General features: G+C 38.9%; 2 protein-coding genes across 2 annotated transcripts; both read right to left on the bottom strand.

Annotated features, from left to right (window-relative positions):
- Positions 1–3,481: 3,481 nt before the first annotated feature.
- On the bottom strand, positions 3,482–74,588 carry LOC113100473 (interleukin-1 receptor accessory protein-like 1-B). Its single transcript, XM_026265206.1, has 7 exons — positions 74,585–74,588; positions 74,422–74,496; positions 24,354–24,486; positions 14,515–14,660; positions 11,135–11,278; positions 6,495–6,665; positions 3,482–4,430 (listed from the first exon to the last, which is right to left on the bottom strand). The coding sequence occupies exons 1-7, from the start codon at positions 74,586–74,588 to the stop codon at positions 3,700–3,702; spliced, it is 1,404 nt and encodes a 467-aa protein (XP_026120991.1). The 3' UTR covers positions 3,482–3,699.
- Positions 74,589–112,580: 37,992 nt separating this feature from the next.
- On the bottom strand, positions 112,581–113,837 carry LOC113100472 (interleukin-1 receptor accessory protein-like 1-B). Its single transcript, XM_026265205.1, has 2 exons — positions 113,675–113,837; positions 112,581–112,802 (listed from the first exon to the last, which is right to left on the bottom strand). The coding sequence occupies exons 1-2, from the start codon at positions 113,831–113,833 to the stop codon at positions 112,581–112,583; spliced, it is 381 nt and encodes a 126-aa protein (XP_026120990.1). The 5' UTR covers positions 113,834–113,837.
- Between the last annotated feature and the right edge of the window lie 9,355 nt (positions 113,838–123,192).

The following is a 123,192-nucleotide window of genomic DNA, read 5'->3' as shown; positions in this document are numbered from 1 at the left end:
AAGTATGCGTTTCCCTCAGTGAGCTTTCTTGCACATACATTGTGCAAGATCAGGGAGGACGAGGAGCAGGTCCTCATGGTTGCACCTTTTTGGCCCGGCCGGACCTGGTTCCCCGAACTTGTACTCCTCGCGACAGCCCCTCCCTGGCCAATTCCTCTGAGGAGGGACCTTCTTTCTCAGAGACGGGGCACCCTCTGGCACCCACGTCCCGATCTGTGGAACCTACATGTGTGGGTTCTGGACGGGTCACGGAATATTTAGGTACCTTGACACCACAGGTGGTAGTTACCATCACTTCAGCTAGAGCCATGTCCACCAGACATGCCTATGCTTTGAAGTGGAACCTCTTCGTCACTTGGTGTTCTTCACGGCGTGAGGACCCCTGGAAATGCCCGATTGGGTCAGTGCTTTCCTTTCTTCAGGAGGGGTTGGAACGAAGGCTGTTTCCTTCCACCCTCAAGGTCTATGTGGCTGCCATTTTGGCTCACCATGACCCTGTTGAAGGTAAGTCTCTTGGAAGGCACGATCTGATCATCAGGTTCCTGAGAGGTGCAAGGAGGCTCAATCCGCCTCGCCCTCAGCAAGTCCCCTCTTGGGACCTCGCAGTGGTTCTATCAGCACTGCAGAGAGCTCCCTTCAAACCCTTGCTCTCAGTAGAGCTAAAGTTTTTATCTTTGAAAACTACGCTCCTGACGGCTTTGGCTTCGGTGAAGAGGGTCGGGGACCTGCAGGCATTTTCAGTTGACGAAGCGTGCCTGGAATTCGGGCAGGCTAACTCTCACGTTATCTTGAGACCCCGGCCTGGGTACATGCCCAAAGTTCCCACCACTCCTTTTAGGGATCAGGTGGTGAACTTTGCAAGCGCTGCCCCTGGAGGAGGCAGACCCAGCCCTGGCGCTGCTCTGTCCAGTACGTGCGCTCCGCACCTACGTTGACAGAACTCGGTGCCTTAGGACCTCAGACCAGCTCTTTGTCTGTTACGGAGGCCAGCAGAAGGGAAAGGCTGTCTCCAAGCAGAGGTTATCCCACTGGATAGTGGATGCTATTGTCCTGGCTTATCAGGCTCGAGACCTGCCATGCCCCCTAGGGGTGAGAGCTCACTCAACTAGGAGCGTAGCTTCCTCCTGGGCGCTGGCGCATGGTGCCTCGCTAGCAGACATCTGTAGAGCTGCGGGCTGGGCGACACCTAACACATTTGCGAGATTTTATAATCTCCGTGTAGAGCCCGTGTCTTCCCGGGTACTCGCCCCTTCGGGCCAGTAAGGACCTGCTCGGTGTCAATCCGCTTGCTGTGCCATTCCACTCCGCGGACTGGATGCGTGTGCTATTCCCCTCAGGTGAGTTACTCAGTCAGAACCCTGGGTTCCTCCAGCACTGCTGATGTCCAACACTTGTGTACATGCCCCTTGGTCAGCCATGTGTGGGACTAGGTGCCTCCATGTGTCGTGATTCCCCTTCTGGGTAATCCCACGTGTGTATGTCCACAGTAAGTCTCTCCGCAGCATGTGTCTTTCTCTTGGCAAGCCCCTTGCCAGCTCTGTCGTTGAAACTTCCACCCTGCGGGCTGGGTACCTCAGAGTTCTTATGTATCACCACCTTGGTAGATACCTGCTTTCTGTAAGTCCTCCCACGGGCAGGCAGCCTGCTAGCATATGTCCAGCTGGAATATGCTACCCAGTGTATTCTGTGTGAGCTATAGGCCCTCACTCGTGCTGGCCTCACGACAGGGTGCTATCACTCACACGGGTCGCTGGAAGACAGCCATGTGGCGTTTTGTAAGGGACCCCATTCGTAACGTCGAACGTGACCGACTGAAAGGGAACATCTTGGTTACGTATGCAACCCTCATTCCCTGAAGGAGGGAACGGAGATGTTACGTCCCCTTGCCACATCGCTGTTCCGCTGAATGGCCGGGTCACTGGCTCGGCTCCTCAGCGAAGACTTGAATGCGAGTTGCTCGCATTGCTCCTTATGTACCCGCTCTGTGGGGCAGAGCTCGCGATGCAAATTCCGCAGACCAAGGTACTTTGTGTACCATTGGCTCGTTTTGTACCACTCAAAGGTGATTGGGCTCTCGGGCGAGATCCCCATTCGTAATGTCAACATTCCCTCCTTCAGGGAACGAGGGTTACATACGTAACCAAGACGTTTTCACCCCTTATAAACCTTTTCAACTACACTAGTTCCTAGTTCAATTTCCCCTGATATCCACCAGTGCATCTGAGAAGGCATCGCTAATTGCCAGCTTTGGTTTCACTTAATTTACATGCGAGTTGTAAGATATTGATGTAAAACCTTCATTAGACTGACAGTGAGACTAATAAAAAACATGGCTTTTTAATGCTAAACTGAACGTCTTGGCTGTGTGCGATGTGGCAGCTTCATGAATAAATGCCTGGATGTGTGAGGGCTGAATAACTGACCCTCCTATAAATACACCGGACATTCACTTGAGCCTCTGCTTATCTGTCGTTAAGCTATGAGAGTAGAGGTGTATGTAGGCTAACCAGAGTGACTGACACAGGACTCAGCCTTAGTATAAAATGAGGTAAAAGCTGCCTCAGGTCAGCTCCTTCCCCTCTATGATCACTACAGTAGAACGAGAAACACGGATGACCTGTAGAGCAGTGGTGTCATGGCAGTACCTAAGAAACAGTGAGAAAATGCAACTGTGATGCAGTACTGCTCTTAACCTGTGGATGGTGTTTGTGGTGGAGCAGCAGGAGGCACTACAGTGGAGGATAATAGATTTCAATGTGCAGTTAAAATGTTAGAGACATGAGATTTTACTGATGTAAAATGTCTTTGAAAAAAAAAAAAAAAAAAATATATATATATATATATATATATATATATATATATATATACATACATACATACATACAATTATTTGAACTGGTGAGCCAAAATGTCCCTCCAGTGCTTCCAGTAATGACATGAATGAAATTACCTACTGTGTCTTTCCAAGAAAATCATTTTGTTATAAAATAGATTTTTTTTTCTTTTAAAATAATATTTTTTTTCTTAAGTTCTCACTATCAAGCTGATAGCTTTTTTTCTTTCTTTTCTAACAGAAAGTCTCAAGAGCTTAGAGAGAGAAACAGAGAGAAGCAGAGACACTAGAGCATCGTTACAACATCTAGTTTTTCCTCTTGAACATCATCTGCTCAGTTGTTTATTCAGCAAGAAGAAGAGCTTCCAGGCCTCAGGAGTATTTGCATAATGGTGTTTTTCTTCAAAGCAGATACATCTCATTGACTGACTACAAAAAATAAAATAAAATAAAATAGAACAGTACAACGTCACAAATTCTATAATGACTTACAAAACAAGTATTGTACTTGAAAACAAGTCAAGAGAAAAACACAACAGGTCAGTCTTTACTTTGTCTCAGGTGTCTCTGCTCAGTCGTTTCATAAGGGGTAAAGGACAAATCAGACATTTGAAAAAGAAAACAGAAGATCAAAACTGAAAAAAAAAAATCTAATGCTACAAAGAAACTGCAAACATATGTACAAGACCCTGTATTCCTTGAGAGAGTATGAATGAGCTGTTTGTGAGAATGAACCTCCCCGTTGATCTGTCTTCATCACATCCCTTCAGTTTCGAACCCCTGTGAATCACGGTGCAAAGTCAACAGCAGCAGTTTTTAAGGGTCTTAATAAGTAGCATTCACAGAAATGTCCATTCCCCATGCTGTCACCAGATCACACTTGAAATGCTGGTCTCGCGGGGCAGCAGTGGCAGCATGGCGTTGTTGACGTGCTGCTCCTCCAGGGCTTGCTGCTGCTGGTGGCCCGGCTTCCCCTGTACTCGCTGGCCATTCAGCAGTGTCATGGGGATGTTGCAGTAGGTGTGTTGGCTGCCAAGTGAGGACAGCGGCGGGAGGGTGCCAGATGAGGGAATGTCGTACTCGTAGCTCCTGTAGTAGTGCTTCTGCCGCAGCTGTGTGTGGTACGTGTTGTGGAAGGTGGAGGGCAGCTCAGGATGCACTGTGGCCATGGCGGTGGAGGTGGCTGCAGCCATAGAAATGGCAGAGACGGTCTGCAGCTCTCCGAACGGGCCTTGCTCGCTGACATCCAGCACCTGCTCATGTGACAGCTTGGGTTCTGGCCGCTTAAACGGCATTTCGTACTGCAGATGCTTCCAGAACTTGGAGTTGAGCTTGCTGCTCTCGGGACCCGGCCACTTGATGACCGTCAACAGTTTGATGGTGTGTTTGAGAGCCTCCACTTCCTGGTAGTTCATAATTCCCCGCAGTTCAGCACATTCAATGAGGATGACTTTGATCTCGCCGTTGACCAGCATGTTGTGCAGCCGCGTCTCCAGCTCAAAGATGCTCCAGCCGCGCCTCACCACGTAGTTGGGTGTCATGACAATGATGAGACGTTTACTCTGGTCGACGCAGCGAGCCACATCCTCGATGTAGGCTGAGAGACAGAGATAAACAGAGCGTCAACAGTTTCCACATTTTCAAAATAAAAACATCAGTTTTTATTCACCTGTTTTGCTTTGAAAAGGATTTTGAATACTATCTACTTCAAAATTGGACGCTTAATTGAATGTGTTACTTGCTGTTGTACTCTCTGTAGTTATTTGTGATTTGAAAATTACAAGCAAATTATGAATGAAAACAGATTTAAAGTCACAGCATAGCACTGTGTGTGCAGTAAAAACATCTGTTGAAGAACCTTGCTAAACGCTGGAAGACACTACATGATTTTTGTCCTGATTTTCCACTGATTTACAGTTTGAACAAGTTAACACTAGTCACCATAAGTCAGAGCCAGTCTGCAGGTTTGATTCAACAGATTTCACAGAAAATTGTGTTGTGTCTCATAGTCTAGTTGGAGGATATCTAGCATTTGATTTTAGAACACATAATGTTTTAATTAGTCACATGTCTCCTAGCAACAAGATAAACATTTCTGTGTGACTCTAAAGCCTGTGAGTGTCTGACCCTCAGTCGTTTAGTGTATGATGGCCAGTTTTTCCATCGTGACTGTTTACAAAGTCAGTATGTGTATGGTGCCTAACGTTTTAAAATCTGTTCAGAATTCAAAAGTCGTGCAGTGTATTCCAGCCTTAAGATGTGAAATAAAAACAGCAGAATGAGTCAATGACAGAACAACATACTGACAACACAGAATGGGGGAACAGGACAGATATCAAACACAAATCCTGCTCTGAATAAGACCCTGTGGCAGGTTATACCTTTTATGTTTTATATAAGTTTTATATATTGATCTAACATACCACTGCTGAGAAAACGAATCACGTTTAACTGAACCCAAGGGCATAAGATAAGAGAGACATGTGAAATGTGGACTGGAATTAAAACTGGAATTGTTTTAGACGACTACACCAGTACAGTAACAGATCTAGTCAATAAGGTCTTACTGTTTAATGCAGTAATCACACTATATGAGTTATGTTGTATCTTTTCCCTGCCTCTTTTTTTAAGCCTTTCTTTACAACAAATAGGAAAAGCATAATAACACTGTTCAAACCCCACCCATCCAAAATCACTTGCTCTCTAACAGCAGAAACTCCCAAAATCTCTCTTAGACTCATCCAAGTCGATTTTTTCATATCCTTTTCTACATTCAGAACATATGATGGTGTTCTGCTCAACCTGAATCCCGGTTTAACTCAGCGCCACATCCCAATTTTCACCAAAGGTGAAGTCTGCAAAAAGGTGTGAGTCAGATTTGTTGACAATTGGAAAAGGCCACGGAAGAATACCTCTAAGGAGTCTTGTGTCATCCTGGAAATGATCATTGCTGAAACCTAGACATAAATATTTCAACATTGAAAGTCTGAACAGCCAATTCAGCAGAAAGTCAATCAGAAACAAAACAGCAAGGACTTCCGCAATAGAAACTGGCATAACTGTGACTTTTTGCCTTAGGATTTTCAGTTACAATCACCAGTTTATCCAGTTTAATATGGGACTTGTGGCTGCAGGGCTAACAGACCTAACAGTGTTAGCTGTTGCTCACATCAGTGAAGTAATTAACATCAAACATGGCTTGAGCTGCTCATTGAAGAGCCGATAATTCCTGAACACAAACACAAATAAATGTATTATTAGCCCTGATTTTGAGCACCTCATCCCATATTAAAATCTAACAGTCCCCAGACAACAGACTTGAATGAATGTAAGCAAAACACACGCAAATGAACAAATAAAAAATGTCAAGACGGATATACATGTTGTGTTGGACCAGCAAACGAAAAACATACAAGCGAATGAGAAAAATAAGAAAACATAAGCAAATTATGTACAAGAAACTTTACTCAAAGCACTCTTATAAAAATTACTTTGAATTTAGAAAAATGTACAAGCCAAACAAAAAGCTTATCCAACAAAAGGTACTTGAAATAAAAAATAATGATGAAAATGTCCAAAGAACATTCAATAGGGTGAAGATGCAGCACTGCACACGAGAACACAACACACAAACAAACACCTTACAATGAATGCAACTTACTTCCAGTTGGGATCAAGTCCCTGTCAGGAATGAAGAGTTTATACCCATAATGCTTTTCCATAACGTCTGGCAGAATCTCCAAAGCAAAACGTTCCTCCTCTGTGGTTTCCTGACTCCACTGGTCTGGATCCACTTTAGTGTAGGACACGTATGCATCGTAGTCTTTATTTTCTTAAAACACACACAAAGACACAATAGAGAATCTCAATGAAACATTAGATTACACATTTTAGGTAATGCAAGCAGACAAATTTTAGATTACTGAACTAACTCATTTATCACAATGATTTAATAGGATCATCTTGTACCATATTGATATAAATACAAAGAGTAAGAAAATATAGCCCATTCTTTGTAATTAACAACATAAAGTGCATTAAACAGTACATTGTTACATTTGGTTTCCCAAACGAAGGTTTGTGAACTTAATGCAAAGCTATTTATTAATTAAATCATTAAAAAAAAATGTAAGTCATTTTCAAATACAGTTTTTTACAGATGCCAGGACACGTTTCTCAATACTTAGGTCACTTTCGCAAAACTCTTCACACAGTTTTCCTAACCAACTTTCAGCTTGGCAAAGCAGTTCATTTCACATTCAAAATGCACTACAACTATCAAAACACTTTCTTCAGGTCTCAAATCAACTCATTCTTCCAGAACACTAGCAAAGGTTGACAGCCGACAAACACACTTTGTCACCCACAAAACAATGACCTTAAAAAACACATGTAGCATTATACAATGTTTTCTTGTGTAAAACAAGGACACCTCTCTGTTTATAATTCACTGCAATGTATGTTACCGGAATGAATCAGACATGATGCAGAATTCATAAATATTTTATGTAGTTTATTTTATTTTTATTTTTACTGTATGCACTGAGTAATTCCAAAATAGAAGAACTTGTATACACACCATCCACTGGTAGTGATACAATAGTAATGCTAATCTACTAATTGTCCAATCGTTTTTATAGCATTTAATTTAAAGATTTAAAATATATTTCATTCAAATATTACTGTAGAAATTTAGCAAATTGCTGTCTTATCCATTTTTGTATTATGTTATTGTTTTGAACATAAGTTTAACAGTTTTGAAAACAGTATGTAAGCATGTGTAAATTGGCCTGTGCGTACATAGAGTTTTGTCAGTTGTTGTGTCTGAGTGTAAAAAGAATTCATGAAATTTGAGAGATGTAGTCATTGAATGCATTTTGTGCCAAAGCAATGATAATTGATCCTCAGTTTAGCCCACATAGACTTCTGTTGTGCTCACTGTGTGAAGAGTTTTGCAAAAGTGACCTAAGTATTGAGAAACGTGTCCTAGCATCTGTAAAAAACTGTAACATCAATCAAAATAAAACAAACAAACAAACAAAATGAAATATTTTATGTTTACCTCTATGTTATGTGGCTATTAACCAACATCAGTGAACATGCAAATGAGATAATTATTAAAATATTTATTTTAAGAACTCAGGGGTTCTTCAAGTAAATATATTAGGTGAAAGATGATCAGATGGCAAAAAAGTTTGTGAATCCTTGCATTTCATTTAAATAAGAAATTACATGAATTTCAATGAATAAATGAATTGTGTATTTATTGTGTATTGCTGTACACCCAAAGCACTTTAGGCAACTATTATGGTGAATATTAACAAAAATAAAAATCACGCCACAATGCTTAAAGTTTTGAACTGTGGCAGGACTTAAACAAAGACATCCATGTTTAGCCTATGAATCTCAACATGGGTAACAATGAAAATAAAATGTAATTGTGCAATGCATGCTGGGAGATTTGTAGTGGCACCCAGCATGAATTGCACAATGAAATTTTATTTTGATCGTCATCAAGTCAAGTCACCTTTATTTATATAGCGCTTTAAACAAAAAGGATTGCGTCAAAGAACAACTGAACAACATTCATTAGGAAATAATGTCAACAATGCAACATGACAGTTAAAGGCAGTTCATCATTGAATTCAGTAATGTCATCATCTCTGTTCAGTTTAAATAGTATCTGTGCAATCATTTGCTATCAAGTGCTATATCATTAAAAGAATGGCATCTACACTAATATTAGTCTGTTTCTCTCTTGTTCCGAGGTCACCGTAGTCACCAGATCGAGTCTGTATCCAGATCAGAGGGTCACTGCAGTCACCCGGATCCAGTACGTATCCAGACCAGATGGTGGATCAGCACCTAGAAAGGACCTCTACTGCCCTGAAAGACAGCGGAGACCAGGACAACTAGAGCCCAGATACAGATCCCCTGTAAAGACCTTGTCTCAGAGGAGCACCAGGACAAGACCACAGGAAACAGATGATTCTTCTGCACAATCTGACTTTGCTGCAGCCTGGAATTGAACTACTGGTTTCGTCTGGTCAGAGGAGAACTGGCCCCCCAACTGAGCCTGGTTTCTCCCAAGGTTTTTTTCTCCATTCTGTCACCGATGGAGTTTCGGTTCCTTGCCGCTGTCGCCTCTGGCTTGCTTAGTTGGGGTCACTTCATCTAGAGCGATATTGTGTATCGACTTAATTGCAAATGGTTGCACAGATACTATGTAAACTGAATTCAATGATGAACTGCCTTTAACTGTCATTTTGCATTATTTACATTATTTCCTAATTAATGTTGTTCAGCTGCTTTGACGCAATCCTTTTTGTTTAAAGCGCTATATAAATAAAGGTGACTTGACTTATTATATATATATATATATATATATATTATATATATATATATATATATACTGAACCGAAAGCAGAAGTAATGAATCTTAAAGAATAGCCCCACTAGAGCAAGACTCGCATCAGAAAACTGAGAAGATCAAAACATTGGAACATCAACTAAATTTGATATAAGCAACTACGAATTAGGGATAAACATCTTACTAAAGGTGTTGGCTCTTATGGTCATTGTGAAAGTAGTTTAAATTTAAAAATGTATTAAAAACACATATGATTATTTATTAGTTGTTTCTGTATTCTTATTCCAATATATATATATATATATATATATATATATATATATATATATATATATATATATATATCTCTAAGGGACATAAAACCAACCAGCAACACATCCTAGGGATATGTTAATGTTGATGAAAATATATTTCTTAACCCTTGTGTTATGTTGTGGGTCAATTTGACCCGTTTCGATTTTCTAGTTGTTGGAAATACTGGTTAACCTATGTTTTTTTTCTTGATATTTAGTGACTTTTTCTCATTTATCATCATGAACATGCATGCAAAGTTTCAACATGCTGGTGTTTTTTGACATATACAAACAAAATTACTATTAGGTTCGTGATGTTCGCGGGTCAATTTGACCCGCATATTTTAACGCTCTAAGGAAACTGTATTGAACAAAAATAATAACATTTCTTGGTTATATTTTGTTATTTTATTATTTTACTACTTTTTGAAGCTAAAAAATTAGGATTTCCACACTTATTTCAATACAGAAAATATTTTGTAAGCCACAGATGGTAAAAATTACCTATCATTTATTTTTTTCAAGCTACCTGAAATAATATTAAACCTTTTTTTCTTTTATTGATATTTTGTGACTTTGCATGCATGCAAAGTTTCAACATGCTGGGTTTTTTTACATACACACGCAAAATTAAAATTACTTGTGTGATGTTCGTAGGTCAGTTTGACCCTCATAGACAGCCATTCAAAAGAAACTGTACAGACACAAAATAAAAAAAAAATATTTCATGTATGTCAGGCATCAGCTCCAGTTCAAAAGTGTAAGTGTATCTAAAAGTGCTCTAACCCTAACCAAACACACTTCGAAAAGCTAAATCATGGTGTTCAAAATTAATGGCAAATTACAAATGACAAACCTGAGCTACCCAGAGAGATTCTGAACATGGAGGGCAGAAACGTGCATCTGGAGTCAGACCCACAGAAAATAAAGGAGTGAACACAGATGATAGGGAAAAAAAAATGGAAGAGATGTGAGGTGTGCCCATTCATGTGCAACAGCAAAACCAGCACCATGTGTGTGAAGTGCAAGAAATTCATATGCCAAAAGCACACATTTGCTGTGTGCTCATCATGTCAAAAGTAACTTCATGACTTTATGAAATGAGTTTACAAAACAGCCAACTGAAGAAAATAAATATTTTCATTATACAGCTACATTTAATTGTTCAGTTATGATGTTCTAAGAAAAAAAATGTATATGCAAAACAAGTCAGCATACTGTTTATTTTCAAATTTTTTTCAAAACAAAATATCTTTAAAAATGGTTAAAAAACATTTTCATTAAATCATACCTTCAGATATATTTTTGGGGGACTATTTGACAAATGTTGATAATAAAAGTTTTCAGTTTGTACCTGAATCTTTGTTTTTCATAGTGTGATTTTTAAGGAATTGTATTGAATCCAATGAGGGTCAATTTGACCCGCTCCATAAAGGGTGTACACAGAAATCGAACAGTGCACAAGGGTTAAGCTGACCAAGCATTGGGTCACTAAAGCATTTTAATGCCTTGTGCCTCTTCACGAATTACTGTATTGTGCAGGAGAAACTGATCAACCATAACAGCTCAAGAAAATAATATTAATAATGAATACTACAGTGCTCTAGATTGTTGGAACTTCTTTCTAATATTCCTTACCTCCATCCACATCCTCACTGCCAAAGTGATTTCTGTAGAAGAGCATGAGTTCAATTCTGTAACACTTATAAAGGGACACCAAAAATATCAACATCAGCAGAATGGCTCCCAAACCTCCAGCCAGCTCCACCGTATACATGAGTTCTGCTGAGAGACAGACAGACAGAGAGACAGTTATACAGTAATACACCTGCCATACATCAGCAAACGCTCGCGCTGTCAATAAACAATGTGATCAGGTCAGAGTGAAACGTCTCTCTCTCAGATTAGGACTCCTGATATTGTTCTTTCCATCCTGTGTGTGTTAAACCTGTCAAACAAACACCAAAGTGAGCAAACCCTTCCTGTGCTCCATTGAGTCTGTGCCTACCAGTGCACAGATTGATCACACTAACAATTGGCTGGTACACAATGAATAAAAGTGCAAATACCCTATAAAAATATTATTCCAGTAAAAGTATTAAGTACTCCTTTTCAATTTAACTCCAGTGAAAGTACAAAAGTATAGTTTTTTTTATTATTATTATTGTATTTAAGTATTAAAATGAAGTACTGATCGATAAATGTTTATTTTTTTCATTTTAAATTGTAAATTTAATAATGCTATATATTTTATTTAACTGGGTATGGCGGCTTTTCATACACTACTGAAACATTACTTTTCATGCTTTACATGTTACCCTTGGGAGATATACATACTTACATACTTAAAAATTTTATATGTGAGGATTTCCAGTCAGGATTTAGACCGTATCATAGTACTGAGACTGCTCTCCTTAGAGTTACAAATGATCTGCTTTTATCATCTGATCGTGGGTGTATCTCTCTATTAGTTTTATTGGATCTTAGTACTGTGTTTGACACAATTGACCACAACATTATTTTGCATAGACTTGAACACTTTGTTGGCATCAGTGGAAGTGCATTAGCATGGTTTAAATCGTACTTATATGACCGGCATCAGTTCGTAGCAGTGAATGAAGATGTATCATATCGATCACAAGTGCAGTATGGAGTACCTCAAGGCTCAGTACTAGGGCCGCTACTCTTCACGCTTTATATGTTACCCTTGGGAGATATCATCAGGAAACATGGTGTTAGCTTTCACTGTTATGCTGATGATACTCAGCTCTATATTTCTTCGCGGCCCGGTGAAACACACCAATTTGAAAAACTAAAGGAATGCATAGTTAATATAAAAAACTGGATGATGAGTAATTTCTTACTGCTAATTTCTGAAAAAAACAGAGGTGTTAATTATAGGACCTAAAAACTCTGCTTGTAATAACCTTGAACACTGTCTAAGACTTGATGGTTGCTCTGTCAATTCTTCGTCATCAGTTAGGAACCTAGGTGTGCTATTTGATCGCAAACTTTCCTTAGAAAGACACATTTGTAAAACTGCATGTTTCTATGTAAAAAAAAAAATATCTAAATATGTCTCAATGTCAAAATGCAGAAACGTTAATTAATGAGTTTATGACCTCAATCCCTATCAAACATTGTATAGTTTTTAAAATCTTGCTTATTACTTATTAAGCCCTGAATGATTTAGCACCTCAGTATTTGAATGAGCTCATTTATTTATTTCCACTTTTATTTTTTATTTATCTTGTCTGTAAATATTATTTATAGTAAAATTATTATTCATTGTGAACGAATGGAGCTGTATGAACCACTGCAAGCTGTAAAGTAAACAGGAAGAGTTTGTCCGAGCTCAAATGACTTTGCATGTAGGCTACACTTCTTCTTTTTGTTTATGTAACACAAGGTGTCACTGCGATCTCAAAGCTTGCAACTCACCTACACTGGCTTGATATTCCTGAGGTAACACATGCCACATTACCCTACTAAATATAGAAATAAATACATAAATGTGTAAATAAATAAATGTATAAATAAATAAAATAAAAAATAAATAAATATACATAAGGAAATAAAAGTATATATATATATAGGTTTGGCACTCCATACGGTATCGCATGTTGGAGCGAATGATGATTTTTCCTGTTCAAAATAATGAGGAACAACATTATTAAAAAAAAAAAAAATAGTGGAGGAAGTACAATATTATGTATTTCTTGTTTCTCTAAATAAAAACACTCCAATAAAGTAAAGATACTTGAAAAATGTACTTAAGTAAAGCAAGGAAGTGAAAATACTGTTAACTGTCCTCCACTGAAGTGCAGGTCATTACCACTAGACATTAGAGGAACAAGGCATTCAGGGTCTGATTACATCTGTCCAAATGAAGCTTAACACCATCAATGCATTTGTGATGTTCTTATTCTGTGTCAGTACGGGAGCTGAGAATCTGAAAAAGCCACAGCACCATATGAAGATGAATCCTGTATAACTGGACAAAGTTCATGTGGCGGTGGACCTGACAGACTCATGACCTTGTGCTCTCGTGTTGTGTCAAGTCTATATCAGCAGCTCTGCTCATCGGCGGTGACATTTTGGATCATGCCAGAGAGCAGAGATGAGGGTTACTTTTGTGTGTATGTGTTCTATGTTCTGGAATGAAGGATGAAAGCTGATTAATTCAATGTTTGTCAAAGGAAATGGCCTCATTGATGCATCTGCAGTCGAGTCGAGTCGTGTCGTTTTTCAACTCCTTGAATTCTCAGTGTGTCTGCTGGGGTAGGAACTGTCAAAGTGTTAATCGATTCTTACAGGTTTTTGGATCTGAAGGTAACTGGTAATTAAAAGCATAACCCTCAGATATGGGCTCAACAGGAAATTTATTCTCAGGCAAACGGATGTTTCTATTTCTATTATCTAACCCATTGGATTTAAAAGAAAAACAAGTGTCAAGTGTCACGTGTTGCAGTAGAGTAGAATCAGCCCATATGGATGTGTATTTACTAACAGAGCACTGCAGGCATGAAATAAACAGTGAAGTGAAGAGTGATCTCTTTCATGTACAGAATGAAGAGGATCGGTCTGCCATCAAAGCACTTCTCAGGTTCATATTTTAAAAGAGAAGCGATTTATTATGTAAAAATATAAAAAATATAACTAAAGGAAACTAGGTCTCTAAGAAGGGAAAGAATCTTAATGTTGCATAAATATCCAGCTAAGCATGGAGTAAGATGTTAAGAAGCATCATTCACAATCAACAATTTTACTTTTCAAATTTACTTTTGTTAACTTTTTTAAGTGCATCTTTATTACTTCAAATAATATGGTCAATAATATTGGAAAATTTTTCAGCAAAACTAAGAGCAGCTGGTAAATTACACACTATTTTCCTGTTTAACATTGTGAAGCTGCATTGACACAACCTGTACTGTATAAAGCACTATAGAAATAAAGGAGTCACCTGGAGACCAGACATGATTAGAAAGTGCTGCTCAGTGCTCTTCAGTGTCTCTTACCCCTCTTGCTGAGCTGGATGTTGGCTTGTCGTCTGCCATGGCCGTTCTCCACATAACAGGAGTAGTTACCCATGTCACTCTCCTCCACAGCATCTATGGTCAGCGAGATGGACACCTCCTGTTCTCCTAAGTGTGCCCGAATAGTTCTGTAATGGAGCAGAGAAGGGGAAAACTGTTCAGCAACAACCATCTACTCCTAAAGCTAGCATTCATCACTGGCTGAACACACTAATAAGCTACATTTCTCAAACAACAGTAAGGACAACAACAACAAAAAAAACTACAAATGAAATGGCTGTGGATCCAAAAATAAAAATACACAAAGAACTTGTGCTCTAAACGAGATTCTCTGATTTGATCCGATAAATGTGATTTCAAAATCATGTACATTTGGGAAGTGTTTCCTCTATTTTTTCACAAGCAAACTTACGTTTTCCTTATGCAAACTTTTTTCTCAAACAAGGTTCTATTCCACCTACATAAAATTGTATATATAGGAATGCTTCAGATCTGATGGTATTTTTTTAATCTATGTACTTATTGCAATTTATGTACATTTTAGTTGCATTTGCAAAGCTTTTCAAAGCTTAACGTTTCATCACAATTTCACCTTCAAGTTAGGCACATCAACCATTACTACTTCAAAAACAGCCAGAAACCTTGGAGTTATGATTGATGATCATCTGACTTTCTCAGACCACATTGCTAAAACTGTCTGGTCCTTCTGATTTGCTTTATTTAACATTAAGAAGATCAGGCCCTTTCTTTCGGAAAAAGCTGCACAACTCCTTGTTCAAGCTCTTGTTCTGTCCAGGCTGGACTATTGCAAGGCTCTCCTGGTGGGTCTTCCAGCCAGTTCTATCAAACCTTTACAATTAATCCCAAATGCAGCAGCAAGATGAATTTTTTACGAGCTGAAAAGAATACACGTCACACCTCTGTTTATCAATTGGCACTGGTACCAATAGCTGCTTGCAAAAAATTCAAGGCATTGATGTTTGCATACAAAACCACCACTGGTTTGGTGGATGGCATGACACTCCTCCGCTGGCTCCTTCAGATTCGGGCAATCAGTTCTATCAAAGAGGAGTCCCCCATTCCCTCCCCAACCATGGCGGATGGCAGCAGGCTCCAGTCCCAGGCAAACGGCGGCGACTCCTTCACTCCCTCACGGACGGCAGCCATCTCTGAGCTTGTCTCCCCCCCCCCCCCCCGGCAACCCACTCCAGCCCACCGCTTCGAGCATCCACGACAGCAGACTGCTTCGCCATGCTCGATGACACCGGGAATTCACCACAGCGGTGAGGGATCTTCAGCAGTGCGTCCCTCCTTCCTCCTGGGTTTCGGCACCAATGTAACAATGTAAAAACATTCGTAGTCACGGGAAGGAGACGGGATCTGGCGAACACTTAAATCAAACTTTAATAATTTAATAAACACAACACAGAGTGACAGCCCCTCACGGATGACTGCCGCGCACAAACAAAACCAAACACAAAATAAAATCCATGCCTGGTCCTCTCTCTTCCTTCACTGTCGTAACTCCTCCTTTGTATCCTTCTGGAGCACCTCCGTGGGACTCGAGACCCATGAGTGGCGCAGGTGTCGCTCATTTTCTATTACTCCACCGGCCTCGACTCATTCGACCCATTTACTTTTACTTGAGTACAGTTTTTGGGTACTCTACCCACCTCTGTTGATTGGCCATATCAAAAATCTTTCATTGATGAACGTTGTAAGAATGCAGAACAGCCTAAATAATGAATCAATATCTTCTTAACAACACAGAGAGCAGTGCGTAATGAAGTTTTTTTCATTGACAAAAACGAGATGATGCTGAAATGCCAAAATGCCAAAAACGATGATAAAAAAAGCACTGTAAAGTTAGTTTTACTTTATATATTCACCAGACACTCGCTTACCCTTGATGCTGTTCTATAGAGTCAACAATCCTACAAATTGGTTTCGGAGACAGTGGCCTCATTTAGTTGCTGTTAAATGTGTCATTAAGATAAATCAAACATCAAAAGAAAGAGATAAGATAAGTCACTGCTAATAAGGATTAATCTAAATTTATTTTACATAAATAAGTATGTCTGCTTAAAACAATTAAAGAATTCTGTAAGATCTGTTATCTTATTAAATAAATATTGGTATACAGTCATGACCAAACATTTTGGCAGTTTGCTGCTTCAGTATTTGTAGATTATTTTCCCCATTTTTCTATGGTGTACTGAAAAACAATGATAAGTATATCATAAGTTTTAAAGGCTTTTATTGGCAAAAAAATATATAATGAGTCAATATTTACAGTGTTGACCTTTGTCTTTCAAAACCTCTGCAATTCTCTCTGGCTGGACATTTGCTTCTGGGCCTGAATGATGGCGATCCATTCCTGCCTTGCCTGTCATTCTTGATGACATTTGCTTCTGGGCCTGAATGGCATTGAATTCAGTGATGCCATCAAACAACTCAGTTCAGTTTAAATAGTATCTGTGCTATCAAGTCGACGTATTACTGGAAAATACGTGTCTCTAACTAAGCAAGCCAGAGGAACCAAAACTCCATCAGTGACAGAATGGAGAAAAAACCTTGGGTGAAACCAGGCTCAGTTGGGGGACCAGTTCTCCTCTGACCAGACTAAACCAGTAGTTCAATTCCAGGCTGCAGCAAAGTCAGATTGTGCAGAAGAATCATCTGTTTCCTGTGGTCTTGTCCTGGTGCTCCTCTGAGACAAGGTCTTTACAGGGGATCTGTATCTGGGGCTCTAGTTGTCCTGGTCTCCGCTGTCTTTCAGGGATGTAGAGGTCCTTTCTAGGTGCTGATCCACCATCTGGTCTGGATACGTACTGGATCCGGGTGACTGCAGTGACGCTCTGATCTGGATACAGACTGGATCTGGTGGCTACGGTGACATCGGAATAAGAGAGAAACAGACTAATATTAGTGTAGATGCCATTCTTCTAACGATGTTCTTATGCCACTCCCACTCCAGTGACAATGGCATTGATAAATGTGAGATCTCTGGCAAATAAGTTATTCATCCTAATAGATTTTTTATTTGTTACTGAGACTTGGCTTAATGCTGGTGAAATTACTTTTCTTTCTAAACTTTCTCCTCCTGGCTGCAGTTTTTTCAGTACCCCTAGGTCCGTTGGTCATGGCGGGGGTCTTGCAGTTGTTTTTAAAGACAAGTTTAAGTGTAGACTTTCACCTTCTGCGTCTTTTAGCTTTTTTCAATCTCAGTTAATTATGCTGAATTCTTTTAAATCTGTGTTATGGTTTTTGATTTATAGACCTGGTTGAACAGTACTACCCTTGCTCTTAGACAGGAGTGTAGGAAGGCTGAACGCAAATGTGTTAAAGATAAATTACAAGTCGCTTATGAGAACCATTTGAATGAGAATCAAAGAGCTGTTAAATTGGCTAGATCAAATTATTTCTCTGTCATCATCTCCAGAAACTGTAATAATTCTAGAGTACTTTGCTCTACTGTAGATACTGTTCTTCATCCTACTGCTACTCCTGCACTCACTCCTTCTGCTGACGTGTGAATAGTTTTTTTTAACTTTTTTATTGGTAAAGTTGATGGAATTAGATCTCTAATTTCATCTGTTGGCAATGATTTTATTGATTCTGTTGCCCCTCAGAACCAATTGACCAGTTTCATGACTGTGTCTTTGCAGCAGCTTAAGGATATAACTGCTAATATGAAGTCCACCAGGTCTCCTGGTGATGTGCTTCCTTTTTTGTTTAAGCAGGTACTTGACTTAATTGGCCCAAGTATTCTGTCTATTATCAATATTAGTTTGTCATCTGGTGTTGCTCCGGTTAGTTTTAAGCACGCGGTTATACAGCCCCTTAGAATAAAAAAAAAACAGCTTAGACCCATTTGACATGAGTAGTTTTCTTCTGATTTCAAAATTGCCTTTTATTTCAAAGATACTAGAAAAAATTGTGCACGCACAGCTTAATGACTTTTTAATTAGAAATAACATCTGCGATATATTCCAGTCAGGTTTTAGAGTTGGTCATAGTACCGAATTGGCTCTTTTGAGGGTGTCTAATGATATCCTACAAGGTGTTGATTCTAGAAAACATGTCGTCTTGCTGTTGTTAGATCTTACAGCGGCATTTGATACAGTTAATCATGACATTCTCATTGATCATCTTAGGGATCAGGTTGGTATTCAGGGCGTAGCCCTGAAATGGTTCTCTTCCTATTTGAAGGATAGGACTCTTTCAGTCAGATTATTTTTCTTCCATTGCCCCCCTTGTGTTTGGGTTCCACAGGGCTCAATACTGGGAACAATTTTATTTTCCCTTTATATGCTCCCTCTAGGTTCTATTTTTGATAAATTCGGGATTCAGTATCATTTGTATGCATATGATTCTCAAATTTATGTACCACTGAAACATGGGCATAAAAGTGCCATTCAAGTGCCATCTTCATGCATGTTTGGCAGAAATTAAGTGTTGGCTAGCAAATAACTTTCTCCAATTAAATGAGGATAAGACTGAAATCATTTTGTTTGGAAATAAGGGGTGTGTGGATGATGACTGCCTGGGGTTGTTTCCTGGGAAAAAACTGTCTAGCATGAGGAACCTTGGTGTCATTTTTGACTCTGAGCTTAAATTTTAGAAGCAAATCAATGCTGTTGTTATGAATAGTTTCTTCCATCTTAGATCAATATCTAAATTGAAATCTATTCTTACTTTTAATGATATGGAGAAAGTTGTTCACACCTTTGTGTCTTCACGTTTTGATTATTGCAATGTATTGTATCTGGGTGTGAGTCAGGGTTCTCTCTCCCATTTGCAGCTCGTTCAGAACTCAGCTGCCAGACTTTCTAAGAAGAGAGAACACATTACTCTGGTTTTAATTAAACTAAAGCATGGTTTAGCCCCTGAATATGTTACTGATTTAATCAGCCGCTGTCAATCCAGCAGATCTTTGCGCTTGAATGATCAGTTGCTTCTTGTGGTTCCAGGTACGCATTTAAAATGTAAAGGTGATCGGGTGTTTTCTGTTGCAGCTCCTAGGCTTTGGAATTACCTTCCTCAGTCTGTAAAAACGTGTTTTTCAGAGTGTGCTTAAAACTTATTTGTTTTCTTTAGCTTTTGACAATGCTTTGTAAGTGTGTATGTCATATGTCTGTTTTGGTTTTTATGTTTCTCTTTTATACTTTCTGTAGAGCACTTTGGTATCACTTGTGGAGTTGAAAGTGCTTTATAAATAAAGTTGAGTTGAGTTGAGTTGAGATGTAGCAAGTACACCATGTGTTATGGAAAGTGTTTTGGGAAGTTCCGGTTTTCATAATTTATGCATTCTAAAAATCCTTTAATGGATTTGAATATTACAAACGTGTTAGTGTGTTATGTGTGAGCCAGGTTAAATAGATGGGTCTTTAATCTAGATTTAAAATGACAGAGTGTGTCTGTCTGCCTCCCGACCAATGTTAGGTAGGTTATTCCAGATTTTGGGATTTAAATAGGAAGAGGATCTGCCACCAGCAGTTGATTTTGATATTCTATGTATTATCAAAATGGCAGAGTTTTGAGAACGCAGCAGACGTGAAGGACTATAATGTAACAAGGGCTCGTTCAAATACTAAGGTGCTAGTACAGGGAAGTCATGGGCTAATGGTTAAAGAGCTTGACTCCTAACCCCAAGGTTGTGGGATTGAGTCTCGGGCCGGCAATACCACGACTGAGGTGCCCTTGAGCAAGGCACTGAACCCCCAACTGCTCCCAGGCACTGCAGCATAAATGGCTGCCCACTGCTCCAGGTGTGTGTTCACGATATGTGTGGGTGTGCACACTTTGGATGGGTTAAATGCAGAGCACAAACTCTGTGCTGTATGTCACATCACCGGTCACCATAATGAAACCATTCAGGGATTTATAAGTAAAGCAAGATTTTAAAATCTACACGATGTTTGATAGGGAGCCAGTGCAGTGTTGACAGGACCGGGCTAATATGGTCATACTTCCTGGTTCTAGTAAGAACTCTAACGGCTGCATTTTGTATTAACTGTAGTTTGTTTATTAAGTGTGCAGAACAACCACAAAATAAAACATTACTGTAATCTATCCTTGAGGACATGAATGCATGAATTAACGGTTTCTGCATTTGACATTTTTTTTAGATGGAAAAATGCAGTTTTGCAAATGCTAGAAATGTGTCTTTCAAAGGAAAGATTGCTATCAAATAGCACACCTAGGTTCCTAACTGATGACGAAGAATTGACAGAGCAACCATCAAGTCTTAGACAGTGTTCTAGGTTATTACATGCAGAGGTTTTAGGTCTGATAATTAACACCTCTGTTTTTTTTTTTTTGAATTTAGTGGTAAGAAATTACTCGACTCATCTTGCAGGATGTCAAAAGCAGCCTCACACATGGATGGTCTCAGAATGCTCCTCTGTTGGCACGACACAGGAATCATGGTATCGTTCACCTTTTCTTCTCCAAAAAATACATTTTCCAGATGTCCCAAACAGTCAGAAGGGAGTTTCATCAGAGAAAACAGATGAAACTTTGCACCAGTCTTCCACTGTCCAATCATTGTAGTTTCGTGCAGAATTTCTGTCCTTGAAGTTTTCTTAGAGATAAGTGGTTTCTTTGCTGCCCTTCTTGACACCAGGCCATTGTCCAAAAGTCTTGGCCTCACTGTGTGTGCAGATGCTCTCGCACCAACCTGCTGCCTTTCCTGAGCAAGCTATGTACTGCTGGAGACATGATTCTGTAGCTGACTCTTAAGAGACGGTCCTGAAGCTTGCTGGACACTCGTTGACGTTGACTTGATTGCAAATGATTGCACAGATATTATTTAAACTGAACTGAGATGACATCACTGAATTCAATGATGAACTGCCTTTAACTGCTTTGACGCAATCATTTTTGTTTAAAGCGCTATATAAATAAAAGTGACTTGACTTGACACTCTGGGACTTCCTGAAGACTTCTTCACTGCACTCTCCTTGAAGTTCTCAATGATCCGATAAATGTTTCTTTCAGGTGCAAAGTGATGATGGCTGCAAGATTTTCTTTGGAAGTAACCGTTGCTAATAAGAACACAATAATTGAAAGCACTTCTTTCCTCCTTTTATAACAATCAGTCTGTTCTTACAATCTAATTAGTATGATAGTGATTAACCTGATTAGTACTCATTCATACTTTCACATATGGTGCTGATATGATTAGTCAATTAATGTTAGCTGGTATGTTTTTTTTTTTTAAACTGCGAATTTGTATGTGTGTGTGAAAAGTAATTATTCTTTTGACCAATTAAGCTTTTAGAAATGATTTTAATGATTTAATGATGGGGGTGGTGTTACCCTTATGAAAATTAACCATGGTTTTATTACAAATTCACGAGTTCACATCTACGTATATTAATACAGTAAGTTTATGCATATTTGGCGTGCTGTCCGGGTGGAGGGCTCCGAGCTCGGGATGTGGCCCGAACCCAGAGTACTCCCCCCGGTTGTGGTAAGAGTAGATGGATCTATAAGTGAGGAGAAATGGGGTGGAGGAGGGATGCTGAAAACTGTCAATGAACAGAGGTAGGTTCTGCTGTTATTTATACCTTGTCATGAGTTGATTACTGATTGGTCTCCACTTGTGTTAATCAGGTTAATGAACTGCGACTGTTCCTCCCGAATTAATTTCGTAAGGGTAGCGCAGTGGATAAGACGCATGCCTTTGGTGTGAGAGACCCGGGTTTGAATCCACTGTGAGACACCAATGTGTCCCTGAGCAAGACACTTAACCCCTAGTTGCTCCAGAGGCGTGCGACCTCTGACATATATAGCAATTGTAAGTCGCTTTGGATAAAAGCATCAGCTAAATGAATAAATGTAAATTTAAAAGAAACAATGTGAATGAACACCACAACAGATTAAGCAGCAAACTTTGCAAAACACAACATATATGTCACTGCCACGACTGTATAATTGTTTCTTTATGAGAAGTGTTTTTATTTAATCTTAATTTAAAGTGATGTTATGTGTCACAGTAGTTAAATCTGTAGCTTATGGAGGTAATTTAATGCCTAAAAGATTACTGCTGATCCGAAAACCAATGCAACCGGTTCTTGACTCGAGAATGAGAATCAACAAACCGGCACGTTGCAGTTCAGTATCATCAGCTGCTCTACTAAAGTTCATGTTCTATTTACTACAAAACTCAATTTGTGAATGTGTCATCGTTGACTATAAGTACAGGTATTTCATAAATCATCCCTTATTCCTATTAAACAGAGTCTTTAGAGTAATTATTGTCTAACTTCCCTGAAAAACCCTTTGGCCTATAATCTAACATAATAATTTAACAAAATACACGGATTAGATACATTCATCTTTAAAAAAATATTATTATTATTATTATTATTATTATTAGTTATTTTATCTCACTTTCTGTTGTTTAACAAAATATTTTGATATGCATTTTGTCCTCTTGAAAAATTACAAACATGCACAGTATCATCAGCTCCTCGGTTCTCAAATCGGACGCGTGCGAAAGAAACTAAGAATAGCTAGAAGTGTACTGTTGATCCGAAAAACCAATGCAACCGGTTCTTGACTCGAGAATGAGAATCAGCAAATCGGTTCTCAAATCAGACGCGTCCGACAGAAACGGTTCTCAGTTCAGTGTACTGGTGATCTGAAAACTGATACAACCGGTTCTTGACTAGAGGACAAGAACAGCTCCAGCAGTGGGGATGTATGTTTGTTATCTGGCTCGGCTCGGTGTTCATCTTCAGTTCTCTCTTCACGGCAGGTCAGTCAGTGTACTGTTTGAGTACATTAATTACTCCTGGATACTGGTTTATTCTGTCTCAGAGGGATTATCAGCCACATAAAAAAGTTAACAGTTTAAGTAATTTGTGGATTAATGCTTATTGGAGATGCGAACCATTTCAAATGATTCGGTTCGATTTGGTGAAATGGTTCAACCAGTTCACTAAGAAGAACCGGTTAAATTGAACGATTTGTTTGCGAACCAGATATCACTATTATAAGTGCATTATTGCCACCTATTTCTCAAGTGGGCCATTGACACTCTATCTACAATCTCAATTAGGAGTGTCAATGGTCCACTTGAGAGATAGGTGGCAATCAAAAAGAAGAAGACGCTTCATGCGCCTGCTGCTGAGAACGCACACAGGAGGACACGCTCAGGAGAGTTCTAACAGTTTGGACATTGCGTGAATCAGAGGTAAAAAATGATATAAATACTGTTCAGTTTCTTGCACAGACCAATCGTTTTGTGTTTTTTACACATCATTGTATCGTCACGAGCTGCAGGGTTTAATTTGGTTTTGTCTATGTTTTTTTTTTTTTTTTTTTTTTTTTTTATTGTATGATTTAGCCGTGATTCCCATTCACTTACATTATAAGACTGACAGACTGCAACGGTTTGAGCTAAAAATCTTGGTTTGTGTTCTACTGAAGAAACAAAGTCACCTACACCTTGGATGCCCTGAGGTTAAGCAGATAACACACAATTTTCATTTTTGAGTGAATTATCCCTTTAAGATTGAATATGCCTGAACAGCATTATTAATGGAGCCAATGACATTTAGATGGAGATTACAAGAGAAAGACGCTTCTCATCTCGTCTCTGTCCCAGCTGAAGATTAATGGGATGCTTTTACTCATAAGGTCTTAATACTCATCCGCTGAATGATTCTGACAGGGTTGAATCAAGTTGGATGTGGAAGATTTATGCACTTGTGCACAAACACACAACATTTAATTAATTCTGCTGCACACACAAATTCAGATACGGACAGCAACTTTGATGCTTGAAAATAAAGGATGTCATGACTTACTTAATTTCACCTTCTCTGATTCGGCTTTCATCCAGATCCTCAATGAACTTCTCTCCCTTCATCCAGTAGATGAGAGGACTCACGTCCCCGCTGTAGCCAAAGAACGCTCGGCAGGTCAGGTTCACTGGGCTGCCTGCAAAAACACACATTACAGCAGAAGTCCATATGTATCATCTGTGAAAATAGCTTTCTCAAACCCTAAGAGTGCATCATCACTTTTCCAAATCTATACTAAAAACAAAAACACTCCTGGCCTGTGGCAGTTTGTAAATTCATACCATCCTTCGGTAGATACTACACACTAATATAAACACAGAGACTCTAGACTGAAGTAAATCAGTTTTTATCTCAAACTAGTGCTAATAAGAATCTCCTGGTCTTCCTTTATGTAAAGATCATTTCCTGTGAGAAAATTAATGAGCGCAATCCTTAGATGCTGGATCAGGCTGAAATCTTGATGGGATGGCATACGCTTGCAGTTTCTTCTCTGGGCCACTAGAGGTCACTGTGGTTCCATTTCTCATACAGGACAGATTAAACTGGCACAAATAGACCTTCAGCAGACATGTATTAGGGCAAATTCTTCAGTCTTTTGTAGCGTGGAACACAGTCCAGACCATCTGATGCACAGTGATTCAGCAGGAACAGCACTGAGGCTGCTGAAAGTTGGCCTGTACCCGACTGGATTTCTGATCTACAAAACAACATAAACTGAAAGAATAGCTTGTCTTCATGTCTTCATCTTTCTCTTCATATCTGTTTTAGATTTAGCGTGATAATGAATAATCAATGACTCTGTGTTTTATGTTTGTCAGTAGGGATGAAATTAAAATTTCAACCCTTGATTTTGTTTAGTAAACAACTTAGAACTGAAAAGTTGATACTTCCAGAAAAATATGCATACAATTTAATTTCTGAAAAGCTCCTTAAACAAAATGCAATATTTTAAATGAATCTGAGACTATCCGTTTTTTTTTTTTCTGTCCTGATCAGGGTTAGCTAAACATACCAAAAACGAACCATCCTCAATACATGCAGAATCATTCAGCTTTTCCTACATGTAACAAATGTCTGTTATAGTGCATGCGGGTGTTTTTGTATGCATTGGGAAATTGGAGCAAGATCGTCTTAGTTAATCGGGTCTCTATGGTGTGTTAATTGTGTTTGTCTGTGTTGGCCTCTATTCATTCACATCCAGCAGAGAGGATCATCCAGACAGCTAAAAGCTGTTCTGCTCATTAAAACGCTGTTGGGATTGATTGTGCCATCATAATGCCATAACTGACCTCCTGCAGACAAACCAATTAGGAGAGAATGAATGAATGAATGGAAAATATCTGTATGAACAGTGATGTTTATCTGAGTGAGTATGTTAGTAAGGACTAACCACCCAGCCAACAGGGAACGTTTTTCAAACAGTTAGTTTAGTTTATTTTCATTTCGGAAATTATTTTTTATCTGTAGCAACCCTTCTTCTCATCATCAACAACAATCAACGGTCAGCTTAATTTCCAAACATTTTCAGACAAATTCTGTGCACGCTCTCCTAGTCCTATTGGACTTAAGTGCTGCATTTGATACAATCGACCATAGCATTTTGTTACACAGCTTGGAAAAGGTGGTGCGTATACAGGGGGTTGTGTTGCAGTAGTTGTCCTCCTATTTGAAGGATAGAACCTTTTCAGTGAGCATTGGAAGTGTCTCTTCTCGGCCAGTTCCCTTGTCTTGCGTTGTTCCCCAAGGGTCCATTTTAGGCACTTTACTTTTCTCACTGTATATGTTGCCCCATCTTTAAGAAATATAAGATATCGTACCTCTGCTATGTGGATGATATGCAGTTTTATCTTCCAGCTCAGATCGACAATTGCGATTCATGGGACATACTCTCTGACTGTTTTGAAGAGATAAAATGTTGGATGGCTAATAATTTTTTGTAATTAAATAAGGGCAAAAGTGAAATTCTGATTTTAGGTCAGCCTAGTCCAATAGCTACCTCTTGTTTGGGCCCTCTTTCTGTCATGACTTAGGTCTGTGTTGCTATGTTTTTGTCTTGTTGTCTGTGTGTCTAGTCTCAGAACACATGGGTGTTGTTTTGACAGCTCATGTGTTCTGCTGTCAGTGTTTCTTCCCCCTCCCACTCATTACCCTTAATTCCCTGTGTTCCGTCACACCTGTAGCCACTCCTTCCTCATTAGCTCTCCTCTATTTTAGTCCCTCTCGTGCTCTGTCTTTTGTCAGACCGTTGTGATTGTTTTGTGCTTCGAGTGTGACTGTTTCAACCTGTCTGCCTAGTCCTGCCTTGTCGTGTTTTTGGATTTGTGTTCTTTCCCCGGGTACTGCCCTTGTCAGTCTAGACTGGTTCTGCCTCCGGTCCCTGCCTCTCCTCTCTTTTGGATCCTCTGAGACCTGACCCCCAGCTCCTCTCTGCACTCTGTCCTTTCCTTCAGGGATTTTGGTGTGACTTGACGCTGCGTTCCCCAACGACGCTCTGGTGGATGAGATCTGACGTTGCGTCACGGAAGACGCTTGGACTGGTCCCCGCTGAGAGGTTTCTTTGGCTCTGCTCTGAGGAGTAGCCATTCATCTGTTTTTCCTGTTTGCCCAGTGTGGGCTAATAAACTCTGTTACCTGCATCTGAGTCCCGCGTATCCCTGACACTTTCTGCTTGTGTTAAAACTGATGTAAGAAATCTTGGGGTTGTATTTGATTCATTGTTAAACTTTGAGAAACAAATTAGCACCGTAGTGAAGGCACGTTTTTACCATTTGAGAATGATTGCAAAAATAAAACATTTCCTGTCTTATAAAGATTTGGAAACTGTAATCCACGCCTTTATAACTTCACGCTTGGTCTATTGTAACTCCCTCTATAGCAGCTTGCCTAAAACCGTGATCTCCCGTTTACAAATTGTGCAAAACACTGCAGCGAGGCTTCTCACCGGTACTAAAAAGAGGGATCACATCACTCCTATTTTAACTTCCCTTCACTGGCTTCCAGTACAGCTCAGGATTGATTCTAAAATTGTTAATCTTGTATACAAGGCTTTGTCTGGCAAAGCACCAAAATACATCTGTGATCTTTTGATTCCTTATTCTCCTCAAAGGGCTCTGAGATCGGGTAGTCGGTCTCTTTTAACCGTGCCTCGTTGTCGCTACAAAACAAAAGGTGAGCGGGCAGTCGCTGCCGCAGCTCCCAGACTCTGGAATACCCTGCCTATTAATGTGAGGCTTGCTTCTTCACTGACAAGTTTTAGATCTGCTCTTAAATTTCATTTTTATTCTTTAGCATTTTCTTAAGAGTTGTTGTCTTGTTGTAATTGTGTTATCTGCCTTGTTTTAAATGTACAGCACTTTGATGCAATGCTGTTGCTGTTAAATGTGCTTTAAAAATAAAAAAGACTTGACTTGACAACTGACAATTACATTACATTACAATACAAATACAACCAGAATCAAACAACAACAGTATCACTGCCATAGATGTAAAATGAAAACTGTGATATCACAAGAATTTATTTAACAGAAATATAGTGGAGGATATAAAAAGACCCTTGTGCACGCGCAGACTGTAATAACGGTAAACTATACCTTCAACCAGATTGTAACATATTCACCATAAAGTGGATGTAATACATCACAGAGAATTGTATGGCTTTTCCTCACAGCAGTCTCACTAGCCATATTAACAATCTTATTTAGTTTGTTCTTATTGACCACAGACAGTGAGAAATACCAAGCAATAAAGTTGAAAGTAAAAAATAAAAAAAAGAAATAAAAAAAAAAGTCAAAATACTCTCCACAAATGAGCGATAGAAAATAACCAGTTTATGTATACACACACACACACACACACAATCATTGCACAATCAATGTGCCTAGATATTTATATTCATTAACTACTTCACTGCACTGACCATTGACAGTTATTTGCTGGCGTGTATCTCCTCTTGTTCTGAAGTCAAAAATCATCTCTTTAGTTTACCTGGTGTTTAACTGATGGAAACTGGATTGACACCAGTCAACAAACTCATCCACACATCTATGATCCTCTACTTCATCTTCAGTGATCAAACCAACAATTGCCATATCATCTGCATACTTGAAAACATCAGATGAGGAACCTCTACATTATTTGGTTTAAAGGGTAAATAACACTGGGGAGACAGTACTTCCCCATGGAGCCCCTGTGTTGGCAGCAACAGGGTTAGACAAAGCAGAGTTTACCATGACACACTGTACTCTATCAGTCACAAAAAGACTCCATCTAAGGAGTCTACTATTTATTGGCATGAGTTCCCAAAATATTATTCTTTCAGTCAAGTCACTCTCTCTTTCTCTCTCTGTCTTCCTTAATAGGAACTTTAGTCCCAGCAGATGTGAAGTCACAGCAACCAGTCGAGTAAAGTCTGAATGCTGACCTGAACTTGCATGTTGGACAAAAGAAAAAAAAAGACAGAGAGAGACAAATCTTCATCAAGTCATAACAGAGTATGTGAATACAACACACAGACTCAAATGTCGATAGCAACAGCACCAGAATACCCCTTTCAGTGTGATTCAATCAGAGATAGAGATCAACAGATGGAGGAAAAGCTGCTCGTCAAGCCAATTCAATGGGTCTTTTTCTTCTTTTTTTACTGACAGATGTGGCACATTCTTTGGTAGAAATATGTTGAAGCAACCCATATTTGTGCTTTTTTTCAAGCACTTGCAGGGAAAAACAATACTAAAAATAAACGATGAAACTGCATTACTCTCAAATCAAATCTACATTAACAACAGCGCTGAGCAGATGTGTGATGTGCACACTCTGGATTCAAAAACAGTGTCATCAGTACAAGTCAAGTTACAACTACATTTGCAAACCACAAAGTAGTTTCATTTCAAATGCTGTTTGAAGTCAGTTATTCCACTAGCTTATGTAAAACATTTACACATCATTTCTATTTGCAGAGACAAGCACACTCATTAGGATTAAATCCAGCGGTCAGCACATTCAAGTGACGAGTCCAATTGACATGGATGTCATTTGAAAGAAAACACTGCCACATACCTAGAGACAAACACATTTTGTCTAAAGCAATGTTAAAACCTGGTGGTGGATGAGGAGATACCCCCAGACAATGTAAAGCACTTTGAGTGCTTAGAAAAGTGCTATATAAATGTAAGGAATTATTATTATTATTATTATTATTATTATTATTATTAAAACATTTCAGAACCAAAGACTTTTCTTGCCACTGATCTAGAGTCAGCTTCTCTATTCTCATTAGGAATGAAGGCATGGATTTGGAGTGTGAAAATGGTTATGGCTAGCAGTTATGGGCAGTGTTTTCCTGGAGCAGCTATCAGAAATCCCTATTAATTTCTATGTAGGGCTGTGAAGGTGGCAGATTTTTACCACCGTGGTGATAATGGACCAACAACCGCCAGTGGCGCGGTGTTGATAAAAAAAAAAATAATAAAATAATAATATTATGTAATATGTAATAATGTAATATCGGCTCATTACAGACACTCTAAATGCGTTCGTGTGCACCTGAGGGTGTGTTAAGAATGCAGGAGGGTGCCCTGCTTTAAACTCAACGAGCACTAGTTGCGGTCCATGACAGCAAGAACCCCTTCAACATCTGGCAACATGCAGGATTCCGATGACAGTGGCTTAGATGTGGAGTTAACTGCACCACGCAGCAACAGCTAAATTCCTTCTTCACTGGACGCGACAAAGCAAGTGTTAAAAATCATTTTAATATGTTAATATGTGCCGCGAAGCATCATTAGAAAATAATAGGATAGTATTTTGTTGCACTGCTTCCATCCAACCATACGCCTAGTTATCTATTGTGGTAATTTGCAGGTCGTGTCAAAATGTTGTTGGTTTAGAATAGATAAATAACTCTTTTGACTCGTGTACGATAATTTTCTTCCAAATACGATAATTTTGAATTTCTGGTACGATACTTGGACATTTCCAATCTGGCAACACTGCACCCCACTCACAACTACTGCTTCTGTCAATTTTTCTCTTGACAAGAAGTTAATTTATTCAGTCACAGAATGACTGAGAATGGGAGACTTCACTTCAGCGCCAGGCACGAGTCAAACAAGTGCGGAAACGGTCTTGTGCTCTTCAGTTTCATGGTAACTCCATGACAACTGACCATGACACAGCATGCATGTAGTGTATTTCGTGGTTTGATATGAAAGACAGCGTGCACCAGTGCCTTTGTGCATATCCTTTCATTTCAAACCGCGAAATAAACTACATGCATGCTGTGTTGTTATCAGTTATCATGGAGTTGCCAAAAAGGCTATTAAAGCTGCCTTAAAACTTTATATATTTTATATATTTGTATATATTTATAAACATCTCTTAAAATCATGTTTATTTTAGCACTTCCATCAGTGAATACACAGCCTGCAAAACACAAAAATAAATGTCAAATAAATAATACAGTTAAGCAAGAAAGTAGTCTAAATAAGAAAGTTAAATACACCCTGTCTAATGGACATGAGCGGTGCAGCGTGAGAAACTACTCATTATAATCAGTGATGCTACACTGAATGCGGCATGACACGACATGACAAATCCCCAACAGTAAACTGTCTCGTCCTATTTATGAGGTACTGATTTTTTATTTACCTTTATTTTACCAGGAAATAATCCCATTGAGATTCAGAATCTCTTTTTCAAGGGAATCCTGGCCAAGACGGCAGAATAATAGCTCCATTTTAAAAATACATATACAAACATTTAACAGAAAAAGACATTTTGGCAATTTAAACATCATCTCAACATATTCACCAGCAGCACTCAGTAACAGCACATGTGCATTTAGTACTCAAATAGTTCTTTATCCTCTGATACTGATACAGAGTTCAAATGTCCTGTAGACACTAGACAGACTAAGCCTGTTGTGATGTGGTGGGTCGTGTCCAGAGTAGACACCATTCACTGTTCCGCCGCCAAGCAAGCAGCTCATAAACACAAGCTCTCTTTGAAATAGGAATCATTGCCACATTTCTTGTTAACATCTTTCATTTATTGCTGTCTTGTTTGCATTTGGCCAATTTGGAGAAAACCTCACAAACCTGCCCAGCCAGGCATTTGCGATCACGGGAACTTGTAAAAACGTGGATGTGTGACATGAATGGAGATGGCTCCAGATCGGAAATGTTGTATTTGGTTTCCCAACAAGGTCAATCGCCCAACAGAAAATTTATTTGCTGAATGCATAAACTGTATTTACTGCGCTGATACCTGCCAATCTAAAGGAAACGCTGCGTATGGTGTTAGAGGTAATTTGTGAATTACCACAGGCTTTTAGTCTAAATAATTTTTTTTTTTTTTTACTTTTATTATTATATAACTGCTATTTCTGCTTCCTATAGAGTGCATGAACTCACGTGCACTACCACGGGTGACACGGCAAACATCACAGCCCTATATCTATGACCATATAAACACATCCACCTCTGATTAACACCATACACTGGAGGAAGTCCAGCCTCAAATAAATCTGCACATCAAAATCATCACATTTGGTGATGGTCCCGCTATATAGGATTCACGAACACATCTCATAATAAATGACTAACTTTTGTTTTGTTGTTCCATTTAGGTGTGGTTGTGTCAGGTTGCACGTGTATTCCTGTGACCTTTCTATAATGATTTAATTCCACTAACAACCATCCCTGGTTTAGTAGTCATCCACTTTATTGCTCTACTCACTGTCCCAGGCAAGAGTTAAAAGATTCAGACTACTTCCTTAAAAATAGCTTGTCTGAAAGCTGTGGGCACTTAGGTCTCTCTCAATCCATTTAATTAAAACAATACTATAAATTACAAGCAATTCTATCAGGGGGAAGGTTAACCAAGAGGAGGCTAAATTATGACCTTGTGGTGCAGGAGCATTTCCAGCCGCACTGCATAAATCCAGGACAAGAAGTGCTGACATGTCAATCACTGGGGTTTTTTCCTCCCCAAGTCCCACGCGCAGATGGAGTATCATAGAAGTCTCCCGGCCGAGAGGATTCGGAGATCGGGTAATGACATTTCTCCACTTTTTCTTTTCCCTCTTTGCATGTCCCCTCACACGCTTTCCTTTATTTTTCCCTTCTCAGTGAGAGCTTCAAAGATGTCAGCACCATCGTCTCTGGAGCAGCAGATCCAAGTGTGATTGGCAGGGGAAACTTCTCTCTAGATCAGGCTAATCGCTTCTGATGAGACCGAGAGCTGGAGGAGATGTGTGTGCTTTAGTGCAGTGTGTGTAGATGTACAGCTGCCGGACCTCAGCACAAACACACAAGCAGCACTGCCATGTTTGTACTCAATAGAGCCGCTCTGCTAACAGTGACGTTTAAAGCTGATCCCAACTGCCAATCCTTACACATCCACACTTTCCTTGGAGACACTTACACGGGTACAGATAGAACAGAACACACACATGATGACATGACAATGACCGTCAGGAACAATAGCTGTGTTTCCACTGTCGAGCTTAAACCGGGCGTGCTAGTGCGTGCCAGGGCCAGTCGCGTTTCCACTGTCACTTCCGGGGCTTGATCGTGCCTCGTGAACCTTGGGCCAAAGTGGGCCAGCTGGGGCTAGAGGAGGGGTTACGAAAGGCGGAGTTTCTCTGTGTCTGGAGAGCTCAGTGCTGGAGATCATTTCAGAAAGATAACAGCTTTAACACCAGTATTAAAAACTTTTTAATATAAGTTGAGCTCAAAACTCCCTTTCAGTCAACAGTGAGTGTTTGAAATAACTTGATCCGATGTGGATTATAATCACCATACATATTTATAAGCGATACAAAAGACTGTGCACGCTAGACATTAACATTACCACAGTAAATATTGTTAATTTTACCGTTTGAAGAAATCAGACATCAGTCGTCAGCTTCTTATTCTCTATCACAATCATGTATTTATTTAGTAATTTATATAATCTGTCATAAGTCTCGTCTCGAGAGTTTAATAAAAATTGATCATATCATAAAAATATAATAATGTTTTTTTTGTTCGGGAGCTTTTATAAAAATAGAGATATTATCATTCATTTTAAATGTGATGTATGTAGGCTGCTGGGGCTACAAATAAACAGAAACAGACTCGACTGAATAAGCAGGCTATTTTCATAAGCGTTAAAAATTAATAAATAAAATAGAAATACATTTATTTCTGTGTGATTAATTTTAAGTCCTGATAAATTATTGATCAATATGTCACTTAATCTATAGTAAAACATTGATGCTTTTAAATTTGAATATTTAGCAAAGCATGCAAACAAATGTCCGCTTTTATCATCTTCGTTTTGTGATCGCGCATGTTCCAGTGACTTATTTCTTAGTTTTCTGACACCTTCTCTTTGTTGGTGAAATGATGAGGTTATATGACATTGTTCATGAGAGGCATGTAAAGGGCGTGTTTTAGCTTCAGGCTCGACTGTGGAAACCCTGAGCTATTCTGGCCTCGTTGGTACTGGCCCGAGACTATGATGCCCGCTCGGCCCGTTTTAAGCCCTGGTGCAGCTGATTGGTTCTTTTCACATCAGCAGACAATGAGCTGCTATTCAAGATTCAAATACTGGGCTAATGCTTGCTGTAGCAGTCACAGCATGCTTCAAAAACCCTCCAGCTTCCCCAGCTCCACCTGTATAGATCTGCTTGGGGATTATTTCATGTATGTTATGTATGTGGGTTAGTTCATATATGTTATATGTGCAGCGAGTCTCAGAGAGTTGTCATGACAGAACTATACTTGTGAGGACATTTGCTCCCCATAATGTAGGGAATCTAGGACACACAAACACACACACACACACACACACACACACACAGAACCACACACATTAGCTCTATTCACTGCTGCAAGGTCTGGAAGAGACACTCAAATTCAGACACTTAACATGAGAAGCTTGAGAAAACAGATAAGCTGTAGGAAAGTCACCTCTGGTTGGTGACGGCTGAAATCTCTCACTCTATATGAACATTTGATCCTTCAGCTGTGTGAGAGAGAGAATATTCAGCAGTGCGCAAAAGTCAAAAGTGTAATAGCACATTAGACGCTCCACACAAACAAAAACATTCCAAACATTCCTTTTGCAAATCCTACAGACATTATATATGCTGAACCGTCCAGGACTGAGCAGAAAACACAGCAGTCCTGAAAAGATCTGAATGCTGGAGAACACTGAACCTTCACACAAAGGTTTCCTAGGCAACCCCATTCATATTGAGTCGAGAGGAAGGACAATAGAAGCGGCTCGGCTTCTTACACATAAAAGGATTAATTATTACCCGCCATTCCCTGAAAACAGAAACAGAAGGAGTGAGAGGAACGTCTAGTACAAGGAGGGCCCGGAAGAAACACTCCTGCCACAATGACTTATTAGGGTTCCAAACATGACTGACAAGTGAAAACTCCTCCCAAATTTGGCATAAATCATGCTAATCAACAGTCAGGCGCTTTCAGCTACAATCAAAAGCACATGTAGGTGCGAGTGTGTTTCCTGTGTTAACGATGAGGGCCTGGTAAGTGCTCTATCCTCTGGCCCGTGTGTAGCACCAGCAGAGAGACTGTAAAGGAGAAGTGCACACAGATATACTGTATATTAATAACTGTCTCACTGCAGCATCACACCGCTTAAAACTCAGCACAGCATGAATTTCTTCTGCAGAGACAGAAGCCTGTTTAAAGCAGTGTTGGGGAAAGATATTTTAAAAGTAATGGGTTGGGCTTAAAGTGGGCTGGGCTTGCTTAAATGTTTTTGTTTTTAATAATAATAATAATATATACAATAAGACCTCATTGGTTAACCTCAGTTAATGCATTAACATTCACAATGAGCAATAGCTACATTTGCTACAGAGATATTACAAAAAATCTTAGTCTTAGTTCATGTTAGCTCATTAAATAACACAGTTGAAACTTTTTTTAATGTGTTGTTAAATAATGCAATGCCTAAGATTAATGAATGTTCAGAAGAATTTTTCATTGTCAGTGTATGTTATAATAAATTAACTAATGTTAACTAATGAAGCCCTAATCAAAAGTGTGAATTAACAATAAAGAATCAAAACACTTTCAAACATTATCTATGGCATATTGTAGTCCAGATTAAAATGAAAATAAAAAAGCCTGAAAATAAGTAGCCTATAAAATCGAAATATTTAAAGGTGGGGGGGGGGGTGAAATGCTCATTTTCACTCAATATCCTGTTAATCTTGAGTACCTATAGAGTAGTACTGCATCCTTCATAACTCCAAAAAGTCTTTAGTTTTATTATATTTATTAGAGAAAGATAGTCTGTACCGATTTTTCCTGGAAAAACACGACCGGCTGGAGGCGTGACGTGTGGGCGGAGCTAAAGAATCACGAGCGCCAGTAGGCTTTTGCGTTGAGAGAATCTGGAAACTGTGACATTACCGTGAGAAAAAAAAAAACATCATCCAAAACAAACCATGGCTAACAGTCAGATTCAGCGTATATTTATGATCCAGAATCAGATCCCGAGGCTGAAACTGAACGAGAGCAGCATCAGCAACGACGTCTCTATGTGGTATGTACTGAAACTGTATATATTTGCTTAGCGGTTTTGGAAAATGACTAATTCCACTTTATGTCGTCTTTTTTTTTTTTTTTTTTTAAGCTGTACATGTGGAAAGTGCAGTTTGATGACAACATCGCATGTTGTTTACTTGATGTGCTTACGCGCCGATAGCTAAGTTAACAACACAGAGATATTTGAAGCAGTTTTACTCACCGCCTGCGGTTCCAACACACGATCGTGATCCTTTTTCGTTGGGACTGCATTATCCTTAAGAAATAAACGATACGCAAATCCGGCGTCAAACTGGGCCTTGTTTGTAAAACAAGCATCTTCGAAATGCAGGGAACAAACACAAACACTTGCACAACTCCGTTGATGCTCTGTAAAAATAAACTCCATCCACTGGTCCCTTAATGCTGTTTTTTTTTTTTTTTGGTAATCTGTGCAGGGTTGTCTTGCCCTGGCAACCAAAAGCACACTTCTTTTGTGACATTTGGCGACGCTCTCGCTCTGATCAGTGAAGTCTGTTGTGCTCTCAGTGCTCTGCTATACGGGAGCGCGCACTCTTCCGGCAGAAGTGCCTCAGGACCCATATAAGGAAATTCCGCTCCATCTAACGTCACACAGAGCCATACTCGAAAAAAACTTTCCGAAAATTGTGACAAACCGGAAGAGGTTTTTTTGGAACAAAAATACTCCTTCAAACGTAAAACTTAATTTTTTAAACTTTGTCCATGTTTAGCATGGGAATCCAACTCTTTAACAGTGTAAAAAACTCAGTATGCATGAAATAGCATTTCACCCCCCCTTTAAGTATTTGGCTCTGTGAGGAACACCATAGCAAATCCCCAAATCTGAATGGCTATTTAAATCTAAGAGAGGAAACCCAAGGTCTAGCTCGGACCAAGGAAACAGAACCGGAGCACACAGCGTTTTTAATAATTTAGTCGACTCTGAAGAAGATGCATGAGCGTCGAAATGTTAGTCGGTTTTTATTAATAAATGATTAAAAACATTGTGTGCTCCGGTTCTGTTTCCTTGGTCAGAGCTAGACTTTGGGTTTCCTCTCTTGAATATTGTGTCCTGTTCCGTAAGCACCAACCAGGCTGAAGCGCAAGTGACTCCCTTCTATGGCTATTTACAGGGCCTGCCCGCGGCATAGGCGGTACAGGCAAATGCTAAGGGCGCCACTCATCCATAGGGGTGCCAGAATGAGTGAACGAGTGAATTTATTTATTTATTTATTTTACATATATATTTTTTTTATAATAGGCTACTATTTAAAAACCATTAATTCGAAATACTACCAAATAAAGCAAAAAAAAAAAAAAAAAAAGTCTGGCTCTTCAATCTTCCCCTGCCCATCGAGTACTTGAAGTGCATCAGAAACAGAGCGCGCGCACGATCAGTTGTTGGTAATTTGTTGTGTAGCGTCAATGTAGACAGCACTGCTTTTGTTAACACACAGCTCGTAGAAACGGGCCTGGCAGCTCGCGCCAGTTCTAGACACGGTGAAAGTTTCCTGATTGTGACGGAAGGCCGAATTTACATGACACATTATAAATGAGTATAGTCTGCGATAGATACAGTGCCAAAAAGAAGAGGATAAAGACAGAGGTAAAGAGATGTAGTGAAAGAACAATTTATTGCATAGGAGTAAGATACTATAATTTCATGGCAGTTATTTTTACCTTAAACTTAATGTTAGTAGTTGTTCTGAGTTCTGAGTCCCCAGACTGTGATTTTGTACAATCATGTCAGTTTTAAGACGCATTTTTTATTATCACTTTTTTTATTGATGTTTTACTCTACAGTTGTGCAGTTTTGGGGGGATCCAGTACAGGCCAAAAGTTTGGAAACATTACTATTTTTAATGTTTTTGAAAGAAGTTTCTTCTGCTCATCAAGCCTGCATTCATTTGATCAAAAATACAGAAAAAATTTAATATTGTGATATATTATTACAATATAAAATAATTTGTTTTCAATTTATTATACTTTAAATTATCATTTATTTCTGTGATGCAAAGCTGAATTTTCAGCATCATTACTCCATTCTTCAGTGTCACATGTGACATCCAGTCTATCACATGATCCTTTAGAAATCATTCTAATATGATGATTTATTATGAGTGTTGGAAACAGTTCTGCTGTAATGTGTGTGTGTGTGTGTATAATATATATATATATATATATATATATATTAGGGGTGTATTGTTTCACAAAATTTACGGTTCGGTTCGATACGATTCACTGGTGTCACGGTTCGGTTCGGTACGGTACGTTACGTTTTAGATACAACAAAAAGAAAAAAATGGCAGATAAATTTCCTTGACTTTAAAAAAAAAGTTGTATTTATTTAAACTAACAATTTTACATTGAACAATGATGGAGCTATTCTTTACCCATCTTCTATGGTGTTTTCTTAGCAGCATACTGTATAAAACAAAAACAGCTCCTTATAAAAAAAAAATGAAAATGTTATATTGTTGTAGTAGTTATGAACAAATCCAAAGATGTAACTTTTTATATGGAACCCTATAACTCTTTATATTGAGTGTGTTTTTACTCAATTGGTTCTCTATAGGGCTTATGTTTTTTGGAACAAAGCAGGAATTACGGTCTGGCTGAAATGGGCTCGTGAAGCAATATTGTAACAGGGCTCAATTGCATTAAGCATGTTCTTAAAACCTGCGTTTTCACTACAGAGTAAGGCGCTCGCTCACTCAGTGCGTGCTGAAGGCTCGTTGCAAAATGGCTAAAGGGTCTTTCACACAGGACGCGGTATGCGCTGCGCTGGACCCTGGGCTCAGCGTTGCCCTTCAGATACAACACGATTTGCGCTGCACTATGGCAAGAGCAAAGTAGGTGGAGTTTTCAAAACTGCCCGTGCATACGTTCTATTTATAACAGTTCTTCTATCTAATAACGTGCAGGCCTGTTAATTGTATCGTACTGCTCAGGAAATTCCGACACAGTACAGTACTAGTCCATTTTGATTTCCGTGCTTGTTTGGATGCCCGGATCGATTTTTAAAGTGCACCCAAACACCAGACCTGTTGGATCCTGTTGGAGGATCTTCTATTTCTGGTCTGTTAAACACATTGGCCATTTTGCAACGAGCCTTCAGCGCGTGCTGAGTGAGCGAGCGCCTGACTGAGTAGCCTAACATAAACATATAAGTTGGTGTTTTTTTTTTCTTCTTCGGGGGTGTCAGGGGCGTTGCCTGTTATGTCGTTTGGGTTATTGGGCTACCTTGTTGAACGCATATCATTATATTTCAAATATATATATTTTTTTTTTCAAATATAATTATTTGGTCCAACGAACCGCTCGGTACATAATACGCACCGTGTACCGAACCGAAAGCCTCGTACCGAACGGTTCAATACGAATACGCGTATCGTTACACCCCTAATATATATATATATATATATATATATATATATATATATATATATATATATATATATATATATATATATATATATATATATATATATATGCTTAATCATGAACACAATGACAGGGTGAAATGGGCTGTGATGCATGGGGCGCCAGGTAAAATCTTGCCTAGGGCAGCAAATTGGTCAGGGCCGGCCCTGGCTATTTAAATCTATTAAAATAAGTTTTAGAAAGTAACACTTTATTTATGGGGATTCCTGGGTAAGCGCTGCATTTTCTGTAGTTTAGCACCATCTGCTGTCAAAGAGTAAATGTGCTTTCATTCAGCGCGTCTCTCACGTGTTCCTCTTGTTCTTCTCAAGCGTTCTTCACACACGTGTCTTTCAAGCAGCATACAGCGGTGCTATGCATTTTGACCAATTGATGGGAAATATATTCCTAAAATGCATCCTAAATTCTAAATAATTTGTAATATATAACTATTCACATTTTTTGGAAGTGCCCACCATAACAATATTGTGCATATTCATTACCGTGAAATATGGCATTACCAAATACCAGCATATGTCTAATATAAATCACTCAAACCATTCTTAAACATCAGGCTAGTTCAAAAATGTATTACAACCAAAGTCAACTCAAAGTCATTTTGTAAGTCTTGATGTCCCCCTATAGAACTCCACACACTATCCCACTCTGCCACGTGTGTGTGTGTGTGTGTGTTGAGGTCAGGAAATGGCAGAACACCTATGTCACTGGATAACACTTGTTGCTGCGAAATGTGTCATGACAGTAATTTGTTTGTGCAAATCCAAGGCAGCTGTGTGCAGCAGAGATCAGACGAAACAAACAAATCTGTTCATCTGCAGCTCAGGAGAGTCTCTGTAGGATTTCACTGCTTTTACCAATGCCTTACTTCTACTAATATACATGATAAAAGAGCTTGAATCCCATTCAACTGCTCAGTGTTTGGTAATACTGGACCTGTGGAGATTTTGTGCATCTCCCCTGATTTAGCTTGCTAGTAAAAGGATTCATGAACTGGTTGTGTCAGATAACTTTAACAATAACCCTGAACATACAGTATTGTGCTGTGGACCAGGATTAAACCCTCTGAGGTCTACGGGGTTTTGGGGGCCTGGAAAAAAATTTGACATGCCGTGACTTTTGTGCTTTTTTCAGTTGCTTATAAATATATTCATAGCTAAAGTATGAAAACACTGTATTCAGTACACACTGGGATACAATGATATATAAATAGCATGTATGTACAGTACAGACCAAAAGTTTGGAAACATCACTATTTTTTATGTTTTTGACAGAAGTTTCTTCTGCTCATCAAGCCTGCATTTATTTGATCAAAAATACAGAAAAAACTGTAATATTGTGAAATATTATCACAACTTAAAATAATAGTTTTCTATTTGAATATACTATAAAAAAATAATTTATTCCTGTGATGCAGCGCTGAATTTTCAGCATCATTACTCCAGCCTTCAGTGTCACATGTAACATCAGTCGATCACATGATCATTTAGAAATCATTCTTATATTCTGATTTATTATGAGTGTTGGAAACAGTTCTGCTGTCTGATATATTTGATCAATAAAAGGTTAAAAACAACTGCATTTATTCAAAATAAAATAAAAAATTCTAATAATATATATTCTAATAATATATTTTCTTTACTATCACTTTTTATCAATTTAACACATCCTTGCTGAATAAAAGTTTTGATTTTCTTTTTAAAAAGAAAGAAAAAGAAAAAATTACTGACCCCAAATTACTGACCAGTAGTGTATATTGTTATTACAAAATATATTTTAAAAACATAGCTTCTTTTTTATTATTATTTTTTTTACTTTTTATTCATCAAAGTATCCTAAAAAAGTATCACATGTTCTGAAAAAATATTAAGCAGCAGAACTGTTTCCAACTTTGATAATGTTTCATCATATTAGAATGATTTCTAAATTATCATGTGATAATGATCCTAAAAATTCAGCTTTGCATCACAGAAATAAATGATCATTTAAAGTATAATACATTTTAAAACAATTATTTTAAATTGTAATAATATATCACAATATTAATTTTTTTTCTGTATTTTTGATCAAATAAATGCAGGCTTGATGAGCAGAAGAAACTTCTTTCAGAAACATTAAAAATAGTAATGTTTCCTAACTTTTGGTCTGTACTGTACATGATTGTGTTTTGGAGAATACAACGTTTATACGTGGTTAGTGAAAAACTACAATTTTGAAGTCACTCAAATAAGGTCACAAAACACATACAGAACATTTGTTCACAAGACTGTCAAACCTGGAGCTTGTAGCCTAGAATTTTTGCTTCAAAATTACGTGAAAATCATCTTGTTTACTCACAGAAAACAACAGATTGATTTAAATTTTCTAAGACACTTTTTTTTTTTTTTTTTTTTTTTTGTAAAAGTCATATGCAAGTAGGCATCAAGTATCATGAATATTTTTGTGATTTACACCTGACAAGACAAAGGCTACCCTAATGAGCTGCATAATGAGCCTTTCAGTCAGGTATGTGACTGAGAGGGAAGAGTTACGAGAAAGAATGCGAGGACAAAATAAATGCATATAATCTTATGTTTGTAGTTTATTTTTAATATATTTAATTAACCCACAAAATAATCTGAGATTCACTTTCAAGTGCAGTTAAACAGTTTATTAGGAAAAATCAAAGCTTACTTTCTAAGCTGAATTTTTAGCATCATTACTCCAGTCACACGATCCTTCAGAAATCCTTCTAATATTCAGATTTTCTACTCAAAATCTATATCATCTATTTCAAAATCTATTTCAGTTTTATTATTATTATAATTATTATTATTATATTATTTTTGATAAATTGAAAGAACAACATTGTAACATTTATGGTCCAACCATCTATCCATCTGCTTCCGCTTATCCGGGGCCGGGTCGCGGGGCAGCAGTCTAAGCAGAGATGCCCAGACTTTCCTCTCCCTAAACATTTAATCCAGCTCTTCTGGGGGGATACCGAGGCGTTCCCAGGCCAGCCGAGAGACATAGTCCCTCCAGCGTGTCCTCTGTCTTCCCCGGGGGCTCCTCCTGGTGGGAAGTGCCCGGAACACCTTCCCAGGAAGGCGTCCAGGAGGCTTCCGGAACAGATGCCCGAGCCACTTCGCCTTGCAGCTCAGGTCCTTCTTTACCTCGACAGACATTGACCGCATCACTGCAGAAACTGCACCTATCCGCCTGTCAAGCTCTCCACCTTTGCCACCCTTTTCTGGCTGAGAACCATGGCCTCGGACTTGCAGGTGCTGATTCTCACATCATCATAAGTGTGCTAAATAAAAGTTAGTTATATATACTGACTCCAAGCTTTTGAATGGTATAGTGTATATTATTACACTTGGAGTAAGAATGGGGTAATGATGCTGAAAATGTAACTTTCTGGTATTGACTGGTATTGCGTAATGTTGAAATATATAAATGAACATCACATAACTAGCATTTCCAAAGTGTATATTGTTTATGTGCTCTCAAATAAACTAAATAATAAACTACATTATTAACATTATTGTGATGGTCACTGATACAGAACCTGATTTTACCAAGTGAGACATGTTCCTGGGACAACATCTTTGTTGTCCCTGGAACAACATTATGATTAACCAATCAGATTTGAAGAACCGGTTTATAGATTTTGTGAAGTTTATGCTTAAAATCAACTTGTACATCAGTGTCATTCATCTATAATTTCCTCTGATTTTAGGGATTACTCATGGTTAAGGTTAGGTTTAGGTGTAGGGATATGGTCAAGAATACATTTTTGGAGTAAAATGTTGTTCCAGGTTCAACAAAATATGTTGACCTAGGAACACATCTAACTCGGCAATATCAGGACGTGCGTCACTGATACTAGTAGTACAGTAGAACATTTAGATTATGGGAATGAAACTTTGGGAGATAGTTTGACTCCTAACCCTAGGGTTGTGGGTTTGAATCTCAGGCCAGTAATACCACGACTTAGGTGCCCTTGAGCAAGGCATCGAACCCCCAACTGCTCCCCGGCACCGCAGCATAAATGATGAACACTGCTCCGGGTGTGTGTTCACAGTGTGTGTGTGCACGAATTCTGAGTATGGGTCACCATACTTGGCTGAATGTCACACCATTTTTTTAACTAATGTTTCACTTGATTATACATTTAGTCAGGAATTATAGTTTGGAGACTAAAAGATCTCTGCTGGATTAAGCACTTCATTCCTTTTTCTGAGGAAATCCAATACTCAAATCCTGAGGTTATCCTCAGCGCATCTTTTTTGGATTGAATTATGTCTTATTCCTCTCAGCACAAAGCAAACAGTAAAATAAAAAAACTTGAAGAACAGTCTCTTTGCTTTGTTTTCTGTGGCATGGGTGTATACAAGCCGCCGCGAGCTTCAAGTGAAATATTATAATCTCAATAGCGCGTTCAGTGGTGGATGTGGTCGCATTAGATATAATGAAGGGAGATTTAAAAGACGGACATCGCGTTGTTTTCATATGGATTTCTTTATCACAGAATATTTGTTTTCAGCAGCACTTGTTTAGTTTAAAAGTAGACATGTCAGGGTTTCTATAAATATATCTCTCACGTCTCTTCGTTGAGTATTCACTGAAATTAACTGGGATCGACTCCAGAGGGTTAACAACCACTGCATTAGTGTCCCTAAGGCCAATTTCTTCAAAATTAAGATTGTTTTTTCACAAGCATTGTGATTAATTGCTCTTTCAACAGACACATGGACTTTTACCTAAGACTCATAGACTAGTGAGTGTTTCATGGCAGGGAGCTGAAACAAGAACAAGTACCTAAACTGGGCTAAAGTTAGGATTAGTAACATCACGGCTCAGACAGACAGAAACCGATCTAATCATAAACAACTGCTAAAATCCCAGAACGGTTTATTTCTCTTTCATACAAAGTCATATGTGGGCCACATATTATTAACTGTTTTGAGAACAAATGAAGATTATAATTTGAAGCAGGTGGCCGACCTTGATCAACCTGCATCTTTTAATGGTGACCTCCAGGATCAAGCTCACCAACACACTCAGTCGAGTAGCGATATTGAACTAACTTCCCGTCTACAGTTACAAGCCTGTGTTTTAGTGAAGCAATGGGCCATAATGGTTGTCTGTGATAAGCAGTAACTCGCTGACAGTTCAAGGAGCCTGAAGAATCGCTGCTGTGTAATACATGAGTGACAGGGAAGGCTTCTATTCAAGACTAAATCTCCTTAGCACAACAGATACTCACAAATAACCTTCACATTTCTGAAAATTGCTGCCTTTTCTGGATGAGTTAAATGATTTTCCATCAGCATTCTCTAATGTCTGTTTAAAAGAAAGGACATGAAATCAGTGCTATACCTCTGAGCTGGACAGAATGAAGTTCCGCGGCTATTAATTGAATAATTACAGAGCATTTTAAACAAATATTCTCCATTTGCTCTTCATTTGTCCATGCATGATAGAGCAAGTCTATCCAGTAAGTTTAGGAAAAAATAAATGTAATAATAAGTTATATAAAGTGTAAACTATTAGACAAACAAATGTTCCCTCTCATCTGTCTCCATCAGCCCATTAGAACGCGATTTCCCTGTGTAATATTCTGTGAGATGGTTTCCTCCCTCTAATCCTTCAGGCTCGTTCCTCTTTAACGGAGGTATCAGAACTTTAAATGAGTTCCTAACAGCCCCCGTCCCCTCTCAAGCTTGACAACTCCTCAGCACTTCCCCAATAAACACCCTTTCCATCTTATCTCCAACAGACCATGCCTGCATCATCACACGTAGGAGGCCGCCGCTCTGCAGCCTCATTCGCAGCGCTAATGCTGATTACAGCTGCGGCTGCCGTCTTATCGCTGACCGGCCGGAGGACGGGCTGTTCTCTACACCAGCAGGCTTTCGGCCCTCTTTATTTGGTCTTCTCTTCTCCCTCAACATAGTGAGGTGTGATTGTGAGCAGAGTCCAGAGTTGCTCCTGAGTAGTCATTTCTGAGACTGAGAAACTAGAATGGGAAATGTTTCTGATGTACACAGTCTACACATGATCATCGGGGGTCATGGAGAGCTTCATTTTATCTGGACTGTAAATACATGAGAAAAGTGTCAAATAAAACACACAGAGAGAAACAAACATTTCAAACAAAAAATTAAATTAAATTAAATTTAGAATTAAAATTACATTTATGCATTTAGCAGACACTTTTATCCAAAGCAACATTGTATGAATTTACAATTTACAACAAAAAACTTGCTGTTCATGCACAATATACTGCAAAAATAAACTCTCATTAAACACCTCATTGTTCCTGGTTAAGCAATAAAACAGACTGATTGAACCATCACAAGTAAAGACAAATTTAAAATGTGAACATTTAAGAAAATGTGAAAATGTGCATCTGTTGATTTACAAAAAGCATTTGATTCAATCCGTCATGGTGGATTATTAGCACAAGTGGAAAACTTTATGATTTAGTCAAATAGTACAAAATGCTTCATACTCACTGGCAACACACAAACTGTCTTCTTTAAGTAATCTTCAAGTTTGAAAATCTTAATTTCTGAAAAATGAAAGTTTAGGGCAGATGCTTTCCTGGTAAAGTGCTGCTGTAATCCTTTCAAATTCAGCGGTCCAGTAATCAGTTCACGATTGGAAAAAAATCTTCTGATCAATCCCCAACATACACATTCAGGCCCAGTAATCCAAACACGGGGAAACTGCCTGGGTGTCAATGAACTCCAGAGAGCTTTCAAACCAAAAACACTGAAAACCCTTACTAGAACCTGCCTGACTGAACCTGACTGAACCCATTGGACTTACATTGGTGTGAGGTGTGAGATCCACAAACTTGACTAAATCGGGCAAAATGGGACAAACATCCATAAAAAATTCTCTAACATCAGCGAACACCAGCAAATAGGGATAAAACCTTCCACTTAACTCACAATTCGATTCATTGTTTTGATTTCACAGTTTGATTTTCTCAACATTTCTTTTTTTACAGAATGAGATTGGAGACATTGTACAGTAAATTGAAAGGTGTCGTTTTATTAGGCTTTTGCTGCATGCTTCTTTGTGAATTGGAAATATAACTAAACTAAATTAAAATTGTAAAAAAAAATCCCAAATCAAATAAGTTACTCAAATAAAATAAATCTCTTAATATGAAGAAACTAAGGCTTTTTTTGTGCTCTTTCCATTTATTATGAGAGGCAACCACTGAATTTGAAATACGTACCAATAAGTAAATCACTGCACTTTCCTTTTCCAATATAAATGAACACTAGAGGCAGTAAAACTCTGACACATATTATTTTGACACAAATTTACAGAGTTTCGATTAATAAAGTGTAATTTTCACACAATTACTTGAAGAAAATCATGTTATGACTTCAAAACAATTTTAATATCCTGGGAGATTTCAAAACTGATGCTTTTGAACATTATCACTGAACATATCCAGATTCATATCTATGGGTTTTAGATATAGACATATCTAATGTTCCTCAAAGTTTCATAACTTTTCAATCACTGATCCAAAGTCTTTTAAAGAGAAGATTCTCAGATTTTCGGAGGTTCCGCATTTGTCTAATTTGGATCAGAGGCTCCATTATGAATGTCATCACATTTTGAGTTTGTTCCTCTGATCGTTGATGCGTAGTCCCACCCCCATTCCCAGATCGGTTCAAACTGTCATCTACTCAACCAATAAACATACGTTTTTGCTTTTGAACCACCAGTTAGCATGTTTCTTTGGAAATGTGAACAAACTCAAAGTCAAAGTATGTGTGCATGAAAACATACACAAAATAACACATTTGCATGAGTGCAAAGCACCATGTGAGAGCAAACATACGACAGAATACTTTGACATAACACAAACCAAAAACAAGGGTAAAACAGCTGTACATAAAGGAGAAAGTGCCAGAATTTGTGTTTTGGGTCACTAGGCAATGTACCGGTAGAATTAATTCCAGAGCAGAGTACAGGCAACAGATTGTTATATAATGTATAAATAATCCTTCGATAGTTTGTAAAGATCATTTGTACTTTTTGTTCAGTTGCATTTAGTATATTTTTTTTCTCATTGTCAGGATTATGGACTTGTTTTTGGTCATGTTCCTGTCCTTGTTTAGTATGATTATGATCCTATGCACCTGTGTTTCCCCAATTATGCTTTGTATTTAAGTCTCTGCCTTTGTGTTCAGTGTCTGTTGGGTCAACTTGTTGTCTACATGTGTTGGTTCAAGCACCTATTGTGGATTATCCTCTATGTTTCCTTGATTTAAGACAGTTCTCGTTTAATCATGCCTCCTGTGTGTTTCCTCAAAAGTGTGTTGTGACACTCATTTTGTGCGTAGTTTGTAGAAATAATTTGCACTGGTTGTATTTTTGTTGCATTAGACAGTTGCACAATTGTTTTCACAACTTGCTACATTGCTTGCATTTGTTGTTCATGTTCAGGTTGCAAATATATTTCTCTGAGGAAAAAAAATAATTCTCCTGTCACTTTACTTCCATATTTTGTTATTGAATAACAATCTGAATATTTACTTTACTCCATTAACTTTTGTCAACTTATCTACAGTATAGTTCAGTAAACTTAATAAACCTGTTTTTCACTGAAAATGCCTAGAATATTGCAATAAATTGTTAGAATTTTCTACAATTTACAACTTTCTAAAGAAAAAATCCAAACTTCAGGAGTTTTTGTTTAAGTACAAAGTAATAAACATGCTATTGTTGCTTCCGTTTTTCTTAAAATTCTATCAAATTAATCCATTATAGAAAACAAGTGGAAAAATTGGGACTTTAAATTAGCTAGACTGAAACATCAAGTTCTTCTGTTTATAATGACATGTGGCACTTGATACTAACTGCTAGAATAGGCTTGAAAAAACAAAGGAAATTACAGATGTGTCAGGTGCCCCAAAAATGTTAACTTTAGTTAACAAAAGAAAGTAGAACTACTATCAAATAGAAAGAGAGCGAGTGGTTGAGCCTGAGCTTTATTTCCTGTCTCAGTACACAAAAGAACACCAATCTTACACTTTGACCAGGGCTGTGGTCCTGGTCAAGACAATCTCCTGAACTCCAAACTGAATGTCCGAATGGGAAAGAAAGGTGATTTAAGCAATTTTGAGTGTGGCATGGTTGTTGGAGCCAGACGGGCCGGTCCTGTGGGCGAAAATGCCTTGTTGATGCTAGAGGTCAGAGGAGAATGGGCCGACTGATTCAAGCTGATAGAAGAGCAACTTTGACTGAAATAACCACTCGTTACAACCGAGGTATGCAGCAAAGCATTTGTGAAGCCACAACACGCACAACCTTGAGGCGGATGGGCTACAACAGCAGAAGACCCCACCGGGTACCACTCATCTCCAATACAAATAGGAAAAAGAGGCTACGATTTCCATGAGCTCACCAAAATTGGACAGTTGAAGACTGGAAAAATGTTGCCTGGTCTGATGAGTCTCTGATGATTTCTGTTAAGACATTCAGATGGTAGAGTCAGAATTTGGCGTAAACAGAATGAGAACATGGATCCATCATGCCTTGTTACCACTGTGCAGGCTGGTGGTGGTGGTGTAATGGTGTGGGGGGGGTTTTCTTGGCACACTTTAGGCCCCTTAGTGCCAATTGGGCATCGTTTAAATGCCACGGCCTACCTGAGCATTGTTTCTGACCATGTCCATCCCTTTATGACCACCATGTACCCATCCTCTGACGGCTACTTCCAGCAGGATAATGCACCATGTCACAAAGCTTGAATCATTTCAGATTGGTTTCTTGAACATGACAATGAGTTCACTGTACTAAAATGGCCCACACAGTCACCCGATCTCAACCCAATAAGAGCATCTTTGGGATGTGGTGGAACGGGAGCTTCGTGTCCTGGATGTGCATCCCACAAATCTCCATCAAGTGCAAGATGCGATCCTATCAATACGGGCCAACATTTCTAAAGAATTCTTTCAGCACCTTGTTGAATCAATGCCACGTAGAATTAAGGCAGTTCTGAAGGTGAAAGGGAGTCAAACAGAGCATTAGTATGGTGTTCCTAATAATCCTTTAGGTGAGTGTATTTGCTTCTCTGTTTTACCATGGGATGCTTTACACAAGCTTCAGTCTAGATCCAGAACACCTGAGAAGAGATGATGCCCAACCCCTCAGAGGAACTACAATGAAGCCAAACCTTAAACCAAAATACAGAACTGTCATATTTTCCTATAAGTTTGATTGCATCATAATAATTGCTGTTAATACTGTTCTTTGTCTGCCTGATTACGTCTTTAATTGATTCTTTAATTTATTCTAATTGATTCCTTGAGTCACCACTGATAAGCTACTACTAAATATTATAGTAACATAAATTTTCTGTAAAGTTGCTTTGCAACGATTTGTATAATAATAATAAAAAAACACTATACAAATAAAATTGAAATGAATTGAAAAGAGAGTGAGAGTGTTGTTGATCTGATGTAGTCACCTGTATCCAGAGCCACTTCACTGAGACGTCCTGCCGGGGTTAAAAACACTTCTGTCTGTTTAATGCATCTGCATGATTTGCAGTAGCTCAATACTGAAGCAGCACAGGGAATGGTTTTCAGTACAAAAATGAAATCCCAGCAGACAGATAACTTCCCTAACTTCCCCACAGCCCACGAGTTATTACTCATCCTTTAATAAATAATTATTCTGTCTGGTTTCACATCACGTTGTACCGTTGATCAGTGACGGGGAGGCCGTGCAATTGAACAGTGTGTTGGTGAAATGCTCAGTGCTGGCAGTAAAATCTTTCACACAAAACCCAATCCAGCAGCATACGCTGTTCTAATGAGCCTACGGGGGCTTGGCAGGTCCAAACTCCCGTTTGACTTCACACAAAGCTTTTCCTGCAAGCAAGTAATTGGCTGCTGATAGTGACCATCTCTGCCTCTGGTGACACCTCGACATTCTGTTTGCTAAGTAACGCCGTTTCCTGGAATCAGCCTGTCACTCGCCAACCGTAGTGCTTGCATCGGCACAAAATGCCTGACATCTCGAAAATGTGCCCAACTTCAGGCATGAAAGGGGCTTCATGTGAGGAGAGAGAAACTCATTTCACTACTGATCTGCAGCACTAGCAGAAAACTGGAGAGAAAGAGAGAGAGGGCCGTAGCTGCTCCACGTGCCAGCTTTAAGCATATTTAAATCTACTTTCTTCAGCAAATCCAATACCTGCCACATTAAAATGAAGTGCCTTTCTCCAGAGCTCAGCTACAGCGTGGAATAAATATCCATTGGGAAAAAACTATCCAACACAAAGAAAAGAGATTCCTTATATCACAGGACAATCCAATTCCTGCTGAAAATGACATTAGTCATTCAACTTTTCACACAAACACTTTATACATTCAAAGGTAAAATGAGATCTGCCTCACAAATTATTTTACACTGTCATTGAACTCAAGAAATCCAACTATTGCCACGTGCTTATGCTATTATTATGCAGACCTACCAACCTTGAAAAAATCTTTTGAGTACCATCAGTGTGACGGGACAGGACATGGATTTGTGTGGGAGATTGTGTGCATAGTGGCTAATGTCAAAATCATAATTACACGATAAGCAATATTCAATGTTAAATATTTTTAACATTTTAGCAGGTCTGCCCTCAGCCACACACACCTTTAACCAAGTTTTTTTTATTTATTTTGCAATAAAAAAAACTGTACACTTCTGTATATTGTAGAAAAACATGGATTATGTCTACTTCCAATATATGTTGAGAAAAGTATTATTTTTGAGCATTGGCCATTATTTAGCACTGTGAACACATGTAATGTCGGCTTCATTCATACTAGACTCCAGAGAGCCAGAAAATCCACATATACATTACAGAAGTGATAGAACTCACAACGCTCCAGGAAATCACTCATATGGACAATAGAAATGCTTTGAATGATGAAACATGAAGACACACTTAACTGTGAAAATACATAGTTTGTCTGTGTTCTTCATGTCATCTCTGGTATTTTCATAATAATTAAGCATATGTATAATCCATTGCTAATCAACATAGCCTTTCTTACAGCATAGAATATATCGTCTGCTCTCATGCTTGTTTGTTCGAAAAATTCATTATTTTACACATTTACATTATTACAATACCTTTCTCCCCAGCGTGGCAAAAAAGTCTTAATTAGTTCCAGGTTTGATGATGACCCGTCTTCCGAAAAACGAAATGTGTTGTGATTGGCGAATGGCTTACACAGTTTCAGTACTGCCCCGCCCCTTGCCAAAGCATCTAGTTCCATCTTCTCTGGTGTATTTAAGGATGGTGTCAATATTACCATATCAATTTATTCGGTTTCAGACCCAAAGAATATTGAACAGGAGGATCATACAGAACCTTTGAATGCACAGATGTGTTTTTTTTTTTGTTTTTGTTTTTTTTGGCAAATCACATTTTAGTGTCCCTAATCACATTTTAGATGTCAACAACTCCATAAAAACAACTGCATTTACTATGTACAGATAAGTGCAATGGTAATATGTATTACATCACAGAAACGGCATCCAACTTATACTTTAAAACTAAAATAACATACACAACAACAAATAAAGCAGCACACTTACAGGCTGTGATGCAGATACAGCAGGGGAACTGCTCCGTCTTTTAGCAAAAGCTTTTAAACCACCACTGTATTCCCTTATGTCTTCCCTCAAAACATGACGCTACAGCAGCACTTCTTCACTTCATCTTGTCTGATGCACTCAACCATCCACCGACCATAAGAATCTCTGTAGGCTAGATTTATTTAAATGGCAATGACAAACCCCGGAAAACAGGTCTGTAGACCAAACTAGCTGTTAATTAGTTCTTGAAAAGGGATTTTTAAACAATGAAACATCTTCCTTTGGAGTGGACTTTGTAGAACCTTTTTATGCCCAAACATACACACTACACACTGACTAAAATTCAAAAAGTGAAAAAGCATAATAGGACCCCATTAAGAATATCTGCTTGTTACGTCAGACATCATGTTTCACCACTTCTGGGTCCTAATGCTCTGCCAGACACCCTCCAAAAAATGACAAACTGTGCATATACAAACTCATGATGTCATGTAATACTGATTCAATAATACCTGATAGTGATTCTGCTAAAATATTAGTGTCTGAGACACTGTGAGCACGGAGACTGCAATATGCAATATTAAATTAAATAGTGTTCATAAATGGCTTGAAACAGTATTCTCAAGTGAAATGAGTAGAGGCTTGGACCCAGAAACAGCCGTCCTTACATCATGAATTAACAAGAGGATTCTCCCGAAGAAAGAATCTTGACCTTGATTCAGTTTGAGGTATTCAAAATATGACAACACAGAATTTTTATAAGCAGTGATTTAAGAGCATGTTATGCCTATGTATTTAGATAAATGGAACATCAGATGGCTTTGAGCTGTAATGTCTGTACAATGTAGTGATGCAGTAGACAGACTCTATGTACAAATCAGACAATATCCCATTCCAATATATTTCTAGCATAAACTAACATTTTAAAGAAATTAAAGTTCCATGTTGAAAGACTTTCTGATGCATTTCACTTACAGACAGTAAAATTTCTAGCAGCATTTTCATCGGTCAGGCATGGATCTATTCTGAATGGTTTATAACTTCTGACAAAGTTTAATTCAGGAGCAAAGAATAATAATTTCTACTTTAAAAGCACCGATAGACTGCGATAGGCAGTTCATTTGTATAAGTTAAGCCTATTTGAGTTTTCTGCCATTACATGACTGTGTTCTCATGTTACAATAAAGCGCTCATCACATTTGAGAGGAATGATTAAAATTATGCAGAATACCTGCAATCCCCCGCACGGACATTCAGATGTAGCCGACAGGAGACAGATACGTATCAAACTCACTGGAGGAGATGAGAGAAACGCAGCTTGTATCTGTCACAGTGTCTGGTCTGTGTATCCCTGGGTGTCCACTAGAGGTCTCACTTCCCCTTATTGTCACTGTCACTGACAGCTTTTTCCACTTACATCGTTTGCACCTGTCTTTAAATACCTGGGTTGTTTCTGTCCTTGTTACGCAGTCCTTGTTTGATGTCTGAGCGTTACATGTCCATCAACTCTTGCCTTGTCTTGCCTTGCCTAGCCCTGTGTTCGTGTCCTGTTTATGTTTTGTTTTGGATATTCTGGTTTTGACCCTGCTTGGCTTGTTTACCCGTTTGGATTACCCTTATTAAAGAAACATACCTGCACTTGGTTCTCTCGCCTCGTTCCTGTAATGCCGAACGTGACAGTATCTGTGTATATTCAGTAGATACTGTGGTAAATTAATAATGGAACCGTGTCAGATATTTCAGTAGCTATCAAAATATAGTTATTTATGATAACACTACCATGTAGTTTGTTTCTCCAAAGTCTGAGTGCATTAATTACGCTGAGCCCCTTAACTGTCTGATCAGCTCTTCACCTGCTGCAGACGCACTTTTCCCGGTTCAGATATCAGGGCTTTTATTGGTCCCTTTATGGTTGAATATCTTTATTGGCAACTGAAGTGCCATCAACGGGTTTGAATATCCATTGAATAACAAATTGTGGGCGTACTCAGTAACTAACTATGATTTGAAAGTAACAAAGCAGATTATTTGCTTAATTTTTATTTAAGTAAAAGTACAACTTTAAAAATACAAAAAAGTACAAACCAAAACCAAAAAAATGTCTTAATTACAGTAATGTGAATAGTTGTAATTCGTTACCTCCACCACTGTTTATAAGCTAATCTAAAAATATCCCCAAAAGGAACAAACTGAATGGTATTACTATACTTTTGAGGACATCTGGTCCCCTTCATGTAGGAAATTCCAGCTACATTCATTCACAAACACTGGGTTTGTGACAGAGATTTTGTGTAAAAAAAAAAAAAAAACACCATTGTAAATCCATTAAAGACCTGGAGCTATCGGAAAGTGACTTCTGTTGTGATGACAGAGCATTTAATGTACAGTCACGTCATTATCAAACACTGAAATCACATATCGCATGAAATCGCATTCATGATGCATGCATATAAAATCTGTGTGTGTGTGTTTGTGTGTGTGTGTGTGTGTGTGTGTGTGTGTGTGTGTTGTAGTGGGGACATCTTCTCCAATCTGCACTCGTTTACTAGATAAATAAAACACCCCCTGAACCGTCTGCTAAAGACAGACACAAAACTGTCATTTTATCTTTCTGCTCCATAAAGATGTCTGTGACACATAATAAGATGCTGAGAAATGGCTTTATATAAGAACGTTCTGCCATCATCCCACCAGAGGAAATGTTTCTGAATCTAAATGCATTTGATTTAAGCATTTATTACATTTCAAAAGGGACTATCAAACAGCTGCCAAATGGTACAGATGTCAGGAGCTGAATTAAATGTCATTGGTGTCAGTTCAATCTTAATTAAATTTTCATTATAACTGTGTAATTGCTGAAGTGAAAAAATGCTGACTTGAGTTTGTCACAGGACCGCAGTGGGAGCAGCTAGAAACTCTGACTTGAGATCGATGCATAACGTTAGTATTATAGTTCACAATGTCCCTACAGTCCTGCAATGAAGCCTTGTGTGAGATCTTCTGTCCCAAATGGTAGCGATTTTGTGGAAGATGGTGCTATCTTCAATTTGACTTTCAGAAAACCTACAAGAAAACTTGAATGGATTTTAGAGCACTCTGGAGGATAACGTCTGCCAAATGCATGAATACAAATGTGTTGTTGCTAAAGTGAACACTTTCCTAACAATGCTAGAAGTTTCGGAGAAAAAGGCAGTAGAAAATTTAATCAAATCACTGTTCAGTCATTTGATTGCGGTTAAAAAAATATGTTGGTATAATCAGTAAAAGAGACAGTAATAAATACAGAGTGTCATTTGTTTTAATTACATGTTGCAAATGAGATGAGCAATACACACAGATGTGGCAGCTAAAAAGCGATTTAAACCTTCCCAAGTACGTGTGTCTTCCTCTTGTTCTCCATGTTGGATTTACCCCCGTTTAGGATTAATAAAGACTCTTTTCATTATTCTCGGCTCTGTGTTCCTTCCAGCGTGACAAGTTACACTACAGTGTTGAACATACATTAATATTATACTAATAACAAACTGAAGTCATACTATCCCTTACTTTTACTGACTTTAATCAAATTCATTGCAATGGCATTTCAAGTAAACTTGAATGGGACAATTATTGTGTGCTTCTAATGCAATAAATTAACTTTTATAAATAATGGCACAGCTTAAGAAACTGACTTTTACTAACACCCCCAGCATACCAGTCAATTATCCAGATAACATCAGTGGAACACTGTCCTTATGAAAAATAACCATGTTTTTATTATAGTAAAACTATAGTAACCCATGGTTCTTTGGCGTGTTGACTACCATATGTATAACCACAGATTTACTACAAATACCATGGTTAAACTATGGTTAATATAGCAAAACCATGGTTAATTTGTGGTTACCATGGTTTAACTATAGTAACCATGTTTTTCTGGTTTTATTTGTAGTAAAATCATGGTTAATTTTCGTAAGGGTGGGCACAGACATACTGGATGTTTCCGTTCATACCTCACATTTTCTTTGGTTTGCCCAAAAAAGTCTCATCTTTAAAAAAGAAAAAAAAAAAAAGAAAAAAGCGTTCTCGTTCTGAATGAAGAAAATTATGGCATTATTGACTAATTATAAAGTAAGTGAAAAACTTTCCAGCTTAGATACCACTACTTTGTGTCATGGCAAAATAAAACTTGAAATCTCTGAAAACGTAATGAGTTTTTAATGAGCATTCATCATGATGAAATGAAAGATATATCTTTGTGTCTATTGTAGGGGTTGAACAACTGATTTTTTTTTCCCAACGTGGCTAAAAATGACATCAACATCCTTTTGTGTCACAACATAGTTTAACGACTTTAAGCAACGAACGACCTGCCATTTAGTGACTTAACCTACATAAATTTCCAACATGGCTTGTGCCGTGTTGGGACCTGGCTGCATGCGACGCTGTGGCCGGAAGATCCACAGTAAAAGGTTGAGCTGAAGCGGTAAGCGAGTGAGGCTTGAGATCAGCGGCGTGGCCCAGGCTCGTTGGGAGCATTTCACTGTGACCCAGCGCTGAAGGAGAGCCAGGTCTTGAGCACCACGGGGCGACAGTGTTGTCGAGCTTTGCTCATAATATTGGCTGCTTTGCTGGAGTGGATTTAGGAGTGAGGTTGACTGATTGCTGGGAGATGAATAACTTAGATCATACAGATCCACTTTAACTACCCTTCGCAAGGACGGAGCGTTGGAATTAATCAGCGTTTGTCTCAGGCTTAAATAGAGCAGAAAGTAATGGGCGCGGCAAAGACTGTATTTCGGCGGTGGAGTTTTGGAGTTAGGCTTAGTATCTGACGTGCTCCTCCCGTACCTTGTTAATGAAACTTCATTTTTAATGTCGAGTATCCAGTAATATAATCACACATGACTTGTGGAGTGCTTTCAGATTATGTATTTATTTGTAAACTTGTTATTATTAACTGTTAGGAAAAGGAGTGTAAATGTGGAAGTCCTTCAAAGATTTATTTTCCTGTAGCGCCCTCTACAGGACCAGCAACTAGACGACGTCAAGCTGAAAGCGTCATGGCACTTCATTGAAGTTGACTAGTCCACTAATCGATTATAAAGTGCAATCCCTTGTTTGTGTTTACAGAGCTTTTATGAAGATGACCCGAAATAAGTTGACTATTAAAAAGAACAACTGAATATCAGTTCACAAATAAAAAATATTGGTAACATGTTGAAATTAATATTAACTAAGATTAATAAATGCTGTAGAAGTAGGCTATTGTTAGTCTTAGTTCATGTTAACTAATGTTAAATAATGAAAACTTATTGTAAACTGTTTCTGGAAAATTGTTCAAATTGTTCCTGCCTTTAATATACAAATGCATAAAAATACTATGAAATGTATAATTTTTATAATATTAAATAAAATTAAATAAAATAATATTAATAAAATACAAAGCAGAATTATATTTACCTTTTTTATGCAATATTTATATATAAATATATATTTATATATAAAACTGCCTCCTAATTTTAAAACACCACCGCATGCCACTGGTAGGTATGTGTGAAAATCACTTTTAACAAGTTAATCAAAAATGTTGTAGATGGAATAAAGAACCTAGCCTGTGTTCTTCTTCAGAACTTCAGAGTTCACGCTTACATACTTACATACTTAAAAATGGTATATGTGAGGATTTCCATTCAGGATTTAGACTGAATCATAGTACTGAGACAGCTCTCCTTAGAGTTACAAATGATCTGCTCTTATCATCTGATGGTGGATCAGCAGCTAGAAAGGACCTCTACTGCCCTGAAAGACAGCGGAGACCAGGACAACTAGAGCCCCAGATACAGATCCCCTGTAAAGACCTTGTCTCAGAGGAGCACCAGGACAAGACCACAGGAAACAGATGATTCTTCTGCACAATCTGACTTTGCTGCAGTCTGGAATTGAACTACTGGTTTCGTCTGGTCAGAGGAGAACTGACCCCCAACTGAGCCTGGTTTCTCCCAAGGTTTTTTTCTCCATTCTGTCACCGATGGAGTTTCGGTTCCTTGCCGCTGTCGCCTCTGGCTTGCTTAGTTGGGGTCACTTCATCTACAGCGATATCATTGACTTGATTGCAAATAAATGCACAGACACTATTTAACTGAACAGAGATGACATCACTGAATTCAATGATGAACTGCCTTTAACTATCATTTTGCATTATTGAGACACTGTTTTCCAAATGAATGTTGTTCAGTGCTTTGACGCAATGTATTTTGTTTAAAGCACTATATAAATAAAGGTGACTTGACTTGACATGTAATTAGCTGAAGTATTGTAATGCATATTTGGCTCACTGTCTGGGGAAGGTCCTTCCAAACCTTGTTAATAAAACATCATATATTTTATCCTTCTCCAAATGCATTTGTAAAAAGTATAGTATTTTTCAAATGAACTTGTAGTGTGCCAAGTTTGTGCTTGATGAAAGCATGAAATAACTACATTTTGTCACGGTAGGTAGAACTGTCCTCTCTGTTGATCACTATGTGCCCTGTCATTCGTCTTGTTTTTGTCAGATCGTTGTTTGAAGCTCCCTGTGCACATGCCTGGTTTTCGTCTTTGTTTCTGCCTGTTTCCTCACCACGCTGGATCGCTTCACCACTGGAACCCCATCTACCCACCTCTCCACTGGATCGCCCGTCTCAGTTCTGGCGTCACACTCTCCTGCTTTATCATCTCAACGCAACATCCTGGCCACCTGTGACTTCATCTCTCTCCGTTCTGTTGTCCCTGCTGGTTTTATTCTGTTCATTTGTTTATCTACTCATTAAAATTACACTCACTTGCAATTGCTTCCTCGCCCGTCCTATCATTACACATTTAGAATGTATTTTCAGTTAGTATAGACTTGTCAATTTAGTTTTAGTATACTTATGAAATAAATATATTTTAAATGCAAATAATTATGTCTATTTTTCACTAGGGCATTCTAGTGCTGTGGGCAAAAATTACCAACAGAGAGAAAATACAAAAACGGGTGAGGAAAGTTGTCACAAACAGATGAACAAGTCATAAGTGGCTGAACTGGCAAACAATGATGGATGATGACTGGAGTTACAGGGAAAGTGATTTGTTTCTTTCAACCAGTGACCGACAGCCACGTGACGAATGTTAGTCTACTGTGATGAGCACTAGGAGTGTAAACTGGCATTGATGTATCCACTATGGCTTCTCCATGCAGTTTTGATAAGAGCATGTGTTAGAACATACGGTATGACAGAACAACTCAACACACAGCCTGAGGCCCGACTGATGCTCGATTAACCCTTCTAAAAGCAGCCCGACTTCTGTGGCCCTATCAGAGCAGATTAAGATGATGTGCAGATCCAGTCCTGAGGAATTTTCAATTATAATGGGTCAGATGTTTTTACCCAAAGTGTGTTTCAGTCATTTGTCAAATGCTTTTAATCAGAGATGGAGCCATGCTAAGAGAACTGAACCTAGCTGAACCAAATCTGCCTTGACACACCTGTTTAATGTTTAACCTTTGACAGAGTCACTACATCGACTGTACCCTACCAGGACCAGACAAGTTGTGGACATTCCCTAGAAACAACTAAACATTCCTATTTTGAGTATAACTGAGCCTGTGACCTTCAACTATACTCACCTTTAATCAAACGCACAATCTTCACATGATGCTCTTAAAGGTCAGAGTTAATGCTAACATCATTCTTCAGGTGAAGCCAACATATTCAATTACAGCTATAAATGTAGGGGTAATCCAACTATGACAAGATACACACAGAAACTCAATGGTCTTCACCAAAAAATGGCAAACTAAAAATTCAGTTTAAAATGAAATTATGACAGCAATATACTACAACTGTATAATAAAATCTAATTCTCAAGTAATAATAATAATAATAATAGTAATAATAAAACCATTCTATAGCACTGTGATTGTCAAAAGAATTTGGAAATGTTACATTTTCATTCGATTACATTTTGAAGCATTTATTAAATTGGAAAACTTGTATTCATTTATTTGATTATGACCGTTTTGGTAATAATTTTTTCTATTAAATTATAAAATACAGAACATAAAAAAACAATAAACAGACAACAGGTGCACTATTTCTGTTAAAATGTTAATAAAGTTGTATTAAATTAAGACATCCTTAAGCTTATACGGAAAAAAGAATTTGAGGGGGAAAAAACATATATGATATTTGAATGCAAGGGATGACAGCCAAGTGACCCACCATGAAACAAGAGCAAAGAGACACATAAACATTAACATCTCATGTAAATAATCACGAAGTCGGTCCATAATGTCCTGTTAACACGTTCACTCTGTACCAGAAACTACACTTTAGAGCCTCTGCTTTGATAGAATAAAACAGAAGCTATTTCTCTGTTCTTGTGGTATTGTGTTCTCTGCTTTGTGCTGCTAGACCAACGACTGCATCAGTCCACCGTTCCAGAGCTGCGGCTCTGAAAAATGGTTTCATTTGAAACTTCTAACAGCGCTAATGAGCTGCGCACTGGATTTTGCTTTCGGAAGTTGAGTTGGAGATAAAAGAAGCAGGAGGAAGTAGGTCAATGCTGCGCTCTCTCCCAAAACAGCAGAAATCCACTTACAGCAGAACTCTCAAACACCACGACAGCTCCAGCTCTGGGGCCGAGAGCCAAACACTGCTGCAAAAAACCCACAGAATATTTAAAACTTCAGAGAACTGCCAGAAATGTGCCATTTCTCACAGTCCTGCTGCTACCACCGTCACAGTCTCACATCAAGAAACACAACATTGGCCAGCAGCTCATCCACATCCATAAATACATGATGCAATTAAGACAGGCTAAAAAATATTAATGAGCAAGAATAATGAATGACCATCCTCTCAAATGAGAGCGAATACTACTTTAAACATGGAAAAGACCTATAGGCAACAATCTGTGGTAATAACCATTTTATTTGCGCTTTTATTTACAAAAATTGACAAAAAAAAAATTGAAATGATTTATAATCACACTGCCAAAAATCTCTCATAGATGCACAAAGACTGATGCATTTAAGAATAAAGCAGCCTGTCAGTCCTCCACACTTTTGCGTGTCCTTGCATTAAAGATCAGAGTTGTTCACACAGAGAAAGAGACCAGACTTACTGGGAAAGCTGCGGACAGACGCTGATGAACTGAACTGACCTCACTGTTCACGAGGGTATATGAAGTGAAAGGACACATGTGGAAAGTTCGCTCAGTGTGGATGTGACACACTCACATTTATTCATTCAGCAGGTGCTTTTACTCAAAGATACTTTCATGAGGAATACTACAACAAAATGCCATTGAGACGACAGAAAACTGCTCAGCTGTGTACGAGTGCAAAAGAGATGTGGGTGAAATGCTGTGAGACAACAGTAAGAGAAGAGTTTCTTTTTTTAAATCGCATTAATAGCTAAATGCTCATGGAGGAGACCAGCTCGGATCCCTCTCCAATGCTGAATGTGACATTCGGGCGAGTGATTGTGTGCCCTACACCGTGTGTTCAGTGTGAATCAACACAGTGATGGATGGGACCTACAGACCTGGACATCACAACTTCAACGCGTCTCGTCTTTTAATGCCACGCATGAGACACAAGATGACTTGAATTAAAAGGATGAACTGCCATTAGACCACACCAAGAATTTGATGAATGTTTTACGTTCAACATATTTACAAGACTTTCATGTTTATGCCTCTGATTACTTTTCTTCTTTTTTAGAAGAAAACAAACATAACCCCAGGTATTTATTCAATACAGTGGCTAAATTAACGAAAAATAAAGCCTCAACAAGTGTTGACATTTCCCAACACCACAGCAGTAATGACTTTATGAACTCCTTTACTTCTAAAATCGATACTATTAGAGATAAAATTGCAACCATTCAGCCGTCAGCTACAGTATCGCATCAGACAGTGCACTATAGACCCCCTGAGGAACAGTTCCACTCATTCTCTACTATAGGAGAGGAAGAATTGTATAAACTTGTTAAATCATCTAAACCAACAACATGTATGTTAGACCCTATACCATCTAAGCTCCTAAAAGAGGTGCTTCCAGAAGTCATAGGTCCTCTTCTGACTATTATTAATTCCTCATTGTCATTAGGATATGTCCCCAAAACCTTCAAACTGGCTGTTATTAATCCTCTCATCAAAAAAACACAACTTGACCCGAAAGAACTAGTTAATTATAGACCAATCTCAAATCTCCCTTTTCTGTCCAAGATACTAGAAAAGGTGGTATCCTCACAATTATATTCCTTCTTAGAGAAAAATGGTATATGTGAGGATTTCCAGTCAGGATTTAGACCGTATCATAGTACTGAGACTGCTCTCCTTAGAGTTACAAATGATCTTCTCTTATCATCTGATCGTGGGTGTATCTCTCGATTAGTTTTATTGGATCTTAGTGCTGCATTTGACACAATTGACCACAGCATTCTTTTGCATAGACTTGAACACTTTGTTGGCATCAGTGGAAGTGCATTAGCATGGTTTAAATCGTACTTATATGACTGCCATCAGTTCGTAGCAGTGAATGAAGATGTATCATATCGATCACAAGTGCAGTATGGAGTACCTCAAGGCTCAGTACTAGGGCCGCTACTCTTCACGCTTTATATGTTACCCTTGGGAGATATTATCAGGAAATATGGTGTTAGCTTTCACTGTTATGCTGATGATACGCAGCTCTATATTTCCTCGCAGCCCGGTGAAACACACCAATGTGAAAAACTAATGGAATGCATAGTCGATATAAAAAATTAGATGACGAGTAATTTCTTACTGCTAAATTCAGAAAAAACAGAGGTGTTAATCATAGGGCCTAAAAACTCTGCTTGTAATAACCTAGAACACTGTCTAAGACTTGATGGTTGCTCTGTCAATTCTTCGTCATCAGTTAGGAACCTAGGTGTGCTACTTGATCGCAATCTGTCCTTAGAAAGCCACGTTTCTAGCATTTGTAAAACTGCATTTTTCCATCTCAAAAATATATCTAAATTACGGCCTATGCTCTCAATGTCAAATGCAGAAATGTTAATCCATGTATTTATGACTTCAAGGTTAGATTATTGTAATGCTTTATTGGGTGGTTGTTCTGCACGCTTGGTAAACAAACTACAGCTAGTCCAAAATGCAGCAGCAAGAGTTCTTACTAGAACCAGGAAGTATGACCATATTAGCCCGGTCCTGTCCACACTGCACTGGCTCCCTATCAAACATCGTATAGATTTTAAAATATTGCTTATTACTTATAAAGCCCTGAATGGTTTAGCACCTCAGTATTTGAATGAGCTCCTTTTACATTATACTCCTCTACGTCCGCTACGTTCTCAAAACTCAAAACTCAAAATCAACTGCGGGCGGCAGATCCTTTTCCTATTTGGCGCCTAAACTCTGGAATAACCTACCTAACATTGTTCGGGAGGCAGACACACTCTTGCAGTTTAAATCTAGATTAAAGACCCATCTCTTTAACCTGGCTTACAAATAACACACTAATATGCTTTTAATATCCAAATCCGTTAAAGGATTTTTAGGCTGCATTAATTAGGTAAACCGGAACCGGCAACACTTCACATAACATGTACCTTCTACATCATTAGAAGAATGGCATCTACGCTAATATTTGTCTGTTTCTCTCTTGTTCCGAGGTCACCGTAGCCACCAGATCCAGTCTGTATCCAGATCAGAGGGTCACTGCAGTCACCCGGATCCAGTACGTATCCAGACCAGATGGTGGATCAGCAGCTAGAAAGGACCTCTACTGCCCTGAAAGACAGCGGAGACCAGGACAACTAGAGCCCCAGATACAGATCCCCTGTAAAGACCTTGTCTCAGAGGAGCACCAGGACAAGACCACAGGAAACAGATGATTCTTCTGCACAATCTGACTTTGCTGCAGCCTGGAATTGAACTACTGGTTTCGTCTGGTCAGAGGAGAACTGACCCCCAACTGAGCCTGGTTTCTCCCAAGGTTTTTTCTCCATTCTGTCACCGATGGAGTTTCGGTTCCTTGCCGCTGTCGCCTCTGGCTTGCTTAGTTGGGGTCACTTCATCTACAGCGATATCATTGACTTGATTGCAAATAAATGCACAGACACTATTTAACTGAACAGAGATGACATCACTGAATTCAATGATGAACTGCCTTTAACTATCATTTTGCATTATTGACACACTGTTTTCTAAATGAATGTTGTTCAGTGCTTTGACGCAATGTATTTTGTTTAAAGCACTATATAAATAAAGGTGATTGATTGATTGATGCCCAGTTCACATAATTCTGATTGTAGACATCTCCACAACCAGATGTCACATTCCAGCTGCTTGGTTTTGTGTTTGTGTCACTCTGTATCACAGCACGGGTTTCGGTGCACAGAGATCAATTAAACCTTTTGTTTTCACAGCAAACGGACCTGCAATTACACACACTCGTTTAAACACAGCATGTAAAGATGACGTAGAGCTGAGAAACCCCTCTGATGTAAAGGAATCTTAAATGAGTGCAGATGGCGTCTGTGTGTGCGTGTGGACAGGAATAAAGGAGGATGTGGACTCGTTTAGGAGGATAATCTGTTTCCTGAGCCATTGTCACTAAACGAGACAGAATCTGCTTGTTAAGGGAGGGTTTGGGTCACACTGCTCTCTGAGCCTCTATTTAGCAACACAAAGCCTACAATTATTGCTGTCCATTTGTGACTTTGCGCTGTAATTTAGCTCAGAGAAATCTCTGCCAGTTGCTGCAGCTCACAGTAACAACGGCTCTGTCCTTGAAGGCCCTGTTTCCGGCTAAGATTATGCCGTTTTCTGCTGTCACCTCATCTGCTCTGTCTTCTGTATCAGTGCATGACTGCCCGACTGCAGAGAATAAAGCACCGTGGCCATGAGGCAAACCCCATGATGAAATTATGAATGAAATTATTCAACACCAGGACAATCACTACAACCCTTCCTGATGAGTCAAAGACAAGCAGTCTGATCATAAAAGGTTACATAGAAATTACCTGCGAACATGAATTACAGACAATAACCCTCAACACAACAATAACAGCTTCAAATAACTAAATGTGATGAGCACATACCGTATATAATATACATACAGGATGTAAATGCACAACTGTCACTCAATAGAGTGGATTGAGATGATCTGATCAAATATCATCCTGTTTGGGTTCAACTAGCGGTTGCTCATTTAAATGGGCTTTTAACCATTAACTTTCTTATAATAATCAATAATAGTGATAATCAGTAAAGACTGGGACATAAATATGTATTCATATTTCTTTTTTTTTTCAGTTAAATTTCTCTGGTTTAGAAATTTTCACTGGATACACACACACACACACACAATAAATACCACACACAGTTTGTCTAAGCAGTTCTTTTGCCATTAATTGTAATATTTCAGTGAGATTTTTGTCTGTTTAGGAGTCTGACCGCAGATCTGCTCTGACCTTCATCCAGTCTGTCTGGGATTACATGAAGAATCAGAAAAGAAACTGAGACAGACTAAATCCAGAAAAACTGCAGCAACGAATCCAAGACACTTCAAGAGCTTGCACTTTAACATTCAGTCTTACAATATTAAGTGGCAAACTTAATGTGGTGTACTGAAAAATAGCTAAATAAACCAGCAGACAATGCATTTACGTAACAGAATGTGTGTGTGTGTGTGTGTGTGTGTGTGTGTGTGTGTGTAACATCACAGATTATTAAAAATAAAGCAGCAAGCCATCTCTACACATAACAACAACTCTTAATCTATAACTGGCTAATTGGGGCATAATGATATTGGAATATAACAGGAGCGGTCCATAAGCTGTGAATGCTCTGCATACCCAAGCCATTTCAGAGACTGGCTAAATAATATAAACGTGATTATGAATCAATCTCTTGGTTTTTGAGATTCACATAATAAATAGCTGGAAATAAGTGTGCAAAATTATTTATTTGTCAAACAACATACATTTTCTGTAAATCTGGCATCTCATGTGATCCTGCTAATGCTTTTTCATAAAGATCATTTATAAATCCATAGTATACACTCTGCACATCATCGTAGCGCTGACATTTAATAATGAGGAAGGTGTAATCTCAGTATCTTTTAACAGCTCTGTAGCCAGGAGATCACACCCATCCATTCTCCAATCCGCTTGTCCTCTGTAGAGTCGTGAAGATGCTGAAGTTTATCAGGCAAAAACACTGGGCAACAGGTGCTACACATGAGTCACTGTGCGAGCATAGTATAAATACAGAAAGTACTGTAGAAGCAGATTTAAGGAGTTTTGTGAGGCAGAAGGACCATGACTATACACTGCTTTAAGCAGCCACAACCACAGTAGCATAGTAGGCAGAGATGTAAACATTTTTAGGATTTTTAAAATGTCTGAAAGCATCTACCTCCACTAGTACAGCCAGCTCTAGCAGCAAATAACTGTAATCTGTTCTCCATAAATGCCAGGAGCCTCACACAAAACCATCACTGCAGGATTCTAAGAACACCATTCAGCAGATCTTGAGGGAGATGAGGAGAAATGTTCAGACAGCCATGAAAGGTTTGAGAAGACGAGAGATGTGGAGGTATTGCCGGAGGAAATGAGAAACAAAACACAAAGAGAAAGACTGGAGAGAGCGAAAAACACAGACCGTCATTTGGAGGAATCAGAAAACTAGGACAGGTAAGACAGACAAAATAAATAATAATAATCATAATAAATAAACCTCTCACACTAAAAAAAAGCTGGATATAAACAGCTCCAAGTGGGAACAAGACGTATGGACATCTGCTGATCAATCACAGCTTTAAAGAAGAAATAAGAGAACGAGAAACAAGTCAACTGTGAGGGAAGTTGAATGAAATCCAAACACAGTCTTAAGGGCCCTTCACAGTTACAGCAAAGGAGAAAAAGCGAAGTGAATTGCAGACGAAGGGTACTTGATTCTGATCAGTTCCTGATGTTAGGAACTATGTGAACCACCGGCAGCATAACTGATATGTGAATGACACGACAGCCATGAGTGTTAGTCTGTGAATGACCACCTAGCATTAAAGTGCAGGCACTTTGGCTGCAACCGAAAACTTAGGCAGGTGACTTGCTGCCTCGCTGTCGTATCAGGCAATGACTTTGCATGCAGCGTTTTTGCATGAAGGCACCTCACGAAACTGATTTTGGACAGGCTTCTGAGGAAGTGTAATGTTTTAATGATCTACAGCAAAATATAGAGAGCTTTGGTGATAACTAAGTGGATATTTCATTACTGCAATATTAATTTCTCGCTAGAAATGACATCAAAAGTGGAAAACGTTGATCAGAAACATACATTTACACACAAACTTACCACCGACCGTAACTTTCAGACACCATCTTTATTTTTTTGCTCAACTCTCACAGAATGTAACGCACAGGATTGTGGGATATCAAAAGCAGCAAAGGATACATCTATGCTGCCTTCCAAAACCGGCAAGATGAAGGCATCTCAGGAGACAGGAAGTGAAGCTAACACTGAATTCGGACATTGCCTTGATGCCTCACGACCTTGGAATGGATCCTTCGAAGGCAGCATATTTCAGTTTTTGGATGCAGCCTTAATTTTCACAAGCACAGGAAATCTTGTTGTGCGTATTTTATTCATGATAGGCACACAAAAAGCAGGTTTCCTTCAGATAACAGAATGTAAGGGAGAACCTCAGCTTCGGCTACAGACAGACACAAATCAATGCGTGACTAACACAAACTGTTATGCTCTGGCAGATGCACGAGCTTCTACAGTCTTTATCTTATATAAGTACTGCAGAAAATCTCTACTGCCGGCAGCAAGTTTTGTTGTATAAATAAAAGTATTCTAGTACAGTTTATAAACCTATTCCACAAAACCATATTATTGGTTATGGTTGGTATATTAGATGCAATTGTAAGGTTGAATCAAATACTCAACCTTAGGTGACTCATACTCAGAATTCATGCTCTGCATTTTACCCATCCAAAGTGCACACACACAGCACTTCTGCTGCGGTGCCCGGGGAGCAGTTGGCAGCTCAAGGGCACCTTAGTCATGGTATTGACGACCAAAGACTTGAACCCACAACCTTAGGGTTAGGAGTCTAACTATCTAACCATTAGGCCACGACTTCCCATATGCACGTATATGTGTACAGACACATATGTATATACATATAAACACAGAGCACTTACTATTTATACTACAATAAGGCACAGAATATACTAATAATATAAGTTTATAAACCAAATTTGCTGGGCCTAAATACCTCCCTCTGTAATTGGATTCTGGATTTTCTAACTGAAAGACCTCAGTCAGTCCATGTCGGCCACAACACCTCAAGCACTACCACACTGGGCACAGGTGCCCCACAAGGCTGTGTGCTCAGCCCACTGCTCTTCATGCTGCTGACCCATAACTGCACTGCCAAGTTCAGCTCCAACCACATCATCAAGTTCAAGGATGGCACTGGCAGCACTTAATTCCTGGGGTGCACATCACAGGGGATTTCACTTGGACCACCAACACCATGTCACTCTCCAAGAAGGCACAACAGTGCCTACACTTTCTTCTCCTGCTGAAAAGAGCAAGTCTCCCTCCACCCGTTCTCACCACATTCTACAGAGGAGCCATAGAGAGCGTGCTGACCAGCTGCATCACTGTCTGGTACGGGAACTGTAGTGCAGCGCACAGCAAGAACCTCCAGTGGAGGGTGAACACAGCTGCAAATATCACTGATGCCCCTCTCCCCTTCTTTCTGGACATTTTCTTTACACAATGTTCCAGCAAAGCCAACAGTATCATGAAGGACCGCATCCATCCCTCCCACAGTCTCTTCCAACTCCTACTGTACCATCAGGAAGACGTTACCGGAGCATCAGAGCCTGGTCCGCCAGACCCCTCCCCAAGGCTGTAAGAGACCTGATCTCAAATCACCCCACACTCCTCTGAAAATCCCCTACCTCCTGAAACATGGACCATCTCACCTCCTCCACCTCCCAAACACCCCCCAACATTACCACATCCCAGAAAAACTGTCTGAAACAGTGTCCTACACACAGGTGAGTGGGCCAGTATGAACACCTTTAGTAACACAATCTCTTATATGCGCACTAGACACTTTTCACACACACTGCTGTGTGTACATAATCCCAAAAAGGACTTAGTAAAATGTGTATGTTTATATGCTCATGCACTACAAATCATCTTGCACTGTTCCCCAGCCAGCTGCTTGACTTATGTTTCTCTTTGCACATGTACAGTATTATGTGAAGCATTCGTTTGGTTTACATTTTTTTTATATATATTGGTAAGCATTTATATATTGTTTATTTAAAATCAAAATCTGTCAGTAGGTTAGTTGTCTATAGGTTTATACTGTTTTACTTCATTGTTGTATGTCTGTATTAATGTAGTGTCTGTATTAATGGTCCTGTGAGGCACGACATTTCATTCCATTGTATGTCCACACATGTAGCAGAATGACAATAAAGCTCGACTTGACTTGAACTTGACTTGAGTAGTGCATAAGTGTTTGAATTGGGATGTGAGAATTGGAATGATTCATTAAAAGAAATGAATCAGAAGAGTCATCTGCCTCGGTCTCATGGACAGCTCAGACTGTTCAGACTATAGTTCACTAATGCGTCTACAGTGAGTGAGATGTCAGGACTTTTTCGGAGGATGACAAACTGTCTCTACATGTCAGTCGGTTGATGTGGATATGAAAAGTGGCTCACACTGGCATAAACATCTGTAAGTTCAGAATTCTGCACACACTCCTTTCGCTACAGTATTTGGTATTATTACGTGTCAGCACTGATCTATTTATCTGTCACCATCTTGTTTATCTGTAACTTAACTCAATGTGTCCAGTTAAACAGAGCTCCGAATTTCTGTCATCTCTGTCATCTCAACAACGTCCCGTGTTTGGACAGGATGAGAGCAGGTAAGTGACCGTCACCGTCCCTGAAGGAGACAGCGTGTATTCTGTCTGTCTCAGGTCTTCTGTTGCAGAAATTACATAACTTGCTGAACACACACAAATGAAAAATGGTGCTGGGCTGGTCATATCCGCAATGTCTCCATCTCCTTTCCTTCTCTGCAATTCCACACTTCCCATGCGACGAAGCAAGAAGATACAACAATGCAGACCAGAAGAGAGGTAAAACGCAGTTCAGAAAGAGACGACGGGCAGAGAGAGATGAGAAGAGGTGTGAGTGAAGACACACAGTCGACCACGACACCGAGCATAACTGAGTCTCTTAGTGGTGGGAGAGGCTTAATCCAGAGACGTCTGCCTCCATTCATGATCACTGAGCCGTGCAGACACACACAGAAAGAGAGAAAGCATGTGAGTTATGAGGGCTTCCTGCTCTATTCATCTGTGGCCACTGGAAACTGAAGGTCAGAAACAGACAGAGCAAGACAGCAGAGCCCATATCTGCTCATTTCACTGACTGCCACAGCTGAGAGACAGCGAGACTTGCTCAACTTTCACCATGATTCATCTGAGGATCTAAACTAGCAGGAGTGTTCTTGAAATAACTTGTACTTCTGTATGGATCGGTGAACTAGTAATTCTGCTACACACTTCACACTCTTTGTCTGTTAAAGTGCTGTTCTTTTATCTGAATGAATAAACTTTCTGTAATGCTGGTCTGCTACTGTGATATGATCAATGTCAGATCTTAAACAACGTGTCAAAAAATGAGCTGCACCTGGTCTGTGGATTTTGAAAGTCCAAGTAGTTATTTTTCCTCTAAAATGAATTGAGATATGACAACAGTAGTTTACGCACGCTTAACTCACCAGAACATGATCATCTTCTGTTCGATACGGCAGAGAGACAAAACAGCTCAAGAGATCAGCGTAAGAAAATAACTCTCTGCTCGACAGCGAACCACCGGCTAAAGTGGATTTGAATTGACTGGTGTGGACTGGAGCGGCTCAAGAGGAAGATGATTTGATTCTGATTTCTGCAGTGACCATTATGCTATAGGATTTCTGAAAAATGAAAAGTACAAATCAACAGCTCATCCATTTTCAAGCAAAGCTATCGTCATTCTCAATCAATACGAACAGGCTCAGCGGATCCTGCACGCAACAGACACAAACAAAAGTGGTTTGGAGACATCGAACTCACGTTCAGCGACGAATCCATTTAAAAGAGATGAAGACAAGTTAAACCACATTAAAGTACTCAAATCCTCCAATCTAATAGACAGGACAGCCTAGAATAGCGATAAATCAAGGATCGACAGTAACCTCTTTTGTATTTACTTTTCAGAATGAAAGTTATAAAAGATGTAATGCATTTATAGTCAATGTACAGTCCCCAAACAAAAATCACAAATCAAATGAGTTCAAATCTCTATGCAAATAAATCCACAGCTAGTTAAAGGTTTCTAGTGGCTGGACAGTCGGACCAACACCATCATTTCAATATAATATAAAATTGTGTTATCTGAGGGAATCATGCTGGCCATTTATTCAGTGTGGAACTCCTGCTCTGTTACTAGGAAAGCTCGGCTGAATACAGATAAGACTTCCTTAGACTAACGATAAGCATTCACTAATTGAGAGAAATGATGTAATATCGATCTGCCGTACAGCCCCATGGCTATGACATTTACCAAAGCGGTAGCGGTCGACTGCAGAGAGATGAAAATGGCGCGGTTTGTCAGAGCTGGGGGCATCGACATGAGAAGACATGAGTATTATATAATTATTAGTCTTGAAACGATTATGTGTACTGTGAAAGCAGGCTGATATGCAATGCAGGAAAAGAAAGACAACAAAAGAGCAATATTCCACTTCAAGAAAGAGCATTCATTATAAATTATGCTTACTGTATATTTACAATGAAATATTAATGCTTGTTGCTGAAATCTGACAAATATTTTCTTATATATGAATATGTTTATACATAAATAAATGTAAGAAGAGAAGACCAAGCTTCTTTCTTGAGTTTATTTGCATATGAAATTGGCATATATATGTACTGAAATGTAAATGCCCAGATGAATAGACCAACCACAATGGCATCATCAGTTTCAGTTTCAAAATATTTGGGGGAGTCGTGGCCTAGTGGTTAGAGATTCTGACTTGTAATCCAAAGCCTGTGAGTTTGAGTCTTAAGCCGGCAGGAATTGTAGATGGGGGAGAGCATGTACAACACTCTCTCTATCCTCAATACCACGACTGAGATGCCCTTGAGCAAGACACCGAACCCCCAACTGCTCCCCGGGCGCCGCAGCATAAATGATGCCCACTGCTTCGGGTGTGTGTTCCCAGTGTGTGTGTGTTCACTGCTGTGTGTGTGCACTTTGGATAGGTTAAAAGTAGAGTAGAATTCCAAGTATGGGCCACCACGTCACGTTGAAAGGCTAATGTTCTTTTGGGTTTTAATGCTGTAAAGCACTCCTGTTAATGCAATCTGAAGCAGAACTAGATCTATAAAATGCAAAACTAGTCCATCCAATTCACCGGTGATCCACTTGCCAAAAGCTTTCTCTTTGATTCTCTGACAGTCGTGCTCGCCCATTGTCTTGGATTCTCAAGTGGTGCATTCAGATGGAAATGAAAGGCTGGTGGCACTGCCATTAAGAAAGTGAGTCACGCAGCCCTCGATGGCCATTTCTCATGCCCTGATGTCAGATCTCATAGCTGAAACTGCATGTCAGGAGTCACGGCTTAGAGAGGAACAGCTGGAGCTGTTTGAGGGTTTTAGAGCAGGGAAAGAAGGAGAACAGACACATATAATCACAAACGAAAACTTTAGTGTTCAAAGGGCTGTAAAAGCATCACTCAGTGTTCGTGTGAGCAGCTTGTGATTCATTTCAGCACCTCAGAGTGGCTCAGTTCACAGTTAGGCTTTATTTTTACATTTTTGTGAAGCAATGATAAGAGGATTGCACTACATTGGTAATGACACATGTTTGTAAACCTGTTCAAAGTTTCTACAGCGGCACAAAGTAAAGAGCCTCTGATGTCATGTCCTCGCCATGGACTTATGGTTTAAATGTGAACACAAAACACTAGACTTCTATCACATCAACTGGGCCTGAGGATGAACACTGGATAAGGAAACGGGCAATCTGACCAATTATAACAAAAGGGGCATGACTGAAGGTCAGATATGAATGACCTAAGCACCTTCAGGACTGGTGGGTAGATGATATATTTACTACAGGTTCATTTCACATTGGGGGAAGTCGTGGCCTTATGGTTAGAGATTCGGACTCGTAATCCAAAGGGTTCGAAACTTGTGCTGGCAGGAATTGTAGGTGGAGGAAGTGAATGTACAGCACTCTCTCCATCTTCAATACCACGACTGAGGTGCCCTTGAGCAAGACACCTAACCCCTAACTGCCTTACTGCTCCAGGTGTGTGTTCACAGTGTGTGTGTGTGTGTTCACTGCTGTGTGTGTGCACTTTGGGTTAAATGTAGAGCACGAATTCTGAGTATGGGTCACCATACCTGGCTGTATGTCACTTCACTTTCACTTTCATTATTAAGAAAGCAATGTGTATATGAAGATTATTCATGACTATCCAGCCAGGAAAATCAGTTCATAGATGTTTTCGTTTATATTTTAACAGCTGTTTTACTCTGATCAAAAGCCTTTTCTAATGCAGAAGCCACAAATCACATCAAGCCAAACATGTCCATCTTAATACATCATAAACCCATCCACCACATCAGACATCTGCTGCTTCAAGACACTGAGAGACCCGGCTGAAGAACGGTTCAAACCAACAGTGCCTGATCTACAGCCGAAAACCATAGAGAAATAAGGCTCTTTCACACACTCTCTCACACACACACACACACCTGATTCTGGTGCATTTAGGTACGTTCTGGTACATTCTGATGCATATGTGTATTATGAAAACACTACACAAATACAGACTAAACTGTAACACCACAGACGCCTGAGAACAGAATCCAGAGAATCTACGAATCCTATCAACGCTTGCATCTGAGCTTCTCAAAGTACACTGGATTTTTAGCCAAGTCTTTTAGCAATCATAGTTTAGAGGGGTAATTTCCATGAGTCTGCAGTCATTTGAGCCCGGTTAGTCTTTGTGAAGACCGCCATTCATGTTCACTCATTCGAGTCGAGCGACTCTCACATTCATTTAGCCGTAAATTACCATGAAATGTGGGACATAAAAGTTCAATTGTTTTACAAAGGTGCAATTTTGACACATTACACAGGTGATCAAAACAGCACAATCATTTCAGCGCAGCACAGACAGCAATCCAGGCCGGCAGCACACACATACAAACATGCATTCACACCCACGCACACACATGCACACGCACACACACACACACACACACACACACACACAGAGCACAAGATCACAGTAAGACTCTACAGACGGTTATGCAATATCAGCTCATAATAAACAGTTCTTACCCAGCTGCATCTCCATGACACTCATCTTGTTTTCAGATGGGTAGAGGATCTTGGGAGGCTTGTCAGTCAGTGGAGCTGTACGAGAAAACAAACAACAAAGCAAATGATTGGTTGCATGTCAATGCTGTCCATCTATCTCTGATGGAATGTGCTGTAGAATTACACATTATATCCTTAATGACAATAATGTTTTTGACATATAGTTTGGATCTCAATAAGTAAATCACCTTTTGAAAGAAATGTGTAACTTCATATAGGATTGTATTAAGTTACTCCATATTCCACCAGATCTGACACTCACTCTTTCAGGTCACAGTGGACAAGCAACATTTATCTTTTTTCTGTTCTACGACGATACATTTCAATAAACAAACATGACCACGCAAACTGGTAATAATCGCTTACCAATCTTATAAATTGTAAAATTACAATTATAGTGTGGCATTACAGTTTTCTAAATTGATAAAACACTAAACCCCAATCTCTAAACCAAATTCTCACCAGATTAAACAAATTTGTAGAATAAAGCACTCTTTCTACTAAACCTTAAACACGTTCAGGCAGTTAGGTTCTATTTGCAAATTTCATGCACTCTTTTTGCAAAACTATAAGCACATTCTCATTCACTTAAACACTTAACAAGTCAAGTCATCTTTATTTATATAGCGCTTTAAACAAAATACATTGCGTCAAAGCAACTGAACAACATTCATTTGGAAAACAGTGTGTCAATAATGAAGAATGATAGTTAAAGGCAGTTCATCATTGAATTCAGTGACACTGTGATGTATTTGTGCTGCAAATGTTAAACACAACTAAGGCACAGTCGTCATTGTTTACACACAATAATTCAAAAGTGTTCACACTTGTTTCTAACGATGTGATCAAATCAAATCTCTCATTCACCCTGATTTTACAATTGCACAACAGTATTTGAGTGAACTGTAACATGATACTCATTTAGTTTCGTTTTATTTGACCTTTTTGGCCTTTGCAGTTAAACTGCAGTATTTTTGTAGTATCCAAGTGTTGAATATAAACATTCAGTACAATATTCAGCACATCACTTACAGTACATACAGTAGGCCTGTACAATATATACTGCTCAAAAAATAAAGGGAACACTTGTGGGTTACATCGTGTTGTTTAGTGTTCCTTTTATTTTTTGAGCAGTATATTTACTTTAGTTGGAATTGCTATACTTTTTTACAGAACTGTACAATTGTTTACTCAATACAGTATTGTAGTCTAACTCTCATTAGAGTGTTAGTAGAGTATGTGTAGACTGGTAGGGTTAGGGTTAGGGTTAGGATAAGTTGACATGTACTTGCAGAGTTAATTATAGTCAGTAGAATGTGTGTTGGGAGACCATCACAATGAAGTGTCAGCAGATATTAAACAAACTGTCTACTAATACTCTGATATCAACAGAATGTTCAAAAGGGACCATCAAAATAAATTGTTATCTCTAACAGCATTAAAATGGTTGTGTATGAAAAATGAACCAGTGAATAGAAACCAAACTAACATACTTTCTCCAGTCTGAAAATGTGGTTTTCTGTATTGCATTTTAACACTGAATGTCATCAGCTCTTCATCCTAAACATATGAATGCACAAAAATGACCCTTCATGAATAAAAACAGAAAACCGGATGTATCTTTCATGTATTTATAAAAAGAAGTAATGTAAAACTAAATGACTCAAATGCGCCTCAGCTTCAGAGAGTTTCAGGAGCAGCAGATAAATGCTGTAATCTGACTCACTGCATGAGTTCAGCTGTTTCAATCCTTCTAAAATGACATTTGGATCTAAAAAAAAATGTAAACTCGATAAACTTCAGTTAATATGTTTTTTCCATCACCTCCATCACCTCCAGCTTTGATTGTTTCTTAAAAAGTTCTTAATAGTGTTGTCAAAAATATTTTCAACATATCTATAGAGAAATATTTGTAACGGTTCAGTGTAGGGCTGTCGCGATATACCGGTATTTACGATAACCATGATATTCAAATAAACAATTATCGATATCGTGTTAATTTAGTGTATGAGGATATACCGGTATTAGTGATAACCGCAATATTTAAAATGAACAGTTCTCTTCTGATGACACCACATGTAAATACTTGGTAACAGTACCTGGTTGAGTGCCCAGGGGGCAGTATCGTGCCTTAACTCTGACACCTGTCACACAAGAAGAAGACACAGTACTGCAGCTACTCTGAGGAGAGCTGTGTTCATCAGTACGTTGTTATTATTTTACTAGTCATAGACTAGGAAATATTATATAACCTATTAACAGCGGTTTTCTGTGTTCAAATACTTTAGTAAAGGGTGATTATGTTAATAAGTACCGCGTTTTCTTTACTCGTCTTATTTTTGTATTTGCAATCAATACGGCCTGTGCGTAGTAACACTTCATTTCTTTCTTTGTTCAAATCTATGAACAGTTACACGATTAAAACGGATCTTGAAAAACTGAGCGACCACATTGCTACATTAAACTGTGTAAAATGTTAAGTTGGTCACAGTGCCATGCACTTAATGCCTTATCTGTGGTCATTCTTCAATAAGGTTCATTAGTTAACATTAGTTAATTACATTAGTTAACATATATAAATAACATAAATAATATTCCACAGCATTTATTAATCTTAGTTCATGTTAATTTCAGCATTTACTAATGCATTGTTAAAATCACAAGTTGTGTTTGTAAACATTAATGTACTATGAACATTGAATAACTCGGTTTTTATTAACATGAACAAAGATTAATAAATTGTGTAATAAATGTATCATTCATTGTTCATTCATGTTCGTTAATACATTAATGTTAACAAATGGCATCCTATTGTAAAGTGTTACCATTAATGTTTATTCATCATACTGTTGAACTTGACAGTATTTTCTCTCTTGTTATTTCATAAGAGCTTCAAAGAAGACGGAGAAAGCCAGAGTCTTGTGCCCTGCGTTTATCAGTATCAATATTATGCTCGTTGGGTGAAAAAGAAAAACTCAATAAACAAAGTAAAAAATAATTTGACTGATATCTTCCCCACCCCAAGGTTTCTATAGATATCACGATATATCGACATTGTGAATTCTTATGGCCACAATAACCGTGATATGAAAAATCTAATATCGTGACAGCCCTAGTTCAGTGTCAATGTACCATTATCATTTCCCGCAGTCTTGATACAGCAATACCAGCTGCACTTTATCACACACACAGCAGTCTTACAGAGCCACGCCTCCTGTCACTCACTCAGAGCCACGCCTCCTCTCATCCATTCGTCTTAATGCAGCACTGCGCAGATCGATCAAGTTCTGACTTGAAGTAGTGTATGCTGGTTAGAAATTTTGTCTGACTTGAGATGGAGCCGACGCCACGTAACTGCCATGAGTGGCATCAAAGTACCGTGAGAGCATTTCAAGAGCAGCTGGCTGACTCAGCCGCCGCAGTTTCTCCAGAGTGAATGCTGGAGCACTGATGACGGCTCCGCTGTTTAACGCTTGCCCAGATTAACCACATGACAACAATCATGTGTGTTTCCCGTTTATTTCTAACCGTTTCAATTCCATTAATTTGTCATTTGGGGTTTGCAAATAGGTTTATGTCTTCAATATTTAATTCACACTTATGGGCGGCGCTGAAATTCTGCTTTCATCTGATTGGTCGAATCGCTCCGCCTTCAGCTCTGTCTTTTCATTCTTTCAGGCAGAATAAGAGTCAGTGCGAGTGAAGCACTGTAATGTCTGAAACCACCAATCGCTCTTAATTAGCACAATATTTGAATCAGATGTTGCTGGGCACATAATTTGTGCTGCTGGGACCTGCAAGTGACCCCTTTAAATTATTTCTAGGTTATAGTATTGTGTGAATACTGTCCCACTGATAAATACAATGCAAATAGTTCTGTCTCTTTCGATAAAAGTGAAGTGGAAATAAAAATTAATAATAGACTGAACAGTTTCATGAAAATATGCCTGTAACATTTAACACTCTTGTCTTTTAAGTCAAAAGGTATTAGGTAGGTGTGTGTGACATTAATAAATAATTGTGAAAATTAATATAGTTAAATGTATTCAATAGAAAGCCAACATATATTTAAACATTATTATTTATTATGAGAGTAATTGACAAAAAACTAGAACTTTAATGTTTCACCAAATTCGGCTCAGATCTTCAGACTCGTCCGACTTGTTGCTGTATAACTGGTCAGACTTATCATCCCAAAAAATCCTAGTGACTTGTTATCTGAGCAATGAAGGCCTTAACACTTAATGTCCACTAGAGGGGGAGACAGGATTTCTGTTTACATCAGTTTAAATGACGAATGAATACATGAATTTCATGTACACTGCAGTGAATATGCCATATCTGTGTACAAGAATAAACTTCACACTTCAAGCTGTTCAACTACTTAAAACTTCCCATTCTGGCTTTTTCAACCTACCTTCAAATTTATTTTAAGATATAGTTTATTCACACTGGTTTATCTATTTAATGTTTGTGCATCTGGAACTTTTATTTTTCATGAGCTGTATATTTTAAGATGTGTTGATGTACTAAGTGTTGATAAATCACATGCAAAGAATGTAAAGAGTTAATGTCAGGGCTCTCAGTCCTGCTCCTCGAGGGTCAGTGTCCTGCAAAGTTTAGCTAAACACACCTAAGCTAAGCAAAGTCATCAGGATCAGGAGCAATGTCCAAGAAAGTGTGTTGGAGCTGAACTCTGCAGAACATGGATCTCCAGGTTCAGGACTGGGTTTTAAATCTATAAATGAATTTGTACAGTTAGGTGTCTGCATGCAGAGGTGTACTTCAGTAAGTACAATGGAAAATGTAATCTATAAAGACAAAATCTTCAGTTCTGCATTTAGGGCATTGCCTTAAAGGGATAGTTCACCCAAAAATGATGTCATTAATAACTCACACTCATGTCGTTCCAAACCCGTGAGACCTCCGTTCATCTTCAGAACACAGTTTAAGATATTTTAGATTTAGTCCGAGAGCTCTCAGTCCCTCCATTGAAGCTGTGTGTACGGTACACTGTCCATGTCCAGAAAGTTAATAAAAACATCTTCAGAGTAGTCCATGTGACATCAGAGGGTCCGTTAGAATATTTTGAAGCATCGAAAATACAATTTGGTCCAAAAATAGCAAAAACAACGACTTTATTCAGCATTGTCTTCTCTTCCGTGTCTGTGTGAGAGAGCGTTCAAAACAAAGCAGTTTGTGATATCCGGTTCATGAACGAATCATTCGATGTAACCGGATCTTTTTGAACCAGTTCACCAAATCGAACTGAATCGTTTTAAACGGTTCACGTCTCCAATACGCATTAATCCACAAATTACTTAAGAGGTTAACTTTTTTAATGTGGCTGACACTCCCTCTGAGTTCAAACAAACCAATATCCCGGAGTAATTCATTTACTCAAACAGTACACTGACTGAACTGCTGTGAAGAGAGAACTGAAGATGAACACCGAGCCGAGCCAGATAACGAACGAAAGATTCGTAAAATATTGTACATAGCAAAGACACTCTACAGGTCTTTTCTTCATGCAAGAATGAAATAATTTAGTAGGATGGTTGCCATTTCAAATTTGGAAATCAGATCAGATGTGTAAGGTCAGGATTCGAATTACTTGTTATAAAACTACTATTTTGATTCTGCTTCTTGATTTCTGTATCCACATTTATTGCATTATAACTGCAAAAAGAACTCGCTTCTGCACTTGCGTGCTGTTTTCTGTGCTGCACAAACACACAAGGCGCCCGCACAAACCCTGCTTCTTATATATGCGAACACTGGACTGAGCTCTCTCTCGCATTCTTATACATTCAAATGGACAAATACACACAGAATTATATCAAAATATTCCATAAATACAATTGGTTTTGTCTTAAATGAACATAAAGAGTTGAGAAAGAAAACTAAGGTGTATTGGATCCGAGCAGTGACAGCAGCTGCTGCCGCCAGTTATTAATGTTAATCAAAGAACAAAAGAAAAGAAAATCCCTCACTTTTGTAACCTGTTTAGATTTTATTTGTCTGTTGTTCGGCACTGACTACTGTAATGGTCACGTGAATCTGTGTATGTGATTATTTTGGAGATGCATTCTAATATAATTTATCCTTATTTAGGGTATATGCATATTCTATTTTGATCTGCAGTTTCACAAAAGATAAACAGAAAAAAAAGACAAAAAATAACACTGCATGCGATTCTGAATATTTATTTAAACAGACTGTATAATGATGAAAAAAAAAAAAAAACTTAAAATACACCAATTCCTTCAGCGCACATTTCAGTGTAATATTTTTTACTGATTTTTAAACCGTGTACACAACATAATTATGTTTAATTAAACTGAGATATAGCACTATAAATCCTTGATTAATTTTAAACAAAGCTTTTGTTGCAAACAGATGAAGACGATCTAAACGCAAAGTGTAAAGCGCACAGCGCAGGTGCACTCAGGGCGTGTCCAAATGCACTTTTGCTATTTTAACGATGGAAAAGTGAACACAAATTTGATAAGAACAAAGTGGATATTATCAAATTATCAATATAAAAAAAATGCAAAGCTAATGTTATTTGTTAGTTTAAGCACACACTAATGTAAGACCAAACTTTGTGTCAATAATTAAGACCAAACTGAACTTAGTGTATGTTTATGGTGCATGTCGGTAACATTGTCTTGGAAGGGGCAGGGCTTGGTGGAAGTAGGGCTTAGGTAGATGATATTATCAGATATCGCAATATTTTTAATGGTTATAAGATATTTTTGACATATCGCCCAGCCCTACTCTGTACCGTAGTAAAACACCCAGAATGACCAACAGTAACCCACAAAAACTCGGATCAGATCCGAAACACAGCTTTTGTAAATGTTTTCTTTATCCTGTTGATTTGCAACTTCTTCACAGAGAAGATCTCATTATGCTAATGAGCTTCCCTTTTAAGGGAGCTTTGAACTGTGTCCTCTAGGGGCCGCTATGGGTAATGCCTCATTGTGATCCGTGTCTGAAGCATACATTCAAAAAACACCAACAACATGTTGGCCGGCGACAGCTCATGACGTCACTACCGGTGCGACTGTAGTATAAATAGGCACTGAGAAAACACGTCGTCCTCTTCTTCATCTTCATTGACTGTTTTGTTTGAAGCATACAGCGTTTAGGGTATGCAAGTTTCTTGCCAGAGGCTTTGCTCTGATACCTGCAGCTAACACAGCTCGCCTGCTGTGGGTGTATGTGTGTGTTTAGTGCATTCAGCTCTAAAGGGAGTTGAATGCGCTTTGCTGTGCTCATTGTGATGCATTCGTGGGACTACTGAGGGGGATGTGAGTATTTCACCATTTACCCAAATTTGTAGATCGCGTTTGCATGAGTTTTGTTCACAGTTGCTCCCTGAGCTAGGTATTTTACTGCTAGCCGTTCCAGCATTATACCATGGATCGTGTTGATAAATTCTCAAATATATTGTTCTTGGGATGGACTATTTCCATCTATGAGCTGCTCTTTAAGAGTGCCATGAGAGCCCCTTAGAATGGTATCTCTAAAATCCATGTTATGGTAAGTGTGCACGTGTAGTCTTTGTAAACTTTCTAAAATCCACACTATAAGTTTGCACGCTAGTACTTTGCATTGAAAAGTAAAATGAAAAGACGAAACAATGAAAAGAAACTCCATGCCTATGAAAAATAGAACCCAAGGGCAGGTGCATATTTAGAATAAGATTGACTGATATTAAACAAGTGCTGCCGAAAACAAATATTCTGTGATAAAGTAATCCATATGAAAACAAGCAATGTCCAGTCTTTCATGTCTCCCTTCATTATATCTGATGCGACCACGCCAATGCGCTGAATGCGCTTTTGAGATTATAATGTTTCACTGAAGTGCGCAGCTTGAATACGCCCATACAGAAAACAAAGCAGAGAGACTGTTCTTCAAGATTTTATTTTATTTTACTTTTTGCTTCACCATGAAAGGAATAAGACATAATTCACCCCAAGAAGATGTGATGAGGATTAACTCAGGATTTCAGATTTCCTCAGAAAAAAGAATGAATGAAGATAAAGGTGTGAATCTCTTTGTCTTTCATATGGACAAGAACTTAAAGGTTTGATCCTACTGACTACTGTGTAGTGCAATAAAGTTTATTAGTTATTATAACTTAATTTCAGAGGAAGTTGCCTTAACTAAAAAAATAAAATAAATAAATAAATAAAAACGTTGGTTAGGGCTGGGCATTGGCCTAAAAAACCTTTTTTTTTTTTCTCACAAATATCAGATATACGATTTAAATACAGTTTTTGCCTCCCTACTTAAAATCAATATATTCAAATGACAAAGAAATTGTTCAAAACAATTTTTAATATAATTCTTTATCATTTGCCAGTGAAATTTATAACTGAGACAAGATGATAAACACCGCCTTCACTCCGTGGATAAAGTTGAAATGTTATGTTCATAACGTAGCCTATAAAAATTTAATTAAAATACACAACTAAAATAAAAGGAGAGTTGAAAAGGGGATTGGGCTATTGTGCGCAAACTTTTTTTCCTACCAAACGCCAAAATAATAACATTGTCAGCATTAAAAGGTATAATTGCTGTTTTCAGCTGTGCACATTTTGTTGTGATGAAAATAAAAGTACATTTTCATCAGTTATTTTATCTAGAGATTGATGCATTTCTTCAAGATTTCAAAATCATTTACAGATAAAGTAGCACTGTAAAATAACATTTGTTTGAATGCATCATTGCAACAGCAATTGGGTGTGAATGTGCTGTACCTTGAGAACTAGCCTGTAATGCTCGACTATTGTCATCATTATAACCTTCTGATTGGAGAGATTATGTCTATCAAGCTATAGCTAAATATATGTAATATGTGAATTCTTGCTAAATATGCTGTTATATTACGGGCTGTTTGCATGAATTGTACTCGTGATGGAGCGGTGGTGGAGAGCTCTTGGAGCGAGTGTAAACCACAACACTTAAGCCCCTTTCACACATACACAGGTAAAGTGTTCCTGCAATTGTTCCCGGGTCGCTAGATTTGGCACTTTCACACTGCCAGTGATGACCCGGTATATGTGCGTGCTTTCACACACAACCCTTGAAGATCCCGTAACGACACGTGACATCAGCGCGTGACGTGTAATGTACGAGTCGACAACGCTAGGCACGTTATACTTTCACTGAAGCAAGCAAACGATCTCTAGCCTGGTAATACCAGACTCTGCTACTTCACTTTGCTTCGTAGATAGAGTCTGGAACGGCATAGTAGAGAAGTGTTTTCTCTCTCGCTAGGGGGCGCTTGTCTGAAGTTTAAAATCATTGGTTACCCGTAAGCCAATCAGATACGTTTAGTTATGACGTATGTTATTCGCCTGTACATCCGCATCGAAGCACAGACATCATGCATCGAACTCAAATCTATGATTGAGCTTCCACTGTAAACCTGTTGTAAACACATGATGATGCGAGCGAAATACCGGAGTGAACATGGCTGTAAACGACTTTTGCAGTTTGAAAAAGAGCTGAATGTTCTCCATAACAGAGCGAATTGCATCCCGTGTCTCGTTTCCCATTTCCGCGGTCGTTTCGGTTTTCGATTTCTCTAACCTACAATGTAAAACTCGGCGCTTAGCATCTACGTCACGGCTTTCAGCCCGCCCTCTGCTCGTTGATTGGCCCGGCTGTTTCCAGACCGGTGGCAAACAGAAAGCTCTGACGCTGTATCAGACTGAGTACAGAAGCGAAATGAAATTGAGCGGAAGTAGGAAGTCTGACGTAGTCAGGCTAAACGATCTCTGCGTCAGCGCGGAAAGTGAGGAACTAACTGATCTCTGCTTCATTACCGTTTGCACATATGTTTTCGTCACGAACATTGATCTTCCTCCAAAACAGCTGGTAAAAGAGTCGCACGACAACGCTCGTCATCACTTCGATACGGAATTAGATCTGGCTTTTGTTCACACAGCGCTCGTCCCGGTTCGAACCCCACAATGTTACTAGGTCCCCGACCCGGGTTCAATGCGGTAATCAATCCCGGGACGTGGTTGCTTTCACACAGAAGGCGACCCAGCAATGTTCCGGAAATATTGCAGGTCCGACGTGCAGTGTGAAAGGGGCTTCAGTCACTCAGTCAGAATACCAGCGTTCCGCTCATACTCTGCTCGGCAGCACGTCTCAAACGCACAGGGGGAGGGTTGAGCCCAATCAGAACTATGGGAGGCCTGAGTAGAGCTTCGGCTGTTTTATTTTTTTGTGGTTCTATTTTGTTGCGGTTTTATTTTTATTGAGTTTTGGGAGACATTATATTTTGTAAACTTTATGTGATTAAAAATGCACAAACCAGAATCACAATATCTGCAGAGAAGTGTTGGCCATTCTCAAAACATAAAATATCAATTTTATTTCAATTTTCGTTTTTGTGTTTCAGAGGAAAAATCAGTGTTAAGGCATCTCTCCATTATGGACCATTCTGAAAGAAGGATATTTGCAAATGCATATAAAATACTTAAAAAACTTTAACAGAGATGTCTAGAGGGTATTTAATAGGTCTGCCTCGCGTAAGATTTTTCTAGTTACTAGTCGTTCATTTGTCATTATTTGTTGTATTATTAAACTAATCACAAGGTTATATAAAATGTACATCTATAATCCATAATGAGCCTTAATATATTCTGCAATATATGTATGTGAGATCACGTGATCGAGAGGGCGCATTCGCAATAATAATTTTTGCACAAACACTTGAATATTAATAATAATTCACATTTTGCAAATGCATTTCAAAGTAAATAATTGTTTTTCATGCAATTATCCAAAATAAAACCAAAATACGTAGACAAATAAGAATAAATGCTGCACGAGCACTCAGCATCATGTGCACCGAGCAAATCTTGCACTGATATTATAAGGAATATTATACAAACCTGCATTTAAATTTATTTAAAAAAATTTTTTTTACTTTACTTAAATTATATGAAAGCAAGTAAAGAAGACTCCATTTAAAATCACTGAAGTTGTCAATTAATGAAGCTCTTTTTTACATTGTGTGAATTTTGTTGATTATAATGAGAGAACTTTAGTTTATTTGTGAAGCCCTTTTATTAATCAGTCCATTCTTTAGCATTTCATTGATTTAATTAAATTGTGCAGGTTTAATTTATTTGTTTCTTGTTTTAATTAGGCCTAAATACTGGGAGCAAAATTATACAATCCTAACATTTTACTAAAATAAAGAAAATTTCTAAAGCATGAAAGCCTAGCTCACTATAGGTTACCACTTTTAATGCTCAGATGCAAAGTAAACCACAATTTCTTTTGAATTATATAGTACATTCCTTTACGCTAAAGGAAGGTTAAGGAAACCAGTATGACGCATGGTATAATGAGCATAATTAAAAAAAACATTAAAAACTGCTAGATCCGATTACTTTTCTTCTCTTTTAGAAGAAAACAAACATAACCCCAGGTATTTATTCAATACAGTGGCTAAATTAACGAAAAATAAAGCCTCAACAAGTGTTGACATTTCCCAACACCACAACAGTAATGACTTTATGAACTACTTTACATCTAAAATCGATACTATCAGAGATAAAATTGCAACCATTCAGCCGTCAGCTACAGTATCACATCAGACAGTGCACTATAGACCCTCTGAGGAACAGTTCCACTCATTCTCTACTATAGGAGAGGAAGAATTGTATAAACTTGTTAAATCATCTAAACCAACAACATGTTTGTTAGACCCTATACCATCTAAGTTCCTAAAAGAGGTGCTTCCAGAAGTCATAGATCCTCTTCTGACTATTATTAATTCCTCAGTGTCATTAGGATATGTCCCCAAAACCTTCAAACTGGCTGTTATTAAGCCTCTCATCAAATAACCACAACTTGACCCAAAGAACTAGTTAATTATAGACCAATCTCAAATCTCCCTTTTCTGTCCAAGATACTAGAAAAGGTGGTATCCTCACAATTATATTCCTTCATAGAGAAAAAATGGTATATGTGAGGATTTCCAGTCAGGATTTAGACCGTATCATAGTACTGAGAGCAGTATGGAGTACCTCAAGGCTCAGTACTAGGGCCGCTACTCTTTACCCTTTATATGTTACCCTTGGGAGATATCATCAGGAAACATGGTGTTAGCTTTCACTGTTATGCTGATGATAATCAGCTCTATATTTCTTTGCGGCCCGGTGAAACACAACAATTTGAAAAACTAATGGAATGCATAGTTGATATAAAAAATTGGATGATGAGTAATTTCTTACTGCTAAATTCTGAAAAAACAGAGGTGTTAATTATAGGACCTAAAAACTCTGCATGTAATAACCTAGAACACTGTCTAAGACTTGATGGTTGCTCTGTCAATTCTCCGTCATCAGTTAGGAACCTAGGTGTGCTACTTGATCGCAATCTTTCCTTAGAAAGCCATGTTTCGAGCATTTGTAAAACTGCATTTTTCCATCTCAAAAATATATCTAAATTACGGCCTATGCTCTCAATGTCAAATGCAGGAATGTTAATCCATGCATTTATGACTTCAAGGTTAGATTATTGTAATGCTTTATTGGGTGGTTGTTCTGCACGCTTAGTAAACAAACTACAGCTAGTCCAAAATGCAGCAGCAAGAGTTCTTACTAGAACCAGGAAGTATGACCATATTAGCCCGGTCCTGTCAACACTGCACTGGCTCCCTATCAAACATCGTATAGATTTTAAAATATTGCTTATTACTTATAAAGCCCTGAATGGTTTAGCACCTCAGTATTTGAATGAGCTCCTTTTACATTATACTCCTCTACATCCGCTACGTTCTCAAAACTCAGGCAATTTGATAATACCTAGAATATCAAAATCAACTGCGGGCGGCAGATCCTTTTCCTATTTGGCGCCTAAACTCTGGAATAACCTACCTAACATTGTTCGGGAGGCAGACACACTCTTACAGTTTAAATCTAGATTAAAGACCCATCTCTTTAACCTGGCATACACATAACATACTAATATGCTTTTAATATCCAAATCCGTTAAAGGATTTTTAGGCTGCATTAATTAGGTAAACCGTAACCGGAAACACTTCCCATAACATGTACCTTCTACATCATTAGAAGAATGGCATCTACGCTAATATTTGTCTGTTTCTCTCTTATTCCGAGGTCACCGTGGCCACCAGATCCAGTCTGTATCCAGATCAGAGGGTCACTGCAGTCACCCGGATCCAGTACGTATCCAGACCAGATGGTGGATCAGCACCTAGAAAGGACCTCTACTGCCCTGAAAGACAGCGGAGACCAGGACAACTAGAGCCCCAGATACAGATCCCCTGTAAAGACCTTGTCTCAGAGGAGCACCAGGACAAGACCACACGAAACAGATGATTCTTCTGCACAATCTGACTTTGCTGCAGTCTGGAATTGAACTACTGGTTTCGTCTGGTCAGAGGAGAACTGACCCCCAACTGAGCCTGGTTTCTCCCAAGGTTTTTTTCTCCATTCTGTCACCGATGGAGTTTCGGTTCCTTGCCGCTGTCGCCTCTGGCTTGCTTAGTTGGGGTCACTTCGTCTACAGCGATATCGTTGACTTGATTGCAAATAATTGCACAGACACTATTTAACTGAACAGAGATGACATCACTGAATTCAATGATGAACTGCCTTTACCTATCATTTTGCATTATTTTCCTAAAGATTTTTTTTTTAGTTGCTCTGACACAATGTATTTTGTTTAAAGTGCTATATAAATAAAGGTGACTTGACTTTACTTGACATAATTCATATTATATAAATAATACTGCACACTATTTAAATGTGCCAAATCTAAAATATTGTGTAAAGAAAATATAAGCACAGGCTCATAGGCTTGACATTTATCCTGCTTAAATTCGCTCTAAGAAACGTACATATCTTCATAAGGACTTAACTTTCATCTGTGAATATTAAATATTTTAACTAGCCATTTGACTGCAGTCAAATATAACACATCGGTGAGGCAAAGCTGACGTCTATTTTCGAAAATGTGCTTTGATGGCTTGTTTGATAACTTGTGGTTAAAGCGCTACTCAGCAGTCAAAAGAACCACCTTTTTGGATGTGTACATTCCTGTGTATCTTAATATTTGAGACTACAGTACACTTTCATGCACATTATTTTCTATTCTATATTTAATTCTACGGTATACATCTTTTAAATATTTTATTCTTATATTTTTTTTTTGTTTACTTTTATTTAATTCTTTCATCATACCTATATTTATGTATATTCTTATCTGTGTTGTATTCTTTAATAATTGCACTGTCCATGTAGTGGACCTGACTCACATTTCACTGCTGGTTATATATGCTCTATATAATCGTTTATGTGATGAATAAAAATCTTTAATCTTTAATCTTTAATTATACTGTAACAAAGCTGGCGAAGTGAAGACAGATAGACTGAGAGGCAGACAGCAGGCCACAAACACCGGCGCCATCTTGAGACCTCTAATACTAACAATATGTATCATATCCCCTTAAAGGAATCTATTCCTGATTCCAAGCCTTGAGCTCTACCCCAAGCCCAGGAGTCTGGCCCTAACAGGTAAGTTTTGGGGGTATGCAGCCTAGGCCTTTGGCTGTAGGGGACAATGTCACGGAGAGCCATCTAATTCCCTTAAAGCTTTGGTAGAGTTGGAACTTATTGCTCGCCATGGTTTTCTGGCATGCACTCCCCTCAGCATGGTGGCGTGGGTATACAGTTCCCCATAGTGACCCCTAGAGGATTCAGTTCGAAGCTCCCTTGAAAGGGAACGTCTCAGGTTGCTTGTGTAACCATGGTTCCCTGAGTAGGGAATGAGACACTGCGTCCTCTAGGGGTCACTAGGTTTCTTGCCATGCTTCGAAGGCAAGCTAAAGACGAAAAACTGGATGACGTGTTCTCTCAGTGCCTATTTATATTACAGTTGCACGGGTAGTGACGTCATGAGCTGTCACTAGCCAACATGCTGCTGGTGTTTTTTGAATGTATGCTTCAGACATGGGTCAGAACGAGGCATTCCCCATATCGACCACTAGAGGACACAGTGTCTCTCTCCCTACTCAGGGAACCATGGTTACATAAATAACCGGAGACGTTTTTCACCATGAAATGCACATTATTTTGTTTCATGTAAAACTGCACAGACAGATTCATTTTGCGTGAGATTCTGTTTGACAGCAAGACGAAGACAGTTTTCGATTTAGCACAATGGAGAAACCAAAAATAGGAATCAAGAAACAAAGAAAGCCAAAAATAAACTAATTTCAGTTTTCAAGTGAGAAAACAGATGTTTGTAAAGTGTTTGTAGCAGTTTGAGCATTTACACATTGTAAATTCACCAGCTGAGTTAATAAGATGAAAGAGTGGATATGTGTGTGTGTGTGTGTGTTTGCACAGGTGAACAGAACAACAGCTGCTCTCATTTCCATCTCTGCAAGGTTGAATTTAAATCATGGGAAATTTGATGAAATGTAAACCGTCTGATCGTTCACCCAAAATCCAATGCTGGTGACTGCTGCATATTTGGGATCATTATTCTGTGGGAGAGATTCAGGAGAATGAATAATGAATCTCTGGGTGAGATATTTGCATGGCTGTCTCTCCACAGAAGGCCGTCCTCCCTCTCTCTGTCCCTGTCTCTCATTAGCTCTTGTTTCCTCAGAGATTAAGTCTGTCCTGTGTGTATGTGCTCGGTGCCCACTTTATTAGATGCACTTCTCTAATACTACCATGGACCCCTTGTGCCACAGAACAGTCTGAATTCAACAGTCTGCTGGAAACACTCCAGAGAGACACTGACATGTTGACGTAACAGCAACATGACCCAGAGCTGCTCTACAGCATAAAGAGGAACTGAATGCATCATCATGTGTGTCAATGCAGCTTTAGATGATGAGTTTTATGACCGGATGTTTCTTTCTTTTTTTTTTCTTTTTTTACTTCATTTATTAGATTTTTTCTTTAATATATCAAAACCATTCAACACATATAAACCAACACATATTCACTCACATCTCGCACAAAACTATCCAACATATAATTACAGAAAGAAAAACAAAACATTACACAGAGAAAACAACAGTAGACAATATGTATAAAACAAAAGTGGGTGCATTAGTCCAATAAACACCTCAAGTATTCATTCAATCCTCTTCTAAGCTCAGTTAACCATTTATCTCAATAGATCAATTCAACCAATTCCTGTAGGATCAATATCACCAAAGTAATTTATAAAAGGTGGCCATATCTCAGAAAACTTTTCCTCTTTACTTTTTTAAGGAGAATCTGATTTTCTCTAGCTCCAAATGTTTTATTAGATCCTTCATCAGATTCATATATGTGGGGGAAGCTTTCTGTTTCCAGTTTAACAATATTAATCTTCATGCTAGTAGTCAAACAAATAAAATCTTTATTTTATTTTACATATTTTGCTAAGCCCTGTTTTTAGATCTCAGATTCAACAATACCTAAAACTGCCATCAGAGGACCTAGATCAATTGGCCTTTGTAATATTCTTGACAATGTCAGAAAAATACTTCTCCAGTAGGATGATAATTTTGGGAAGCTACCAAAACATATGGGCCAGTGGTGCACGTCCACAACGGTCACATGAAGGGTCTACATTTGGGAATATCTTACTGAGCTTTTGCTTAGACCAGTAAACTATGTATTATTTTAAACTGTATGAGTCTGTGTCTTGCAGAGACTGATGAGCCATGAATCTGTTTAAGGGCTACCCATTGCTCCTCTGTAAGTTCAACTTCGAAGTCTTCCACCCAGGAGGACTTCAAGTGTTCTAGAGTTGATGTGCTTGTCAATTGAAATAGTTCTTCATATATACACTCACGTAAAGAATTATTAGGAACACCATACTAATGCTCTGTTTGACTCCCTTTCACCTTCAAAACTGCCTTAATTCTACATGGCATTGATTCAACAAGGTGCTGAAAGAATTCTTTAGAAATGTTGGCCCGTATTGATAGGATCGCATCTTGCACTTGATGGAGATTTGTGGGATGCACATCCAGGACACGGAGCTCCCGTTCAACCACATCCCAAAGATGCTCTATTGGGTTGAGATCGGGTGACTGTGGGGGTCATTTTAGTACAGTGAACTCATTGTCATGTTCAAGAAACCAATTTGAAATGATTCAAGCTTTGTGACATGGTGCATTATCCTGCTGGAAGTAGCCATCAGAGGATGGGTACATGGTGGTCATAAAGGGATGGACATGGTCAGAAACAATGCTCAGGTAGGCCGTGGCATTTAAACGATGCCCAATTAGCATTAAGGGGCCTAAAGTGTGGCAAGAAAACACCCCCCACACCATTACACCACCACCAGCAGCCTGCACAGTGGTAACAAGGCATGATGGATCCATGTTCTCATTCTGTTTACGCCAAATTCTGACTCTACCATCTGAATGTCTCAACAGAAATCATCAGAGACTCATCAGACCAGGCAACATTTTTCCAGCCTTCAACTGTCCAATTTTGGTGAGCTCATGCAAATTGTCTCTTTTTCCTATTTGTATTGGAGATGAGTGGTACCCGGTGGGGTCTTCTGCTGTTGTAGCCCATCCGCCTCAAGGTTGTGCGTGTTGTGGCTTCACAAATGCTTTGCTGCATACCTCGGTTGTAACGAGTGGTTATTTCAGTCAAAGTTGCTCTTCTATCAGCTTGAATCAGTCGGCCCATTCTCCTCTGACCTCTAGCATCAACAAGGCATTTTCGCCCACAGGACTGCCACATACTGGATGTTTTTCCCTTTTCACACCATTCTTTGTAAACCCTAGAAATGGTTGTGCGTGAAAATCCCAGTAACTGAGCAGATTGTGAAATACTCAGACCGGCCCGTCTGGCACCAACAACCATGCCACGCTCAAAATTGCTTAAATCACCTTTCTTTCCCATTCGGACATTCAGTTTGGAGTTCAGGAGATTGTCTTGACCAGGACCACACCCCTAAATGCCTTGAAGCAACTGCCATGTGATTGGTTGATTAGATAATTGCATTAATGAGAAATTGAACAGGTGTACCTAATAATCCTTTAGGTGAGTGTATATGACATGTATACATATATGTCTATAAAGCTTTAAATTCCTTTTCCAACCCAATCATCAAATGCTGTATTTTTAAAAGAGGGAGCAAATTAGTATTTTATGACGGAGCTTTGAAGGGAACCAGCTTGCCAACCAAAACATTTTCGGACCAGGGACCAGATCTTAAGTGTATGTGAAACTACTAGATTGTCTAATGGATAAGGGCATATAGTGGGCAAAGGTGAAAACAGTAGAGCAGAAAGTGAGGATAGATAACAGAATGCACTTTCTATGCTTACGCGTAGTCGGGGTTGTTTTTGTAACCAGTAGGCCATCATTCTTATATTAGTCGCCCAGTAACAAATCTGAAAGTTTGAAAGTCCCATTCCTCCTTTTGATTTGGGTCTCTGTAAAAATGCCTTCCTTATTCTTTCTATTCCAAAATAAATTCTGAAATAATTGTATCAAAACTATGGGGGAAAAAAACTCTTCTTAATATATATTGATATAAACTGAAAAAAAAAAAAAAAAACATTTTGGAAGAATGTTCATTTTGTTAATATTAATTTTTCCTGCTAGTGAGAAACAACTTTGAAAAATTCTCCTTATATAGATCTACAAATATCTTAATGACATTGATTCCTGAGTATTTAAACTGGGGAGTTTAAAGGGCAATGTTTAAAAAAATTGTTGATCAGCTAAATTGTTAATTGGAGATAATATACTTTTCCCCAAGTTTATACCCTGAAATTTGTCCAAATTTCTTTAAAGTGGAAATTATTGCAGGAATAGATTTAGAAGTGTTGGAAATATATAACAATAAATCGTCCACAAATAATGATACTTTACCTTCCCCTACCCCTCGAATGACCCCACTGTAGACTGTTAAGTTTCGTAAAGAGATTGCCAGAGGTTCAATTGCTAATGCAAAAAGCATCTGAGATAATGGGCAGCCTTGTCTAGTAGAACGTTCTAACATAAAGTAATCAGCCCTTAATTTATTTGTCTGTCCTGATGACATTGGGGATGCATAAAGAAGCCTTATCCACAAAATAAATGTAAATCCAAAACCAAACCTTGACAGGGCAGAGAAGAGATAATCCCATTCGACCCTGTCAAAAGCCCTTTCAGCATCCAATCAAATAAGGACTTTAGAATAAGATCTTGAGTCGGAAGGTTATATCATATAATCTGCGAATGTTGTGAACCATTTGTCTAATTTTTAATAAAAACCTGTCTGATCTTCATGTATTATTGCTAGGAGTATATTTTCTAATCTAATTACCCTTATTTTAGATAATATTTTGTTGTCACCGTTTAGTAAACTCACTGGTCTATATGATGCTGGATCAAGTGGGTCCTTATCTTTATGTAGTAATTGACGCTTGGTAAACGTGACTGGAAGAAGAACTCTCTCTAATGATTCATTAAAAATGTCTAGAAGGAGAAGAGTCAATGTCAGCAAGGAACATCTTGTTAAATTCTGGCGTATACCCATCTGGACCTTTGAAAAACTCTGTATTCAATCCCAACCTCTTCCAGAGTAATAGGTTCCAATAGCTTTTTATTTCTTTCATTAATAGTAGAAATATCTAAATTATCAAAGTAGTCATCCATGGGTTTGACTTCTTTTGCTGATTCAGCTGAATATAGTTTAATATAAAAATGTTTAAATGTTTTATTAATTTCTAATTGATCTTTTGTTATACAACCAGAACCCATGTGAATTTAAGTTATGAATTGTGATGTCTCAGATAACTCTTAACTGATGAGCCAAATATTTTCCTATTTTATAACCATATTCATAATATGTATGTGTGGAATGATTTACTAATTTAACAGTCTCTTCTGATGCTAGAAGATTAAATTCTGTTTGCAGCATTATCCTTTTTGTTAGAAGTTCAGCAGTAGGAGATTCTGCATGTTGGTGATCTCTTTCTGAAATTTGTTCTATTTATTTTTGTTTTTCACGTTTTTTTTTTTAGTCTTAGACTTATGTGCATAAAAATATATAATTTGACCACGAAAATAAGCTTTCCATAATATACTTTTAGATACCTCTGGGGTTTTGTTAATTTGCATGTAAAATTCTATTTGTGATCTTATAAACTCAACGTGTTTCATTAGTTAATAAACTATTATCCATCCGTCAGGTTCTGGAAATGTATTTGTTGGGGAAGGTTAGTTGTAATTTTAATGAGGCATGGTCTGATAAAACAATAGCTTTATAGTTAATACAAAAGTAATTTAGAGTCCAAGAAAATATAGTCAATCCTAGAATAAGAATTGTGCAGTTGCGAAAAAGAAAGAATATTTTTTAGTATTTGGATTTAAATATTTCCAAACTTCAATTATATTTGCTGATTTAAAAAAATCTGGATTAGTTAGGCTCATTTAGATAGAGACTGTGGTCTGCTTGATGATCTGTCCAATACTGTGTCCATTACCAGATTAAAATCTTCTGCTAAAATTAGGTTGTGTCTGTGAAGATTGGGAAGGATTGCTAAAACGGAGTTAACAAAATTTCTCATCATTTTAGTTGGGAGCATAGATGTTTGGCAGTGTTACAGGGGTTTTATAAAGTTTCCCGTTTACAATAATATATCTACCATTTGGGTCCGATATTGCATCAGATGTAATAAAGGGAATTCTTTTATTAATTATAATGAGCATTCCTCAGTACTTGAAATTAAATTTTGAGTGAAACGCGTCCAACCCAATTTTTATTTAACTTTTTGTGCGTGTGATTTTTAAGATGTCTCTTGTAGAAAGGCAACATTTCTACATCCCAGTTTCCTAAGATGAGCCAGTACATTACCTCTTTTCACTGCACCATTCAGGCCTTTACTATTCCATGTGACAAATTGCACATTATTCTCTTCAAGCATCTTAAAAGATCCCATCATATTTGTTAGGAATCTGATAATGTTCCCACCTTCAGCTCCTTCTTTAATGCCCACCAGATGAAGGTTTTGCCTCCTGCTTCTGTTTTCCAGATCCAGGCACTTCTCGTCAAGTCAAGTCACCTTTATTTATATAGCGCTTTAAACAAAATACATTGCGTCAAAGCACTGAACAACATTCATTAGGAAAACAGTGTGTCAATAATGCTAAATGATAGTTAAAGGCAGTTCATCATTGAATTCAGTGATGTCATCTCTGTTCAGTTTAAATAGTGTCTGTGCATTTATTTGCAATCAAGTCAATGATATCGCTGTAGATGAAGTGACCCCAACTAAGCAAGCCAGAGGCGACAGCGGCAAGGAACCGAAACTCCATCGGTGACAGAATGGAGAAAAAAACCTTGGGAGAAACCAGGCTCAGTTGGGGGTCAGTTCTCCTCTGACCAGACGAAACCAGTAGTTCAATTCCAGGCTGCAGCAAAGTCAGATTGTGCAGAAGAATCATCTGTTTCCTGTGGTCTTGTCCTGGTGCTCCTCTGAGACAAGTTCTTTACAGGGGATCTGTATCTGGGGCTCTAGTATAAGATGTGATTGTTCCGAAGCTGTTACCCTGTCCATCATTTCGCTGAGTGTTTTTCATTTCCTCTACATTACTGACAGTCTCTGCTTGTGTCGATCGGAGACATGCTAGCTCACTGGCTAGCTCATCATGTACAGCACAAATGTCCACTTTCGTTTCTTCACACAGTGAGGAAAAGTTTGCTTTGATACCATTAAACAATGTTGCAATCTCAGCTTTAAGCTGCACCAGCACCACTTCCCTGGATACTTGCAATTCCTCTCTTAATGTCCGTAACGAGATTCAATTCTCTGATGTAGTTTCTTGCGTGGACTCGGTTACTTTTTCTGCCATCTTTGGACTGCTGATTGTGAAGGGACTTAATGTTTTTTGAATACGTTTAATTTTTCCCTTCTGTAAGTGTCTCTTCATAGCAGAAGTCTTGTTGTTGGGATACTTATGTTATATTTGACCCTTGCTTTATCAACATTTGAGGGCTCAGATTACAATATTAGTGTATTATCTTGGCAGAGCTCCTCACTTCCAGCTTACTCCATCGTGTGGCGAGTCCCACTCTCTATGACCGGATGTTTCTTTAGATTCTTTAGATGTGGTCAGTAACAGTACAAATGCAGAGCACAGCGTTAAAAAGATGCTCAGTTAATACTAAGCGAGCAAACAAGAGCAAAGACAACATTCTCACTCGTCACAAAAGGATGGGTTGATTTTCGGCTATTAGACTGAAGATTTCAGACGAGCTGTGCTCTTCTCTAGACATTGGCTCGTTCTGTCTCATTGCTTAAAGGATTAGTTCACATCCAGAATAAAAATCTACTGATAATTTACTCTCCCCCATGTCATCCAAGATGTTCATGTCTTTCTGTCTTCAGTCGCAAAGCAATGAATGTTTTTGAGCATTAAGAACCTTAATTTCTTTGTAACTGAAGAAAGAAAGATCTCGGATGACATGAGGATGAGTAAATTATGAGGACATTTTTATTCTGGAAGTGAACTAATCTTTTAACTCTTTCCGTCCCAGCATGAAATTTCATGGTGCCCAGAATAATTTGAGCAAGTTTAGTAAAAAAGCAACATTTTGAACAAAGAGCTAAGAAAAATCATGTTTTTGATTTGATTCAGAATGATGATCAAAACACAGATGGAGTCAGTCGCTTCCATCAACACTTCCAAAGCTTCATAGTCCTAAACCAAAGTCCCAAAGTGATAGGGGTGGTGTTGGCGCATTGGATAAGACGCATGCCTTTGGTGTGAGAGACCCGGGTTCGAATCCACTGTGAGGAACCAATGTGTCCCTGAGCAAGACACTTAACCCCTAATTACTCCAGAGGCGTGCGACCTCTGACATATATAGCAATTGTAAGTCACTTTGGATGAAAGCGTCAGCTAAATGAATAAATGTAAATGTCAGACATGTAAACACACTTCAGGTGTCAACATTTCATTCAGTATTGTAGGCAGTTTTGATTTATATGCTGCTGTTCGGTGATCACATTAGCTTACATGTAAGTAAGCAGTGCTTTGACAGCTTGATTCTGGATCTGGAGATTCTACACTATGTGACTTTTAAAAGTGTAACAAATTTTTAAACACTAGGCATCATACACTTGCTAACTTTGCAGAGGAACAACTGGAGTTCGTACATTAAACAAATTTCTGATCTTAATCCGAAGTCATTGCGATCACAACAAACACACACAGAAACGCAAAAGCTGTTATTCGGATACGGATTGTGACAAATTAAAACAATGTGTGTTCTAAAGTTGGCTAAAATATATCCTCCGATTGGATGGAATCAGACTCCTAAACAAAAATATCGGACTCTGTGTCAATCTTAAACTACGTGATTTTCTATGAAATCGGTCAACTCATCTGCAGATAGTAAGTAAATGGTGGGAAAATCTGGGCAAATATAATATATATGTAATATATTCCAGCTTTTACATGGATCATATCGGAGTACGAGTCTTCACCTGATGCTAACAGAAGTGAAATTCATGTTTGCTCCAGAGATGAAAGTAATAAAAGTTGATGCTCCATTCATTTTATACTGGACTACAGCTCTGTAGAGGAACATCACACACACGATCCATACATCCTCACCTCATAATTACAACAATAACTGATCCCTGTAGCCGATACACAAGAGTCGTCTCGGCCTGTTGACCTTTTCACTAGTTTCATCCATGTGAAACCATCGTTGCTGTTATTCTGCATGCCGTTAAGTCGACACTGAAGCACTACGCAGCTAATCACTGTGAGGACGAGAGTGCTCCGCTCTGGGGGTCTCTTTAAGAAATGAAAACACTGAGATGGGAAGGAAATTTCTCTCTGTATGTCTGCTGAACATCACAGGCTCCCAGCCAGACCCAGAACTGAGCCTTCTGAATGTGATCCACTTTTAAACACACTGCAAGCCCATTCTTGTGTTCTGTTTATGAGCGACGCTCAGTTTTTAGATTGTTAGATTGTTGTTTGAATCTAAAATACTTAAAAAGAGCTGATGTACTGACATGCATCAGAAAGCTGATTCACATGAGTGCCACACTTGTTTTCAACCAATTAAACCCTATCTTTAGTTTACCTCTTTTCAGAGGACACAAAAGCCTGTCAAATGTTCCTTATGCTCTCATAAAAACCTTCAGCTAAATGAATGATTTCTGCGTAAACAAAGTGACTTCAAAAGTCGAGGGGTATAGTTTCCCTGGAACCCCGGGTTGGCCCATCGACCGGCTATCGAGCCAGCGGAGGAACTTCAAAGGACTGGAACGCGACTCAACCCTTTGGATGTGCTCAGTAAATGAACCGCGTGACCTTCGAGAGCTCCTCTTTCATCCGGACAGAGGATGTGACCAGACACAGACTGCCATCAAAAGCCCTTCAGACACTTAATGAGAGCTTTTTAAATACCACTGTTAGCATCTGCTCATTAGAAACTTCACATCGATTAATTTATTTTAATTAAAATCCTCCTCCAACAGTTCTGAGCTGAATATGAACACACAGCATCTACTAGACGTGAACGAACAGACCTGCTCACACACATCACTCTTTGGGAGTAAGAGTCAGGAGACTGTGCGCTGCTGGAGGAAGAGGCTCGTATTAGACTCAGGAAACGCTTGGGTTACGTGCAGCAGTGGAGGAAGGCCCGTCTCAGGTACACTTTAGCTCTGTATATCTCACACAAAGCATAGGCTCCTGGTAATCTCCTCTGAGAAAAGGGTAAATAATGAATGCATGTCTCTCTAATTAAAGAGCTCAGTCACTGCTGGTCACGCATGATTACAACAGGCACACACAGAAGAGATCTGAGCACTGGCCCTCTACGACTTGACTGATGCAGCGAGGACGCATTGTTTGAGAGCGCCGCTGAGCGTGTGTGAGCAAAGCCGTCTGACATTTCTCTGATGATTAACTTTAATACCCTCTGCCTTACAACAGCGAACACTATCAATACGGACGAGTCACAGCTGAGCGTGATGATTACAACCTGAACACCCCACTTAGTGCGGCCACTTGACTTTCTTCCAGAGCAGAAGCGTGACGGACAGCTGCACTGACTGAAGGGTTACAATGTGACTAGCTAACCCTTCTGTTAATGCCGCATTTGAAAAGAAACACAGAAAAACTGATCATACTCTCTAAAAAATACAGGCTTGTTGCAATATGGACTAATCCAACTGTTAGGTTACATTTTTCAATTAAATGTTTAATCCAAAAGTTGGGTTAGTCGATATTTGACCCAAAGATGGGTTTAAACAAGAGTGTCAATAACTTGAAGATATTAAAGGGAGTGGGAAAATGAAAATTATTATTATTGGACAAAAATTTCACTATATATATATATATATATATATATATATATATATATATATATATATATATATATATATATATATATATATATATCAGGTTTGGTAAATGATGACAAGTTTTCATTGGTGAACTTCCCCATTGAGAGATACAAACATTGATCATGAATGAGTTAACTGCAACCAGTTTAAATGATAATTAACCACGAGTTGCCTTTCTAACATGGCAGCAGAGGGTTTGATGAGGATCTTTCTGACATGCTCGTGGTCTATCATTAGAGATGCTGTGGTGTCTGCTCACAGTAATGGAAACATTATTTCTAACTGCATAAACTGACTTCTTGTAAGCTACCTGTGTTCAGCATACTCATAATTCCTGACTGCATTGTGTGATCTAATGTCAACCGCTCCTCCACAACAAACTACAGTGGTGGTCAGCTGAGAACTGATCGTCCATCACATCATGGGTCGTCTTTGCTCCGTATCAAAAGTGTCTGCTTGCTGAAGAGCCGAGAGCTTCCTCAAAAGAAAATCCATTGTGATCCCCTGGTGCAGCCACTTCCTTTTTTAAGGTAAGGCAACATAATTAACCTACAGACATGATTTAGCCATTTTAAATGAGCTCTTCCCTTTTTCTTAATTATTCCACCTGCTTGACACTGTGGTTAACACCCCGTTTGTCCTCCGAGGGTTCCTCTCCGGGGACTCCCAGGCATCTGTCGGTTAAAGCGGCTTGAGCTTTCAGCGTGTTCGCTCAGTGAACATGTTCCTTCACCCTTCTAGCCCACCTACTGTAGTCCAGCGGCTCATTTGGTCCTGTGTCGGCCCTCTGGATGTCTGTATCTGGGCAAATGCTAAGACATTTATGAAGCACAGAGGGAAAATGCTGTATTGATTTCTGTACGTCACTGTATACTGCCTTCTCAGCAGCGGCCTTGTGCCATGTAGACGTTTATCTCTGGGCCCTATTTCTCCCTCTCCCTCTCATGCATGTCTGTGTAATTAAAACAACAGACGAACATCAGCACGGTGGATCCAGAGCCTCTAGCTGATATGCTCACATCAGCCGAATTATCAAAACCACCTCAGAAGGAGCATTGCACTATATTAGAATTCAGACGTGGAAGAATTTTCCAAACTTATAATTAAGCAGATGTGCAAATGGTGAGCGAATGGTAATTAATCATGATTACTTTAATTATGCATTGTTTTCTCAATAATGAGGACGATGCAGTGGCACACGATGTGCTTTCTCTCAGCTGCAGACGGCTCAGTCACGCCAATCCAACGCCGCTGCAGTGGATATTAAAAACGTCAATCTTACTCAAGCAAATAACTTTGCTTCATTTTCAGTTGGTGAACTTACAGAAATTATTTTTCTAACTCTTTTTCTTTGAAGTGAATTTTTCTTCCCTTGTGAAGAAAATGATGTGATATAATCTTTAATTAAGAGATAGAGTAAATGTCCCTCCCGCACATGAACACTGCACCGCGGCATGAAGACACTCGTGTTGAGAGTTTATAGTGGAAATCAAAAAGAGGCACTTGAATGTTTTAATTGAATGAATATGCATGAATGTCACTGTCTGTGTCTCAAAAAAACACACAAAGACCGGCTGATAACAGACGGCTTCAACAACATAAATCTAGCAGAAAGATGTTTGCGGGAGATTAAACATGTTTGGAGTGTTCAGAGGGAAGCTATCTCTCTCTGACTAGTTTTCATCTTGGAATCTCTGGCCAGTCAGATGCGAGTGTTACACATCATCCATCTGTTTTCTTACGCAGAACATTAAAGTCAACACTGAGACGTTCAGTTGTGCAATTGACAAACTCCACAGAAACTCTGATCACGAGTGCTGCAATGACGGAGGATCTGAACAAACACCTGGTGCCTCACTAGACTGCGCTCGCTCTCATTAAACCTAAAAGACAGAAAAGATTCATATTTTCAATGGTGGCAAAATGTTTGAAAGGTGAATGAGAGCATGCAGATGGACTAGATGAGCGACGGACAGCTAGAGAGCGAGAACACAAGGGACACGACTGGACTGACACTGGTATTCCTATCATCATGGGTTCATTCCATTGGCAAACTAGTTTTCCTACTGTAAAATTTGTATTTTCTATCCTCTTATGCTAACCCTTCCCCTCACACAAAACTACAGGCATTTATTTAATTTTCAAAAAATTTAATTATGTGTGATTTATAAGCTTTTTTCCTCACAAGGTCAAAATTTACTGGGTTTACTAAAATTGTGTAATAATATTGGGAATAGCAGGTGCACACAAACGCACACACACACACGCACACACACACGCACGCGCGCACACACACACACGCACACGCACACACGCAGGCGCACACACACACACACACACACACGCACGCGCGCACACACACACGCACGCGCACACACACACACGCACGCACACACACACACACACACTGAGTGTCGTGCCAGGGCTCATGCTCAGAGACAGACGCTGCCAGCTCGCCCACCTGCTCAAACAGGTCAGTTTGTCATAGCAGCACATTCAGGGCACATGGCCAGAGTCACCCGCTCACAATAACAACACAATCTGTGAGTGTGTGTGTGTGTGTGTGTGTGTGTGCGTGTGAACGACTGATTCACTTTTCTTAAGCGGATCTTGCATTATAATTCTAGATTAAATGTTTTATGAGAGTCAAAGAGGAAATTAAGTTTGTTTAATGAGACAATGTTTCACATGAGCATGGGAAAGTCATCCATACACACAACATGTGCTAAACATGCTCAAATCCACTGAGATGATCTAAAGATGAGGCGGAGGAGGAATCACATACTGTATCTGGCATCTACGGCATTTACCTAGCTATTGGCTAATTATGTAGCTGTTAAGGGGAAACAAACTGAAGAAAGCAAGAGGTTTCCAGCTGAGTCTCATTTGCACAATGAGAAGCACACGCAGAATGAGAAAAGCAGCACGTGCTACTGTCTGCCACAAACACAAATTCAGATACGAATCAATGCTACTCTGCATCTGAACAAACGATTGATTGTAAGGTTTGTCCCTCTAACACGTTTTCCTTTAGCGATATTCACCAAACATCCAGAACATCTGAATCTGCAGAAAAAATAATAAATCAAATTACCTGTTTTAGCATTGTAATGAATCATCTGCTGATATCCCACAGCAACAGACCAGCTCATAATCAAATCTTTCAGATAGGAACAAAACATGTTCATGAACATAAGCTTAAAATACAAAATGTAAACATACTGGATTATAGCAATATTGCTAATTTACACCTGTAGCACCATACAGTACGTCTGACATGAACGTCTACTCTGATAAACATTGGCATGTTTTGGTATTTAGAAGACATTTACAGACTCTTACAGACTCATATGGGTCCAATAAAAACACAAGGACAGGGGTGATACGGGAAGCGGTGCTTGTATATGACCGGACAGGTCAGAGGTCAGGAGCACATGAGAGCAGGAGGAACAGGAGGATCTGGCAGCTGTCATGTGACCGAGGGGACGAGAAGGGGCACATTACAGGCTGCTGGGGTCAGAGACACCACACAGAAATGATTATGTCTAATGTAACCCGCTGCTCCCATTAAGAGACAGAAACAGGCCTGTGGATCACTTTGGGCTTGTGTAAAGGGCTGTGATCTGACCCTCTGTGTGACCAGACGTGTATGGCACATGACGAGGCTCGAGCCTGAATTATTCATGCAGTCACTCACAGTCCATACAAACGTGAACAGTCCTGACCTTTCCTCACCTGCAGTATGCTCTGAAAACTTGAGTGGGGCTTTACAGGTTGGTGCATTGTTTTTTAGTTTTTTTTACAAATTTGACTTGTCCTAAGAAGACCTCGGTCTCTCACATTGAAACAATGTGCTATTAAAACCACAGAAAAGTGTTCAATTATAACAGGATGATGTGTTCACTTACAGTCTGAGACTCCAGCTCTGTCTGAGAGCCACTTACTCCGTCTTGAGCTAGAGCAGAAAAATAAAGCACATCCCTTCTTCTCTCACGTTAGACTCTTTATTCAACAATGTACCGAATGAACAAACCAACACCTTGAAAACATAATTATGGCAGATGCCGGCCAACGAGAGAGCAAGATACAGGGCAGCGGGACGTTTAGGGAGGAGTTTGCATGATCTTGCATTATCATCACTTCTCGTGTGCGTTTGGTTTTGTAATGTAGTTTGTGGAGCAGATCGAGTTGTCGAAGATTCTTCCTACTGTAAAGTCATGCAATGTCCATCGTTGAATGTGAACACAAGTGTGTGAAGTGTAAAGTATGAAAACAATGGTGATCTGACGACTTTGAAAATCATGCAGTTTGGCAACTCGGCATAAGAGGAGAATTTCAAGACAGAAATCCTGAGTGATTCCTAACATGAAGCTAAAAAAGGAAGAAAAACTGTGGGTAAAGAGCAAAGTGTTTGTGGATTTCATTAACAAGCAGTTTAACACTCTGAACGTTGAGACACAAACTGAGTGATAATTTGCCAGAGTGTCACATTAATTAATAAAGTGTGATCGTCGTCACAGATCCCAGATGTATGAATTCATGAGAAAGCTGACATTTACACTAATCCGTTAGCACTTATCATTAGAGGAGAGAGAAAGAGAGAGAGAGAGAGAGAATGAAATGGAAACAATAAATATATTCTATACAGGAGTATGAACACACGTGCTGAGCAAAATAATTGCAATTGAACACTCATAATCTAATGCTGACTGCAATGAGATTGCACTCTCTGACCACACCCATTCTCTGACCACACCTCTAACACCACACCCATTCTCTGACCACAACTCTAACACCACACCCACTCTCTGACCACACCTCTAACACCACACCCACTCTCTGACCGGCCTCTAACACCACACCCACTCTCTGACCGCACCTCTAACACCACACCCACTCTCTGACCGCACCTCTAACACCACACCCACTCTCCGACCACACCTCTACACCACACCCACTCTCCGACCACACCTCTAACACCACACCCACTCTCTGACCGCACCTCTAACACCACACCCACTCTCTGACCGCACCTCTAACACCACACCCACTCTCCGACCACCCCTCTAACACCACACCCACTCTCCGACCACACCTCTAACACCACACCCACTCTCCGACCACACCTCTAACACCACACCCACTCTCCGACCACACCTCTACACCACACCCACTCTCCGACCACACCTCTAACACCACACCCACTCTCTGACCGCCCTCTACCACCACACCCACTCTCTGACCACAACTCTAACACCACACCCACTCTCTGACCACACCTCTAACACCACACCCACTCTCTGACCACACCTCTAACACCACACCCACTCTCTGACCACACCTCTAACACCACACCCATTCTCTGACAACAACTCTAACACCACACCCACTCTCTGACCACCCTCTAACACCACACCCACTCTCCGACCACACCTCTAACACCACACCCACTCTCCGACCACACCTCTAACACCACACCCACTCTCCGACCACACCTCTAACACCATACCCACTCTCTGACCACCCCTCTAACACCACACCCACTCTCTGACCACACCACACCCACTCTCTGACCACCCCTCTAACACCACACCCACTCTCCGACCACCCCTCTAACACCACACCCACTCTCCGACCACACCTCTACACCACACCCACTCTCTGACCACACCTCTACACCACACCCACTCTCTGACCGCACCTCTAACACCACACCCACTCTCTGACCACACCTCTACACCACACCCACTCTCTGACCACACCTCTACACCACACCCACTCTTTGACCACACCCACTCTCTGACCACCCCTCTAACACCACACCTCTACACCACACCCACTCTTTGACCACACCCACTCTCTGACCACCCCTCTAACACCACACCTCTAACACCACACCCAATCTTTGACCACACCTCTACACCACATCCACTCTCTGACCACACCTCTAACACCACACCCACCCTCTGACCACACCTCTAACACCACACCCACTCTCTGACCACACCTCTAACACCACACCCACTCTTTGGCCACACCCTGTCTTTAACTCCACCCCTAATCACAGCTATCCTCAGTGTCCTGAAAGCTCTTTTTAAAGGACATTGAATGGTAAATAATGGAAGCCTCTACACAAGCTCACACTCTCAGATTATGATTCATACAGAGAAGGGAAAATATTAACAGCCATTAAGTGCTGAATGGAAGGAAAGACATTCATGTGTCCCGTAGCTCCCCTTCTTTGGAGGACTGTTAGTTAAGATATTCATTTCACGCAGCAATGAAAGTGTAGCTAGAATGAAGAAAACATATCAAATGGCCTTTTATTCACTGACTCAATTTTAAGACATGCTCCGAGTGCTTTCTGTGAGAGGAGGATTAAAAAAACAATAGAAAGAGAGAGAGAGAGAGCAATGGAGAGCAGTCATACGCAGTCTCATACTGTAACCACATGATACATGATTTAATAAGCTTAAGCACTTCAGGACAAAGGAGACACGGATGGAAAGGAGGAAGGAAGACCATCAGCTTCAAACAGATGACATGCACAGGGTTCCCTGCTGAAAACCCTCTCTCTCTCATCAGATCAACCCTCAGCTGCTCAGCACAGTCCTGGACTCTGTTCTGCTTTCCCAGGATGCCAACCAGAGATGGAAACTCAAGTCTGCAGATTGGACTCAAGGTGCACTTGACATGGACTTTAGGGACTCGTAAACACACCTGATGCGGACTGTGAGGTGTCTCTGCGTATCACAGCATATTTCTGCTCTTCTGTTTAAACTCTTGCTCCATCCATCAGTGCTTATTAGTACAATAGAGAAAAACATGGTCACTCACAAGTTGCACATGGGCTAGCAGAACTAGCAAAATATGTCTTGAGTGCTGCTACAGGACGCACGGATGAGCTGCTGTGGAGCATGGAGTGTCTTTGTGTGACCAGCAAGACTCAATTCAATTCAATTCAATTCAAGTTTATTTGTATAGCGCTTTTTACAAAACAAATCGTTACAAAGCAACTTTACAGAAAATTATGTTTCTACAATATTTAGTAGTAGCTAGTAGTTTGTGCACATTTGACAGGATTTTAGAAAAAATAAAAATAATAATAATAATACAAAACTCTACAGTAAATTAACATTGTACTCACACTGTCTACAAACAGAACACTGACATACCAGGATTCTGACTGGGAAAACAACCAGTTTTGGAGGGAATTCTGTATCAGTCAAGCCAAAATATTTTCAGACACCTTCAACATTTCACACATTATCAAAGTTTATTTCCTATAGTTTAAAAAATGGCAACAAAATATGACAAGAACTCAAGGTTAAACTGTGTCAGAACAAACTCCTCTTGATGATGTCAGATAACACTTCAGCAAACATGCTCAGGTCAAAGTGTCTGAATAATCTTTGATCCCAAATTTGTATCAGTTTTACAGGGAGTCCACTGCATGACAAATTTTGGGGTATACAATGCCACAGTTTACTTTATTTTGCTCTCCTCATTTACATAAATAAACTTTAGTGTCCTTGTGGCGAGTGTGGCGGGGTCGAGGGCCGTGGGAACAGGAGCGAGGCTGGTGGAGTGATTGGAGATGAGCGACACCTGCTCCACCCACCGGCCTCGAGTCCCACGGAGGAGATGGAGGGATAGAAAACCGGAGCGACGACAGTGACGGACGAGAGAGGACCAGGCCTGGATTTAAGTTGTGTTTTGATTTTGTTTGTGCGCGGCAGTCGGCCGTGAGGGGCTGCTGCGCTGTTTTGTTTTGTTTAAGTTTGATTTGATTGTCTGCCGGTTCCCGCCTCCTCCTTTCTGTAATTAGGAAGTTTTAATTTATTACAGTCCTGTACCTGCTACTATAAAAAATATAAAAAATGATATCTGGCTAATTATTTGTTTGACTGTGTATGGGTGCTTTAGGATTGAAAGGGGTGTAAAGCAGCACATTAAGGATGGTTCTCCCTGTGGAGGTCCTGAAGATCGCTCACTGGGTTTGATCAGAGTCCTTACATAACCAGAGCATCAGTATCATGTGTAAGTCCATGCTTGGATCTCTCTGACCTGAATATGGCTCTCATCTCACTCACACTCCAGCAAGACGGAGGATCCGGTGTAATTAATAAAGAACACTTTTAAAACAGGCCTCACTAATGACTTCTAAATATAACCACATTAGACATTCTCCTCCTCGCCACTCATTTATTTAAAACTACTCTGAGCTTAGAGGAAAAGTGCTTCCTCATCACAAACCCCTGATACACATCAGGACTTCTCTTTTAGTTTCCCTTCAGTATGAGCTTGTGTGTCAGTTTTAGAAGATCCTAAATAAGCAAGAAGTCACATGGCAATATTAAAAATCATAAATATTTAGTGGAACTGAAACCAATCATATTTGTTGTTCATGTTCATGTGATTGCTCAGTGTGTCTACATGTTATTCAGCTAGAGACTGGCTCCGGAAGCGTCACATTGTGTCACAGAGCTGGAGACTGTAGCTCAACTACAGCTTCATGTGAACGCACTGATGAGACGACAGAGAGAGATGTGGAGTGGTGTAATTTATAAAGAGTGTCGTCTGCCGTTTAACCCTGTAAAGAGAGCGGCCGCTGGACGAGTGTCTCCATCAGTAATGTGTTTATGAAAATGAGCCATATGACAGATCTCTGGCATTGATCACATACTCGTCCATCATCCTGAATACTCCCTCTCTCTCTCTCTCTCTCTCTGTCTCTCTCTCTCTCTCTATCTCTCTCTCTCTGTTCTCTTTCCACTTAAGCCATATTTTCCTTCTCTCTGCATCAAGCATTCTTTTATTTTTCTCACTCTTTCTGCTGCAGCTGTTCTCTTCATCCCTCTCTCTATTCCTCCATCTCTCTCTCTCTCTCTCATGTGTAATATGGCAGTACAGGAAGCATAAGGTGGAAATCTCTCTCATTATTTTCCACTCTGTTGCCACGACGACAGCAGTTTGAGGGACAGATCTGACAGGTGACGTGGAGCACCACAGACAACACAACGTACACCAACATCACACACAAGCCTCATCTGAGCTCATATTAGAAAAGCACAGGAGAAAAAATATATAATAAAATGTTGACATTAAATATTGATTTTTATGTGGGATGATCTTTACTGTTCCTGGAGAGAAAGAGGACGGGGAAATATGTGTCCGCTCCAGCTGCACAAACACACTCAAATGCTTCAGCAGGTTTCCTTTAGGAAAACAGATCTAAACACACCGTCATAAAGGACAGCAGAGCTGTGCTTCTTCAGAACTTCTGCACACCTTCATTACACTCAATTAAGAGAATAATTATTTACCTTTTATATGATAATCAGTAGAACTGAACGCTGTGTGTTTAGATGTCCACCTGCTCACGATGAGACATCACTGTTATATAACGACCCATCTGAGGAGAATCCTCTCTAAACCGCAGGATGGAGCTGCTACTGGATCCATTCTTCTCTAGCAAAGCCCAATATTAACCCCGGCAGTTACTAATGCATTATAAAATAATGCCAAAACTATATTACCACTGCAAAAAAATAAAAAATATATAACAGATGCTACAGGATTCAAAGCACATGAAGCAAAGCTACATTTCTAGCAGAATTGAACTTTAGTAATTAAATGAATCATGTAGAATCAAAAGCTGTTACTTATACAACTTGAGCATTTGTATTTCTTCTCCACAAAATTAAATTGTTCCAAAGGAAGAGCCACAGCCGGACTGGATCAGCTCAGCCGAGCGGAGGGGAGCGACAGAGACATACATGTCCACACGGTTATAACACATCGGACACTAACAAACACACATGCATGTTCTTACATCAGAATTACGCTAGCAGATAGATTAAAAAATCTTTTATCTTTGTAACTATTTAGAATACATGGTGTACAATACAGTTGCGATGGAGTCTTGAGCTGGAATTAATATGAGTTTTTTATGAAGATCCAGAGGGAATTCATCATAGCCCTAAAGACTTCCATCTCTTTCCATAAAAGAAAAATAAATCTATCTTTACCCTCCCATTCGGGAACATGTTTTCAAGCACTTACTCTGAGAAGCCCAAGAGCCAAATCCATGACACAAATTCAATAAGTATAATCATCTGTTTTCATTAGTCGGGCATTGGGACGAGGGTCTTACGCTGATGTCTTATAGGAAGCAGATAAGCCATTTCTATAAGTGATGCATTTTAATAAGCTGCATCTGGCTGTTTGGTGAACAGTGGGAACTGAATCCAGAGGATCTGCTCGCTCCGTGTAAGATGGAACTGGACTGGACTGTCCTAGAGAAGACTGTTCTATAGCATACAGAAACCGTACATGATGTGCTGGCACCCACTCCGCCTCATTTCTCCTGTTTTAGTCACATAGTAATGAGTTTTTTAACTTCCAACAGGGCTGCATAAAATGAGACGCGGTCTGAGTAACTGACAGCTCACAGAAGAGCACATGACAGTCAATTATTAGAAACTGCAAGAGTAAAAACACAACGAGGGAGACACTCCGCATCAGCTCAGAAAAACCCACAGAAGAAGGATTGACGGACACGAACCCGTCATCTTTGATATGTTGTTCAATCCTGAGGAAAAGAGTGTTAAAACTGCCTTTCAACTATCATTTTGCATTATTGAGACACTGTTTTCCTTATGAATGTTGTTCAGTTGCTTTGACGCAATGTATTTTGTTTAAAGCACTATATAGAGAGTATAGAGACTCAACATTACTGATGTTTGGTTCTCTTGAGCCGGTCGAGCCGGTTCACCAATTGAACTGAACTGAACTTTAGTTCTGGGTTGATGATGCAGGACACACAGCCGAAGTAGCACATCCAACTCAAAAAGAGCCGACTGAGCCGGTTGATCCAACAGTCAAAGTTTGCAGAGGATGACCGAGGACTCGAGTGAGCGGATCATACTGATCTGAGGTGCACACTGGAAACATGATTATTAGGACTGTTATTAATAATACTTTATACTGTAGACATGTGGAACATATCGGCGTTTGCGCATCAATGTCTGTAAAGTGTTCTATAGGTGTGAAACTTGTAGGAATCTTATCCAAGTTGTAGACTGGTCAATATTGGTCAGTCAGTCATATCTGACAAAGGACATGCGAATGAAACGGTGACCACTGAATTATATAGCAATAATCAGCAATATGCTTTCACACAAATAACTTTAGTTTTTTTATACAATTTTTTGTTTCAATAAGTTTTGACACAAATGACTTATTAGAATTTTTCATTGAGAAAACCTTGCACTTTATTTGTTAGAAAAGAAATGCGTAGAGACATTATTGCTTTGATGACGTCAGGAACCGATGAATCTGCTTCTGGAACCGGTTCAATGAGCCGATCCGTCCAAAAAGAATCAGTTCACAGAAATGAATCAGACTTTGCATCACTACACATCATCAGGACATCTCCAGGCCCAGTCTAACACACCTGCTGTAATGTGTGTGTGTGTGTGTGTGTCTGTCCCAGTCTGAGACACAGCGAGGATCGACTCCAGTCTGTGTCCCAGAACTATTCATTAGGATTATCACTGCATTAGAAGAATGACTTCTATTTACTCTACTTCTAATTTTATTTTATTAAATTTTTTACTGTTATCCGGACTACATTTCTTTGTCAATTATTTTTTTTTCTTTCTTAATTTATGTTTATGTTCTGCTATTCTCATTTTGCACTGTTTGCACTCCAAAAACTTTAGCAATATGAATGCAAAAATAGCTGTCATGTCGGTAAAGCACCTTAAAACTGTGTGTGTGTGTGTGTGTGTGTGTGTGTGTGTGTGTGTGTGAGTCTAGCAGAACTGCAGGAACACAGACTGCTCACTCTATTTCTCAGAATACATTACCGGTGCTGAATTACTTTGAATTACAATTACAATTCAATTTCCTGCATACCAGTTTAATTCAAATTCACAAGCATGAACTGAAAGTGAAATGATTCTTCAGTTCTGAATTCTGCTCAACCACTTTCTGAAGCTGAAACATCAGGACGGACGTGTGAGAGACGCATCCTCCTCTCATAGACTCGGTCCGTGGACGTTTGAAGGATGGCCAGGCTGATGCTCGTAATGTGTTTCTAGCTGTGCATGAGCATCTCCTTCAATGTGCTGACTCTACTAAAGCAAAAAATACCATAATATGTTTGCAGATATTTATAAAAACATGCTAAGCTAACATACTTGTTTATCTGAAAAACAATGCTACAGTCAGTTATTTTCCTTTGAAATTGTGCGTTTCATGCTGTAATGTCAGTTCACCCAATTCTATTTCAGCACCCCGGGTTGCCAGTTGAGAAAACACAACATATTTCATTTAATTTGTCAAGTGTGCTAGTTCCCGTTGGTGTCATCAATCTGGCAACCTGCGTGTGCGTCAAGTCTGAGGAGGAGGAGGGTGAACAAAAAACCTCTCCAATATTTTGAATTTGGACTGCAATACCTACGTAGTTCACCCACTCTGTGTCAATCCTGTGTACAGCACCTTGAATATCTAAATGAAGATCGTGGCAGCATTTACAGATTCTCAGGCTTCCCTCTGCTGTCCACCGTAACACACACACGAAATCCACCGAAAACACTACAGATCAGATCCACACCAGAAGACATGTTTAACATGACAAACTCAGCTCCCGGATGGCCTCGTTCCTGTCTGGGAGTTTGTAGACATCCGGAAGACCTGGACTATCTGGTTGAGCTGTTTAGTGAGGGATGAAGCTAAACTCTTCAGGAAATACCTCCACACCTGGTTTAGAAGAGCTCATCTTACCTGTGACAGACAGAGCAGTGGTCCTCCTCACCACAAAACTCCCAAACTGTAATTCACAGGTGTAATTCCCGATATCGTCTTCCCGTACGTCTTTGATGGAGAGCACATCCACCTTCCTGACAATGCTCTGTCTCCACTGTTTCGGCCGGCATTCCTGCATCCATAAACAGATAGTTTAATGTTGCTCCGAACACATTTCATTGGAAGGACACGTTAATAAATCAAGTGGGTGGCTTTCAATACTGTCAACAGACTGCAGCACTACAGATTTCATCCTTGACAGTGTTTTGACAACAGCTAGAGCTTCATCTGTAAATTGTTGCCTTGGCAACGCCTGTCAATCATTTATTTAGCACTCATTAACTGCCTCGTCAAGGAGCAGATGAGTTCATTATCAAGGCAGCATACCATAAGAAGATAAGATGATGATGCAGGAACTGTGCTGAAGTTAACCAGAGTGAATCTCAGCTAAGAAATAAATGTTCACGAAGACGAAGGGTTTTCTAATCGTCAATGATAGTGCAGACACAATTTAACCATTTTAATTAAAACACACTGCTTTCATGTGATGAGAAAAAGCACTGATATCAACGAGTAAAGAACAGGATCAAATGAATCATTTGTTACTTGTTACTTATGCCATGTGTTTGTTTCATCTTTCTGTTGTAACTCGTATATCAAACTACACAGAATGAGGAAGTTCACATTGATGATGACTTAATCCAGTTACGTGTCCTGCACAAGAGTCCACAGCCACGATCTGTCTTAGATTCAGTTTAGCTAGAAAGAGTGGCAGACGTTTAATTTGACGCAGTCCAGTTTTACCTCTCTTATGGGTGGCAGAAACTGATCCATTTACAAAACTTTCCATCTCATCGTTTTTGCCTGATATGAAGTCCCTTTCTGCCTAACTGCAGTGTTTTAGGTGAGATGCAGATGAAAATGATGGCATGGAATCAAACTGAATGGTTTTACACGGTTTTAACTATCTGTCTGCACCGTGATGAATACAGCGTGTGATTGTACCTTGTACCATGTGATCTCTGGCTCTTTTCCACTCTGTATGTAGTCATCGATGTCAGGACAGAGGATGTCTTTGCTCTTACTCAGCTCGGCCTTCTCGAAGTACCTCATCTTGGAGTTGTAGCAGAGACCCGTGTTGTTCTCAGACACCGTGAGCGACATCGACACTTTCATACAGTACGAGGAGTTCCTGCAAAACACACCAAACCAACACCATCAACAAGCTGCACAGAAACATGCATCACATTACGTCAGGCGTAACTTAAATCCTATTCTTTACTGCTGAAACGTGTCTGTAAATGCTGGGTTAAAAGGGTCTCTGTGTTTCACATCATTCTCAGCAGTTGTTCCTTTGCTTGTTTGGGCTCAGGACATCTCAGATCAGCAGAACTGAGAGCAGAGAGCCAGAAGGCCATTCTTCAGCTGTGTTAGAGTGGCTCTCTCAGCGGACGCCTCTTACCGCCACAACTGAATTTATTGGAAAACAACTCCCTGAACAAAAGAAACAACACAATGCAGGATGGAGAGAAGGAAGGACAGAACCGAGACCGAAAGAACGAAAACTAAAGATTAACAACCCATCCCATTGTCTGTTAAGACTCTGTTTATCTTGTGGACTCATCTGTGAATTTAAGTGTGAAACTCTGTGTAGACTTGCCTTACAGATGAAAACATATCTAAAGAGAGCAAAATGTCTTCTTTTAAATGAACCAATTCAGATGGAAAACAAATATTCTCAGATTATGTAGGTCTAATCCGTGTGAAATATGCATACAGCCACAGGCCGCACATCACTACTGTAGAGAGTATTATTAATCAATGTATTATTTAAATGTTAATGCAGTCTCCTTAATGTTTTTCCCTTATATATTTATAATCCTTACTACTGACTACTGGTTTGCTGTGGTAATCATAAATTATGAATTAAATGGTTTATTAATAAACGCAAGATTAGTTGACTAATGTTTACAGTTTTTGCCCATTGCTTAAACACATTTTGCAAAACTTCGCTCATTGTGCCAAAACTCTACACACAAGTAAACATGACACAACACTGGGAGATATACCATTCACATCTGTGTCAAATTGAAGCTCTACTATCAAAACCTAAACTCTGCTATCAAAACTAGGTGTGCTCCAATCACGATCGGCCGAGCGTTAATGCGCATCTCATCAGTAAAGCCGGTTCTCTAATCAGCGGTTAATTCCATCAGGTGCGTGATTTCACATCGAGTAGCTGTTACTACACAGAGCCGTTGTTAACTGAGAAGATGCGCCAATAAACGCTGAAAATGAAGTGGATTTGCGCATCTTCTCTATTAACAACGGCTCTGTGTAGTAACAGCTGCTCTATGTGAAATCACTCACTGAAATGTGAAATCATTAACGATCGGCCGATTTTTTCGATATTTTCAGGAGGCACATTTTCAAACAACCAAAAAAGCAAATATGCCTGCTCAATATTGTACATTGTAGCACTGTACATTGCAGTAACATGAATTCAGATAAAGCAACAAAAAAATAATATAAAAAACACTATACTGTAAACACAGAAAATCATGGCATCAACTTCTGATGAACATTTGAGTTTTCACTCATTATAACTCATTTAACCATGTATTACTGTGTCTTTGGAAGGTTTTTGTCTTCCAAACACATTAAAACGCACAAATTTGCATTACTTCTTATTTACATATAATGCAGGAATACACAAACTTTTTGTCATCTGAACCAAATTGATGTTTGATTAATTTGTGATTAATTACATCTAGAATTTGATTGGCATCTAGTGGCTACATCATGGTTTTACAAAAGATTATGAATATGAATATCAAATATATGTAAAATTAATAATATATTTGAAAGTGAAAAGTCCAATGCGATATATGTGCTCTACATTTAACCCATCCAAGTGCACATACACACACACACACACACACACACACACAGACAGTGAACACACGAACACAGACACACACACACACACACACACAGACAGTGAACACACGAACACACGAACACACACACACACACACACACACAGTGAACACACGAACACACACACACACACACACACACACACACACACAGTGAACACATGAACACACACACACACACACAAAGTGAACACACACACACAAAGTAAACACACACATACACACACAGAAGTAAGTAGTGAACACACACACACACACACAGTAAACACACACACACACACAGAGCAGTGAGCAGTTTTGGTTAGAGTTAGGTCGATAAAGCGCTAATCGTCTGAGATTTTAACATTCACGTTGATAATACAAAGGAAGCATTAGGACTTGCGTTTACTGACCTAATAAACTCTTTTGGAGTCGAGTAAAATGTCACCGGGCTCCACTCATCGTTTTAATCATACACTAGATTTAACCCCTTACCAGTCACCCCCCATTTTTGGCGTAGAGACAGAAATGACATACCCAAAATAAAAAGGTTTCTGCTCATGATTCTTTCTGACTAGATACATAATCAACATGTGTTCACAAAGCTGACACTTCAAAGTTTACTGCATACAATCTTAGTTATATCCCAGGAACATATTTTGTCTTTAAAATACAACCCTGTAAATATGATTTTTAAGGATGAGAATTTATTTTCAGCAATGAATAAAATGACTCCAGACTTCTCTCTGACTCCAGCTTAAAGACTCCAAACTTGACTCTGACTTGTGACTTGAACTGATAAAAATGTGTTTTCAACACAGTGTTAATTTATTTGCATAACAGCATCTCCCAAATGCATAATGTAAATGTAAATCCCCTCAGAGTTTAGTTGAGAACCTGGCATAATAAAATACATAAAGTTTGGGGAAAATGCAGCTGCTGTTAACCATGAAATTACTGGTCTAATAGTACTGATCTTGGAAGTAAAGATGTTCATAAAGGGAAGTACTTTCGCTCCATACAATATGAGATAGCACTAGTTTTGTTCACTTCCAGCTGTGCTTCATTCTAAGGCTGCTCTCTCTAAGGTACGATTATGCTCGTTATACCACTGTGTTGGACTGTTTTCCTTCATCTTCTTTAAGCATAAAGGAGCAACCCTGTCTATTGGATATGCTGGGGAACTGAGACAAGTCAGGAAGATTATTTAAAAAGCAGTCTTTTGTGGTAGAAGTGATGGTTCTACCATATTTGCAACGGGTATCTGAATTCATGAGACTAGATAATGATCAGTGATATCATCTTTTTCATTATCGACATGGATATTAAAATCACAAGGGATTTATCATTAACACTTGCTTCTCTGGATAATGTTATTTGAATCACCATTACTTTAAACAAATTATACTTGAAACCAGAGATTAAGAAATACTGGAAATATTACTATAAACTGTAGCAACACCTCTCTCTTTACCTTTTGGACGCGGCTCATGTTTATAACAGTAATCTTGGGGGATAGTCTCATTTAAAACATTGTAATCATCAGGTCATAATGGATAAAAACAATACTGTCCCTGAAGAAATAACAAATGTAAACAAAGGAATTACCATCCATATTACAACATTATTGCTTCATTGGACTAAAAGTGCGCTATTCAGTGGGCCCTTACCTTTCTAATTAAACCAGGATTTAAAGCTGTGCACGTGTTTATGACTCATTATTACAACAAATCTGTATGTTTTGTTGTGTACTGCTCACACAAATTTAGCAAATACATTCCTTATAACCTTTCCACTGAAAAACAGCAATCTGTCATCGATGCTTGAGGCTTAGACCTTTATTATGAAATAAAGTTTGTAAAGATTAATTTTGTCCTGTTTCGTTTAATCTATCCATAAACTTTGACACGTGCAAACAAAGAGTGTTCAGTGCGCTCGCGTCAAGGTATGGGTTAGCAGGTTAAACCAAATGTTCTAGTTCGGGGAACAGACACAGTCTCTATAGTGTGATATCTAGGTGAAAGAGTCTCTATGTGCTGAGAATTAGCTGACCTCTGTGACGGGAGGCAGGCACCACTTAGACATCCAGCCATTGAGTGATGACAATCTGCTATGCATCTCGTCACCGCGGTGAGCAGGGAGGGGACCAGAGCATATTACAGTGTCTGACATCGTGCTTGCAAGTTCACACACCTCTTTAAAGTTATTTTTAGTGATCTCCGACTGGCGAAGTCGAACATCATTAGTGCCATATATGTATCATGTACTTATCTCATTTTATTTCAGTACACAGATAATATATTTACCCACAGTCCCATGCTCATTTGAGCATAAGGTAATAATATCAGTGATTCCACAAAAAAGTGGGTCAGCTTATAATTAATCCCATCGTGACTAAATGCATGATCATGTTTGATTCATTGTTGGAAGCATTAAGGACCTTGAAGGAGAATTTATCACGTTTAATTAGTGGATGTAGGCAGCTGTTATGTGGGAATAGAGAAGCTTGCATTGATAAAATCATTAAACATGGGCCGTACCTCCCTCTGAACGCCTGCGGGTCGTACAGAGATTCAGAACATGACAATGGAGTGATACTCAACAAGAAATGTCCAAGCAGTGTGTACGAGCAGCGTGACTGCTGTCTGGTCAAATGTGCGGAAACATTAGGATTTTTAATGTTTGTCAAAGAAGTCTCTTTTGCTCACCAAGGCTGCATTTATGTGCTCAAAAATACAGTAGATCTAGATATTATTACAATTTAAAACAGTCGTTTCCTCTGTGAATATCTGTTAATCTGTCATTTATTCTGTGATGCAGATTCCTCCAGTCTTCAGTGTCACATGATCTTCAGAAATCATTCTAATTTACTGATTTGCTGCTCAGGAAACATTTCTGATTATTATCAATGTTGAACACAGTTGTGCTGCTCAATATTTCTGTGTAAACCATGACACACTATCACAGGTCCGCTGCCGACCAGATGTGTGTCCTGAGCAGGATTGTATTGTTGTCTTCCTCAAATATGATGATGGAAAAAACACCTACTATAGGGGTGAAAATAGAACTCAAATAAAAAAGTAAATGAATAAATTTTATTATTTACAAATCACAATTAGCTCTCGACATTTACCTGTGGCTATAACTTTATTATGACTCTAATTTATTTTATAGTCTCAAGCATTCAGAAATCATGCAAAAGGAAACTAAGCAGTTTTACTATGATAAAACCATGGTTTATTTTTGTAAGGGTTGTGATATGCACGTTTTTTGTTGAAGAAATTATAAAGCCTGTGTCATCTATAGCAAAAAGGTGTCCAAAAATGAAAGATTAAGTGAATATTTGAATTAAATGATTGGTCAGTAGCCTAAACAAGGATTTGATCGTCCTGTAAATGTAACAGCAACAATCACATGACATTTGTAATAACATGTACATAACATTCTTGTATCATAACAATATGTATTTTAACAGTGTTATTATTAACCAATCATTATTGCCTCATTATTTTTTATATAATGCATTTTAAGTCATTTTAAAGACTATTGATGGCTTAGGTCTGTTTTTATAACAACAACAACAAAATATTACAGTATATTAATACTTTGTAAATTATTATTTGAAGTAACAAAACCATGGTTAATTTGCAGTTACCATGGCTACAAGAACAATGATTTGTGGTGTTATTGTTAAAACCATGGGTCATTTTCATAAGGGAACCTGAAAAAAAAAACTGTGCCGGAAAGTGATAAACGGGCCTCATTTTTACCTAAATGATTTATACTTTATTTTAATATATATTAAAAATGTATAAGGTGTGCATTGTAGCTGACACCTAAATGAACACATTACAATTGTTTTATGACTGCAAGTCTTTCTCCTCAAATGCTATTGAGCTTCAAATTTGAGTTTGAGCCCATGTGAAAGAGTAGCATAATTTACATATGATTATTTTAATGAATATCAAACATTCAGTTAAATTTTGCATTATAGCCGTCACCTAGATGAACAATTACAGTTTGTTTTTATGACTATAGACTCGTACTCTGCGTGTATCATTCAAATACTTTGGGTATGTGTTTTGCTTAATGCTTTTATTAAGAAAAAATACATTAAATTTATCAAAAGTGACAGTAAATACATTTATAATGTCACAAAAGAATTTTATTTCAGACAAATGATGTTTAACTTTAAATTGATTCAAAGAATCCTGAAAAAAAAAATCCACAAAATATTTGCATAAAAACTATTATGAACATTAATACAAATAGGAACTATTATTAGGCACTTATTTTATGTTATTTTTTGATCAAGTAAATGCAGCCTTAGTGAGTAGCAGAGACTTCACTGAAAGTACACTAGCACAGAAATGAGCTACACATTAGGGAAATAAAAGAGAAGAGATGGGGACAGTAACTCACAGCTAGTCTCTCTGATCTAACACAGAGCACTGTAGTCTCAAACACACATTCGGCAGGATGTCCAAAAGCCAGATGCATTTCAGCCACATTCACATCAGTAATGCAGCATCCGCTTCATTTCTCTGACTATTACAGATGGATCTGAGCATTCTGGGGGAAATGTGAATGAAATACTGTACGCCTTCAGACACACTGTCAGAAACACTGTCCCTCGAGTGAGGATGTGCTGTGGCCCGTCGTGGTTCAGCAGCGTTTCTTTAAATCAGTATTTTATGAGCACTGTTTTATTTATGAGCCAGAGGAAGGTTCTGCTGGGAGTGGAGGAGACACGATTCGGACAGACGCATAACTCATGTGTCGCTGCGCTGAGGCCGGCTGATTAACTATATACTGCCCAACACACAGCCACTGTTTACCCATAATGCCTCTCCAGCCTGAATTCAGCCAATACCCTTCCACTAACTTGAAATGAGACGTTTTTCTGTCTACATCACCACGTCCCACAATCCCTTCAGCGAACAGAGTCTGGTCTGTCACATTAACCCATGAACACCCAACATCTCAGGCTGCATTTACACTTGGCATTAACATGTGATCTGTATCCAGATGTTGTTCACACACACATTGAAAAGACAAGTGTAATGTGCTTCTGATCAGAATGTTATCCAGTCAGCATGTCCTGGTCCAGAGGTGGTCGAGGACACATTGTGATCGGTTCTCAGTGTAATGTAAATGCAATCCAGCCATCGTGTCTACATTCACAGGTCGACATCATGCAAATCCGTGCCCCCTCTCTCGTGAACAGTCAGAAAGAAAGACTAAGAACACCTGTGTGGAGCACTAATGAGACTCCTACACTTATCTCTGATTAGTAAAATGTCCCACAACTGAAAATGCTTTTCTAAAGAAAACCCACCACTTCAGGTTGACTTTTCAACAGGCCATTCTCTTTAAATATTGCACGGGAAAGACAGATCCGATCGGTTATCTAGACAGAAAAGTCAGTTGATGAAGTGTAAACGCGATGGGTTGTGATTGGCTGATGATCTGATCTTCTTGACTGGATCACGGTGATCACATGTTAATGCCAAGTGTGAATGCACCTCAGTTTCCTTAAGCTCCTTCTGTCTTTTCAACTTTATTAACAATTTTAATGTTCAGTGACTGTTTAAATTCATAAAAAACATTTGGCTATTACAATAAACTTTATAAAAGCCACTAAACTCGTGGCTTGCGGGGAAGTGGTGGTCTAGTGGTTAGAGAGTTTGACTCCTAACCCTAAGATTGTGGGTTCGAGTCTCGGGCTGGTAACACCACACTGAACCCTGACTGCTCCCCATCTATAGACACACACTCAATTTCATTTCACTACATCATCACGATGTTAAATGCAGGTCATGAGGTCAAAGGTGACTCTAGCAGATATGATTAACAGCTCAACTTGCTTTTTGATTTGATTTGATTTATTAGACAGTAAAAAATAAATGCATAACATGAAGTCATCATAGTGACATTATACATTAATCAGAACTGTCGAGGATAACACAAGAAAGTTAAGAACTTATTTCCATTGTGGTCCTCGTTGTAGTCTGATAAAGATGGTCAGGCAAGCTACAGATGACTAAGGTACCTTAAACATTCAATCACATCCAAAAAATAAAATAAACAAATACATACACTTCAATAATAAATATTCCATAAGATCACATAAAAAATTTAATCTAATTAGCATTTAGCAACCATTCACCACATGCTCTATTAAAACAATGATCTGACTGGCTTAACTTAATCTCAACTGGGAGTTTGTTCCATTCCATTGCTGCAGTGTACAAGAAGGTGTTTTGCCCCGAACAGCTCTTAAATCTACAAGGAACTATGTCTGTGGCACTACCTCTAGTTGAATAGCTATGAGAGTTCCTAATAAGCTTAAAATAATCTTTAAAATACTTTGGCTCATTCGTATACAAAATCTTTCGTGTCAATCTCAGTTTCAACTGTCTCACCCTGTTTTCAACTGTCAACCATTTTAATTTCTTAAGTTCAGGAGAGCCGACATGGTTCCTATTGTTGAGGTTTAAAATCAACCTGACTAATTTATTCTGTGCCGTTTGGAGTTGAACTTTTATCCTCTTTGGGGTGCTGCTGTACCATGTAATACAGGCATAATCGAAGTGTGGCTGAATTAAAGCATTTGCTAACATTTTTAACGTTTCTGTATTTAGAAACTGAGCCTTACGTGCCAGGAATTTAATTCTTTGGTTCACTTTTATAATAACCCTTTGACCCATACTTTCTCCACTCACAGAACTATCCAAATCACAGCCTAAATATTTTACACAATTTTTAGCTTCAATCTGGGTGCCACCCAGAGAAATTTTGAGCTCAGGAGTCCTACTCAACCTTATTTTTGAACCAAATAGAATAGATTCGGTTTTCCCCAGATGCAAAGACAATTTGTTCTCGATCAGCCATTCACTTATGTTATTTAACTCCTCACTTAAATGGTTCTCAATAACTTCTTTGTCCTTATGGGAGAATACCAAGGCTGAATCATCTGCATAGAGAAAAAGATTACAGTTGCAAACAGATTTCATATCATTTATATACAAGAGAAACAACAATGGGCCCAGGACACTACCCTGAGGCACCCCACACATTATTTCTCTAGCTTCAGACAGAGTGCTGTTAATATCAACTCTTTGATACCTCTCAGTCAAGTATGATCGAATCCATTCACATGCCATACTGTTAAAACCTAGAGCTTTTAGTTTAATTAGCAAGATCTGATGGTCAACGGTATCAAATGCTTTCTGGAGGTCTAATAATACCATGCCACAAAGTTTACCCAAGTCGATCTCACTTCTTAAATAATCTGTCAAGTATAATAAACAAGTATCCGTAGAATAAGATGTTCTAAAACCAGATTGCAATTCATAAAACAAATTAGAATTACTAATGTAATTATTTATTTGCTCTTGTACTATTCTCTCCAAAACTTTTGATACAACCCCCAAAATTGAAACTGGTCTATAATTACCCTCTTCTAATTTGTTCCCTTTTTTATGTAACGGAACAACCCTAGCAAGCTTCAAATCTTTCGGAACTCTACCTGACCTAATCGAAAGATTAAAAATATGAGTGAGATATGGAGAAATATATTCTGCAGCATCTTTTAAAAAACTG

This window comes from Carassius auratus, unplaced genomic scaffold, assembly GCF_003368295.1.
Source record: "Carassius auratus strain Wakin unplaced genomic scaffold, ASM336829v1 scaf_tig00217280, whole genome shotgun sequence".
NCBI lineage: Eukaryota > Metazoa > Chordata > Actinopteri > Cypriniformes > Cyprinidae > Carassius > Carassius auratus.
The sequence above is the reverse complement of the archived record's forward strand: the minus strand, read 5'-3'. Positions and strand labels throughout refer to the sequence as shown.

Excerpts from the sequence above, each read along its gene's own strand:
- LOC113100472 (XM_026265205.1), bottom strand. The coding sequence starts at position 113,833 with ATGTCGCTCACGGTGTCTGAGAACAACACGGGTCTCTGCTACAACTCC. Across the intron at positions 112,803-113,674 it reads CAGAGATCACATGGTACAAG|GAATGCCGGCCGAAACAGTG; the intron begins GTACAATCACAC and ends TTATGGATGCAG.
- LOC113100473 (XM_026265206.1), bottom strand. Across the intron at positions 24,487-74,421 it reads TGTCATGGAGATGCAGCTGG|GCAGCCCAGTGAACCTGACC; the intron begins GTAAGAACTGTT and ends GTGTTTTTGCAG. Across the intron at positions 6,666-11,134 it reads CAGTGAGGATGTGGATGGAG|AAAATAAAGACTACGATGCA; the intron begins GTAAGGAATATT and ends GTGTGTTTTAAG.